At 43.5% G+C, this 131116-nt stretch overlaps 1 protein-coding gene across 2 annotated transcripts; it reads right to left on the bottom strand.

Moving 5' to 3' along the window:
• Positions 1 to 778: 778 nt before the first annotated feature.
• On the bottom strand, positions 779 to 88165 carry usp46 (ubiquitin specific peptidase 46). 2 transcript variants are annotated; one of them, XM_085969948.1, is made up of 9 exons: positions 87731 to 88165; positions 57057 to 57137; positions 53328 to 53541; positions 35937 to 36166; positions 33308 to 33384; positions 28523 to 28606; positions 27503 to 27700; positions 20577 to 20655; positions 779 to 15062 (listed from the first exon to the last, which is right to left on the bottom strand). In XM_085969948.1, the coding sequence occupies exons 1-9, from the start codon at positions 87764 to 87766 to the stop codon at positions 14961 to 14963; spliced, it is 1101 nt and encodes a 366-aa protein (XP_085826074.1). In that variant the 5' UTR covers positions 87767 to 88165; the 3' UTR covers positions 779 to 14960. The 2 variants fall into 2 exon arrangements, with proteins under 2 accessions (XP_085826074.1, XP_085826075.1); XM_085969949.1 differs by lacking the exon at positions 779 to 15062 and adding an exon at positions 15098 to 18975.
• Positions 88166 to 131116: the final 42951 nt, after the last annotated feature.

The following is a 131116-nucleotide window of genomic DNA, read 5'->3' on the forward strand; positions in this document are numbered from 1 at the left end:
ATAATCCCCGATAAGTGAATCTGCGTTGCACCTATCCACTGTTATTAATATGTGTCCTATAATGGGTGCCCAAAACCACACACACTACTTCAACTACAGCCTAAGGTCTTGCACAAGTTCAACAATACCTCCTTGCTTTAGTATTGAGTCTACATATAAAAATAAAGCCAAGGCTTGTTTGTCATTTTTGGCCCTATCTACTTGCACTGCCACCTTTAATGATCTGTATCTGTCCACCAAGGTCCTGCTGCTGCTCAACTCTATAAATACCATTTAATGTGTATTTTATTTCCCTATTCTTCCAAAATGTATTACTTCACATTTTCTGCATTGAACTACATCTGACATGTATTTGCCCATCCTGCTCACCCATCTATGTACTCCTGCAGTCTTTCACAATTTGCTATACCCCCATTCTTGTGTCATTAGCAAATTTCAATATCATTCTCAGTTCCCAAGTCCTGATCATTTATGTATATAGTAAATAAGAGACACCCAACTGTAGATTATTACTCAGCACTCTTTCTATGCCAAGAAACCTTTTACCCCTACACTTTGCTTTCTACTTTCTAATCATCTCTGGGTCAAAATGCTGGAACTCCCTATGTAACAGCACTGTGGGAGCACCTTCATCACATAGACTGCAAGGGTTCAAGATGGTGGCCCACCATCATCTTCAGGGCAGCTAGGGACAGCCAATAAATGCCAGCCTTGCTAGCGACACCCACATCCAGAGAATAAAATTAAAATATATAGCAAGTAACTTTACACAACTTACTGCCATTTGCTTAAAAGTTTAATTACAGTATTTGGTTGTAACATTTTATAGTGGGATCTAGAGCAAATAAATCACACTAGTTTCATGTTAGATTTTATTCAACAAAATACAGATTATAAACAAGTTATGTATGCATCCACTGTTACCATCCCCCATTTAATGAACACATTACATTTTAAATCAAAGTGCACTGTGGCTATACATACATAGGTACACTAATATTTAACAAATTATTTCCCCCCTAGTTCAGGTTTGCAAGCCAAATGTTGACCTCTTGCAAGTTTTACATGTAACCTGCTTTCCGTTGATACACTTTTATTCACTCATACATTTCAACGCTGATTAGACCAAATATAACTTGATGAAATAAAAAAAGGCAGACAAGGATTATGAGACATTATTCATTATTGTTGACCAGGATTACAATATTGTTGCTTTTATGTATATGTCTGAAGTTATCCTAAATGCATAATTTATCTGTTGGTACTATATTACACTTTGTCAAATTAACAGAATGTTTATTGAAGTATATATATATCATTAACGTTTCCAGAGTGATCCAAGAATAATATACTTAAGTATACCCACCAAAGTTCATCTGATATTTGAGCATGGTGTAATTTCACTAAAGCAGGTTACAATTAGATATCTTGCCTTGCACTGCTGTCATAAGCACTTAGGGCTATATGAAAAAAAAAATCATTTCCAGTACATATCCACTGAAGTCTAGTTTTGGCACCTTTTAAATCTCTAACTTGCAATTCATTTTTGCAGTAGCTAAAAGAATCTCAATAGATTGTGTGTGCATTTAAACCTCAATACTGAAAAGGCTTTGCATCTTTCACAACATACCCATTTTCATTTATGCCAGTTGCTGGTTTCTGTACATTCCTGCTGCTTCCAATACAAAAAATGTACAGAACCACACACTGAAACTACATTGCAAATTGGTTACTATTGAACAAAAATGTTCAAGGCAATATTTCATCTAGCCAAAAACAAATTCTGTGCTAATATCTTCAATTCAAAGGTTATGGCAATGTAGAAAAATGTATTAAATGACGCAGAGACAAATAGTACCGTGAAAATATTGAGTTTTGCAGCATTTATTTGCATCAAGGTGTGCAAACTAGGACATAAAAAGGTACCTAAAAATGTGCATTGAATGCCATACAGGGATGTGCTAATAAAAATCATAATGAATTAACCTCAGCTCATTTATGTTAAGATTTTTTAAGCTAATAGACATCATCATTGACCAGCCAATAAAAAATCAAATTTACATTTTGACATTTAGTTTGTTATTACAACAAATTCAGCAGTATCATAGACGGATTAAAATGTGTATATTGTAAGGTACCTCGCCAGTAAATGGCCAACTTGATGACAATCTATTTTTTTTTAAAGTCTGTGTCCTTCATCACTCAAAAGGAATACACAGTTTAAAAATTGCAATGTATGTTGACTGGAAGGCGATTATACAAGTCATGGCACCATATATAGAAACTAGATTATTGCTAGTAGTGGTGCAGATACAAAACATTGAAACAGTTACTGTATTGACAGCACTGTATTTGAACACTTTGTTCCCTAAGTGCGCCTTGCCTTGTTCCATTCATAAATTGCACTAGCCCATTTTTAATGACAACCGTTCTGACTAACATCATAATGCTCCAAATTTAACAGCGAAAAAGATACATTAAATAGCAAAACTGCCCACACTTTGAAAAGAAAAGGACCTCAAAAGAAAACATACATTGCTGAGACCAAACATCCGAATATAATAATGTTCTTAAACCCTAAATACCTCAAAGGTGAAATACTAGCAAGAGTTACAAGTAAGGAAGACACGAGGATGAATTAGTTCAACAACTTCCTTATTTCTCATAATTCAAAATAAACAATTTAATGGACAAAATTCCTTTTTACTAAAGGGAAGGCAGTGGATGTATAAACAGCTGAAAACCACACTGTCTACTGGTGCCCTTGTATCAGAAGGACTAATATACTTAGTTGAGCGCAAAGGTTTTGTGATTAATTACTAGATCTCACTGAATCAATCAGTAGCTGGAATGTTCAGTAAAACTTTTTTTTAAATTTTTTTTTATGATTTTGATTATAACTAAAATAAATTTAAAGATCAACACAAGTTTCCCCAAGGACAGGTAGGGCAGAAGGTGTAGGTACAAACTTCAGCCATATCAAAAATGCCTTCAAAGTAGTAGTCTATGCTTTTTGCCCCCTTCCCCGCCCATTTTTTTGGTAGATCTGTGGACAGGCTCACATTAGCTACATGTAAATGAGGGAAACATGGCCTCTGCTTCTTGATGTCACTGTGGGTGTTTGTGCTGTGCGCAGGGAACAGTAATATAGTACCACAAGATACCAATGTCAAAATTAACTAGTGCTCAGAGTCCACAGCATTCCCCCACATCCCTGCATGTAAAGTCACAAAGCACCAACAAGTTATAAAACAAAAGTTTCATAAAGGCAATTTATATGCTCCATAGGCCCAGTGGTCAGGAATAATTTGTAGATTCATCCAGGACTTCAGCAAACAACCTCTGCAAATCCTTCAACTTGTAATACAGAACCTTAGTTTTGAGTTACTTGAATTAGCTTCCTAGATTATTTTGCAGTGTAAAGACTACACAAACACACCAGAAACATTTTTAGACAGATGAAGTGAAGTGTCCTGTGATTATTTTGCGATTCATGACGAAATGCAATCACATTGATTGATACATTATTGCCATATGCTGCCAAAATTTGATCTATTTTCCTCCCACTCCATTGTTTATACACGTCACCTGACATTTTCAGCTGAACCTGAGCAAGACTTTTGGCAAGAGCCATCATCAATTTATAGTATTTATTTATTTTTTTAATGTAGAAAGTGCAAATGATTTGCTGGCAAGGAAATTCCTAACATGGTTTAGGATTCAGCATATCCTTAGTGCTCAGTGTACTTCGCCAGACAATAGCTAAATATTTATACAATGTTAGATTATCCACCACTGGTAAGGTCTTCCTCATTCTTTGAAGTTGGTCAATTCAATGAATACAGAGTTGTCCAATTGAGTAAAATACACCAACAGATACTCTTCCTTTACAAATTTTTGCACCATGTGTGGCCATCTTGCTTAGACATTTCTCCCCAACCCACTGCAAGGCCTCATCTTGAACCAACCTTTAATTCCAACTAGAGACAGCAACAAGAGATTGCGAACGATAACAATGTAAAGATGCACACAAAATCATCAGGGGAGCTTTGTATGTGGAGAAAGAACTACAAAAATGGTGGCCATATCTATAGTACATAACTTAATATTATTTCATCCTCCACGTAAAATGTTTACAGCAAACTGGGAGAAAAAAAACAGGAGGCATGAACTCAAGTGTAAATAACAGCTCAGTCACACTGGTGCACTTGTCAGGTTGAACTGTCTAATCAACACAATTAGTAAAAGCATGCAAGTTACTCCAATTGGCTGCCTTACAGTTAGTGTGAAGAGAAAAACCATCATAATTTAGCAAACAATGTGACAATTGCGCAAATAAAACAGGTTCAAATTTTCTGATATATCATTCCCTTGCTGGTGAAAAAACTATGTGGAGATACATTCTACAACCCAATTTGTTGATCTCCACTTTATCATGAGTCTGCCTCAAGTTTTGTTCCCATAGGAAACAATTGCTTGACTGACAAATGTCTATTCTTTTATTGATGTAAAATGTTATCACAATGTGCACATCAAAATGATAATGGTCCAGAAATTCGGGTCTCCACGGGTGAGTACGCACGGGGTACTCACCCGTAAGCCCAATGGAAGTGCCGGTTTCCTGCATGCACTGCGCATGCGTGGGAAACCGGCACTTCCGTTCCTCTGAACGAAGAGGTTCAGAGGTCGAACGTGTGCGTGTGGGAGGCTGCGTGTGCGCATCAAACTTCGTTTTTTTTTTTTTTTTTTTTTTTTTTAAATACAGGTTTTCCCGGGAGGGTAAGCCTGCAGAATTTAGAAATATAAAAAGCAGGCCACAAGGTAAGTGGTGAATTAATTAAAATTAAAACATTTTTCCCCACAGGTTTATTTTTAAATACTTTAAAGCAAGGTAAGTTTATTTTTAACCCCGTTAGAAAATAAAAAAATTTCAAAAATTTAAATTGTTTAAAGTAGTTATTTCATGTAATTTATAGTTTATTTTAAAAATGTGATTTAAAAAAAAAATTATTTGAAGATTTAGTGCTATTTTGGGGCCGTAGTATTTATAAGTCTTGACAGCACTTCCTGTCAGACTTATGAATGGAGCATTCCCTGCTCAGATTGGCTCCCCATGGCCCACATCAAACTAACTGCGCCCCTGGGATACGCAAGCACTGCGCTCCAGCAGGCCCAGGATCAGAATTCCACGGGGGCTCACAGCTCAACGGCCACCGCGCAATGTAAGTGCAGGTCGGGGGCTTGCACCCGCAGGAAGCCCCCGACCCGAATTTCTGGGCCAATTTCTTTCAATGGAAGGCATATGTTGTCACTGGTACAATTTCAGCAGTTATTTCCTGAAGTAAGTGAAACTTGCAAGAGACTAAATTTATGGGCCCTGAATTTCCATGAGAGTTCTCCTGATCTCCTGCTGCAAGCTTGGCGGAACCCCCATAGAAATGCCATCAATTGCTGAAAATGGCCATTTCTCCACGGCTTCCTCTGATCTTCTGAAGTTACAGCAGGAGATCAGAAGAACTCCACGGAAAGTCAAGGTCACAAAGTCATGACTGGCTTTTTTTGAATCTCAAGGTAAGGTAGATCACCCAAGACAAAGTGCACCAATAATGTGCTGAAGAATAGAGAAGGAAGCAGTCTTAAGAAATCTAAGAATACACATAACTGAAAAGGTTTACATAGATCAGATAAGCTTACTCAATACATAATTAAAATCAAAAGAACAGCATCAGCTGTTGGACAAATTATTTAAATTACTCAGTGACTTTTACCAATGTGACAATTATTCTGTGTTCAATAATGATTCCGATTAAAAAATACTTGAAAAATTCTTGCCTTTATATAGCACATCATGGAGGGCAGTAATTTACAGAAGCAAAATCAGCAGCTTTTCTGTACCTACAACATTCACAAATAGCAACAAGATGAAGGGACATTTCTTTTTGTGGTACTGGTTGAGAGGAAATATGTTGGTCACGATAGTGGGAGAACTCCCTGCTTTTCAAGTGCCATGGGATCATTACCTGAAAAAGCAGACGTGCTTGTGTCCTAAATCTCTGTCCTTTTGGATGAGATGTTAACAGTAACCACATCATTCTCAAGAGTTGGCAAGGCAGAGCCACTAAGTAGCAACTGACAGGATAACTGAAAAGTCACACCTCAAAGGGTTGTTATCGTGGTCTCAACACCTGCGAATAAACATTTTCCATTATGGGCTTTAAAATTGGCTTTGAGATAATGCAAAGGTCCCTGTCAGAGGAAAGCAAGCCCAGTTGGGATAGTTGCACCCTCAAATGTGGGCTCAGATAAACTATGTTGTATCTGGCCCTGCATCATAAACAGTGCATTCCATTTGTACAGAAACTGGAATGGTTAAATGATGCTCAGAGTAGGAAGGCCTGAGAACCAAGATTTTCTGAATTGGGGGGGGGGGGGGGGGGGGGTCGAGGGTGAGGAGGTGAAAAGATGCCAAGAATGCTGTGGTTCTTAACACTTCTAGATATAAAAAAAGGAAAGCAACTTACTGCACCAGACCAGCTGACCATTGAGAGGTGGTGCTCGACAGTTATGGCTTCTGCAACAGAATGCATAGGATTACATAGGATATAATGCATAGAAACAGGCCATTCGGCCCAACCAGTCCATGCCGGCATTTATGCTCCACTCGAGCCTCCTCCCGTCTTTCCTCATCTGTCAGCATAACCCTCTATTCCCTTCTCCCTCATCACACCAACGCTCTTCTCGATCTTCCTTGCAGCAATGCTCCATCTCACCCTCAGTAAGCTCCCTGCTGGAGTGCAGCTAATTTACAGAACAAATGGGAAACTGTTCAACCTCCATCGCCTCCAGTCCAGATCCAAGGTCGTCCCTTCCTCTGTCGTCGAATTACAGTATGCAGACGACGCTTGCGTCTGCGCACACTCGGAGGTCGAACTCCAAACCATCGTTAACACCTTCACCGAATCGTACGAGAGCCTTACACTAAACATCTGTAAGACAAAGGTCCTCTACCAACCTGCCCCCGCCACGCAGTATTGCCCCCTGATTATCAAAATCCATGACAAGGCCTTGGACAACATGGACCACTTTCCATACCTCGGGAGCCTACTGTCAACAAGGGCAGGCGTCGATGACGAAGTCCAATACCGCCTTCAGTGTGCCAGTGCAGCCTTCGGTCGCCTGAGGAAGAGAGTGTTTGAAGACCAGGACCTCAAACCCGGCATCAAGCTCATGCTCTACAGAGCAGTAGTAATACCCGCCCTCCTGTATGCCTCAGAGACATGGACCATGTACAGCAGGCACCTCAAAGCACTGGAGAGGTACCACCAACGCTGCCTCCGCAAGATCCTGCAAATCCATTGGCAGGATAGATGCACCAACGTCCGTGTTCTCGCTCAGGCCAACATCCCCAGCATCGAAGCTTTGACCACGTTCGCTCAGCTCCGATGGACGGGTCACATGGTCCGCATGCCCAATACGAGACTCCCAAAACAAGTGCTCTACTTGGAGCTCCGACAAGGCAAGAGAGCCCCAGGTGGGCAGAGGAAACACTTCAAGGACACCCTCAAAGCCTCCTTGAAAAAGTGCAACACCCCCACCGACACCTGGGAGTCCCTGGCCCAAGGCCGTACAGGGTGGAGGAGAAGTATCCGGGAAGGCGCCGAATAGCTCGAGTGTCTTCGCCGGGAGCAAGCGGAAGCCAAGCGCAAACAGCGGAAGGAGCGCACATCAACCCAAGCACCCCACCCACCCGCCCCTTCAACCACCGTCTGCCCCACCTGTGACAGAGACTGTAGGTCCCGCATTGGACTCATCAGTCACCCGAGAACTCATTTTTAATGTGGAAGCAAGTCATCTTCGGTTCCGAGGGACTGCCTAAGAAGAAGATATGCTTATCTAGTCTCCCCTTAAATGCTTCTATACTATTTGCCTCAACCACTCCCTGTGGTAGCGAGTTCCACATTCTCACCACTCTCTGGGTAAAGAAGTTTCTTCTGAATTCCCTATTTGATTTCTTGGTGACTGTCTTATATTGATGGCCTCTAGTTATGCTCTTCCCCACAAGTGGAAACACTAATTTCTACTCTATCAAAACCTTTCATAATTTTAAAGACCTCAATTGGGTCAGCCCTCAGCCTTCTTTTTTCAAGTGAAAAGAGACCTAGCCTGTTCATCCTTTCCTGTTAGGTATACCCTTGCATTTCAAAATATCATCCTTGTAAATCTTCTCTGCACCATCTCCAGTACCTCTACATCCTTTTTATAATATGGCGGCCAGAACTGTACACAGTACTCCAAGTGTCTAACCAAGGTTCGATACAAGTTTATCATATGCCAATAATCATTTCTTCTGATAGATTATATATAGAGATCAGTTTCTGGGTAATCCCACTTATTCAATATCCAGAACACCAGAGAGCTATAAAAATCAACAAAAGTATACAAATAAAGCAATGAGGTGGGAAAAAGAGAACATGAAAAAAAACTTGCATGGGATGTCAATGCCAACAGCAAAAGTTTTTATAAATATATTGAGAAAGTGAGTGGTAAAGGGAAATGCAAGCCCATTAAAAAAATAGATGCAGGCAAGACTATAATGGAGGCCAGGTTGCATAAACTTCTTTGTAATAATGGAAATGGCTAACTTATTAAAATTAGTACTTTGCATCTGTTTTCAGAGTGGAGGAAGAGGACAAAATACCAGCAATACAAGGGAACCTAAAAAGTCAAGGGGAGAAACTTAGTGGATTTAATTTAAGTTTTTTTTTTGATAAATGGACAAAATAATGGGACATAAGATAGACAAATCTCCATAACCTGATGGTTTCTACTCCAGCATATTAAAAAAAGTGAAGAAATTGCAGATGCATGTCATAATTTTCCAAAGCTCTCTAGGTTCAGAAATTGTGCCTTTGCATTGGAAAATTGAAAATGTCACTCAATTATTTATGAAAGGAGGGAGAGAGAAACCATGTAACTGCAGACCTGTAGGTTTAACATCCGCTGTGAGGAAGTTACAAAAATCGATCAGAGACACAGTGACAGGGTACAGTGTGGATTCACTAGCATTAAACCAGGACTTAAAGGGTTAAATTATGAGGCTAGGTTGCATAAACTTCTTTGTATTCCCTCAAATTTAGAAGGTTCAAGGGTTATCTAAAATCGAGGTTTTAAAACGATTAAGGGATTTGATTAGATAGACACAGATAAAACTATTTCTTCCAGTGGGGGAATCTAGAACAAGGGGGCAAAATCTTAAAATTAGAGCTAGGCCATTTAGAAGTGAAATCAGGAAGCACTTTTTCCCCACAAAGGGTGGTGGAAATCAGGAACTCTATTTTGTGCCCCCACCAAAAACAAGCGCCGATGGATGCTGGGTCAATTTAAATTTTCAAGACAGAGCAATAAGATTTTTGTTGGGCAAGGGTATCAAGGGAGATGGAGCAAAGATGGATAGAGTTGAGATGTTGATCAGCCATGATCGAACTGAATGGTGGAATAGGCTCAAGGGGTTGAACGGCCTACCATAGTTTCTATTCTTAAGAGCAGCATTGTTTCACAATGGAAAGTCAATTTGTATAGGCATCATTCTTGCACCGTGTTGAACAGAGATAATCTACAATTGTAATGACTAAGACCAGAGTGAGTGAGTGAGGTGAGTGAGTGAGGTGAAATAAGGCAGTACTTCTTACTGGTAGCAGATTCCTTGACATGGAGACTCAAGTAATTTCTGTGGTGCAGGAAGTTTTTAAGATCCAAGTGCAGCAACCACATCTATGTTTGTGTCTCTTCTCTTCTCCCTCCTCCTAAGCTCAGAAAAACATGCTCCTCAGACCTTCTCAAATCCTGGAAGCTCACAGCCACTAGGCAGCTCCCAAGAGACTTGTAAAAATAATTCTATCTTGAACATTTCCTTCAGAATGAAGGAGTTCACTATTCATCAATCCAGAGAGGATTGGAATCTTCTTAGAAGTAGAACTGGAGTTTCCTGGTCTGGAAATACACTTCTACTCAAAATTTCCTGGAATTAACAATGAGAATCCTAAAAAAAAGTGACTTCCTTGAATCTTTGGGAGCATGAAAAGGGAGGGGCATCTTTGAAGTGAAAAGCAGAGATATCGACAATCTCCATCACCCAACCATCTGATGAGCCAATGTTTGTCTGAGGACCACCACATGCAGTCTGATATTGGTTGGGTCTAATATTTAGTCTAAATATGGTAAGCCAAAGGGAAGTTAATGACAGCTGAATAGAGAGAGACTATTCTGAAGTTAGAGAGAATTTTGGTTTAACAGGTCCAAATGGGACCAAGACAAACTGATCTAAATTATGCCAGATTATCTTTGTCGAAGTCCAAATGGATGATGGGGAGGGACAGGTAAACTTAAAAATGTTCACTTTATTCATGGAGAATTTTGACTTTAGCAGAGACTCTATGACCTAGGCCCAGTTGTGAAGGTGTAGGAATTTCAATCAAAAGAAATCGTGACTAGGATACAGCGAGTATAAATACTCTTGTCATTTTGCTTCCTAAAGGTATCTCATCCGATCCACATCTAAAGATAAACTATGGATAAATCCCACCAGCTTTGGTTAATTCATACAGCAAACAGTCCAGGAGTCTTGACCAGTGTTAATAAGGAACTTGTAATATAGAAACATAGAAGATAGGAGCAGGAGTAGGCCATTCAATGAGATCATGGCTGATCATCCAAATTCAGTACCCTGTCCCTGCCTTCTCCCCATATCCCTTGATCCCTTTAGCCTTAAGAAATATATCCAACTCTTTCTTGAATATATTTAATGAATTGGCCTCCACTGCCTTCTGTGGTAGAGAATTCCACAGGTTCACCACTCTCTGGGTGAAGAAATTCCTCATTTCAGTCCTAAATGGCTTACCCCTTATCCTTAGACTATGACCCCTGGTTCTGGACTCCCCGGCCATCAGAAACATCCTTCCTGCATCTGGTCTGTCCAGGCCTGACAGAATTTTATAGGTTTCGGTGAGATCCCCTCTCAATCTTCTAAACTCCAGTGTGTGTAAGCCTAATCAACCCAATCTCTCCTCATACGTCATTCCTGCCATCCCAGGTATCAGCCTGGTGAATCTTCGCTGCACTCCCTCCATGGCAAGAACGTCCTTCCTCAGGTAAGGCGACCAAAACTGCACACAATGCTCAAGGTGTGGTCTCACCAAGGCCCTGTACAACTGTAGCAAATGTAAGAAGTCACACAACACCAGGTTATAGTCCAACAGCTTTATTTGAAATCACTTCACCTGACGAAGGAGCAGTGCTCCGAAAGCTTGGTGATGTCAAATAAAGCTGTTGGACTATAACCTGGTGTTGTGACTTCTTACATTTGTCCACCCCAGTCCAACTCCAGCATCTCCACACCACAACTGTAGCAAGGCATCCTTGTTCTTGTACTCGAACCCTCTTGCTACAAAGGCCAACATACCATTTGCCTTCTTAACCGTCTGCTGCACCTGCATGCTTACCTTCAGCGACTGGTGCACAAGAACACCCAGGTCTCTTTGCGCTTCCCCTTCTTCCAATCTATTGCCATTCAAATAATAATCTGCCTTCCTGTTTTCGCCACCAAAGTGGATAACCTCACATTTATCCACATTATAGTGCATTTGCCATGTTTCTGCCCAATCACCCAACCTGTCCAAATCGTACTGGAGTTTCACAACATCCTCCTCACAGCATACCCTCCGACCCAGCTTTGTGTCGTCTGCAAATTTGGAGATATTACATCCAATTCCCTCGTCCAGATCATTAATATATATTGTAATATATACTGATACCAGTGCTGGAACAGACATTGCCTTGGTAATTTGTAAAAATCCTGCAATGCATTCAGAAAACCTTTTTACAGCCAAGGGCACAGCTTCAAGAAATCCTTTAGGTAGGTTCTAAGGGCAACAATCTAGTTGATTACATCTCCCTATGTTTATAAGGCTTGCATTAGCAAGCTGATTTAGCGATTGCGGTCCCTCTGGATGGAGGATCAATAGAGGTCATTTTTATCTCCATGGATTTTTTTTCCCCAGCAAATTAAGATGGTCGAACAGACCTTATTGTTGAGATTGAAGCATGCTTTATAGAAATAGTGCAACACTGCTAGGCAATATAAGCAAATGCTATGGATGTTGGTCCTAAGTAAGAATCTAATAGATAAAACAGATCTTAAAAGTAGGAACTCACATGAATTGGAACCAAGGACAATTTGATCACAGAAAAATCTCAAGAGGCCGGCCCTCAGCCAATCGATAACAAAATTCACTGAAATCAAAATTTGCCAGAACTTCTGCAAAAGATAATGGCCCAGTAATTCGGGTCCCAACGCGTGAGTACGCACGGGGTACTCACGCGTGGACCCGATGGAAGTGCCAGTTTCTTGCATGCGCGGGAAAACGGCACTTCCGGTCCCCTGAAAGCAGGGGTTGAGGGGTGAAACGCGTGCGACGTATGAGGCAGCGTGTGCGCGTTGAACTTACTTTTTTTTTTAAAAACAGGTTTGCCCGTGCGTGAAGGCCTCCACTTTTTACACATTAAAAAAAGCAGACGCAAGGACTTCATTTTAACAGGTATGTGGTCAATTAATTAAAATTAGAACATTTTTCCCACAGGTTTATTATTTTTAAATACTTTACAGTAAGGTAAGTGTATTTTTAGCTCCGATTTTTTATAAAATTATTTTTTTCAAAAATTTAAATTATTGTTTAAAATGGTTATTTATAGTTGATTTAAATAGTGTGATTTTTTTTTTTTTTTTTAATTTATTTTAAGGTTATGTACTGTTTTGGGCGCCCGGAGTTTTCCAGTTCTTTCTGTCAAACTCATGAATGGACTTTTGCCTTCTCCGATTGGTTGCCCAGCGCTCACGTGATCCCAGCCGACGCATCGCACTAAGTACCGCTGGGTCACGCAAGCACAGCGCGCCGGGAGCTGGAACAGGCCACAGACAGGAAACCCACGCAGGCCCAGGCCTCAACTGTCGGCGCGCTATGCAAGTGTAGGTCGGGGGCTTGCACCCGTGGGAAGCCCCCAACACGAATTTCTGGGCCAATAACTGCACAATTTAAAATGTACAACCAAGGTGAATAAGCATAAAATGTTGTTTACGTGCACAGACTATACCAAGAGGCTGTACAGAGGTTAAGGAACATTGTCTCTAGGTGCTTTCCTTCTGTTGAACAGCACTTCACTTCTTTGTATGTAAAAGCTGAACCTGATTGAGTTTTTTTCCTCTCCACCAAGTTTCCTTGAATTTTGCTACTATAAAATGTTAAGTGTAAGCAAACACATTTATATCAACAACATAAGTAACCAATAACCAAGACGATTATTTTTTTTGGAGGGGGAGGAGACAGGAGGAAGATAACAGTTTTAAATTTAAGATTTCTTGTGAGCAGGACACAATATTTTTATAGCAGATCAATCTGATGTGGACTACGGATTACAGCCTTACTTTAGAAGCAAAGTAAATAAGAAAACAGTAAATATTTTGTAAAGGTTAAAAAAATCCAAAGTGAGAGGAGTCTCAAATTTGCAAATAGAAAGTGTTAATCAAGTTAGATTTTAAATTAAGAAGCCCTTTCATTTGATTAGCACAGTATAAACCAAATCCATCAATCTGATTTGAACCATAATTTAAATAGGAGAGATTAAGATATACTTTAAAATTGACCCAGTGTATCAAGCACCCATTAATGTTTTCAACTGAAAGTGTACAGAATTTGGCTTCAGTTTTGTGACTAAGCATTTTTGTCAAAAAAAATGTTCCCATTAAAGGTTATTTATGCCATCCAACATGTCTATTCACTTTGCCAAAGATAAGATACTGCAATTCCCGAACCTCTGGCTGTAATGCCATACTACAGTATTCCATCTAATACATTTATTGCATTCCCATAAATGATGTATGATATGATTAAAAAGAGACACTAGATAACATCCCAAAAAGCAATATAATACACTTGATTGTTAGCAACAATCAACATGGTCCTTCAGTACTATCCAGCTATAATGGGAAGCAATCTAAAGAACATAAGCCTAAACCATTAGGCTACAGTCAAATATGATACTGCACCATTTAAAAGTGACTGTTCATAAGGTTCAAATTTAGCTTGAAAATGATTTCATTGCACATCAGGATAAAATAGTAAGAGTCCACGATTTGTTCCCACTCTCGATCTTTCAGCTGACGGGACCTTATTACACATACAAAAGACAGAAAATATAACGATTTAGCTACTAAAATAACCTAAATAATCAAACTAATCAAGTTTCATTTTCTGTGACATACTCCCGCTATATACCAGTCTGCCATGAAAGGGCCTTTAACATGAAGTAAACAAATCACATTGTGAAGCAGTGTGCAACAATATTTGCAGCTACATTTTCAATGGGAGAAAAAAAATTAACCAACAGAATGCAATCAATTAATTCTAAAATCCAGTGAATTAGCAGTCATTTTAGATCAGGCAAACTTCCACTTCAACATGGTGTAGAGGCAATTTGTCTTCTCTCTTCCCCAACCTCCTTGAAAACCAAGGTCTAATATTAGTGAAATAAACAAGTATTTGGGTTCAGCAAAGGAAAATACACCTCTGAACAAAATCGGGAACACTACCATATCTATTGGTTTACTGTCATGTATTAGGAAAAGACTTATTCAGTCTTGCATGCGTACTTGCATTACTTTTGTTAGTATTTTGACTGGCTGTTCCCCTGCCAAAACTACTCCGACTTACAGAACTCTTTTTCATACGATCACACGTGTCAGTAGCCTACAAATGCCCGGAGTATGATCGTAAATCCTGTTCTGATGCCCTATAAAAAGGGCCCTGAAAGGACATTGCATGTCCTAATCATCGGTTGGCAATGGCCTGAGCTCTTTTGGACTAATTAACTATTCATCTACCTGATTATTCAGGCTAGTACTTTACAATTTACTCTCTTGATTGATAAAATAAAATATATCCAGACTCTGAGTTTTTTGAAATGTCTGAAGTCAGACCGTAGAATTCTTCAATAGCTTGAGCATCAATTTTCTGTAAAAGAAATAGAATCCTTTAGTAATTTTAGAATAATTATAAATATAACCAGATATAAATTCAAATTAGTAATACAATGCATTAACCGTGAGAATTTATGCAAGTGGACATTTACAGTTATTTCCTCCAAAACATCAGCATTGGTCAATCACTGCTTAAATAGCAGATCTCAGCCTCACATTACTTTGAAAATTTAGGTGAGTTTTGATCATGTCAGACAAATATTTTGCATGCCAACCAAATACCTAGCTGCACTCAGATTGAGCACCTGTAAATCTACAATTAGCTAAAACATAATTCATTATACCCTGGAGCTCGTTTCAAAACAGGTCAACTCTCCAAACTTGGCAGTGTCGATCCTACAACCATTTGATCTTCAGTCCAATTTCAGCATACAAAAATGTTCCCACAGTTCTCATGAAAACAGTCCTTCCACAATATATTCTCCACACTCTCCCATCCCTAGATCAGCTGCCCCTTATTGTTTGAAATCAATTTCCTACACATTCCCTGTTAAGGCTAGTAAAATTCAGTGAATGTGAGTGGGGGCTGCAGGGTCAATTACCTGTTCCACTGAATCTCACCCATTTCTGCCCACCGTCAAAAATTCTGATGGGAGGGGGTAGATGCTTGTTACCACCAGCTGCTTCCATCCTAATGTCATTGAAAGTGGCAGGACTGAGGATTGTGTCTCCTCCTGCCACTATCAGCTTTCCTGCAGCCAGGGGAATATACTCCTGCATGATGCAAATATGGAAGTCGGGACCAATGCCAGTTTATTAACGGCCAATTTCCATTAGTAAAGCAACTTAAGAAACTGCCAGCATATTTTCTTCTGCTTTAAATCTTCAGCTAAAATGGTCCACCTTCCTCACCTCCTGAAGGAACAGGAAGGTGCTGCTTTAATATTCAAGGCACCCCCTCCACCTCGATACAGGGCAGATGCCCATAAATTACATGGATGCCTGACCACTTTACGTAAATGACCCGATACCCAGGTTTTTGGGGCTGGATCAACATTAGGACAGATTAACAGTCAGAAGTCCCAACTCACTGCACTTCCAGCAGTAGAACAGGCTTATGGATATTAATTCAGAGTTTAAGAAACAAAATTGGGGAACTAGAGTAACTGATTAAAGTAGAAAATCATAACATTAAAGCATTAACTGCAGTTGGGGTCAGGATTAGCAATGGAATACGCCTGGATATAAAACCTTTAGGAGAGATAGGGAAAGAAAAAATGTGAGACGGTAGTGATATTAATTATAAACAATGCCGTAGCACTAGTGCATAAGTATTTAAGAGAGAAGTGATCCAAACAGAATCCCTTTGGAGTCAACTAAAGAGCAAGGGATCAGTCACGCTACTGGAATTATTATAGATTGCCAAATAGTGGAAATTAAATTAAGAATGAAATTTGTGGACAAACTAGAAGGGCATATATAAACAGCTGAGTTACAATTGTAGAAGATTTTAATTATCCAAAAATAGACAGATGGGGAAAATATTTGTGAAAAAAAAGGAGGGTTTTTTGAAATGTACAGTATTCAGGACCATCTTCTCATTCAATAACTTGCTATTCCAACAAGGAAAGTAGTACTACTTGACCAGGTTCTGGGCAATGAGCAGAACACATAAGCAACCTAAAAACAGGGAAACATTTGGGAAAAAGTAGCCACAAAATAATCAGGTTTAGTACAAGAACAGAAAAGGAAAAAAAAAAAGTTGATGTTACCAGGGATAAAGGGGTTACAGTTATAAACAGAGTTAAGGGGTTAGGGCTTTTTTCACTGCAGCAGAAAATGTTGAGGGCTAACCTAATAGAGACCAAGATATATAGTGACAGATTGTTTCCATTGGTCAAGATGGTAACGAAGAATAAATCACAAAAAGAACTGAAACGTTAGAAAAAAATTCTTGAGGGTGGTTAGAATGGGGAATTCTCTAAAAACGTTGTTGAAGCAACTTTCATCAATTCTTTCAAAAGGGTATGGGGACAGAGTAGGAGAGTGGATTAGACTAGATGGCGTGAAGGAAATACAGCACAGACTTGGACGAAATAGAATGTTGCAGCACAGAAACAGGCCAATGGTTCAATTCTAACCAAGTCTTTTCAACAGTAGATGTTATTCAATACAGCAACTCTCAAACTCCTCTGACTTCTACAAAGCAAGCAGCTTTTTTTCTGCCAATTTTCTGCAGTTCCATCCTCAAGATATTGATAACTTGCTGGGGTGCAGTTCCATGGCATCAGTCATTCACTGGGTACCTTGCCCAACTGTGTATTTTTTCATGTGCAAAACCAGAGAGTGATTTTGAGCAGGTTATTTGACCATGGGGGCAGGGGGTGGGAGCAACACAGTCAAGATCAAGTCGCTGCTCAACCAATGAAATTACCAACCAGGTCCTGTAGATTATGATTAAGGGTAGGAATCCTTATTAATTTCCAATTTATTTAGTGTTGGGCTTACCCAGGAATTTGTTCACAGAAGAGACAGTTGTTTATATTTGCATGAATTTATATTTCTGCCTATTTTCATTAAAAACAGTGAGCATCAAGCAAATGGTGATTATTTTTTTTTAATGGCACCAAGCTTTCCTCACTTAAGTGATGCAAGCTAAGACAACTCAGATACAACAGTCATCAAGAACAGATGGTTATGAACTGCAGTTTCTGCATGCCAAACAAGACAGTGGGTTCATCGTGAAAGTAGTCCACTAACCCTTTTATGCTGAAATAAGGCCTAGCAAACTAACAGTTTTCAAAGATTCACATGAACTTGTATGTTCAAATGCTTCATCAGTTTGCTCACGATCAGATTCAAATCTACAACTATGTAACAGAATGAAAGACAACTTTTGAAAGGTTGGTCATGCCCATATTTTCAAGATGCATCTTGGCGGAGGAGGGCAAGGTGGTGATTACTGCCTACCATAACTTTCAGAAAACATTTGCAAGGCCCCTTACAGAATAATATTTGACTGACATGAAAACTGAGGCTCAACTGAAGGAGGCAGTAAGTAGCAGAGCCATACAGACAACGTTAGTCCTACATTTCAACTCCAGTCCACAGAATTAGGTGATCTCAGCCATGTCCTCATGCAATATGCAACCACATGCACTCCCAACAGGGATCTCTGAATAATGATCAGGGGCCCTCAGAGTCCATTTGTACTAGAGTTAGGTGCACTACAAATGGCCCATCAGCGAGGGGCTCTGATCATTATTTAGAAGTGCATGTGGTTGCATATTGCACAAAGACAGGATCAGGTTTGGCTGTATGCCCCCTCTTTTTCCACTCTCTCTGCCCATGGTCAAATAGCCTACCCAGTGGATACTGAGACTTCACCAGCAAGGCTCATGTACGAATACTGGCAACTTAGGTGAGGTAGTGCAGGGAGCTGTGGAAATGTACTTCAGCAGGATATCAACGCCTTCAATGCAGGAGGGAAGGGGACAAGAGTGAGAGAGAAAGAGAAAAAAAAGCACAAAAAACACCAAAAAAAGTTGCATTTATATGGCACCTTTCATATCTTTAGGACGCCCCAAAGTGCTTCAAAACCAATGAATTTGTTTTAAAGTACAATTGTTGATGTTATGTAGGCAAATGTGGCAGCCAATTTGTGTACTGCAAAGTCCCACAAATGACCAGTTAATCTGTTTTGGTGACGTTGGTTGGGGGATAAATTTTGGCCAGAACGCCTGGAGAACACCCTGCTCTTCTTCAAATAGAGCCATGGGATCATTTACATCTCACCTGAGTGACGGCACCTCCGACAATGCAGCACTCCCTCAGTACTGCACTGAAGTGTCAGCCTAGATTATGTGCTGCAGTGGGTCCTGAATCCACAAGCTTCTGACTCAGGAGGTGAACGAGCTACCAGTGAGCCAAGCTGACACTTGAAAGCTCTAAAGAAGAAGATAGTTAATAGATGGGTAGCAGTGAATACCAAGAGTTCCCACTCCCCCAGGATTAGTCCTAGGTCCCATCATATTCAAATGAATAAATATTGGCTAAAGATATTGTAAATAGAATGTTGAAGTTTTTGGATATTAAATTAGGTGGAAAGCAAGATGTTCTGAGGAGACAGATACAATTGAGAGAAATTTGGACACTTAGCAACTGAGTAGAAAAATGAGAAATGAAATTTCAAAGCTATATACACAAAGGCAATTATTAAGTAGTTCAAGTCCAAGTACTACACCAGTTACTGAGCTCTACCTCTCCACCACCTCTCCCGACTGTGTATGTGTTGTCAAACTGCTTATCCGACATCCAGTCTTGGATGAGTATCAATTTCCTCCAGTTAAACATTAGGAAAACCAAAACCATCGTCTTTGGCCCAGTCACAAACTCTGTATTCTTGCCACCAATTCCACCCCTCTCCCCAGCCACTAACTTAGGTTGAACCTGACCGTTCAAAACCTTAGCGTCCTATTCGACCCCAAGATGAGTTTCCGACCCCATATCCTCTCCATCACAAAGATGTCTACTTCCAGCTGAAGCTTGTCTCAAGTCCGACTCATCCATCACTCCTATCCTTGCTGATCTACATGGGTTCCCAGTTCCTCAATGCTTCCCATTTAAAGTTCTCACTCTTGTGTTTAAATCCTTTCATGGCCTTGCTGTCCCCATCTCTAAACCCCTCCACCGCATCCCAATAACTCTTGTTTCCTCCAACTCTGGCCTCTTGTACATTCACCACAACCCTTTGCCTTACAATTGGCAGCCAAATCTTCTGCCATCTAGGCCCCATGCTCTGAAATTTCCTTCCGAAACCCCTCCACCCTTCTCTCCTCCTTTAAGACCCTCCTTAAAACTCACCTCTTGGACCAAATCTTTAGTGACCCACCTCCTAATATCTCCTTTCGTTCAGTGTACACGTCTCTGATTATGCATTTTGTGTAGCGCTTTGGGACATTTTTCTAAATTAAAAGCACTATATAAATGCAAGTTGTTCTTGTTACTATTGCTGTTGTAGCCCATTTGCACCGTCAATTAATTCAGTGTCCCCAGAAAGTCATCTGAATTTTGCAGAATCTATGGTTAACAAAAAGGCCAACAACTAATGTCTGCCATGAAAGAAAACAAAATAGCATGTATGTCAGCTCAGTCTTTTTTCCAATGAATCTTCTTGTAGTGATTTTGGGAGTGGCATTGGCACAGGACTGGGAGATGGTTGACTGTCCACCTGTGATTGCCTGGAGTCCTTGGGGTAAATTTTCCCCTGTACCGCCTGAATGTGGATTATTACCTGGGCAGAGTGCAGAGAGGAAAAATCGGGCGGGGAAATTGCTTGCTCTTAACAGAGCACCCATGACAGATTTTCTTACTTTTAATTTAAGAGGAAAAAATTCAGGCAGGATCCACTATGGGTGTGCAATCTCCCCACCCCCCACCTGATTTTCCATTCTGTGCACTGACCATGCGATAGAGGAAAATCTACCCCATTCCTGCCCCCTTAAACTTATGATTTTATTATAAAAGCATTAATATTGATAAGACTAACCTCAACAATATCATCATCAAACAAGAGCCAGAAGCCATGGCTTTTCACAATAGTTATGTAGTGTCCACGGTTAGGGCCACTGAAATGGGGAAAAATAAAATTAGAACATCATACAAGCATACCCAAACAAATATTAAGTATAATTAAGATAAAATAATTGTGCACAATTCATACAAATGCATTGTAACTGGCAATTGTTGCTTTATTATCTTAAAATCAACATGGAAAGACTGCTCAGTTACTCCGATTTGATGATGGAATTTCTCTGGTTCTAAAAGAATTTTGCTTAAAAGAGAGACTCGGTCAGGAAAAACTGGCTGAACTCACTTTTACGGGACCATAAAAGTTAGTGGACTGAGTCAGTGCCAATTTATACAAGAATGAACTCTCAGTGGACAACCAACATATCAATTTAACCTAATGCAGTGAGAGCCGCTTGGAAGTCAACAGAGATTCTTCTCTATTTTTCATAGTTCATCTCATTCGCTTCTTATCCTCATTTCTATTTTGTAATTTTTCAACAATTTTCCTTTCTCTCCATTTAATTTCCATCTATTTTCTAAATCTCTCATTTTAAATCCATGTTATTATTTTTATATTGGCTGTGCAAATCTTTTTCTGGCCTCCTTTAATCTCTAGTGCTTCAGTAGAGCAGGAAAAAAAATTAAGTAGTTTGCCAAGCAAATCCCCTCCTGCACGTATAGTTTACAGGAAATAGCCCTAATGGATGAAAGAACGCAAGATAATTTCATGTGAGTGGGATTCACTAGGAATGGGCAGGAAGGAAAAAGGCTCTGATCAATACTTAAATCCCAACAGGAACTGATAATAGACTAGCCCAGAAATCAAGTAAAAAAAATTAGAACCATGCCTTAGAATACTAGTCAGAATGGGCAGCAGGACAGATGGGGGATATATAGTACCTTTTCTTACTGAACAGCTGCCATGGCAAACTGTTGTAAGCATATGCTATCCCTATGGAGACACAACATGTGGAGTAGATGTGAGAATAGGCCTTTCATTACATTATACACCAACATAAACTCAATACACTGGAGGCACAATTAGCAAAATGAGCAGACGTGTGATTTCCCAGTTTCTACCAATAGAAGATAGTTAACCTTTTGAGGGCCTGGTATGGTTTTCAACTTTCTAACCATGATTTGAAAGCTAGTAATGCCGAAAATAAAATAAATGAGAAATCACAGATTAAATCAGAGCAAATAGAAAAACAGCCTCAAAATTCCTGCCAGAATCGCAGCAGAGTGGGACTTCCACTCGCTAGTCTGCTCTAGCGCTGACCCCATCCCAATTCTGGGACAGTGTCATTAGCATAAAAGGGGCAGTTGCACGTGCCATATACTGCACTCCCTGGGCGTCAGCCCCACAGAGGGCTTAGTGGGGAAAATGACAAGGAGGAGGAGGAGGAATTTCAGAGCAGCAGGTTGGTGCTGTGGGGGGGGGGGGGGGCGAGTTGGGGAGTAGTCTTTCCTCTCCCCCACCCCAAAGATAAGCAAATTGACATTTACCAGTTTCTGACCAGCACATGGATTGCTCTGCGATTAATCGCATTTCACAAACCAACAATATGGGCCTACTTATACCAGTATGTAATGCTGGCAAGGAAAATACACCTTCTGATGTGAGAAATGGAGACAGAACTGCTGGGATTTCTGGTGGGAGATGTTATCCAATTAATCCACCTCCTCTTATGACACACGGATAGGGAGATCCAATGCAGATTAAGTTATTTCTTGGCTGAACATTTTTATTCATAGAATCATACAGCACAGGCTGCCATTTGGCCCATCGTGCCTGTGCCCGCTCTTTGAAAGAGCTATCCAATTAGTCCCACTTCCCTGTTCTTTCCCCACAGCCCTGCAAAATATTCAGTTTCAAATATATATGCAATTGCCTTTTGAAAGATATTATTGAATCTGCTTCCACCACCCTTTAAGGGGAGTGCAATGCAGATCTGTGTAAACAAAATTCTCATCTCCCCTCTGGTTCTTTTGTCAATTACCTTAAATCTGTGTCCTCTGGTTACCAACCCTCCTGCCAGTGGAAACAGTTTCTTCCTATTTACTCTATCAAAACTATTCATGATTTTGAAAACCTCTATTAAATCTCCCCTTAACCTTCGCTGCTCTAAAGGGGGGGGGGGGGGGGCAAAGGTCCACCCCACTGGCTTACAACCAGCAGCACTGATTTTTTTCCGCCTTCTCTAGTTTTCTTTATTTTCTTACACTTTTGTTGGTATGAACTTCTTGTCTTTTCACCACCCACTATTTGCAAATTCTTTTGTCCTTTTTCATATCTCTGCATCATCAAACATGGCCACAGTAAATAATAATTCTAATAGGTCTAAGAGCGTTAAAAAAACAAGCCTGAAGGCTTTGGTGTCTTAATGCGAGGAGCATTTGTAACAAGGTGGATGAATTGGCTGCGCAAATAGAGGTAAAAGAATATGATTTGGTTGGGATTACGAAAACGTGGCTCAAGGATGGCCAAGACTGGGAACTCAACATCCAGGGGTATTCGATATTCAGGAAAGATAGGCAAAAAGGAAAGGGAGGTGGGGTAGCATTACTGGTTAAAGAAGGGATTAATACAATTGTAATGAAGGATATTAGCTCTGATGATGTGGAATCTGTATGGGTAGAATTGAGAAATACTAAGAGGAAAAAAACATTAGCAGGAGTGGTATATAGACCTCCAAACAATAATGCAGAGATTGGGGATGGCATTAAAAGGGAAATTAAAGAAGCGTGCAATAAGGGCACAGCAGTCATCATGGGTGACTTTAATCTACATATAGATTGGGCCAACCAAATTAGTAACAATACTGTGGAGGAGGAATTCCTGGAGTGTTTACGGGATGGTTTCCTGGACCAATATGTCGAGGAACCAACCAGAGATCAGGCCATCTTAGACTGGGTATTATGTAACGAGAAAGGATTAATTAGCAATCTTGTTGTACGAGGCCCCTTGGGTCGGAGCGATCATAATATGATCGAATTCTTCATTAAGATGGAGAATGAAGTAGTTGACTCAGAGACAAGGGTCCTCAATTTAAATAAAGGAAACTACGATGGTCTGAGGAGCAAGTTGGGTAGGATTGATTGGGGAATGTCACTCAAAGGGTTGACGGTGGATAGGCAATGGCAAACATTCAAAGACCGAATGGATGAGCTACAGAATTTGTTCAACCCAGTTTGGCATAAAAAAACGAAAAAGGTGACTCAACTGTGGCTAACAAGGGAAATTAGGGATAGCATAAGATCCAAGGAGAGGACATATAAATTGGCTCGAAAAAGCAATAATCTTGAGGATTGGGAGCAGTTTAGGAGTCAACAAAGGAGGACAAAGGGATTAATTAAGAAAAGGGAAAATAGAATATGAGAGTGAGCTATCAGGGAACATAAAAACTGACTGTAAAAGCTTTTATAGATATGTGAAGAGAAAAAGATTGGTGAAGTCAAGCGTAGGTCCCTTACAGTCAGAATCAGGGGAATTTATAATGGGAAACAAGGAAATAGCAGACCAACTAAATACATACTTTGGTTCTGTCTTCACAAAGGAGGACACAAATAACCTCCCAGAGATGCCGGGGAACATAGGGTCTGATGAAAGGGAGGAACTGAAAGAAATCAGTATTTGTAGGGAAATGGTGTTGAGAAAATTGATGGGACTGAAGGCCGATAAATCCCCAGGGCCTGATGGTCTACATCCCAGGGTACTTAAGGAGGTGGCCCTAGAGATAGTAGATGCATTGCCGGTCATCTTCCAGTACTCGATTGACTCTGGAACGGTACCCATGGATTGGAGGGTAGCTAATGTTACCCCACTATTCAAAAAAGGTGGTAGAGAAAAAGCGGGGAATTATAGCCTGACATCGGTAGTGGGGAAAATGCTAGAGTCTATTATAAAAGATGTAATAGCAGAGCACTTGGAAAGCAGTGACAGGATCGTACAAAGTCAACCTGGATTTACAAAAGGTAAATCATGCTTGACTAATCTACTGGAATTTTTTGAGGATGTAACTGGTAAAATAGATAAGGGAGAACCAGTGGATGTGGTGTATTTGGACTTTCAGAAGGCTTTCGATAAGGTCCCACATAAGAGATTAGCGTGTAAAATTAAGGCACATGGGATTGGGGGCAAGGTATTGACTTGGATAGAGAACTGGTTGGCGGACAGAAAGAATAGAGTTGTAATAAACAGGTCATTTTCCGAGTGGCAGGCAGTGACTAGTGGGGTACCGCAAGGATCGGTCCTAGGACCCCAGCTGTTCACAATATATATTAATGATGGACGAGGGAATTGGATGTAATATCTCCAAATTTGCAGACGACACAAAGTTGGGTGGGAGGGTAAGCTGTGAGGAGGATGTCGTGAAACTGCAGTACGATTTGGACAGGTTGGGTGACTGGGCAGAAACATGGCAAATGCACTATAATGTGGATAAATGTGAGGTTATCCACTTTGGTGGCAAAAACAGGAAGGCAGATTATTATTTGAATGGCAATAGATTGGGAGAAGGGGAAGTGCAAAGAGACCTGGGTGTTATTGTGCACCAGTCGCTGAAGGTAAGCATGCAGGTGCAGCAGGTGGTTAAGAAGGCAAATGGTATGTTGGCCTTCGTAGCAAGAGGGTTCGAGTACAGGAACAAGGATGTCTTGCTACAGTTGTACAGGGCCTTGGTGAGACCGCACCTTGAGTATTGTGTGCAGTTTTGGTCACCTTACCTGAGGAAGGACGTTCTTGCCATGGAGGGAGTGCAGCGAAGATTCACCAGGCTGATACCTGGGATGGCAGGAATGACGTACGAGGAGAGATTGTGTCGATTGGACTTATACTCACTGGAGTTTAGAAGATTGAGAGGGGATCTCATCGAAACCTATAAAATTGTGTCAGGTCTGGACAGACTAGATGCAGGAAGGATGTTTCTAATGGCGGGGGAGTCCAGAACCAGGGGTCATAGTCTAAGGATAAGGGGTAAGCCATTTAGGACTGAAATGAGGAGGAATTTCTTCACCCAGAGAGTGGTGAACCTGTGGAATTCTCTGCCACAGAGGGCGGTGGAGGCCAATTCATTAAATATATTCAAGAAAGAATTGGATATATTTCTTGAGGCAAAAGGGATCAAGAGATATAGGGAGAAGGCAGGGGCAGGGTACTGAACTTGGATGATCAGCCATGATCTCATTGAATGGCGGAGCAGGCTCAAAGGGCCGAATGGCCTACTCCTGCTCCTATCTTCTATGTTTCTATCTAACTGTACACAAGATGTTTGCAGTCATTAAACCCATTAATTCCCTCTCTGTAATTGATGTTATTTCCCAATTGTCAGTCTGATGAAGGGTACACACCCAAAATGTCATAACTTGTCTTTTCTCTTCAGAGATGCTGACTGACCAGTTGTGTATTTCCACCACTTGCAGGTTTCCCAGCATTTCCAGTTTTCCCTCTTCATTCTATGTTTTTGATTTTGACAAAAAGTGTTGCTGTTTGGTTTCAGAAAACTAAGGCCCTGATTATATTTACTCCTATTTTGCACTAGAGGGAATAGTGTGTGGGTGGGGGGAAGGAAATAGGCAAATATTGTGTTTTAAAAAAAAAAAATTTAAAATGGGACTTAAGTGTTCAGTCATTGAAATAGTCAAATCAGGATGATTGGCGCGATTGATCAAGTAAAATCATCCAGTTTTAAAAGCCCACTAGTTTTTTTCCCCCTTCTACTTATTGAACAGATTGCTTGGCATACTGTATAGCAAATGGAGTGTTTAGCATTTATTGCAAAAATAATAAATACTATCCAGTACTTTGGGTTTGTCACATATCTAATCAGAAAGTCTACATATTTCAAAGACTTTGTACAGGAGATTGGAGATACAAGGTTTAATTTCCTTTCTTCTGGAATATCTTCAAAAGGATTTGGAGGTATACCTTGGGCTGTCTTGCACCAAATCAGAAGTCATTCTGAAATCATCCTAGACAGGGAGATTCTGAGTAGTTCAGCAGCCAACTAACACGCAGGATTGGGTCAGGCCCTGTGCATTTGGTCCAGTTTACAGTGAGGGCTAGTTATTGAGAGAATAGTAAAGTCCATAATTACTGTAAATCCACTGTTTGTATTTAATATTGCCCATTTGCCAGCTTACTGATTAATAAATCTGTCTAGTAAGCCCAGGAATGGTGACAAAAATTCCCTGTTTGACCCAGAGCTTCTGACACTTACCTAAATATTGAGTAAGTAAAGGCACACTGGGAGGAATTTAAACATTTGGCAATAATGTAAAAAAGGGTGATAACAGATCAGCCACCTGCAATGGAAAGGAAGATCGGGCTGTGTAAATAATGGCACTGAGCACCCATTTTACACCATCAAATGTTAAAATTACCTCCATTGAGTCATATGGAGTAAGGGCACAGTTAAGTGAGTGGCCAGTGATGCTGAACTCAAGGAAATATCTAATTGTTACAAGCACATACATCCTCATGTATGGTTTCTCAAACAGAGTGGACATCATGAATATTTCATGCAAGTAATAACTACACTCTAAAATGCATGACAGTCATTTTATGGTAGAGTTTACTTTTTAGTTATTCACATAACCACAGTGGCAGACTTTAATCAGTTTAGCAAATTAGAAGCTTCACCCTTAGACCTGAAGAGTCGACTGACTGACTGCTTCTCTACAGATGCTGTCTGATCTATGTATTTGCAGCTTTTTCTGTTTTTGGATTTCCAGCATTAAATTCTGCAGTAAATTATTTATTCTTTTAAAGAAGTTTCACTCTGTTGTACTATTCCAAATACAGTTTCTCACTTATGAAACCCATTCTAAGTTACGATAATATAGTTAGGTTGCTATAATAACTGGTTCAGATGCAGTTAATGAAAAATCTTTCCTAAAACAAACCTGCCACAGTGAACAACAACAGCCACCAGATCATACATGCGGTCCAAATTAATAGCATCTCCTGATGTATTAAACAGCCTCAACTCCAGTGGAAACACCACTCGGTAAGAGAGTTTTGTGTATCGATGTAATTGTTCCATGTATTTGAATCTCTTCAAATGTAACGCAAGGATCATGGGTAGCTTCTTCACACACATTCTGTCAACCAAAGACAAAACCAGTATAGAAAGGTTTATATTAAAAAAAACACTGCTCGTCATCCAGTGGTCTTTCAAAACAAACCAACGTGACACTTTTAGGCACTAAATGAAACTATGAATAACTAATTTCACTATTGTCAAAAAAGTCCAGACATGGGGGATTAGTTGCAAAAGACAAAAAGCAAGAAACCTTCATGCATGAAGAAATGTTGGCTCCAGTTCCAGTGGATGATCAGTGGAGCCTCTGCATTAATTGGCACCCTAGCCAAATACATTTTGCAGAGTAATACAGCAGGTAACAGGAAAAATTTCACCTGGAAGAGTGACATGTGTGAACTGGTAAATCACACAAACTAATGCCATGGATCATGGAATACAGTAACTGCTGAATGCTTAATGATGAAGAGTCATTTGAAAGTATTGTCCACATAACAGTGACTGTACTTCAAAGTAATTAATTGTATACGACACGCTTTGGGCATGTGAGGTTGTGATAACACTATAAATGCAGGTATTCTTTCTTTCTATTCATATGGTTATGGATTACTGACAAACAAAATAGTCATTTGATTCCCACCTCCCTTATAAGCTTAATATAGCTATGTTTTCAATTGTTTTAATCAATACCTAGCCTTGGTTATGCACTGCATAGCATTTTAATTTGCTATTTGGCAGTTTTGTCTTCTAAAAGATGTTCTTTAAAAAAAAAATCACCCACAGAACAAAAAGATATTCAAATTAGTGAAAGGAATTTATAATCTCTTATGAAATTTGTAGATACAATGATGAATTACTGGTTGTACACCTGTTATATGCTCACCTTTTCTGGGCTTCCTGTTTACTGCAACATGTTTCACAATAATACTTGTGTTCACTGCACAGTGTTTCTGTATTGCTGAAATCTCTGCAAATTAAAGTTGCAAAAATTACAGTGCACAAATATTTGTAAAACACTGAAAAAATCATGATAGTTTTACATGGCTTTTTAAAAAAAAACTGTACAGGTAGATTCAAGCAACAGATTAATGGCAATTCAATCACTTGAAAAAGACATCGGGATTTGAAACAGAAGTTCAGTAAACAGTAAAAGAAAGTAGGACAGCGTGGTAAAGTTCACCGCTGTAGCAATGTGCGGTATTAAGATGCTGGTTACAGGATTCACACTCGTGATCCCAAACACTGGCAAGTTCCTGACCTTAGACACAAATCTAATGGGGGTGGAGTAAAGACACCAACTGGAAGTCAAGCATTTCTCCATGGGGATGGGGAGTGGAAAGGACAGAAGAAAAAACATATTTTTCCACTCGGCAATTAGATCCCAGCCTGATTCCACCTTCCCTAAATGTACTTTTCAACAGGAGGAGTTAGGGGAGGGACAGGAAAAGGGAGAAACAGCAGGATTCTTGTCTGATTCCACCTCCTCCAGGGATGTTGAACACAAACATAGAACCTTTGCACCTCTGCTCTGGCTGTGATCAGTTAAGTCAGACAGAACCCTAGGATCTTCCTGGATGGTATGGCTCAGCGTCATGCCTGGCATTATTATTTTTCTAATGATCTTGGTCATTGTTGGGATCCTCTGGAGAAATCAGTGAACACCAATTTAAGAAAGCTGCTTGCAGAGTAGACACACTAGAACAATGTCAGGCAGCGGAGAGGGGGGTGAAACTGACAGATCAGAGGGCTGTCCTGTACAACAAGATAGGAATCCCATTTTTTTGGTGAGGCAGGGGAGGTATGTAGCTATACTCATATTGTGGTCACTTTAAACTGGTCACTGCATGCCAAGAGCAGCCCGTCTAGATGGAACATACATTATCTGGACCAGGACTCCCACCATCAGTGACTCATATCTATGGAAATTGTGTAACTTTTCAGTTTGTTTTCTTCTATGATGTCTAATTACATTTGAGGGTATATGCAGGACTGCAGCCAGCTATGTAGAATGGAAGTTCTCATCCTATTGTTCAACAAGCAAGAAAAGATTTATAGCCTACCCAGGTAATCAAAACAAAAGCAAAATACTATGGATGCTGGAAATCTGAAATAAAATCAAAGTCCTGGAAACACTCAGCAGGTTTAATTTAAGTCTTTAATACTCCATCCCACTCCTACCTCTCTCTCCTTGACCTCCGACACTTACAATTAAACTCAACGTAAACTTGCGGAACAGCACCTCATCTTTCGATAATGTATTTTAAAGCCTTCTGGCCTCTGAGTTCAGCAAACTTTGGATCATAACCACTGCTCCCATTTTCTCAGACAGCAGGTGCTGGTAATGGTTCTGCTGTAACTATTTACAGCTCCTCTGGACCCATCTTTTGTTTCTGTACTTGTCCAATTATCATCCCTTATCGCCTTGCACCATCATCCCATTTGTCATTTCATCGCTCCTGCCCTCCACGCCGCCACAGACCTTTCCCTTTGTTCTTTCCTCCCCCACCCCTTTCACCCTGGCTCTGCACTGTTAAATCTCGAACATCTTCCAGTTCTGATGAAAGGTCATCGACTTGAAACGTTAACTGTTTCTCTCTCCACAGATGTGGCCTGACCTGCTGAGTGTTTCCAGTAATTTCTGTTTTTATTCCAGGTAATCAAACTATCAATAGGGATCTTACGAAGAGGTGACCTCCCCATATTTATAGCCTATTTAATTTGTTATTATACCAGATCTTTAAAGAGCCTGTAGCTGTAATATCTTGTTTACCAGGCTCACAGCTCTACTTAATACAGGAGGAGGGGGGGGGGGGGGCGGGGGGGTGTTACCCAGGTACCTTAAATTCATTTTGATTAATAATTTTTCAGCTGGAAGCTGCTTGAAAGTGTGCAGAAGTATGGCATTCTTTCCCTAGTTCACCAGTCTACTTCTCATTGTATCACTATACAGGCAGAGGCCAAAAGACACAAAAGCATTCCATCAGAACTTAAGCTGCAAAAGTTATTGCTGAGAACCACTAAAGTTTCAAGGTATTTGTTGTTTGGAATGTTAAGTGAAGTTTTGTAAATTAGCCAACCTGCTCCTTCCTTTATTGCTCATTACGTTACTCAAAAAACTCGTTTCAGTGTCCAGCCTGAAATATATGGTTTGTCAGAGTGCCAATTGTCCATCAGTTAGAAACATAGAAGATAGGAGCAGGAGTAGGCCATTCGGCCCCTCGAGCCCGCTCCGCCATTTAATGAGATCATGGCTGATCATCCAAATTCAGTACCCTGTCCCTGCTTTCTCCCTATATCCCTTTAGCCTCAAGAAATATATCCAACTCCTTCTTGAATATATTTAATGAATTGGCCTCAACTGCCTTGTGTGGCAGAGAATTCCACAGGTTCACCACTCTCTGGGTGATGAAATTCCACCTCATCTCAGTCCTAAATGGCTTACCCCTTATCCTTAGATTGTGACCCCTGGTTCTGGACTCCCCGGCCATCGGGAACATCCTTCCTGCATCTAGTCTGTCCAGTCCTGTTAGAATTTTATAAGTTTCAATGAGATCCCCTCTCATTCTTCTAAACTCTAGCGAATATAAGCCTAATCGACCCAATCTCTCCTCATACGTCATTCCTGCCATCCCAGGTATCAGTCTGGTGAATCTTCACTGCACTCTCTCCATGGCAAGAACATCCTTCCTCAGATAAGGCGACCAAAACTGCACACAATACTCAAGGTGTGGTCTCACCAAGGCCCTGTAAAACTGCAGCAAGACATCCTTGCTCCTGTACTCGAATCCTCTCGCTATGAAGGCCAACATACCATTTGCCTTCTTAATTGCCTGCTGCACCTGCATGCTTACCTTCAGCGACTGGTGAACAAGGACACCCAGGTCTCATTGCACTTCCCCTTTTCCCAATCTATTGCCGTTCAGATAATAATCTGTCTTCCTGTTTTTGCCACCGAAGTGGATAACCTCGCATTTATCCACATTATACTGCATTTGCCATGCATCTGCCCAATTACCCAAATCATACTGGAGTTTTTCTGCATCCTCCTCACAGCACACACGCCCACCCAGCTTTAGGTCGTCTGCAAACTTGGAGTTATTACATCTAGTTCCCTCGTCTAGATCATTTATATATATATATTGTGAATAGCTGGGGTCCTAGCACCAATCACTGCGGTACCCCACTAGTCACTGCCTGCCACTTGGAAAAAGACCCGTTTATTCCAACTCTTTGCTTCCTGTCTGCCAACCAGTTCTCTATCCAAGACAGTACCTTACCCCCAATCCCGTGTGCTTTAACTCTGCACGCTAATCTCTTATGCGGGACCTTATCGAAAGCCTTCTGAAAGTCCAAATACACCACATCCACTGGTTCTCCCTTATCTATTCTACCAGTTACATCCTCATAAAATTCCAGTAGATTAGTCAAGCATGATTGACCTTTTGTTGACTTTGTCCGATCCTGTCACTGTTTTCCAAGTGCTCTGCTATTACATCTTTTATAATGGACTCTAGCATTTTCCCCACTACCGATGTCAGGCTTACCGGTCTATAATTCCCCGTTTTCTCTCTACCACCCTTTTTAAATAGTGGGGTTACATTACCTATCCTCCAATCCATGGGAACTGTTCCAGAGTCTATAAAGTTTTGGAAGATGACCAGCAATGCATCTACTATTTCTAGGGCCACTTCCTTAAGTACCCTAGGATGGAGATGATCAGGCCCTGGGGATTCAATCCCATCAATTTCCCTAACACCATTTCCCTACAAATACTGATTTCATAAAATTCCTCCCTCTCATTAGACCCGATGTTCCCAGACATCTCTGGGAGGTTATTTGTGTCCTCCTTTGTGAAGACAGAGCCAAAGTATGAATTTAATTGGTCAGCCATTTCTCTGTTCCCCATTATAAATTCCCCCGATTCTGACTGCAAGGGACCTATGCTTGACTTCACCAATCTTTTTCTCTTCACATATCTATAGAAGCTTTTACAGTCAGTTTTTAATGTTTCCTGCAAGCTTACTCTCAATCTATTTTCCCCCTCTTAATTAATCCCTTTGTCCTCCTTTGCTGAATCCTAAACTGCTACCAATCCGCAGGTTTGCTGCTTTTTCTGGCCAAATTATATGTCCTCTCCTTGCATCTTATGCTATCCCTAATTTCCCTTGTTAGCCACGGTTGGGTCACCTTTTTTGTTTTATTTTTATGCCAAACAGGGATGAACAAAGTTGTAGAGATCAGGAGCATACAGCAAGATCCAATGCCAGTGGATACTTTAGCAGTAGAAAGGTTTTATTGTTTGCCCTGAGGCCGACTATCCCAACTTGCTTCGACATAAGGTCATATTTTAGTTCATGGGAAGGGAGGGCTTGCCTCTGGAAGCAGACTTTTCTATTAGGCACAAGGAAAATATCCAGAACGAGTCCGAATCAGAACAGGGACATCCCCTTCAGAATGTCCACTCTGCAGAATAGGGAATTCAGGTTTCCCGTTTGTTTTTCCAAGCTTCTACCAAGTAATACTTTGAAAAGCTGAAGAGGAAAGGAGAGAAATGTCCCTTTAAAAAAAATACTTGCCACTGTAGGCCTCGATTCGAGTCAAAATTATTGCTTTAAAAAGACAGCTTTATGTATACAATTTTCCAGATATTGATCTGATCACCACTTACCTGAGGCAATGTGTAATTGATGTGTTCTGTTCTACATCAACTGAAAGATCCAGAAAATCTTCATCTTTGCTGCTAACCTGTAGAATACCCATTATGGAGTAAAATTAAGTCAAAATATACTTCGACAGAAAGGTTAAGAAAGCGTATGGGATACTTGGCTTTGTAAATAGGGGCATTGAAAACAAAAACAAGAAAGTCATGATAAACCTTTACAAATCATTAGTGAGACCACACCTGGAGTATTGTGTAAAATTCTGGGCACCATACTTTAGGAAGGATGTCAAGGTCCAGAAGAGAGTAGGAGGTGGTTTACCAGAATGAGGGAATTCAGTTATGTGGGGAGAAAGGAGAAGCTGGGATTGTTCTCCTTAGAGTAGGGAAGATTAAGGGGAGACCTAATCGAGGTATTCAAAATTCAGAGACTCATCAGTCACCTGGGAACTCATTTTTAGTGTGAATGCAAGTCATCCTCAGTTCCGAGGGACTGCTCAAGATGATGATTCAAAATTATGCAGAATTTTGATAGTTTCTCCCTACTTGCTCTATTTCCTCTGGCAAGTGGGATGGTAACCAGGGGTCATAGATTTAAAATAATTGGCAAAAGAATTAGAGGAGAAATAAGGAGAAATTTTTTCCAGAGGGTTGTTAAGATCTGGAACGCACTACCTGAAAGGGTGGTGGAATCAGATTCCATAGGAACTTGCAAAAGGCAATTGGACATGAACTTGAAGAGGACTAATTTGCAGGGTTATGGGGAAAAGGCTGGGACGTGTGACTAAATTGGACAGCTCTTTTAAAGAGTCGGCACAAGCACAACAGGCCGAATGGCCTCCTTCGGTACTGTAAGATTCTATAATCAGAGATAGGAGCAGGAGTTGGTCATACAGTCCCTCGAGCGTGCTCCGCCATTCAATAAGATCATGGATGACCTACCTCAACTTCCACCATATCCACGATTCCCTTAGTGGCCAAAAATCTATCGATCTCAGTCTTGAATATACTCAACGACTGAGCATCCACAGCCCCCTGGGGTAGAGAATTCCAAAGATTCACAGCACTCTAGTGAAGAAATTTCTCCTCCCCTCAGTCCTAAATGGCTGACCGCTTATCCTGGGACTATGACCCCCTAGTTCTAGACTCTTTAGCCAGGGGAAGCAGCCTTTCAGCATCTACCCTGTCAAGCCCGCTTAAGAATTTTATACATTTCAATGAGATCACCTCTCATCCTTCTAAACTCCAAAGAGTACAGGCCCAATCTACTCAATCTCTCCTCATTGGACAACCCCCTCATCCCAGGAATCAATCTGGTAAACCTTTGCTGCACTGCCGCCAAGACAAGTATATTCTTCCTTAGGTAAGGAGACCAAAGCTGTACACAGTATGACACTGTAGATCCAATTACAGGTCATTTGAATATTTGTGTATTCATTTTAGTATTCAACATTGAAGCTTGAAGTCCATCACTCCACCAAGTATCTACAATAGCAAACTTAAAAAAAAAAAATCAATGCACATCTAAAAATGTAAAAAACTTGGCTGATGCGCTATGGCAGGATACAACATTCTGTACCTTGGGCAGATTATCAAGGCAAGCTTTGCACTTAAAAGTATCAACATTTAGTGCTGACATTTTCTACAATTTGATTGAAAGAAAACAAAGTCCAGGCCAAAAACACAAAATGGATGAAGAAGAGATAAAGGGCAGATAATTGTCACAAAACTTTCATGGAAAGATTAAATCATATTCAATCTTAAATTTTCAATGAATGTACAGAAAACAAGCCTGCAGAACATTTGTGCCGACTTCCTTTATTGATAAAATTATCTTCTATCTTTATTCTGATACAAGGAACGTCCGTGGCCTCATAAGGAAGAAGTGAGGATAAAAGGCATAAATATTGCACCTCATCACATCTCTGCAATGTCCCAAAACACTTTATTTCACATGAAGTGCTATGAATGCAACATTCGCCTACATATGACTGCAATCATTTTGTGCACAGCAAAGTCCCACAGCAGCAATGTAATAAATGACCAGTTAATCGGTATTAGTTGGTACTGGTATTTAAAGGAAAAAACATTGGCCAGGGCACTGAGAGAACTCCCAGTTTTTCCTTGATTAATGTTAAGGGATCTTCAACATCCACCTGAACCTCAGTTTAACATTTTAGCCAAAGGACAGCTCCTCTGACAGCCCAACACTCTCTTAGCTCTGGAGTGGGGTTTGAACAATTCAGGAAAAAGTTAAAATTTATATTCTTTAAATAAATTCCCCTTAATTCTTTAAGCCAAAATAAAAATTGTATTATGTGATAAAATATTACAATTCAGCTACAATCAGAGTTACTCTTGTGCTTTAGAAATGCTGAGAAATTTCTGTTGAATTCATAATCTTAATTGTCTGGGAAAAATATCAGACTTGATCTTAACCAAGAGGCTGGAAACTAGTATCGGGGTAGATACAGAGCAGAGGAGACACAGACAGACACGCACACACAGGTAGAGCAAAGAAAGACTCTCTCCTCAGTCCCTCATCCACAGCTGGGAATGAAGCAGTGTTGAGAAGCAGAAAACATCGACAAAATGATCAAAAAGAAAATAGGTAAATTTTCTTAAAACCTTTGCTTACCGTTTCACAGTTGAGACATCTTGTCTCATTAGTGAGTGTTCCTTGAAAGATCTCATGCACCCAGGTGGGTTCAGGCTTGTTGATCTCTTCTATTTCATTCGCATTTCCATTCTTCAATTTCCCATTCTGTTTCTCTTGCTTCTTCTCTTCCTGCAAGATGTCAGCGATGGTGTTCAGCAGGTAGTTCAAAAACTCATGTGCATCTTGTTGCATGTAGTTATCAAACAAGTCTACAGTTAAAAAGAAAAATAATTTAACTGGGTCAAGTTTGACCAACTTCTAATGGGATTATAGTTTACAGAGCAAGCAAAGGTGGCCTTAGAACAGGAAGGTACTGATCACATGACCTGCCTTCCCCACACCATACAAAAGCATCTGGCTTCAGCTAATGATTGCTCAATACTAGCAGTGGGGCAGGGGAAGAAGGTAGAGAGATTTTCTTTGCGTCTTACTTGTAGCAAAATCATAAACGTATTTATAAATAACGATTTTGCTATAAGTAGTGAACAAAGAGAATCTTCCCCCAACAAGTATGTTTTTGTTACGTTCTACTTGTTTATCAAACAATGGTTCAACTATTTTATAATGGAATAAGGAATAAAGCCGATTTAAATAAAGCAGTGAGCTTTGAGGTTTAGCTCTATGGCCTAGAAATTCAGTATAGCCACGTTTGGGGCGCTACAGCCGGGCGGCTGCTAAAGTTTGCGCCCGGCGCAACTTAGCGCCACCTTCGCCGATATTCAGTGGCATCGCCCCAAGAGGTTGCTGCTGCGCTAAAACAGGCGATGCACGACTATCATTAGGCGCTAAGCCGGCGGCCCGGGGCGATACCCCCGAGGGCGGGCGCAGCGCAGGTGCGGCGAGTTGCTGATTGAAGGCAGACACTCTGGCGCCGGTGAGCTCTTAAAGGGGGAGGGTGGATTTGTTTGGCTGCCACGCCCTGCACACTGCAGCCCTGACCACTGCTGCTTGATCTGTACAACGCCCAGGACAATGGAGAAGGCCAGGGAGAGAGCGCAGCGCTTCAGCGAGGGTGACCGGAGGGTGCTGGTTGGCGCAGTGGAGCGCAGGCACCATGTTCTGTTCCCTGAAGGTGGCAGGAGGCTGCTGCCCAGCACCTATCGGAAAGCCTGGAGGAAGGTGTCAAACAGGGTGACCTCCAACAGCGTGGTTGCCAGGACTCCTGTACAATGCCGAAAAAAGTTCAACGACCTCACTCGGGTTGTCAGGGTGAGTACCCTTTCCAGTGTCCTCCTCATCCCTGCATGTGCACCTCAGTTTATGGGCAAAGGGACCTGAAAGCCCTAATGCCCAGCCATCATCCAGCAGCTATGGGACTGTCATGAAAATCACTTGCACATTCAGGACTTTACACACTGTCAGGGCTAGTCCACCATGGGAGGCAGTGCAGACAAGATCAGGGCTTCACACTGTACTTAGAGGCCGTCCTTTCTCTTGCAGGGCAAGGTGGCGCACAACCGAAGGCAGCAGCGTGAGACCGGGGGAGGCCATCCTGACTTCAAACAGCTCTCCGACCTGGAGCAGCGTGTGGAGCGCATTATGTCAGGCCGGCTGATTGGCCCCATCGCCAGTGGAGATGCCGACCCTGTTGTGGGCCCCAATGGTAAGGGCATCACCTTTTTGACCTCTCTTTCCACTTGCGCCTCAGAACAGCATCCTTTGCCACTGTCGGACCAATGCAGTGCATAGCAGCACTCATGCCTCCCTCGCTGCCGCCCTGTCCTCACTCTAAAGCAACTCTTGTGCCTCCCTGCTTTCAGATGCTGAATCGCCAGGTGGAGGCGGCGGGCCCTCAAGCTGGCACTGTGAGTGAATCGGAGGGCGAGGAGGAGGAAGAGGAAGCCGGACCATCAGTGCCACCCTCAGCTGAGGCAGCCCATGGCGATGATGGGGACACGTCTTCCCTGGAGGGGAGCAGGGGGGAAGGGTCGGAGGAGAGTGAAGCTCCGGGGCACAGCGGGCTGCAGCAACGCGGGAGGGGTGGGGAAGCTCAGCGGCCTTCTCCCCAGAGGGTGAGTGCGGCCTCGAGTCCTGCTACGGTGAGCGCAGAGGAGGTGCGGCTCCTAGCGGAAATGGCCGCCCAGGCTGAGCGCAGGCACACTGAGCTCATGGCTGCAGTGGCAAGGATGCCTGACTCCATAGTGTCACTGTCAAGGAGTGTGCAGGAATTCGGGGCAGCACAGGCCAGGAGTCTGCAACAATTCAGTGCAGCACAGGCCAGGAGTCTGCAACAATTCAGTGCAGCACAGGCCAGGAGTCTGCAACAATTCAGTGCAGCACAGGCCAGGAGTCTGCAGGACTTCGCGGCAGCACAGGCGGCTTCTAGCCAAGTGCTCAGTCGTGCCGTGCATTCACTGGCTGGTGTCATGCGGACACAGACCAGGGCCACACGGGCACTAACTGCTGCCACCCTCGCTGGATCGGCCAGGCATCGCCAGGGCACTCGCCGCGCCGCAGCAGCCCAGCAGTCTGTGCTTCAGCAGATTGCTGCGCATGCTGCAGTGCTGGCCTGTGCGAGTGCCAATGTATCAGGCGACCAGGGAGTACCTGTGATCTGTCAGGTTGGCAGCATTCCTGCAGCCGAAACTGTCACTCCTCCATTGCAGCTGCCACCAGCCGCTGGACAGACTGCTGCCGCCCAAGCAGAGTTGGAGCAGTCAGCAGCCGGCCCCTCCAGGCCCAGAGCTGGTCCAGGCCGACCCCCCCCCCCCCAGGGCATCTGCCGTCTCGCCATCTGACCCTCAGCAGCCTTCCCCCAGCCTTGCTGCAGCCACTGGGGTCCCATTTGAGGAGGAGCTGCAGGGCAGGCAGGGGCCAGTCACGGATGCGAAACGCATCACCCTCGCGGGGGGAAAAAGTAGAAGGTGTGGCCAAATGTTTTGTTTCACTTGTAAAGGCCAATACTGGTGTCTTTGTTTTACTTGTAAAGGCCGAGACTGGTCTATATGTTTTTTTGGAAAGGCCAAGACTGGTCTATTTGTTTTTTTGGAAAGGCCGAGACTGGTCCATTTGTTTTTTTTTTGGGGGGGGGGGGGGGGGGGGGGCTTCTCTCCTTTAGTTTGTTATGTGGGAAGGGCAGAGAGGTATCAAAGTAATACATTTTCTGAAATCGCACTGTCCATGCTTTCTTTTGGAAGTCCTGGTTGCCCTGCTCGGCTGAGGGCTTGTGGAGCGGCGACATTCATCTTGTGCCATTGGCACAAGCCATTCCCTGAGAGGGGGCCTAGAACCGACGTGCAATAAGCTGCCGACGGGCGGCCCTTGCACTTTCTGCCTCCCTCCTGTGCTGGTCCTCCTCCTCCTCCGGTGGTCCTCCAATGTCTGGTGGCAGTGGCTGAGTCCTGCGGATAGCCAGGTGGTGCAGCATGCAGCACACGACAACGAAATGGGAGACTCGCTCAGGCGAGTACTTTAGGGCTCCTCCGGAACGATCCAGACAGCGGAACCGTTGCTTCAGGACGCCGATTGTTTGCTCAATGATGTTCCTGGTTGCTTGATGGCTGTCATTGTATCCCTCTTCAGCAGGGGTGCAGGGCGCACGGAGCGGGGTCATCAGCCAGGTGCACAAAGGATAGCCTTTGTCCCAGAGAAGCCATCCTCGTGGGTGAGGCTGGGCCTGGAACATGTCTGCCACAGAGGTCTGGCGCAGGATGAAGGCATCGTGGCTGCTGCCTGGAAAGCGGGCATTGACAGCTAGGATGAGCTGCCTGTGGTCACACACCAACTGCACGTTGAGCGAATGGTAGCCCTTCCGGTTGCGGTAATCCTCGGCATTCTCTAGAGGTGCCCGCAAAGCCACATGCGTGCAGTCAATGGCGCCCTGCACCATGGGGAAGCCCGCGAATGCTGCAAAGCCCATTGCACGCTGTTGCTGCTTGTCAACGGTCATGGAGAAGGAGATGAACCGACGTCTCCTGAAAAGGGCATTGGTCACCTGGCGGATGCAGCAATGTACTGCAAACTGGGAGATGTTGGAAATGTCCCCAGTAGCGGATTGGAAGGAGCCGGTGGCATAGAAGTTGAGACACCGTCACCTTCACTGCCACCGACAGACGTCCTGCTCCTCAGCTGTGGCTGCAGATCTCCGTGAAGCAGGTGGCAGATCTCAGTGACCACCACCCTTCTGAATTGCAGCCTCCAAACACACTGCTCGTCAGACATGTTCAGATATGAGAACTGCTGGCGGTATACCCTGGGTGGGTAAGGCCTCCTTTGCCGACGCCTGTTGCCCCTTCTCCGTCTGGCCATGACTGGCACTCTCACAGCGTCTCTGAGCCCTTTGAATGCAATGGAGAAGCCCAACGTTTCCACCCATTGCAGCCCCCATTATATGTTTCCAATCAATGCTATGGCTCTGAAGTTAAAGACAAGTGCAAAGCTGTGGCCTGAAGCCACAAGTACCTGTGCGAGTGTTGAGCCAAACCAGAAAGCTCTCTACCTTTGTCTCTCTCCAAAGATCCGTCTCTCACAAAGAAGGAGTGGTGCAAAATGGCTGTCATTTCTACTGCAGGAGGAGTGCCCTTTAATTAGCGCCCCCCGCGCCCCGCAGCGACTGGGAACCGTTCCCCTCTACCAGTCGCTAGGGGCGCCAGGCGCACAATAGGCCGGCGCCACTGAATTTCCGGTTTGGGGTGCACAAAGGGCGTTGCACCATGAAATGACGTCAGGATCTGCGCGCGCAGCTGAGCGCGCGCAAAGGCTTGGCGCCGCCGCTAAATCTTAACTGAAGTTGGCGAGAGGCGCAGATCGCGCTGCGCCCGGGCGCTAGCCGCTTAGCACCCCACATCTCCTCCTCCTAAGGCGCTAGCGGCTGGCGCAAACAACTGAATTTCTAGGCCTATGTCTTCTATTACAGCATTAAACTTGGTGGGTCAGTTGTTACAGCGATTAAGAAACTAATCTGTATATTTGTCACCATGAGGTCCCAATACGTTAGCGTCAGTCTTTTGCAAATTAATAAATCTTTCCTGCATGGTTAAAGTTTTTATTTAACTTAACTATAAATAAATTTAGATAAATATTCAGAATAATGATTAACTAATACAAAATTTTGTTTAAGAAAAGTGGGCAGCGAAACTAACAAAAGGGAAAATCTGAAAAAGTGACATCATAGAGAAGGGCTGAGTCCGAGTAAATCTGGTGAGTAAACAGTAATAATTTGGTTTTTTTTAAGCAAACGCTGTCTACCAGATTTTAATTAAATAATTAAATAAAAACTCGCCGGGAGCAGCAGAGACAGAGCAGTGGAATCAAAAAAAAAAATCAAGGAGTGATGTCACAGGACAGCAGATTGGTTGGTGAGTGTTACAGCTTTTATAGCTCTCCAAGTTAGGGTAGTGGGTTAAATTAAGAGCTGGGAGAATAATAACTGCTATTAGTTAATCTAATTTTTAAGTTATAATTTAGTAAACTAATTAAAACTAAAAATAATCATTTGAATAAAAACTTTTGATTAAATAAATAAAATAATGTTACATCGAGATGGCAGGGGAGGTGGTGTGTCGTAACTGCAGCATGTGGGAGTTTGTGGAGAGCATTGCGATCCCGAGCAACCACATCTGCGGTAAGTGTCTGCAACTCGAGGAACTTCGGCTCAGAGATGTTGAGCTGGAGTCTGAGCTGCAGACACTGCAATGCATCATGGACACTTTGTTCCAGGAGGCAGTCACACCTCTTAGTTTAAGTAGTTCTTTACAGTTAGTCAATGGTCAGGGACAGGAGGATGTGACTGCGGGTCAGGATGTAGTGATGGAGGAGCCCCAATAGGTACGAGGTACTTGCTACTTGTATGGATGAGAACAAGGATTGCAGGGAGGATGGGCAAACTGACCACGGCACTGGAATGTAGTAGTGGTAGGAGACAGTATAGTCAGGGGGATTGTTAGATTAACCAATTTGTTGATATTAGCTTATCTCTAGCCTTTCAAATAATCAGGATCGACAGCAAACCAATATGGTGGGAATATTATGTTTAATCAGAGTTTAAGACGGAATCCAGGAGGGGTCTTCACAATCATTATTGTTTATACATTTTGAAGGCCTACCCATCAGAATTTCTCTTAACTCCCTTGTCCCTATCCTCCCTAGTTTGGAGTCAGACATGCCATTCTCGGCCATCAGATCTTCGTAACTGCTTGTTATCAGTTATTTATGTTCAAACTTTTCATGCAACAATTGTACCATGGAATGAATCATTAAATTCTCAAAGATATCTTCTATTCTATGTTGTTATACTTATTAATTTACGCATTTTAAACAGCTTTGTTAAACAAAGTCAAAATCCTAACTTAGTATTATAATATGGTTATTAACAATAAAGGAAGAAACATGGGCGTTGGGCTCGGTTGGCCAAATCAAAGATACAGTCAACAGCCTTTTTAGCACACAAACAGCAGACAGCTAGTCTGGAAACATGGTCACTGCCACGGTGCAGAATGTTATAACATCTGCAGGGAGCCAAAACATAAGCAAATTCTAAGCATCTATCCAGTTATTCCCATACTAGTCTGAAGAGACTTTTTGTCTCAAGTTCTAATACAATCATCCAAGCACAGTATTATTCACATAACCCCATATATTTTGGATACCCTAATTTCGAACAGGATAGATACTATTCTCTGCAGCCATGACCGGGAGTCCCGAAGGCTGTGTTGCTTGCGAGGGTTAAAGACATCTCCTTGTGGCTGGAGAAGAACTTGGGAGTGGGAGGATCCAGTGGTCGTGGTCCATGTAGGAACCAACGACATAGGTAGAACTAAGAATGAGGTTCTGCTGCGGGAGATTGAGGAGCTAGGGTCTAAATTAATAAGCAGAACCTAAAAGGTAATAATCTCTGGTTTACTGCCGGAGTCATGCACAAATTGGCATAGGGACAAGCAGATCAAATGCGTGGCTCAGTGGTGTGGGAGGAAGGGGTTTCGATTCACGGGCACTGGCAGAAGTACTGGAGAAAGAGGGAGCTGTTCCGTTGGAACGGTCTCCACTTAAATCAGTGTCCTGGCGAATCGAATAACTAGGGCTGTAGATAGGGCTTTAAAAAGGAGGCGGCAGGTGAGGGGAAATTTAGTAATCTAAAGATAAAGTCAAGGCAATAGAGCAGTGTAGTGAATTGGGTAAAGATAAGCAGTGTGTAAAAGGAAGGGACAGAGAGTTTAATGGTAATAGTGCATCAGCAAATCAGGTGAAAGCAGGGAATAATGGTAAAAAGTTAAAACTAAAGGCTCTTTACCTGAATGCACAAAGCATTCATAACAAGATAGATGAATTAGTGGCAGCAATAGAGATAAATGGGTTTGATCCAATAGCCATTATATAGACATGGTTGCAAGGTGACCAAGGTTGAGAACTAAATATTCCAGGGTACTTGACATTTTGAAAAGACAGGCAGACTGGAAAAGGAGGGGGGTAGCCCTGACAATAAAGGATGACATAAGGATAGTAGTGAGAAAGGATCTCTACTCGGATTATCAGGAAGTAGAATCAGTATCGGTGGAGTGAAGAAACAACAAGGGGCAGAAAACAATGGTGGGAGTAGTTTATAGGCCCCCCAACAGTAGATATACCATTGGACAGAGTATTAATCAAGAAATAATAGGAGCTTGTAACAAATGTAATGCAATAATCGTGGGGGACTTGAATCTTCATATAGACTGGGCAAATCAAATTGGCAAGGGTAGTCTGGAGGACAAGTTTATGGCATGCATTCAAGACAGTTTCCTAGAACAATGCGTCATGGAACCAACCAGGGAACAGGCTATTTTAGATCTTGTATTATGTAATGAAACAGGGTTAATTAGCAATCTCATAGTAAAGAATCCTCTGGAGAAGAGTGATCATAATATGAAGAATTTCACATTGAGCTTGAAAGTGACATTCTTAAGCCCGAAACTAGAGTCTTAAGCTTAAATAAACCCAATTACATATGTACGAGGGGCGGGTTGATTAAGGTATATTGGGAAATTAGATTAAAAGGTATGACGGGAGATAGGCAGTGGCAAACATTTAAAGAAATATTCCAAGATTCTCAATGAATATACATTCCATTGAGAAATAAAAATTCCAAGGGAAAAGTGATCCATGGCTAACTAAAGAAGTTAGATTTAAAGAGGCTTATAATGTTGCGAAGAATAGTACTGTAGTAAGCCTGAGGATTGGGAGAGCTTTAGAAACCAGCAAAGGATGACCATTTGATGAAAACGGCAAAAATAGAATGAGAGTAAATTGCAAGAAATATAAAAACAGATTGTAAGAGCTTCTACAAGTATGTAAAAAGGAAGAGAGAAGCAAAAGTAAGCGTTGGTCCCTTAGCAGCTAAGACAGGAGAAATTATATTAGGGAAACAAGGAAATGACAAAGGCTTTAAACAAATGGAAATTGAGAGTCAGAGCCACTGCTATTTTCTCCTTTGCCTCTCAACAGCCTGGAATACATTTCATCCGGGACTGACGATTTATCTACTTTCATTTTCTATCTGTTTTCACAGAAGATGACACAAAAAGCATACCAAAAATAGTGGGGAACTAAGGGGCTAATGAGAATGAGGAACTTAAAGTAATTAATATCAGTAGAGTAAAAGTGTTTGAGAAACTAATGGGACTAAAAGCCGACAAATCCCCTAGACCTGATGGCCTACATCCTAGGGTTCTAAAAGAGGTGGCTGCAGAGATAGTGGATGTATTGGTTGTGATCTTCCAAAATTCCCTAGATTCTGGAAAGGTCCCAGTGGATTGGAAGGTCGCAAATGTAACACCGCTATTCAAGAAAGGAGGGAGAGAGAAAACAGGGAACTAAAGAGCAGTTAGCTTGACCATCACTCATCAGGAAAATGCTGGAATCCATTATTAAGGAAGTAGTATCAGGGCACTTAGAAAATCATAATATGGTTAGGCAGAGTCAATATGGTTTTATGAAAGGGAAATAGTGTTTTACAAATTTATTAGAGTTTTTTGAGGATGTAACTAGCAGGGAAGATAAAGGAGAACCAGTGGATGTAGTATATTTGGATTTCCAAAAGGCATTCGATGAGGTACCATATAAAAGTTTGTTATTCAAGATAAGGGCTCATGGTGTTGGGGGTAATGTATAGCATTGATGGAGGATTGGTTAATGGACAGAAAACAGTAGAAATAAATGGGTCATTTTCAGGTTGGCAGGCTGTAACTAGTGGGGTGCCGCAAGGATCAGTGCTTGGGCCTCAGCTATTTCCAATCTATATTAATGAATTAGATGAAGGGACCCAGTGTAATGCATCCAAGTTTGCTGATGATACAAAGCTAGGTGGGAAAGTAAGCTGTGAGGAGGATACAAAGAGCCTGCAAAGGGATATAGACAGGTTAAATGAGTGGGCAAGAAGGTGGCAGATGGAGTATATGTGGGAAAATGTGAGGTTATTCACTTTGGTAGGAAGAATAAGAAAAACAGAATATTTTTTAAAGGGTGAATTCCAGAGGCAAGGTGAGAGAGACTGCCCTTGACATCAAGGCAGCATTTGACCGAGCGTGGTATGAAGGAACCCTAGTTAAATTGAAGTCAATGGGAATAAGGGGGGAAAACTCCACTGGCTGGAGTCATACCTAGCACAAAGGAAGATGGTTGTGGTTGTTGGAGGTCAATCATCTCGGCCCCAGGACATCGCTGCAGGAGTTCCTCAGGGCAGTGTCCTCAGCCCAACCATCTTCAGCTGCTTCATCAATGACCTTCCCTCCATCATAAGTTCAGAAGTGGGGATATTCGCTGATGGTTGCACAGTGTTCAGCTCCATTCGCAATTCCTCAGATAATGCAGTCTATGCCCGCATGCAGCAAGACTGGTCGACAATCAGGCTTCAGCTGATAAGTAATATCCACGCTACACAAGTGCCAGGCAATGACTATCTCCAACAAGACTAACCACCGTCCCTTGATATTCAACTGCATTACCATCGCCAAACCCCCCACTATCAACATCCTGGGGAGTCACCACTGACCAGAAACTTAACTGAACCAGAAACATAACTGGACCAGCCACATAAATACTGTGACGACAAGAGCAGGTCAGATGCTAACTATTCTGCAGTGAGTGTCTCATCTCCCAACTCCCCAAAACCTTTCCACCATCGACAAGGCACAAATCAGGAGTATGATGGAATACTCTCCACTTGCCTGGATGAGTGCAGCTCCAACGACACTCAAGAAGCTCCACACCATCCAGGACAAAGCAGCCTGCTTGATTGGCACCCCATCCACCACCTTAAATACTCACTCCCTGCACCACCAGCATACCGTGGCTGCAGTGTGTACCATCTACAAGATGCACTGCAGCAACTTGCCAAAGCTTCTTTGGCAGCACCTCCCAAACCCACAACCTCTAGCACCTAGAAGGATAAGGGCAGCAGGCGCATAGGAACACCATCACCTGCAATTTCCCCTCCAAGTCACATACCGTCCGGACTTGGAAATATATCGCCGCTGGGTGAAAATACTGGAACTCCCTCCCTAACAGCACTGTGGGAGTACCTTCACCACACGGACTGCAGCAGCTCAAGGCAGCAGCTCACCACCACCTTCTCAAGGGCAATTAGGGATGGGCAATAAATGCTGGCTTAGCCAGCAACACCCACATCCCAGGAACAAATAAAAAGGGTTGGCCTATGAGGAGAGATTGAGTCTATACTCTCTGGAATTTAGAAGAATGAGAGGTGATCTCACTGAAACATACAAGATTCTGAGGGGGACTGACTGGATAGATGCTGAGAGATTGTTTACCCTGGGTAGGGAGTCTAGTACTAGGGGGCATAGTCTCAGGAGAAGGGATCAGCCTTTTAAGATGGAGATGAGGAGGAATTTCTTCACTCAGGGGGCTGTGAATCTTTGGAATTCTCTACCCCAAAGGGCTGTGGATGCTGAGTCATTGAGTATATTCAGGGCTGAGATAAATATATTTTTGGACTCTAGGGATATGGGGATCGGGCAGGAAAGTGTTGAGGTCAAAGATCAGCCACGATCTTATTGAATGGCGGAGCAGGCTCGAGGGGCCGTATGTTCTTCTGTTTTGACTTTCTTTAACAGCCACTGCCACCAGCAGTGCGGAGTTTATTTCTGTCCTATTTTCATATTGTTTACGTTTTTCTTTAAATTGGATTGCCGAATGACATCTGGGGCATTTGTTGAGGAGGCAGCAACGGGAGCGGCGGACCTGCGAGGGAGCAGCGGTTGTGGGTGAAAATAAAGGTCGGTGATTTTCAGACCTAGTTGAGCAGCGGCAGCCCTGCGAGGGAGCAGCGGCTGTGGGTAAAAATGAAGGTCGGTGATTTACAGGCCCAGTTGAGCAGCGGCAGAATTCGAGTGATGTCACAGTACAGAAAGTGACGCCAGCGCAGGGGAAGCAGCTGATTGGGTGAGTACGGCTGGCCAGGTGAGTATTTATACTACTCTATAGTTTGACAATTAAGGTTTATAGTTTGACAATTAAGGTTAATAGTTTATAAGGTTTAAAAGGTCTTAATTTTGTGGTTTATACTTGCGAAGGTCTCTTGTGTAGCGGGGAGTGCTAGGAAACAAGGGCCCTTGAGTATATCATTTAATTGTAGTGTAATTAGTGGTATTGATTTGATTTAATTTAATTTGAATTAATTAAAGGATAAGACATGCCAACACAGCTCGGCCCCGTAGCATGCTCCTCCTGCACTATGTGGGAAATCAGGGACACTTCCTGTGTCCCTGACGACCATGTGTGCGGGAAATGATTCCAGCTGCAGCTACTGGCAGACCGCATTGCGACGCTGGAGCTGCGAATGGATACATGCTGGAGCATTCGCGATGCTGAGGACGTCGTGCATATCACGTTTAATCAGTTGGTCACACCGCAGGTAAAAACTGCACAGGCAGGAAGGGAATGGGTGACCGCCAGGCAGAGTAGTCGGCGCAGGCAGGTAGTGCAGGGGTCCGCTGTGGCCATCCCCCTCTCAAACAGATATACCGCTTTGGATATGGTTGAGGGAGATGGCAGCAGCAGCCAACTTCCTGGCACCATGGGTGGTTCTGCTGCACAGGACGGGAGGAAAAAGAGTGGGAGAGCTATAGTAATAGGGGTTTCAGCCGCAAACGAGATTCCAGGATGGTATGTTGCCTCCCTGCTGCAAGGGTCAAGGCTGTCTCGGAGCGGCTGCAGAGCATTCTGGAGGGGGGAGGGTGAACAGCCAGTTGTCGTGGTGCATATAGGTACCAACGATATAGGTAAAAAGCAGGATGAAGTCCTAAAAGCGGAATAAAGGGAGTTAGGAGGCAAATTAAAAAATAGGACCTCAAAAAGGTAGTAATCTCAGGATTGCTACCAGTGCCACGTGCTAGTCAGAGTAGAAATAGAAGGATATTTCAGATGAATACTTGGCTAGAGGAATGGTGCAAGGGGGAGGGATTCAAAATCCTGGGACATTGGAATCGGTTCTGGGGGAGGTGGGACCAGTACAAACTGGACAGTTTGCACTTGGGCAGGACCGGGACCGATGTCCTTGGGGGAAGTGTTTGCTAGTGCTGTTGGGGAGGGTTTAAACTAAAATGGCAGGGGGTTGGGAACCTGTGCAGGGAGACAGAGGAAAGGAAAACAAGGATAGAAGCAAAAGACAGGAAGGAGAAAAGCAAAAATGGCAGTCAGAGAAATCAAGGGTTTAAATCAAACATGGCCACAGTAAATAATAATTCTAAAAGGTCTAAGAGTGCTAAAAAAAAGGCTGTGTGTCTTATTGCAAGGAGCATTCGTAATAAGGTGGATGAATTAGCTGCACTAATAGATGTAAACGGATATATGATTGGGATTACGGAAACATGACGCCAGGGTGACCAAGGCTGGGAACTCAACATCCAGGGGTATTCAGTATTCAGGAAAGACAGGCAAAAAGGAAAAAGGAGGTGGGGTAGCATTGCTGGTTAAGAGGAGATTAACACAATAGTAAGGAAGGATATTAGCGCTGATGATGCGGAATCTGTATGGGTAGAGCTTAGAAATACCAAGGGGCAGAAAACGTTAGTGGGAGTTGTATACAGACCCCCAAACAGTAATGCGGAGGTTGGGGATGGCACTAAACGGGAAATTAGAGAGACGCGTGCAATAAGGGCACAGCAGTTATAATGGGTGACTTTAATATATTGGGCTAACCAAATTAGTAACAATACTGTGGAGGAGGAATTCCTGGAGTGTATACGGGATGGTTTCCTGGACCAATATGTCGAGGAACCAACTAGAGATCAGGCCATCTTAGACTGGGTATGATGTAATGAGAAAGGATTAATTAGCAATCTTGTTGTGCAAGGCCCCTTGGGGCGGAGTGATCATATGATAGAATTCTTCATTAAGATGGAGAGTGAAGTCTTTGACTCAGAGACTAGTGTCCTGAATTTAAATAAAGGAAACTACGATGGTATGAGGCGCGAGTTGGGTAGGATGGATTGGGGAATGTCACTGAAAGGGTTGACGGTGGATAGGCAATGACAAACATTCAAAGACCACATGGATGAACTACAGAATTTGTTCATCCCCGTTTGGCATAAAAATAAAACAAAAAAGGTGACTCAACCGTGGCCAACAAGGGAAATTAGGGATAGCATAAGATCCAAGGAGAGCACATATAAATTGGACAGAAAAAGCAGCAAACCTGAGGATTAGGAGCAGTTTAGGATTCAGTAAAGGAGGACAAAGGGATTAATTAAGAGGGGAAAAATAAAGTATGAGAGTAGGCTTGCAGGGAACATAAAAACTGACTGTAAAAGCTTCTATAGATTTGTGAAGAGAAAAAGATTGGTGAAGTCAAGCATAAGTCCCTTGCAGTCAGAATCAGGGGAATTTATAATGGGGAACAAAGAAATGGCAGACCAATACATACTTTGGTTCTGTCTTCACAAAGGAGGACACAAATAACCTCCCAAGAGATGTCAGGGAACATAGGGTCTAATGAGAGGGAGGAACTGAATGAAATCAGTATTTGTAGGGAAATGGTGTTAGGGAAATTGACGGGGTTGAAGGCCGATAAATCCCCAGGGCCTGATAATCTACATCCAAGGGTACTTAAGGAAGTGGCCCTAGAAATAGTAGATGCAATGCTGGTCATCTTCCAAAATTCTATAGACTCTGGAACAGTTCCCATGGATTGGAGGGTAGCTAATGTTACCCCACTATTCAAAAAAAGGTGGTAGAGAGAAAACAGGGAATTATAGACCGGTAAGCCTGACATCGGTAGTGGGGAAAATGCTCAAGTCAATTATAAAAGATGTAATAGCAGAGCACTTGGAACAGTGACAGGATCGGACAAAGTCAACATGGATTTACAAAAGGTAAATCGTGCTCGACTAATCTGGAATTTTTTGAGAATGTAACTGGTAGAATAGATAAAGGAAAACCAGTGGATGTGGTGTATTTGGACTTTCAGAAGGCTTTCGATAAGGTCCCGCATAAGAGATTAGCATGTAAAGTTAAAGCACAAGGGATGGGGGTCAAGGTACTGACTTGGATAGATAACTGGTTGGCAGACAGGAAGCAAAGAGTGGGAATAAACGGGTCTTTTTCCAAGTGGCAGGCAGTGACTAGTGGGGTATCGCAGGGATCGGTCCGAGGACCCCAGCTATTATTAATGATCTAGACGAGGGAACTAGATATACTATCTCCAAGTTTGCAGACGACAAACTTGGAGTGGGCGTGTGTGCTGTGAGGAAGATGCAGAGAAACTCCAGTATGATTTGGACAGGTTGGTGATTGGGCAGATGCAGTATAATGTGGATAAATGCGAGGTTATCCACTTCGGTGGCAAAAACAGGAAGGCAGATTATCTGAACGGCAATAGATTGGGAGAAGGGGAAGTGCAATGAGACCTGGGTGTCCTTGTGCACCAGTCGCTGAAGGTAAGCATGCAGATGCAGCAGGCAGTTAAGAAGGCAAATTGTATGTTGGCCTTCGTAGCGAGAGGGTTTGAGTACATGAACAAGGATGTCTTGCTGCAGTTGTACAGGGCCTTGGTGAGACCACAGCTCGAGTATTGTGTGCAGTTTTGGTCACCTTATCTGAGGAAGGATGTTCTTGCCATGGAGGGAGTGCAGCGAAGATTCACCAGACTGATACCTGGGATGGCAGGAATGACATACGAGGAGAGATTAGGTCGATTGGGCTTATACTCGCTGGTGTTTAGAAGAATGAGAGGGGATCTCATTGAAACTTGTAAAATTCTGACAGGACTAGACAGACTAGATGCAGGAAGGATGTTCCCGATGGCGGGGGAGTCCAGAACCAGGGGTCATAGTGTAAAGATAAGGGGTAAGCCATTTAGGACAGAGATGAGGAGGAATTTCTTCACCGAGAGAGTGGTGAAACTGTGGAATTCTCTACCACAGAAGGCAGTTGAGGACAATTCATTAAATATATTCAAGAAAAGGAGTTAGATATATTTCTTAAGGCTAAAGGGATCAAGGTATATGGGGAGAATGCAGCTACAGGGTACTGAGTTTGGATGATCAGCCGTGATCTCATTGAATGGCAGAGCACGCTCGAGGGGCCGAATGGCCTACTCCTGCTCCTATCGTCTATGTTTCTAGGAGTTACTGAGCTGGCAATGTGTGGGGCTGCTAATACAGTTAAGGTTAAGGCTCTCTGGATCAAATTATTATTTTTCAGCTTTTCCATGCTGAACTCACTAACACCTTTCAGGAGATCATCACCATTCACAGTCAAGAACAAAATTATATAAAAAAATGTTAATGGAGTTTTCCTGTTTGACGGGGGGGAAAACACTCACTGCCCAGTGTATACGTGGAGTCATAAAGATCATAAAGTCCAGTGCTCAATCCCTGGTCTGCAGCGAATTAGCTAATCTCAGCCTAGAGTAGGTTGAGGCAGTAATTGCCAGTGTTATATTTGTCCTACTTCTTGTGGATAGAGCATACCGGGCCAATGTTTCACATTGTCGAGTAGATGCCAGTGTAGATGATGTACTGGAACAACTTAGCTAGGGGAATGGCTAGCTCTGGAACTCAGTACTACAGCCGGGATGTTGGTGGGGCCCATAGCCTTTGCTGTGCCCAATGCACTGAGCAGTTTCTTGATGTCATGTGGAGTGAATCGAATTGCCTGAAGATTGGCATCCGTGATGGTGGGGACCTCAGGAGGAGGACGAGATGATCATCCACTCAGCACTTCTGGCTGAAGATGCACATGCTTCACCCTATTTGCACTTAAGTGCTCGCCTCTGCCATCATTGAGGATGGGGATATTCTTGGAACCGTCTCCTCCCATTAGTTGCGTAATTGTCCACCACCATTCACAACTGGACGTGGCGGGATCGCAGAGCTCTGACCTGATCTGATTGCGGGTTCACTTAGCTCTGTCTATAGCATGCAGATTTGAATGCTTATAGTGCTGTGTTACAGCTTCACCAGGTTGGCACCTCTGAAAAAGAGAGCTAATGTTCCTATGGAGGATAGTTCAGCCACTACAGAGAATGCACTGATTATAGAACCTAAAGAACAGAGATCAATGTTTAGTCCAGGGAGCAGCTTGCTACAGGAGGAGTGTCACTGCCCACCTTCTGCCATCATGAAAGACATGTTGAAGGTGCAGGACAAAAAAGCAAAGACAAACCGTCAACCAGACTATGACAAACTTGGAGTAAGTGTGGTTGCATCATCTTCTTATAATATTGGCCTTCTGATTCATAGAAGAGCTCATGAGAGAAGACAAACTACCATAATACTCTGGCTATGACCTGATCAAGCTGTCATTTATCCAACAAACAACTGAGGTATCTGCCTGAAATATTAGAGGGTGCAGAGAAAAACACATTTATGCCAGATGAAAGCATCTTCCACAAGATCACATGCCAAGATCCCACCTACATTAATCATCTTTTGGGATTTTGTGTGACAATTGCTACATGCAGCTATGATTATTCATGTTTTTGTTGCCTCTAGTTTAAAAAAAATCTGACAACCCAATGCAGGAGAGTTACTTTATACAATGCAGCAAAGTCATAAAACGAGTGACTATCAAAAACAAAATCTGACTTCTTCTAGAATTTTCCTCCATTACCTGATTTATATCAACAATAGGATATGTAACAGTATGCTTTGACATGAAGAGTGAAGATGATGTAATCTAAATAGCTATAAAATTGTATAATATATTCCGGTTGATATGCAACATCTTCTTGCCCAATACCAAAACAGCCGTTATATAAATGACAGCTGGGGAAAAAATTGCCTTAAAATAGGCTAAGACTGCAATTATACCTGGGGTATGACACACACAATGTGGGTCTAAAAACTGATTAATGGATTGATTTGGGCAAGTAATAACTAAAATTTGTAGTAATTAAACAAACATTCAGCACGCGTATAATCTCGTTGCAATACTCACCATTCTCTTTGCGTAACCTGGAAATGAATTTCTTGGGAGGAATCACTCCGACCTTTTTCTTCTGGGTGGCAATGCTATGGAAGAGGTCAGCTAGACAAGTCAGCAGGTTTTCCTTCTTCTTCTGTTGTGCCTTGTATGCAAGCACATTCTCTCGAAATGGTCGGCAGAAGTACAGAGCTTGCAGCACAGAGTTACAATAGCAGGTGTTCCCAAACTACCACAGTAAAAGACACGTGGCATTTAGATCATACATTAATACCATTCCAAACCAACAATATTCCTTAATTTAAAAGATATTTATATTTCAGTCAACCGCAAGTTGGGAATATTTGCTTAAAAAGGTGATAGTCTCACAAATTTTCATCAAATCACAAGTATATTTCATAGCATACTATAGGTAAAACTTTAATTAATAATATGCATTGCTTTGAAGTCACAGTTGACTGAAATTATATGGTACAAAACTAGTTATGCTTGAAATCAAGATTTAAAAAAAAATTTTTTTTTTTTAAAGACCAAAAGTAACCAGTTCCATACACCATCAGCCATTTTAATATCACTTAATCTAGAGAACGTGACATACAAATAATAAGATCTTGTGATCAAATTATCACATCTACAAAAGAATCACAATTTGTTTCCTGGGCAACATTTTATGCTTAAACTAACAAATCTATAGGAGCAAAATGGCAAAATACTGTGGATGCTAGAAATCTGAAAATAAACAGAAAATGCTGGAAATACTCAGTAGGCCAGGCAGCATCTGTGGAGAGAGAAACAGAGTTAACGTCTCAGGTCGATGACCCTTCGTCAGAACTGGAAAAGGTTAGAGATATAAAATTTTTAAAGCAAGTAGAGGGGCTGGGAAAGGGGGGGGGGGGGGGGGGGGAGAGGGGAAGAATGAACAAAAAAGGGAAAGGTCTGCAATAGGATGGAAGGCAGGAGAAATTAAATGACAAAAGGGATGATCGTGCAAATGGGACAATAAAAGAAACAAAAGTTGGGTCTTGAGGAGCTGAAGATGACAAAAACAGAATAATTACCAGCTGTCTGAAAAAATGGGAGCAGTGGTTAAGATCTGAAATTGCTGGACTCAATGTGGAGTCCGGCAGGCTGTAAACTGCCTAATTAAAAGAGCTGCTGTTCCTCCAGCTTCTGTTGAGCTTCATTAGAACAGTGTAGGAGGCCGAGGACAGAGAGGGAGTGGGGCAGTGAATTAAAGTGACAGGCGACCAGAAGCTCGGGGTCATGCGTGCGGACTTAACGGAGGTGTTCGATAAAGTGATTGCCCAATCTGCATTTGGTCTCCCCAATGTAGAGACCACTGCGTTAGGAGCAGCGAATACAGTATACCAAATTTAAAGAAGTATAAGTAAATCACTGTTTCACCTGGAAGGAGTGTTTGGGGCCCTGGACGGTGGGATGGGTGGAGGCAAAAAAGGCACCTTCCTATGCAAGTGCAGGGGATGCAACACTCGCTCCAGGTGAAACAGCGATTTACTTGTACTTCTTTCAAGTTAGTATAATGTATTCGCTGCTCACGATGCGGTCCTCTACATTGGGGAGACCAAATGTAGATTGGGTGACCGCTTTGCTGATCACCTCCGTTCAGTCCGCACGCATGACCCCGAGCTTCCAGTCGCTTGTCATTTTAATTCTCCACCCCACCCCACCCCTACTCTGACCTCGGCCTCCTACACTGTTCTAATGAAGCGCGAGAAGTTCGAGGCATAGCACCTCAACTTTCAGTTAGGTACTTTACAGACTTCCAAACTCATCGAGTCCAGCAATTTCAGATCATAACCACTGCACCCATTTTTCCCCAGACAGCAGTTGCTGCTAATGATTCTGCTTTTATCAGCTTCAGCTCCTCCAGACCAGTCTTTTGTTTTTGTTTTTTTTATTGCCCCATTACCATCCCCTTTTGCCTTGCACCCTATCCCTTTTGTCATTTAATCTCTCCTGCCTCCCACCCTATCACAGACCTTCCCTTTTGTTCTTTCCTCCCCTTCACCCTTTCCCTGCCTCTGTACTTGCTTAAAGCCCGTTACATCTCTAACTTTTTCCAGTTGTGACGAAATGTCATCGACCTGAAACGTTAACTTTGTTTCTTTCTCCACAGATGCTGCCTGACCTGCTGAGTAGTTCCAGCATTTTCTGTTTTAATCTGCAGGAGTAGATGGAAAGTGGTCTGGTACTTGTAAGGCTTCATTCAGCCAAGAGCTGAATCTGGAATCAACTATATTACATGGCTCTATTGCACCAGAATAGCTATCATGCTACTACAATACATGGGCTCATGCATGCTAAATAGCCACTGGTTACATGCTTGTATTTTATAGGATTTTTAACAGTAAGGAGTAGAGTTTCCTCTAGTAATATTGGCGCAATGCGGGAAAAATTGGCCTAACCAGCTCAAAAGATTGAAGAATTTTAAACGCAATTGAGTTACACCCAAAACCACTTACCGCGATCTTTTACACTGGTTTAAGATTCAATTCCTCCTTAATCAAGCCCTGACAACATACTGGCCACGCCCCCAGGTCAAATTGCAAGATTCCACCAATTGCGCTGGTTCGGAAGGCTCTTCAAATTATGTTCATTTTCTTAGCCGCGCAGGCATGTTTTTTTTTTTTTAATTTCCTATCAAAAGATATTTAATTTACTGAGAAACTGACTAGCGTACACCAATGAAACTATTAAATGGTTCAGTATGGTTTTTTTTTTAAAGTCATTTCAGTGATTTTAAAAATCGGGTTCTCAGGTGGAGGACTGAACCCACTTATTAAAAATGCTGACTTTTGGTGATAAACCCATTTTCAGCTGGATTAATAAAACTGCACCAGGTTACCACTCAAATACGCCAAGGAATACTTTTTAATGGAAAGAAAAAAGGATAATGTTCTATTATGCTGTCCAATTGCACTGGTACATTGAAGATTTATACATTTGATTATGCAAATTATTTTTATTGGAAACTTGCACTGTAACCTAATTTCAAGCGCATTTTGGGCAAAATTTCCCGATTGTACCCAAAGCAGAAACTCTACTCCTAAATTTTTTTCAGATTTCTGAAGAGAAAAAAAAGCTTTATTCACATTGCCAACCATAGAATTACGTAGAAATTGCAACCGAAAACAGGCCATGCGGGGCAACCAGTATGTGTTGTTATTCCTCCACATGAGCAATGTTCATAATTCCATATACTTGCCCTGTTCCCACAACCCTTTATTCCCTTTTCTTTCAACAACTATCTAATCTATTCTTAAAAGTTGACATGGTCGCTCCTTCGATCATTAATTCTGCATTCCACAGGCTCACAACTCTAAAAAGGTTTCTCCTGCTCTCGGTCCTAAATCTCTTACATTTCATCTTGGATCTGTTTCCTTGTTCTAGACGCCTCAATCACTGGAAACAGTCCGTTTCTATCTATCCTGTTCCTTCATAAATTTTAAATACCTCTATTAAATCACACCATAATCCCCAGTCTTCAAATGAAAATAACCCCAATTTTTCCAAGTTCACCAATATTGAATCTCTCCTCCGGGAAGGACAGAACAAAGAACATTTTGTACTGTGCCACATGTCCCCGTGCACTCCAAAAATCATGATAAACACGAACAAAGAGACATACAGCCAAGATTGTTAGATCTTAAAAAACTACTTATTTTTAAATTCAACCTAAAAACAACTTTGTATTAGTTTCTTCAGAAAGTGGAATAAACTTACATTGACCAAACCAAAGTAGTGTTCATTGATTGGGAACTGCTCTGGACCGATGTCTTTCTCCAGAGCAGAGGCATTGGTGCCCTGCAACAAAAGCACAAGTGTTGGTGAGAATACAGCAAGCTAGATGTTGATTTTACAACAATCTGCTGCAAGACTTCAAAACCAATTATCAGCAGAAATTCACAATATTTGAAAAAAAATTAATGCAGATATTTTCCTGATCTTGCATAAAATTTCATTAGCAGTGATTTGTGAAATGTGAATACAAGAAGGACCATGCCATTTGATATTACATTTGTATTCGCAAACAGACAGACTCCATTTGAAAAGAACTGATTAAATAATGTACCGATTCAGATATGTGGCAGTGTAACAACAACCTGCATTTATATAGTGCCGGCAACGTAATAGATCATCCAAGATGTTCACAGACCGAAGCAGGAGAGGAAGGTGAATGAAAGATTTTGATAGGATTTTTGGAGTGTGATGAGAATCAAGAGGACGAGGAGAAAAGACTTACATTTATAGAGCGCCTTTCACAACCACCGGATGTCTCAAAGCACTTTACAGCCAATGAAGTACTTTTGTAGTGTCGTCACTGTTGTAATGTGAGAAACGTAGCAGCCAATTTGCGCACAGCAAGCTCCCACAAACAGCAATGTGATAATGACCAGATAATCTGTTTTAGTGATGTTGATTGAGGGATAAATATTGGTCAGGACACCGGGGATAACTCCCCTGCTCTTCTTCGAAATAGTGCCATGGGATCTTTTACGTCCACTTGAGAGCAGACAGGACCTCGGTTTAACATCTCATCCGAAAGACGGCACCTCCAACAGTGCAGTATTCCCTCAGCACTGCACTGGAGTGTCAGCCTACATTTATGTGCTCAAGTCCCTGGAGTGGGACTTGAACCCACAACCTTCTCTGTCTCTTAGGGAGTTCCAGTGTGCAGATCGATGGCTTAAGGTTCAGCCATCGATAGTAGAGCAGAGGGAAGAAACACATAACAGACCAGATTTGGAAGAGCAGAGGTGTAGGCAGAGATGCAAGGCTGGAGGAGGTTGCAGTGGTAGAATGGGAGAAGCTGTGGAGGCATTTAAACACAAGAATGCCAATTTTGAAATTGGTGCACAGAGGAACAGGGAATCAATGGAGGTCAGTAACGATCAGTGATAGGCTAGTGGGTTAGAAGGTGAGGGTGGAGTTCTCAATAAGTTGGAGTTTATAGAAGATGGCGTGCTCAGGAGACCAGCGAGAATACTGGAAAGGTCGAGCCTAGAAGTAAAGGCGTCGATGAAGATTTCAGCAGCAGTATGGCTGAGGCAGGACAGAAGGGGGCAATGTTTTAGAGGTGAAAGTGAGCAGCCTTAGTCATGGACATGTGTGCATTTTGGAGCCTTCGCTCAGTGTCGAGCAGGACATAGAGGCTGCATACAGTCAATAGCATCAATGGGCACCTGGGAAGCAGGTCACAATCAATAGTTAAGGCAGGGAATTTCTGGCTGGGACCGTATAGATAGTTTCAATTCGCTCATTTTCCAACTGCTAGAAATTCTGGCTCCACATGATGTACGGCATAGAAACAGGCCATTCAGCCCAACCAGTCCATGCTGGTGTTTATGCCCACTCAAGCCTCCTCCCGTCTTTCCTCATCTAAATCTATCAACATAACTCTTTATTCCCTTCTCCCTCATATGTTTGTCCAGCCTCCCCTTAAATGCATCTACACTATTGGCTTCAACCACTCCCTGTGGTAGCGAGTTCCACATTCTCACCACTCTTTGGGTAAAGAAGTTTCTTCTGAATTCCCTATTAGATTTCTTGGTGACTATCTTGTATTGATGGCCTCTAGCTATGCTACTCCCCACAAGTGGAAACATTCTCTCTGTATCCTCTCTATCAAAACAGTGCATAATTTTATAGACCTCTACTAATTCACCCCTCAGCCTTCTTTTTTCAAAAGAGAAAAGAGACCCAGCCTGTTCATCCTCTCCAGAGATGTGTACCCTCACATTTCTGGTATCATCCTTGCAAATCTTCTCTCCAGTGTCTCTATATCCTTTTTATAATATGGCGGTCAGAACTGCATGTAGTACTCCAAGTGTGGTCTAACCAAGGTTCAATGCAGGTTTAGCATAACCTCCCTACTTTTCAATTCTATCCCTCTGGAAATAAACCCTAGTGCTTGGTTTGCATTTTTAATGACCTTGCTAACCTGTGGCGCAACTTTTAGTGATTTGTGTATTTGTACTGAGATCCCTTTGTTCCTCTACCCCACCTAGACTCGCACCCGCCAAGTGATGTGACCTCCCTATTCTTCCTACTAAACCGTAATACCTCACATTTATCTGTGTTGAACTTCATTTGCCAATTATTTGTCCATTCTGCAAGTTTATTAATGTCCTCCTGTAGTTTGTTGCAGTCCTCCTCAGTATTGACCATCCCCCCAATTTGGTATCATCTGCAAATTTAGAAATTGTGTTTTTGATTCCAAAGTCTAAATCGTTAATGTAAATTGTGAACAGCACTGGTCCCAGCACTGATCCTTGTGGAACACCACTACCCACCTTCTGCCACTGTGAATAGCTACCCTTTACTCCCACTCTGCTTTCTGTCCTGAAGCCAGCCAGCAATCCATTCTGCTACTTGTCCCCTGACTCCGCATTCTCTGACCTTGTTCATCAGTCTATTATGGGGCACCTTATCAAAGGCCTTTTGAAAATCCAGATAAATTACATCTACTGCATTACCATTGTCTACTCTCTCTGTTACCTCTTCAAAAAATTCAGTAAGGTTGGTCAAGCAAGACTTCCCCTTTTGAAATCCATGTTGACTATTCATTATACTTTTGGTTTCTAGATGTTCTTCTATTCTCTCCTTTAGTAGGGATTCCATTATTTTTGCTACTACTGATGTCCAGGGAATTATAAACCAGTCCGCTTAACATGTTCTAACCCCCTTCTTAAATATATGATGTTAAAGAAAGAAAGAACTTGCATTAATATAGCGCCTTTCGCAACCTCAGGACGTCCCAGTGCTTTACAGCTAATGAAGTACTTTTGAAGTGTCACTTTTATAATGTAAGAAAGCCAGCAGCCACGTTACACACAGCAGGGTCCAACAAACAGCAATGAGATAATGGCCAGATCATCTGTTTTAGTGATGTTGGTGGAGAAATAAATATTGGTCAAGGCACTGGGAAGAACTTCCCTGTTCTTCTTCAAATAGTTTCATGGGATCTTTTATGTCCATCTGAGAAGCCAGACGGGGCCTCAGTTTAACGTCTCATCAAAAGATGGCACCTCTGACAGTGCAGCACTCCCTCAGTACGGCACTGGAGTGTCAGCCTAGATTTTGTGCTCAAATCTCTGGAGTGGGACTTGAACCCATAACCTTCTAACTAGAGGCATTGTGCTACCACTGAGTCACAACTGACACAGCTGTTGGATAAACAGAGAGACAGTCATGGAATAAAAAGTGAAGCTGAGCATCATCAGCATACATATGATTGGTGACCTCCTGCTTAAGTATAATGTTGCCGAGGAGGAAAATATAGACGAGGAGATCAAGGATAAAACTGATGCAATAGCTTTCTGAAACCTGGCTAGATAATAGCGATAAATCAGAAATGAGGCTGAACGGTTACACAGGATTCTGAAAAAGAGGTTGGATCACAAAGTAGGGCATGCAGCTTTATTTGTAAAAAAATATATATAAATACAATAAAGAGGATAATGATCAGCAAGAGGGAGTTGAATTAATTGGGTGCAGCCAAGCATGGGTTGACTCAAGGTTCATACTTGGCATATGTTATGAGCATCCAAGGCAACAAATAGCACAAGATAGGGAACTTTGCAAACAAATTAGATGAGAAGAAGAGTGTAATGCTGTCATCACAGAGGGTTTCAACTATCTGTGCATTAAGTGATACAGCCAAGTGGAGAGCGATGCAAAACTGAATTAGTTGTCAGTGTTTTTGATGTTTTCTTATTCAACATCGGAGAGTGTACTGGAGAGGACACCTTATTTGCACTGTTCTCTCTAAGGTGCGCGCCTGCGCACACATTCCAAAGCTCACGCACACTTCAAATTAAATGCTGCAGAGAGAACTGGACAGTAGCTGGGCCGGGGGGGGGGGGGGGGGAGCCCAATACACAATGGCTCCGGGAATCCAGACTGACTTGTTTGCGAATCTTGTGACCTCAGAGCCAATCGCAATTGCAGCTCTTGGTGTGTGTTCGATGGTTGATGGGTTGCTGTGTAATGCCGGGAAGGGTTTGGTTTTCTCCCTTGAACTTTGACCAGTCAGCGGGACAGCAGGAGAATCCCCCGCGCTCCGATTCTTCGCCTTTCAGCCTTCAGCGCCAGCTCGCGGGATACCTGGGTCACGCAGGCACAGTATCCAGGTGGGCCACGCTTTCGTCAGCTCCGTGCTGGGGATTTGTTGGTGGCCAGGAAGATCGAAGATCGAGAGTGCGCGAGAGGGAATTGGAGGGACAGAGGGAGGCGAGGTTCGAGACGCATGTAGCTCGTTCCCAGGGACTGAGCGGCAGCCACACTTTGGAACAACACAAATGGAGGCGCAGCACATGTAAATGGCCGCTGGCGAAACAAAAATGAGAATTTTTTTTTTTTTTTTTTTTTTTTTTTTTTAAATTCAGAAAATGGTTTAAAGCCAGAAAAAATTACGGGAAAGCGATGTTGAATGTCCTGCAGCAAGTTCCAGTTAAATTTTGCCAGGTGTTGTCCCCTTTTTGAAAGAGTTTATCAGGTTTATTTAAATCATGTTATGGGAGAGGGGAAAAAATTTGTGCCCCTGCTTGTACCTCAGAGTCTGTGAGAGACGGAGGGAACTGCAGCAGAAAAGGAGGAAACAACTTTTCCAAAACTGATCCCAACCTATCGCCAAGGCTGAGGATAGATAACCTCACCGGCTTCTTAGGAAGTTTAACCACTTTATTCACTTTCTTAATTGAGCTCCTTTTGGAATTAGAGTTCATTTTATTATTTTTTTGTGTATGTTTAACAACAGCGTTGAAGAGGGAAAGAGAAACTTGGTGCAACTTCTGTCAAAGCTGCAACGAGACTTGAAAGAATTTAAACAGTTTTAATGAACTAATCACAAAAAATGTGTTAAAAACACTTTTTTCCCCCCTAAGTTTTGAATATGATTTTGGAAGAAACAAACAAAAATCAATTTTCTCCTCATCTAAACAAGTTTCAACCAGGTCTTGAAGTCCAAATGCTTTAAAAGAGGTTCTGAAATACTTAAAACATTTTAAAATTGAAATTTCTCAACATTTGATTTTGAATGATCAACTGAAATGAATGGCTTTACACAAACATGCAACCATGCTGTTGAGGAGGGGGGCAGGCAGGGAGGACTTGTAGAAGTTAAATATTACTTTTTTTTTTAATATTAAGACGTTTAGGAAGAAAACCAAGAAAGGGGAAAATCAAGCCATTTTATTTTGTCTGTCGTTCTATAGTCCTAACAAGCCTCAGGAATAATGTAAATGTAGATTTCCTCTTAAACGTTTAGTGGAATGTTAATAGAAACACGAGTTACGTAATGATGTATAAAAATTGCAGGAAGCTACTTTAGAAGAAACTACTATTTATCGGGAAAGACACAGAAAATACTTTGATTAAACTGATAATGTACAATTTTGATTTGGTATAAATGTTTGAAATAGGAGATTAAAAATTGATAGCACAATTAAGTTTGTTTGCCACTATTTAATTGTGAAGTACCTAAAATAATTCAACACTGTGATAAGAGCAAGGATTAATATTGTGGAGAATGTTTGAGAGAAAAACATTAGATGTGAAATTCGTAAATTAACATCTTTACATCAACATATCAGTAAACATTTCCAAGTCAGTCTGATTGGTTCTCCTGTCCAGGAAGAAAGGTGAATGTTTATTTCTGTTAAAACATAGCTTTTCCTGCTTTTTGTTTTTAATTTGGTGATGCAAATTGTGTATGTGTTTTTCTGCACTTGTGAATAAGTGCTGCATTTCTGACATGTTACATGGTGGGTGTACTGGTTCATAAAGACAACATTTATTAATGAAAGTGATTGAAGTTGGAAATACGGATACCAGTTTTTGTTCAATTCTTTTTAATACTGTGAACTAAAGAACTACAGCACTTTATATTTGTTGGTTGTCTGGTTGCATTTTGATTAATATTCTAATCACTTATGTGGACGCACAGCACGTCGGCGCCATAGGAAAGCCGCTGCTCCTGCTGCTTGTGCAGCTATTGCTATAGTGACATGAGGGATGGGCTAATACGTTGAAAACTTTAAAATTAATACAAATTGCACGAATAGATATGCCTTTTTCAGCTCACTTGGGCTTTTGTATTGTTTGTAGATGCATAACCGTGTAACTGAGTGCTGTTTCTGAAGTGTTAATGCATTATTATGCAGTTCTTTTATATTGCAGTCATTTCTGACAAGTAATTTATTAAAGAGTTTGTACATGATGAACTAAAAGCTTTTCATTAATTCTATCGTAAACAAACTTGCAGAATGGGCATATAAATGACAAATTAATTTCAATATAGCCAAGTGTGAGGTGGTGCATTTTGATAGGAAGAATAAGGAGGTGACCTCCTTTAAAATAAGAGTCTAAATGGGCTAGAGGTGCAAAGGGATCTAGGGGTATAGATTCACAGATTATTAAATGTAGCAACGCAGGTTAAAAAAGCCATCAAAGTGCAAATAAAGCACTGGGGCTCATTTCTAGAGGAATAGAATTCAAAAGCAGAGAAGTTAGGTTAAACCTGTACAGAACCTTGTCTGATTGTCTCAAATCTTGAGACAGTGGGGTGGCAATATGGCATTACTGTATTATATGCTTTTAAGTGGTTGCTGTCATTGTAAAAGTAGTTGTTGTTGTTTTAAAATTTGCTCACAGACAAAAAGGTCACGCTCAAAGGAGTTTGTGGCCTGCTCAGTCCAAAAAAGATTAGAGGGAACATTGCTTTAGTACTTAATAGTGATCCAAGGGTAAGATTTGAGGAGGTACCTTGACGTATACTATTGGGTAAGAATAATTGTGATACAACAGAACACTGATTATTTTTAATATTGGATTACAGTTATATAGGGGGGGGTGTTGGTAGTTAGTTGTGATTAAGTGGGTCCATGGGCTACCACAGTCACTTGGAGCCTGCTTGACTGCCTTCAAGAGTCAGAGAGGAATTTCCCAATGTTTTCCAGAATTATCTACAAGTTTTTGCCTCGCAGAAGATAGCATGGTTAGGAATGTGTTTACGATGTATGAAGTTGTACCGTTGATTGGATGTGATGGGCTTGATGTACATCATGTTCTTTTCTCTTTGTTTTGGGATGTTCATATATTGAACCTTGGGCTACACCAGAGATGACCATATGGGCACAAGAGGAGACCCATTTTAGGAGATGTACTGGCTACATTGGAATGAGTATGACTGGAACAGGGGGATGCAGTTTTGGGCCAGAGGAAAGTATGATATGGTTGAAGGTGTTGAGGGGCCAAAATATATCCTTATTTTTGATTCTTGAGATCCTCCATGAAGTGTGCAAAATCCAAAGATCGGAAAGCCAGAGGTGGGGAACGAAGGGGTTGGAGTGGGACCTGTATTCAAATTCAGTCCAAACTGATGACATGAAAATCTCCTCTTTATGCCTGCTTTAAAAGTCCTATGTAAAATAAGTTTGGGCAGGCTCAATCAAATTCCTCATGGGCATAAAGCAACCGCACAAACTGCTCCTAACTGGCAACAACAGACCAATGATCGTTGGTGTGGAATCAGGGAAAAAAATGCAGCAAAGGGTGCTCGAGGTTGGTGCAATGCAGATGGAGTTTTACCCTGTGTCTAGAGCTAAACCGGACCTGGGAGTGCTTGTTGCCAACAAATGGGTGCCGGAAATAGAAAGTATTCCATTCTGCATTATTAAACATCCTTCACTGTGAAGTGGGGGGGGGGGGGGGGGGGGAAACTGGAGGCAAGCCTGAAATCAACCTCTTCTGCTCCTGCCATCATCTAATTATGCAAGGAAAAACATATTTAAAAAAACACACTCACAGGCTATCAAGATGTCAAACAGAGCCAAAATACAGGACAGTTTCATTCAACTCGGACTCAATAATGCATATACTTAATCTAGATTAAGTCACTAACTCATGGGGTTTGTCCGAGGGGCACTTACACAATGATGAATAAACCGGATCACTGGAGACTATACAATCATAGAATCACAGAGCAAGATCAAAACAATGGGCTCTCATTATTTTGGCATTCTCTATGTAAAAATTATTACATTTCTTAAGAGTTAGCAAACCTTGATTAGTTTGTGCAGCCACAACCCCATATTCCACTGCCCATTTTGAATCCTTGATGTCACAAGATCAACCCAGTATCACTAGTTTGACTATCTTCAACCTGAAATTTGAGAACACCTTTCCACTGGAAACCTGTTCAACAAAGCATAAAGTCTCCAGAGATTATTTTGGTACTAAAGAATCTTCCCCTTTCCCCTCCCCCACCTCCATTCAGTGACATATCTTAATCAGGTCGAGTGCGAGGCAGCTGCAAGCTGAGTCACTCCTTTTGCCTGAGAATGAAATGGAGAATTGCATCCTCAAAGGGCTTTCTCCACTGCTTTACTACAGGAATCTCTAATTCTTCACCCATTCAACTCGTACCTCTCAAAACTAAGACTAGCTAGCTACACACGAGCATGTTTTGAGTAAGATTTCATATCTCACTGAAGGTTTTTACATACAGTCTGCACAAGTCATAGCAGAATTGGTACCAACTGGTCCTGCACCTGCACCACAACGTCATGAAGAATCATTCTACTGTTGGGACTGCCAGAAAAAAAATTCTGGTGCCATTAGCATGCTCTTGATTTTGGGGTGTAATCTTATAATTTTGTACAGTTACCTAATCAAATGTCTTTCTTAATGTCAGAAGCAGTTAATACTTTCTTCATCTCTGTAAAACATAACTGGCACAGATCGTTTCTGAAAACATTCTACACAGCCTCAGTGCAAGCAATCTTTTGTAATTGATACTAGGTCTGCTTCCATCCCAATAGTTTACTCATTCCATCATTGCAGTAATGAGTCATTTATAACTGCACAAATTTAAAAAAAAAAAAGATTTCAACTGTCCTACAGTGAACTGAATTCAAACAAAAATTCTGAAAAATTAACAATGTACTTTAATGAATCATGCAGATCCCTCACATACCATTCTCTTACTTTACAGACTTGTGCCCACTAATAAAATGCAAATGTAACTTTGTGCAGTAAAGTACAATATTAACTTCAAGTGCAATGGAAATTACTTGTATTTTAATGACCTAAATGGGATCTACATTACTACATTTTTGAGAAAAAGATACACTTAAGTGTACAATTTCAACTCCCTTTAGCTTCACTTCAAAATAAACTCTGTAATAAAGTCTGTAAAGTAAAAGGGCACAAAGAACATACTGGGAATTGTGGGGGACCAAAGGGTCCAATGAGAGTGAGGAAATTAAAGTAATTAATATTAGTAAAGAAAAAGTACTGGAAAAATTAATGGGACTAAAAGCTGACAAATCCCCGACCCGATGGCCTACATTCTAGGGTTCTAAAAGAGGTGGCAGCAGAGATAGTGGATGTATTGGTTTTGATCTTCCAGAATTCTCTAGATTCTGGAAATGGTCCCTGTGGATTGGAAGGTAGCAAATGTAACCCCGCTGTTCAAGAAGAATGGAGAGAGAAAACAGGGAACTATAGGCCAGTTAGCCTGACATCAGTAGTAGGGAAACTGCTAGAATCTATTGAAAGACATGGTAACAGGGCACTTGGAAAATCACAGTATGATTAGGCAGTCACACCACGGTTTTATGAAAAGGAAATCACGTTTGACAAATCTAGTTTTTTGAGGGTGTATCTAACAGGGTGGATAAGAGAAAACCAGTGGATGTAGTATATTTCGATTTTCAAAAGGCATTCAATAAGGTGCCACACAAGAGGTTGTTACACAAGATTAGGGCTCATGGGATTGGGGGGGTAACATATTAGCATGGATTGAGGATTGGTTAACTAACAGAAAACAGAGAATAGGGATAAACCAGCCATTTTCAGGTTGGCAGGGTGTAACTAGTGGAAAGCTACAAGGATCAGTACTTGGGCCTCAGCTAGTCACAATCTATATCAATGACTTAGATGAGGGGACCAAGTGTAACATAGCCAAGTTTGGTTATGATACAAACCTAGGTCAGAAAGTAAGCTTTGAGGAGGACACAAAGACAACAAAGGGATATAGACAGGTTAAGTGATTGGGCAAGAAGGTGGCAGATGGAGTATAATGTGGAGAAGTTTGAAATTATCCACTTTGGCAGGAAGAATGGAAAAGCAGAATATATTTTAGAAGGTGAGAAACTAGTAAATGTTGGTATGCAGAGCAAATTGGGTGTCCCTGTACATGAATCACAGAAAGTTAACATGCAGGTAACAGCAAGCAATTAGGCAGGCAAATGGTATGTTACCCTTTATTGCAATGGGGTTGGAGTAAGGAAACCTTGCTGCAATTATATAGGGCTTTGGCAAGACCTCACCTGGAGTACTGTGCACAGTTTTGTTCTCCTTACCCAAGGAAAAATATACTTGCCTTAGAGGGGGTACAACAAAGGTTCACTGGATTGATTCCTGGGATGAGGGCTGTCCTGCGAGGAGAGATCGAGTAGAATGGGCCTATACTCTCTGGAGTTTAGAAAAATGAAAGGGGATCTCATTGAAACGTATAAAATTCTTAGAGGGCTTGACAGGGTAGATGCTGAGAGACCGTATCCTCTGGCTGGAGAATCAAGAACTAGGGGTCATAGTCTCAGGATAAAGGGTTGGCTATTTAGGACTGAGATGAAGAGAAAATTCTTCACTCGGAGGGTTGTGAACTTTAATTCTCTACCCCAGAGGGCTGTGGATGCTCAGTCATCGAGTATATTCAAGAAAAAAAAGTGATAGATTTTTGGGGACTCAAAGGAATCAAGGTATATGGGGATCGGGTGGGATGTGAAGTTAATGTAGAAGATCAGCCATGATCTTATTGAATGGCGGAGCAAGCTCAATGGGCCGTAAGGCCTACTCCTGCTCCTAGTTCTTACGATATGTTCTTAGGTTAAACTCGTGCACCGATATTTTGGTATGAACATTTTGCGACTTGGTGTTTCTACCATTTGGAAATTTAATTTGTAGTCGGACCACTGCGAAGAACTTAAAATGTATGAAAATATTACCTCTGCTGATGTTCAGCAAGAGTACTTCATAGAATTTATTAGTTACTAGTTGATTCCTGTGGCATTGGTGATGGACAAAATAAAATAGTTTAAAGTAGAAAATGAGAAAAAGAAAACACTTCACCAATGAGGAAGAAAACTAACAGATAAAATCAACAGTCACAAGGTACACAACAGACTGGACACACCGGATAGACAAATTTTATAAGTAATGTAGCAAAATCATACTCTTCTCATCAGAAAGACTAATCAGGGTGCCAAAATCGAATGATTAGTTCATGTATTATTCTGGAATAGCTTGCAAAGTACAAGCCACTAAACTTGACTATTAAACGAGAATTTTGTTTTTTGTTATGAGTGACTACCATCGTATTACTGATCTCTAGTGATAAAGGGCAGACATAATACTTCAAGGCTCCTAAATCTGCAACAATTTACTTATTATTCATGAGAATAAGATGCAGACAGACAACCGTGACGAACACAAACATTTGTAATAAACACTTGTGCACGCTAGTCGCAAACTTCTTTGTAAAATATTTACTTAGTCTAAAAACAAGAATCATCAGGAATGATACCAAAGAATTATTTACTGAAGCACTGAGCTCTACAGAAAAGGCTTGCATTTCATCTCCAAGTGTATTTTCAACAATAAACAGGCCTACTGATGGCAGGACAGAATGTCCTTTGGATTCATTTGCACACAGCCAAGTTGAAATCCAAGCAGATTATGGCTCAAGGAACAGACTCCCTTATGCATGTATGATTTTGCAGAAAAATAAGTTAAGCTTATCCAGCAAAAGTCTTATTTCGATATTGATGGGAGATAATGAAGGATTATGCAAGAGTTTTATTTGTGCTGTGTGCTGTAAACCTTTTAAGCTACCACGTTTAAAAATATATATATATTTTGCTGAAGTAGTAAACTTAGTGGAAATATTTTCTGTAAGTGTTCTTAGTGGATGCCACGAAGCGGGAAAACCAACAAAACTGGCAGAAAATCCTGGTCTACATCAATAAAAAAAAAAATCACAAAACTTAACCTTAAACACTGCAAGATTTGTATACATTCACAATAAGGAAGTATTAGCCAGAACTTCTTTGGTGCTCATTTTCATTTGACCCCCATCCCCACTTTCTCTCTTGCTCTCATGAATATGCCAACTCTTCCATGAAAATGGTTCCCTGAATATCAGCAGCTATTGACCATTATTGGTGTGTGAGCCGAGACAGCTCCCATCAGGCTATTCAACTACAGAGGGCATCAAGTCAAGTACAATCCTGCCCTCACTCTACATTCACCTTTCTCCAAGGATCACTGGATAGTCATCAGGAGTAGCAACCTTGGCCATTTTCCATTCTCCAGCCCAGGGCACTGAAACAAACCGTAGCACCCCAGCTGCTGCTCCCACTGAGATTAGCGCACTCAACACAGCACATCTTAGGAATCAAACTAGGCGCATTCTGGTCTGTCTAGTTCATTACTATCTGAAGCCATTTCCTTAGTACTTGAACCAGCAATTAGCTCATTCAAAGCTGGAAATGGATGCTGATAAGCTTAACTTATTTGTACAATGTTTCTCTATCCACTACTTTAATCATTTTTTTTTTAAAGTTAATATCATACAAGTGAACTATAAGCATTTGTATGCTAGCATTATCACCGCCAATAGTAATTTCTACCCTCTGGTTTCAGTAGCTATGGATTCAAAAGGGCTGAATTCTTTTTGAATCTCTATTTTATATATTTTTTTTTATTTTTTTTAAATACACTCTTTTGGGAATCTTTGGGAATCTTTAAGAGCTGGAAATTGGTATAATGTATTTTCTGGTTGCCAACTTTTCCATAAATTCTATTGTGGACAGGCTCATTAAGTTCCATGTGGAAATTAAGGTTTGCATCTGAAAATAACGCACATTAGCTGCTGAGATGTCCAACGTCACCACAATGTGAGGGTGTGCTATTCTACTGTACAGCTTCACTCTTCACAATTAATAAAATGGGCCAGAATTTACTGTCAAAATAACAGTAAGGCTAATGGCACTCGCTATTATTTATAAGTGAATAGTACAGCAACTTCAGGAGAGGAGCACACGTGCAGTTAAAAGTGAATATCCAAAAGTTGCTGTCCAAGTTGCGCTGCTCCAACATTAGCTCCGCGATAATCACATTTCACTCACCTTTCGCATGCACTGAAGGTCATGAAGTTGCTGTAGTTTGCATTGATACGAACTAACCCCGCAGATATTTAGGGCTAGTAATTAGTAGCGCAACATTTGTTAATTATTGCCAATCAACCTTTCCGGCACTGGAAATTAACCATTAAAGTTTGCAGTCTCATTCTTTCAAATGTAACATTTTAAATTTTTAAATTTACTTTTCCTTTGTCCCTTTGCCCTCTCTATTTCTCTTTCTGTACCTGATTTGACATTGAATTCACTCCCACCCCACCCCTTCTCAGTCCTTTCGCTGTTTATTTCTCAATCCTTCAATCTGATTGGTTAAGGAGATACACTGGCGGTTTCCCGGTTCACTCAGGACCCAGTTGTCCTGTTCCCCTCGATGCGCCGTTATCAGCTCGCACTTCCAGCAACTTCATGGAGGGGGGGAAAATTGAGCTGAAGAGTGCAGGGGTAAGTCTAACAGCAAGCGCCTTTACATGCCCTGCTTCAGCAAAATCTGGCCCATTAAATTGCTCCAGTGATGACTGATCTGAAAGTCTTTTATTGCTAACCAAGAAAGCACAAACATTAAAACTTATTTGTAAGCTAGTCAGATTATACCTCCATCAATATTTCTAAATAAAGGCATTTCAATTCAAACAAATATACTAAAAACAATTCACTGCATTTCCAAAACTTATCTGAACACTGACCAATGATACAGCACCGGAAGTACCAATCCTATCTGTCTGTCTCTGCTTGAAGTTGCCCTCCTATCAGTTTATTATATAGTTAACCACACTGGTGGAGAATGCTGTGGCCCAGATTGTCCCACACTTCCTATTACAGGGGGGACATTTTAGAGCAGCCTGCAAAAGGGAAAAAGACTACAGTAATGTGGTTTGGCTCACCCTGCTTCACTCTCACCTCCTGACTGCGGATGTGGAGAAGACCGTGGCCCAGTTCGCCGTAGAGAGGGGCCTGCAAAGGGAGAAAAATGAGAATCTCAATTCTCTTCCCCCTCCCTCTCCCATAACAAAAAATATATAACATATAAAAACACAGCTGCATATAGATAAAAAGGTACTGAGGTAGTTTGTGTTGACACTTGATTCACTGCAATGTTTACTCTCCATTTACTCAGAATTTTCCACGACCTTCGCGATAAGGTTACCATGTTAATCCAATTGCAGTGTGACACAGACATTAAAAGCATTCGATGATAAATGTTGTAGAACAAAAGTCACTCATTTCAAATTTTTACAAAAGATAAAAAAGGAAAACCATGAATGCTGGAAATCTCAAAACAGTAAATGTTGCAAGTGCACAGCAGTTCCATCAGCATCTGAAAAAGACAGACTAACATCTCAAATGTGACTTTACAGTCAGTCAGTGTTCTGATAAAGGTCCTACCCGAAACATTAAGCTATCTTTCTCTTTCCAATGCTGACTGGTCTTCTGAAAATTTCCAGAATTTATTATTTTTAATTTTAAAATGGAATCATGGAACTTTACAGTTAATTGTACATGAATCAGCTCTCAAAGAGCTATTCTGCTGGGCCCATTCCCCTGTCCTTTCCACACACTCTTAAATTCCTATTTTTCAAATATTTATCCACTTCCCATTTAAAAACTATTACGGATTCTGCATCTACAACTTTTGATGATAAAGGCACTCATTTCTTAACAACCTTCAGCATTAAAATAAATTCTACCTTCTCCCTTCGTTCTTTTGATGATCTTAAATTAGAAATGTTCTCCCCTACTTAATCAAATCCCCTTAATTTTGAACAGCTCAATCAAATCTCCTCTTAACTATCTCTGTTCTAGTGGAAAAAAAGTGTTTACTTTGCAAGTAAATCCTCACATCCCTGGCATCATCCTAGTAAATCGGATAGCGAAATACTGCGGATGCTGGAAATCCGAAACAACAACAGAAAATACTGGAAAAACTCAGCAGGCCAGGCAACATCCTTGGAGAGAGAAATAGAGTCAACGTTTCAGGTCGAAACCCTTCTATCAGAACCTCTCCATCTTGAAAACCCCTAGTAGGTCACCTCTTAACCTTCTCTGTCCAAGGAAAACAGTACTAACTTTTCTAACCTCTCCTCATAACTGAAGTCCCTCATCCCTGGGAACATCCTGGTAATACTGGTATGATTGCCAATATTTGGTGCACTATTGGGCAGCCAAGAGAACGAGTATGCAAAAGGGATACAAATATTCTGAGAGAGCTTTGTGACTTTATTCAAATTGATCAGAATCTGATCAGCAGGGCGGTAGGTTATAGCGGTTCAGCACAATGACTTGCATTTTTTTTTTTTTTGAAAGTAATTTGGAGTTGATGGTTGATCAAAATTTTAAAAGCCAAAATATGACTAATTATTCTAATTCTAAATGCTGCTTAAACAATGTATGCACATTTCTCCCTTCGCTGTCTCCTCTGAATAATTTCTGTCAGGAAGACAAGTTTTAAATGGTTGCATTGTTCAACCCATGAGAACATCTAACAGGAGCGGTTTTCAGACTAAAAATGCCCCATAGTAAAATTACAAAAAGACAAATTGTTTGATTATTCCACTTAAAACAGCACTGTATTCTTTTACACATGTATTGAGAACAAGCAAAATAACTGGAAAGCTTCACCCCCAAAAATACTTTTTTTTTGGTCAGAAAAAAAATCCTGACTGCTATTTAGATTTTTGTTAATTTAAATAGCTCAAAAAATTGGTTTAAATTTTTTTTTATTTTTTATTTTTTAAATAAACATTTTGTACAGCAGACTAACATAACCATCTTTGGAGCTGTACAAATTGAGAGAGGAATGTACATTGTTTTACTACTTCAACGTGTATTCAGTACTCATATGCATTAGAGAAAAAGTGGAGGTGGGATATGAAAATACTCAGTTGTGGATTCTGTGCATGTGAACAAGTCTTATCAACGGAACTGAAGCAACAAGTTGAAAAAAAATTGCCCTCCGATATAGCAGATTGTGATTCTATCTGCTCCCTCGAGTGGCTCACTTTGGGATAATGTTCCATAATTGCAGTCAATCTTACAGCCAGTCTTCCTGTGACACACTTGAGTGACCAGTATTCACAAGCTGTTCAATCGTGGATGGCATCACAAGTGAGCCCAATCCATCCCTATCAACCACGTCATACAAACTTGGAAGATCTCAGGTTTGATCCTTGGTCTGTATGGAGCCACCCATCTTCCACCCTCCATAAACTTGAGCTCATCCAAAACTCTGCTGCCCGTATCCTAACTCGCACCAAGTCCCGCTCACCCATCGCCCGAGCTCGCTGATCTATATTCGGGTCAGTGACTCAATTTTAAAATTGTCATCCTCCTGTTCAACTTCCTCCATGGCCTCTCCCCTCCCTATCTCCTACAACCCTCCAAGAACTTTGCATTCCTCCAACTCTGGCTTCTTGTCCATCCCCTAATCCTGGCCATGGCACATCCTTCAGCTCTACCAACATTTTTACCAATTTTATCCTTCCCCTGGAAATGAAATAATTTAAAACTATGATGCACATCAAATCTGAATTATTCCTGTGGAGCTGGTTAGCTGCACGAACAGCTAACCAGCTCCATTCAATCCTCCCACATAGGTTTGATTGCTGAGTGCAGATTACATGCAGGATCAATCACACCTGCTGTGTATGTAAACCTCCTCCAAGTTTTATTTTAAATTACCAGCTCTCCAAAAATAGTTTTTTTTTCCCCTAGCACACATTTAATTTACAAAGTACTCCTGACAACAAGGATACAAGTTCTGAGGTCATGCAGTTATAAATAGAACAAATGGAAATAAATAAAACAGCACCATTATTTTTTAAATTGTAACTCATTTATAACATGACAAAACTTCATGCATTAGTTTAGATATTTAATGTTGCATTGATGCGCTGAATTATGTACATGAATGATAATTTTTATTACAAGGAAAAATACAATTTTGAAGTTTATATTATAAACAGCCCCTGCTTTAAAAATACATTTATTGTTTATATTCTGTTAAACATTTTTTTTCTGTTCCCTCTACAGGGTCCTTGTATAACTAACTCTAACCAGAGAGTTAGAACTCTAACCAATCTATTCTCAGGTCCCAACCAGTGTCACTGTGTGACCAGATACTGGACCAGCCAGTCAGATTTTCCCTCCTTAGAATTGGATTATATACACATCAGGACTCCACTGAAACTCAAACATATTGATCCACTACACTGCAATCACCCCTTGAATTTTATAAAATTATCAATTAATTGTTCACTGAATAAATTTATTATTTATTGCTTTCAAGGCCCTCTATTTTTTCTTCCAGTTCCCCGACCCACAGGCTATGTATGACCGGACATTGACAGGGAAAGGCGGGGGGGGGGGGGGGGGGGGGAGGAAGATAGGGCAGACGACTTGTTTGCAGGCCAGAGTCAACATTTTTGTAAGGCAGCCATAACTGGCCCTCCTTCCAAACCATGGAAATTCTGGGTCTCCACTCAACACCGTCCCATAGCAACACAGCCAAGATCAGTGGTACGGTGAAAATCAAACCTTCAGCTCACTACTCCACTGCACTGTACATTCGTGCAGCAAAATAAAGTGCCACACAAATTGAATATAAAGATTCCTAACAAATCCAAGGCACTGCATTTTCTGGTATAAAACTGAAACCAAGCTTTGTATAGATTTAAGAAAATTTTTGTTATTAAGCATGCACTTTCCTTCTTCCCCATTCCCCACAACTTTTTTTTGTGTTTGCCAACAACTATCTTCTCTACATCCAAATTTCTCGCTCACAGTTCTTGCTATGGGAGGAAATTCATGATATACAAGCTTCACTCTTGCGGATTTATGTCAGCTGAACTATGAATGGACTGCGGCCTTGTAAAACATTTCTGAGCATCAATTTTACATACACACAAAAATTAACATTGAACTGTGTCTTTATTAATTTTGGTAAATTAGTCTCCAGAAATTAAAAAATAAACAAATCAACTTTGTTCCAATTTTAAATCTGTCCCAGTCTCAATTAAACGAAAGACGAGCGTTTCCACTTGAAGGCCGGGGGGGGGGGGGGGGGGGGGGGGGGGCGGCGTGTGGAGAGAGACCAAAACTAGAAACCACAAATATAAAATAGTCACGAATAAATCCAATAGGGAATTCAGGAAAACTTCTTTACACAAAGGAGTGGTAAGAATGTGGAACCTGCTACCACAAGGAGTAGTTGTGGTCAGTAACATAGATGCATTTAAGGGGAAGCTAGATAAGCACATGAGGGAGAAAGGAATAGAAGGATACGTTGATAGGGCGAGATGAATTAGGGTGGAAGGAGGCTCGTGAGGAGCATGAACACCGATAGACCAGTTGGACCAATGGCCTGTTGCTGTGCTGTCATTTCTGCATAATTATTTTGAACTTTATTTACACAATCAAAAAAGCTGAAGTACAAATGCAATGGTATCATATGCTTGAAGTTTTACTCCAGCTGTTTTTCTCTGGTTCAGCATCTCTAAAAATGCCAATAGACAAGGTGTCAGTGCTTACAGGCCAAAGTGCATTGTTACCTGCCCCATATCGAGATAAACTATAGCCAGCCTGGGGCAGAACAAAAAGCCTTCATTACTGTACTTTTCTTACTGGTTAGGTTTATTGCCCTTACATGATCTTCCTCTACTTCAGAAGCAAGCAAAATAAACACGTCATTTAAAAGGTGGTGTTGGTTATTAACTACCAAACAGTAAATGGATAAGTGAACAGTAATATTAACTCACTGTAGATTCAGTTTATTGGTTCAACTATGCCTCCTCGGAAGGTAAAAAATATATATATAGTCGCAGGCGCTACACTAAACTTTAATGTGAACAGAATCTGGCGCAATGCTTCTGAATATTAACTTCATGTGAGGATGCACTGCTGACCTTCCATAGGCTCTCTCTAGCCTATTTCTCTATCTATCTGTTAGTGTCTGTCTGATGGCTTCAGGCAGAGTGTCTGTCTGATGGCTTCAGGCAGACTAATCAATTAAAAACACAGACAGGCCAAAATATACTTTCAAAATTTGACTGAGACAAAGGATATTTTAATAGAGCTGCCAAATATATTCAAACAAAATCCACAGGATGCTTGTATTTGAACTGAATGGCTTGGCTTCTCCTGTAAATAACTTTCACAGATTGGGGAGGGTTTAAAATAGCTTGGCAGGGGGATGGGCACCAACGTATAGGAGTAGAAAAGAGGAATAAGGTGCATAAAAGAGTGAGTGCGTTGGATAGTACTAGAGAAGAAAGTAGTACTGGAGGCAGAAGTAGTACCATATTAGATAGGAGCAGACGAAGAATAAAATCAAAAATGGGTTTAGGATGTATGTACGTAAACACACAAAGTGTGGTGAATAAGGTTGGTGAGCTGCAAGCACAATTAACAATGTGGCAATATGATGCGGCAATAACGGAAATGTGGCTTAAAAACGGTGAGGACTGGGCACTTAATATTCAAGGGTACAAGGCGTTCAGAAAAGATAGGGAAGGAAAAAAAGGGAGGTGGGGTGGCAGTGCTGATTAAGGAAGACATTGTAATGTTGGAAAGGGAGGATGTTCTTGAGGGGACAAAGACAGAATCCATTTGGTTAGAGTTGAGGAGCAAAAAGGGTATGATCACACCATTGCAGGTATTCTATAGGCCTCCAATTAGTGAGAGGGAGGTAGAGAAGCAAATCTGCGGGGAAATCGCAGAGATATGCAAGAGCTATCGAGTGCGGATATTGAGGGACTTTAATTACCCAAATATCGATTGGGATAATGCTAGGGTAAATGGAGGGGGAGGAATTTCTGAAATGTGTTCAGGAGAATTTCCTTGACAATATGTTCTGGGCCCAACTAGGAAGGAGGCATTGCTGGATCTGCTGCTGGGGAATGAGGTGGGCCAGGTCGACCAAGTGTCTGTGGGAGAACACTTGGGTACGAATGATCATCGTATCATAAAATTTAGATTAGCAATGGAGAGGAGCAAGGAACTATCTAGAGTGGAACTTCTAAACTGGAATAGGGCTAACTTCAATGGGATGCAAAAGCATCTAGCCAGGGTAAAATGGAACCAAAGACTGACAGGAAAAACTGTAACGGAACAATGGATGATCTTTAAGGAGATGTCCCAAGTACAGGCTAGGTACATTCCAACAAGAGGGAAGGGTAAGGGAACCAAAACAAGGGCTCCTTGGATAATGAGGGAGATAGAGAAGATGATGAAACAAAAAAAGTGTATGATGCATGTCAGGTGAATTCTTCAAGGGAGAACCTGACCAAATACAATAAGTTGAGAGGGGAAGTGAAGATGAAAATAAGATTGGCAAAGAGAGAATATGAGAGTAGCATGGCGGTTAACATAAAAGGGAACCCAAAAATCTTCTACCAGCATGGAAACAGTAAGCGGGTAGTAAGAGGCGGGGTGAGGCCTATTAGAGACAAAGAAGGTGATATATGCTTACAGGCGCAGGGCAAGGCTGGAATACTCAATGAGTACTTTGTATCGGTGTTTACTAAGGAGGTGGATGCTGACAAAATATTGGTAGAAGCAATGGAAGGGGTGCCCGAGGATTGGAAAGTGGCAAATGTGACACCAATGTTCAAGAAAGGGTGTAAGGATACTCATAACTACAGGCCGGTCAGTTTAACAAGATCAATGGTGGGTAAAGTTTTAGAAACAATAAATCAACGATGGGTGCTTGGAGAGGTTTAAGCTAATTAAGGAGAGCCAACACAGATTTGTAAAAGACAGATCATGTTTGACCAATCTGATTGAATTTTTTGATGAAGTAACAGAGAGGATTGATGAAGGGAATGCAATGGATGTTGTCTACATGGATTTTCGGAAGGCGTTTGACAAAGTATCACATAACTGAGGCTCATGGAATAGGTGGGTCAGAGGCAGCTTGGATAAGGAATTGGCTTAAGGACAGAAAACAGCGAGTTGTGGTAAATGGCTGTTTTTCCAGACTGGAGGATGGTAGACAGTGGTGTTCCCAAAGTGTCAGTGCTGGGGCCACTGCTTTTTATGTATATATAAATAAATGACCTGGTTATTGGAATACACAGTAGAATTTCTAAATTTGCTGATGACACCAAACTTGGAGGTGGCAAACAGTGAGGATGATACCAATCGACTGCAACAGGACATAGAAAGGCTAGCAGAATGGGCAGACGAGTGGCAGTGGAATTTAATACAGAGAAGTGTGAGGTGATACATTTTGGCAGCAGGAACAGGCAATATACACTTAATGGCACAGTTTTAAAGAGTGTGCAGGGACAGAGGGACCTGGGAGTTAATGTGCATAGGTCCATGAAGGTGGCAGGACATACTGAGAGAGTGGTTAACAAAGCATATGGGATCTTGGGCTTCATAAATAGAGGTATTTTGAGTACAAAAGTAGAGAAGTTATGCTGAACCTTTATAAAGCTCTGGTTCGGCCACAACTGGAGTATTGCGTCCAGTTCTGGTCACCACACCTTAGGAAGGATGTGAAGGCCCTTGAGAGGGTGCAAAGGAGATTTACCAGAATGGTTCCAAGGATGGGGGATCTTAGCTACAAGGACAGGTTGGAGAAGCTGGATTTGTTTTCATTAGAGCAAAGGAGGTTTAGGGGTGATTTGATAGAGGTGTACAAGATTATGACGGGTTTGAATAGGCTAGACAGGGAAAAGCTGTTCCCACCAGTTGATGGTACAAGGACTAGGGGACACAGATTTAAAGTTTTGGGCAAGAGATACGGGGGGGGGGGTGGATGTGAGGGGAAACTTTTTTACGCAGTGAGTGGTGAGGACCTGGAATTCGCTGCCGATGGAAGTGGTGGAAGCGGAGACACTCAATGTTTTCAAGGGGAGACTGGATAGGCACTTGAGGGAAATAAATGTGCAGGGCTACGGGAATAGAGCGGGCGAATGGGACTGACTGGATTGCTCTACAGAGAGCCAGCACGGACTCGATGGGCTGAATGGCCTCCTTCTGTGCCATATGACTATGACACAATTCTTCTAGAGTTACTACTCATCAAAATTGACTGGGACCATTTTGAGAGTGAACCTGATTTTTAACCCAATAACTCAACCTGTGACAGAAAGAAAGAAGCCAATTGCAGCATGCAGAAGACAAAATGTTTAACTTTTGCCACAGGACTACTTCAAAACGCAACACATCTCTTGATAATTTTGACTCCAATGGACAAAACACTTCTTTTATCGCAGTAGATATATATACACAGTAATAGCAGAAAGGTACAACTTGAACAAGTATGGACTCATTCAGTGCTCCACCAACATACTACTGCAAGATTAAATACATTTTAAACCAAGAAAGGATGGTATTTTAATGTTCCTAAATTGTGCGTGTGTTTCAGTAAGACCACAGTAATACAATCCTCCCGCAATAGTGCAGCTGCTTAAGCCAACACCTAGCTGAGCCATACAGACCAGGAAGGTCCCAGGTTCAATCTCGATTTGTGTTGACTTAGCTGATCTCAGCCAGGGGAAAAGGGGCACTACAATTGACCTTGGAACCCCTGGGGGTGAGTGGAAGGTAACAGAATACAAACACTCAGATCAGTCTTTACACCCACACACCAAGAACAACCATTTGAAAAGGGTACCGGAAAGTGCCTAAGACTTGAGGAACTGTATCCTACCAAAACATCAAAAAAGCTTTCAGGGGTGCAGGGAAAATATATCGGCAGAGATGGATGGGGGCAAAAAGTACCACAGTAATTTTAAAAATTGCTGCGCTGATTTAGCTGAATAGGATTAAAATGCAACTTTAAAATATTTCAGTTGTTAAAAAGAGCAAAATCTGGATCGCAACATTAGTCAGGGGACTGAACAGTAGTTGGATACTGATTAGGTGACTCAAAAATCAAAGCCATATTAAAAAGTCTAACAGATACCCACAAGTAGATGTCAAAATCTTAGTGCATTCCAATATGCCTTGTGCAAGCTTGGAGAATTATTTGGGATTGGAGAGACAAACTATTTATTTTGCAACCATCCACAATTGAAATACAATTCCACGTTTTGGAGTTGATTCCATTACTTCACAACAATTTTTTTTAATTCGTTCATGGGATGTGGGCGTCGCTGGCAAGGCCAGCATTTATTGCCCATCCCTAGTTGCCCTTGAGAAGGTGGTGGCGAGCCGCCTTCTTGAACCGCTGCAGTCCGTGTGGTGAAGGTAATCCCAACAGTGCTGTTAGGGAGGGAGTTCCAGGATTTTGACCCAGTGACAATGAGGGATCGGCAATTTACTTCCAAGTCATACACCATCCTGACTTGGAAGGGAACTTGGAACTGGTGGTGTTCCCTTGTCCTTCTAGGTGGTAGAGGTTGCAGGTTTGGGAGGTACTGCCAAAGAAGCCTTGGCAAGTTGCTGTAGTGCATCTTGTAGATGGTACACACTGCAGCAACAGTGCGCCGGTGGTGGAGGGAGTAAATGTTTAAAGGTGGTGGATGGGGTGCCAATCAAGCGGGCTGCTTTGTCCTGGATGGTGTCGAGCTTCTTGAGTGTTGTTGGAGCTGCACTCATCCAGGCAAGTGGAGAGTATTCCATCACACTCCTGACTTGCGTCTTGTAGATGGTGGAAAGGCTTTGGGGAGTCAGGAGGTGAGAGACATTTGCTGCAGAATACCTAGCCTCTGACCTGCTCTTGTTGCCACAGTATTTGTGTGGCTGGTCCAGTTAAGTCTCTGGTCAATGGTGACCCCCAGGATATTGATGGTGGGGGATTCGGCGATGGTTATGCCGTTGAATGTCAAGGGGCAGTGGTTAGACGCTCGCTTGTTGGAGATAGTCATTGCCTGGCACTTGTGTGGTGCGAATGTTACCTGCCATTTATCAGCCCAAGCCTGAACGTCGCCCAGGTCTTGCTGCATGCAGGCATGGACTACTTCATTATCTGAGGAGTTGCGAGTGGCACTGAACACTGTGCAGTCATCAGCGAACATCCCCACTTCTGACCTTATGTTGGCAGGAAGGTCACTGATGAAGCAGCTGAACCCAAGTCACTGCCCAAAGGAACTCCTGCAGCAATGTCCTGGGGCTGTGATGATTGACACACACCCCCCCCCCCCCAATTCCCATTGACTTCAGTTTTCCTAGGGCTCCTTGATGCCACACTCGGTCACATGCTGCCTGGAGGTCAAGGGCAGTTACTCTCACCTCACCTCTGGAATTTAGCTCTGTTGTCCATGTTTGGGGCAAAGGCTGTAATGAGGTCTGGAGCCAAGTGGTCCTGGCTGAACCTAAACTGGGCATCAGTGAGCAGGTTATTGGTGAGTAAGTACGGCTTGATAACACTGTCGACGACACCTTCCATCACTTTGCTGATGATTGAAAGTAGACTGATGTGGCGGTAATTGGCCGGATTGGATTTGTCCTGCTTTTTGTGGACAGGACATACCTGGGCAATTTTCCACATTGTTGGATAGATGCCAGTGCTATAGCTGTACTGGAACAGCTTGGCTAGAGGCGTGGCTAGTTCTGGAGCACAAGTCTTCAGCACAACAGCCGGGATGTTGTCGGGGCCCACAGCCTTTGCTGTATCCAGTGCACTCAGCTGTTTCTTGAGATCACGTGGAGTGAATTGAATTGGCTGAAGACTGGCTTCTGTGGTGGTGGGCACCTCAAGGGGAGGCCGATATAGATCATCCACTCGGCACTTCTGGCTGAGGATGGTTGCAAACGCTTCAGCTTTGTCTTTTGCACTCACGTGCTGGGCTCCACCATCACTGAGGATGGGGATATTCATGGAGCCTCCTCCTCCCGTTAGTTGTTTAATGGTCCACCACCATTCACGACTGGATGTGGCAGGACTGCAGAGCTTTGATCTGATCTGTTGATTGTGGGATCGCTTAACTCTGTCTATAGCATGCTGCTTCTGCTTTTTAGCATGCATGTAGTCCTGTGCTGCAGCTTCCCCAGTTGGACACTGCATTTTTAGGTACGCCTAGTGCTACTCCTGGCATGCTCTTCTACACTCCTTATTGAACCAGGGTTGGTCCCCTGGCTTGATGGTAATGGTAGAGTGAGGGATATGCCAGGCCATGAGGTTACAGATTGTGGTGGAATACAATTCTGCCACTGCTGATGGCCCACAGCGCCTCATGGATGGCCAGTTTTGAGCTACTAGATCTGTTCTGAATCTATCCCATTTAGCACGGTGGAGGGTGCCCTCAGTGTGAAGACGGGACTTCGTCTCCACAATGACTGCGTGGTGGTTACTACTACCAATGCTGACATGGACAGATGCATCTGCGACAGGTAGATTGGCGAGGACGAGGTCAGGTAGGTTTTCCCCTTGTGTTGATTCTCTCACCACCTGTCGCAGGCCCAGACTGGCAGCTATGTCCTTCAGGACTCAGCCAGCTCGGTTACAATTATAGAAATAACTCCAGAGATAATTTACCCAAATCAGCAAGTGTTATGCAGTGCAGTGCTAAGTTCACATGTACACATGGTGTGGTGTCCCAGTATCCTCCCTTTTGAGGAAAAATAAACCCTCTCCCTTACATAAAAAACAACACACACACCACACACACACACACTGATTATTGCCACCCAAGTCAATGTGTGCATACAGCTAGGGTAAAAATGCAAGAATTAAACCTGCTTTGGAAGAGAATTAAATTCGATAGGGACTGAGGAAGGACTATGAATGAAGACAGTGAAACTTTTCCCACCCCAAAATAGAACTAAACTTTGATACCAACAGCAACTAAAAAGAGGTGACAGCAGAGAATCAGGCCATTCAGAACAACTGGTCTCTGCCAGAGTTTATGCTCCACAAGAGCCCATCTCACCCTGCTTCATCTAACTCCATCAGCATAACCTTCTATTCCTTTCTCCCGGATGTACATAATCCCTCTCCACAGACAACTGATAGTATTTAATCTTCACATTTATCAATCCGTTGCATTTATATAAACCAAGTGATCCTGCAAAATACTCTTCCATTGGGCTAGTATATTTTACTCCTATAACCTTGTAAAAAGTAAATGAGAAAAATGTTGCCCTGGCCGAATTATAATATCTTGTATCAATAAATCCAGTGTAGTCAATAGCAAGCAATTAATCCTTTGGCGAACAGGCAAATTTTCTGTTCCAGTAATGCACAATTGTAGTCCTCAAATGATAAAAAAAGAACATCGATGTGTTGCAAAAAAGACAAGATTTTTTTTGTAAATACCAAAAAAGACGAAGCTCAATTTTTTTTTTATAAAATAAAAAACAATTAATTCTCAATTACAATTTTAATTTTAATACAGCACTTGGGCTCTATTTTTTTGCTGTGATGTTCAAAATTAGTCAAACCCTTTTGTAACTAGTATTGGAGAGAGTTCAAACATTTTGTAATCCCAATCCTACAAAGCAGGTACTGTAAAAAGGAACAATAACTAAATGAAATGGAGACGCTCAGTCTTCTGATGGAATAACTGGGAAGTGCTGCCAGAATTTAACAAAAAAGAAAAACACTCAGCTACCTTTCTCCTTTATAATTTTCAACTGAAATGACTAAGTGAAGTGCACCTTACTGTTCTGGGTGGAGTAAAGCCACATATTTACCTCAAATTCAGTATTTAAACCTCTTTTGTGGGTGATCTTTGCCAGTTTTGTGGCTCTATTGTGACTCGTTCAAAGGCCTGCATTCACAAACTGTAGTAATTGTGCATACAGTAAGGGTCTGCTTTGTGCAAGCTCTCTGGAAAACCCCGACAGACTGGTCCCAGCAATTAAGAGCCATGCGATGCCAGTTTATAAGGCATTCTAGTTTCAATTCTCACGATTATAAATCAGAACAGGAATCTTGACCAATAAAATTACACGGGTTACAAATTGTGGAGATCTGCAAGCATATCAAAACAGAAAGCAGCCTCCATAACAGTAACTGTCAGGCGACACATTTCACAAGGCAGGGTAACACCATCAATGAGATAGAAGGGGAAAATGAAGAAGATTTTTGATCCGCAAGTTTGAAGGGTAGAGAGAAAAAAGATTTTGAACTTGAAGAAATTTCAATAATTTTTATCTATGGTTAAAGGCCATTTTCTTGTGCTTGCAAGCAAAAGATTCAACTCAATAGGGAAGTAATTTTCTCCAAAGTTATATGGTTTTTAAGATTTGTATTATAGATCTAAAAGCCTATTCATTAACTTATTGCTTACCATCTTGGATCAGCAAACTGAACAAGTCTGGTCAAAAATGTTTTGCTCACTAAAGAAATAAAGCTAAGCAGCTCCATAGAATTGTAAATAAAGCTCAGAGTTCCTTAGCTGACAGCCACAACCCATTTCAAGTGTGCATTTTCATATTGTTAGACACCTTTTAACTATATTTTTCATTGAAGTTTGTAATGTGGCAGTCACCGCAGCTATTTCGTATTTATAGGCCCAAATTATCAAAAAGGTCCAAAAGGCAAAGGTGGCACATTTAATGTAACTGTAAATGTTGTTATTGCATTGAGACACTGAGGGCCACATGAAATTAGTGGCCCCGAGTCTCACTATGCAATAACGACATTTATAGTACCAACTAAAATACAGGACTTTAAATAAGTAACTGTCAACGCAGCGAAACCAAATTCAAAAAGGTTACTTTTCCCACCTTTAACAATCATAAAATATATTGGGTGCACCAATACTTCAACTTTCAGTACTTTTACTGAGATGTTGATAATAAATGCATGTTCTTGCTCTTGACCTGATGTACTGTTCATAACAGTAACTTCTCTCTCTTATAATCCTAGGCCAATAATTTACAACATTCCTCCACACTTGCCCATTCTATGCCCAAATGATCATTTGTCTGGAGCCCTAGATATCCACAGTAACAAATAATCCTAGATCTCATGTGAATTATAGCTTTGCTTATGTCAACACAAGTGTGTCACAAAATAATAAAACAAATCAAACAGCCATTTTCAACAAAGCACAGAAATCTATTGTACAAATTGATCAAATAAAACTAGGAAATTCAAGATAATTACACATACATCACATAGGGCTCATATATCACTAACGTCCTTTGGGCTTCCTCTTAGCTTATGATACCTAAACCCCTTACTTCTTAGTTGTAGTTATCTTTTACTATACAACTGTGCAATAGATGCTTATGGGTTACACATGAGGAAGGCCATTCAGCCCATCTAAATTAATCCAGCCAAAAAGATCACAAATCTCCACATTGCAACAGCCCATTGTTTCTTAAATAATTCCAGGGGTTTGCCTCCATTACTCTATTTAGAAGCCCATTCGGAATGTTGTTCACTCTTGTGAACAATTTCCTGATATCAATCCTAAATTTACTTTTTACTAGTTTGAACCTTGGTTGTACAGTACCAGATAGTTACAGATCAATCTTACAGCCTACAACCAAACAGTAGCCAAGCTTGTGACCTCAAACTTACCATCCACATATTAAGAATAAACTTTTATACCAGCCGTAGAGCCTAGTAAAGAATGTAGTTGTTTTGAGCGTTTATGCTGACGGGTATTAAGGAATTTTAACATTCAGAAATATAAACATTCCGCTAGATGCCAATTGAAAATAAATATAAATTGCACTTCTATTAAATAAACAATTAAAGCTTTAGCTCACTGTTTCTTCATTGTGTGATAGATGATATCTCATTTTTCTTTGCATAGACACAAGAATGTCCCAAAAATTTCTACCAATGAAGTTTGTTTTTCTCAAAATGTCAGCCCTCAAGTTTACCACTAAACCCCAGGTCCACCTGCTTACAAAAACCTACACACATCACTGCTGGCAAAAAAGGTCTGAATCCTGCTGAAAACACAGTACTCCATCATTTTTTTCCCCCAATCACAAGATGCAAACTAAAAACACAGAAGGGAAAAATACCAGTATTATCCATTTTCAAGATATTGATAAATGTTTTGAAGCAGGGATCAATATCTGAAACATCGTTTGTGTACATATAGTACTGCTCTCTGTCCCCCATTCCTGCTAAAGAACCAGAAATCAAGCACAAAAAACAGAGGTCAGCACTGCAAGTACACAACCAAAGCATTGTCGATTTCATTCTATGCTGTAAACTCCAATATCTAAATAAATAATGTAGTTGAGATCCTAACAAGCCCCCAGAGATTTCTTTAGTTTGTCCTAATAAGGGAGAAAACATGAATTGTCCTACACTGTTGATGTAAAATAAAGGGGTCTCATCCTCCCCATTCACAAGATAACAGATGAGAAAGGCCATTCCTCCCATCTGCCTATTCTAAATTGGGTCACTAGAATGGCATTGGGCACAAGCCCAATGACAAAATAAATAAAAGCGCCTTTGCCCCACCCAAGAGGGGACACTATTAATACAAGACAAACTGCCCACTCAAAACTAATAATGCATGCAAACTTATTTTCAATCCATCCTTCTAGAAAGGTCTTAAAGATCCCCATTGCAGCATCCAATTGTTTCTTAAATTGATTCCTGGGTTTTTTCCTCCAAAACTCTTACTGAAAGCCTACTCCAGTTGTAGTATCCAGGGATGGCTCAACCTGTGCCCTGCAAGGTTCCTTTAAAATCCATTCAATAATTGTTTTCCTTAAATCAGAATACGATAAACGTTTTAATACAATCTGCTTCAAGGGTCACAAACTACTTTTGTACAGTTGTTTCTATACTACGATACACCTGTATGGTTGCTTAAGTGACCAACATTTCTTCATGCAAGTGCTCTGTATTTGCGATTTACACAAAATAACGGGTAAATAATGTCATGCAACACATTTCCAAAAGTTAATTTTTCAAACACAATACACCCATTACGCTTATGCTGCAACTCCATAGTTTCAAAGCAGTGCATGCTTTCTGTGTATATAAAGATATAATTTCTACTTGTGGAAGTGCGTTAAGAGAAGTTTCATTTTGATTCATCTGCAATTTGACTATTCTAGTTCATGTATATATTATGTCCATATACATCGAGATAACATACATGTAGCACCGAATTTGAACTATTCATGCAGATGTCAATTTTTTTTCATTTGCAAAATGAATACACATTGGTACATAACTTTAAACGCTGGTACAGTTAAATCGGATTTCTAAATCCGAATTCTGCCTGGATTAGATGGGCAATTGTCTGCACTGTAAATCAAACTCCAAATGTATGCGTGCATCCAGTTCACGGACCCTGAAAATGTCCACGGCCGTCTACTCACCATATTACAAATTGAAGCGATGTTTCTGACAGTCATTAGTTTGCAGCCTGTGGTTCCTCCGCCATCTTTATAAAAAAATATTATAAACCCAGGGGAAAAAAGGGAGGGAGGGAGGTGGAAAGGATGTTTTGCCGGGAGTCGGCGGTGAAAACTGAGCCGGCCCGGGGCATCTGCGAGCCGGCAAGACTAAGGTAAACAAAGCGCTGGAGCCGCGTTGCACCCTCCCTCGCTCAAGTGGCTGTCCAGGCCCATGAACTGCCCAATCCAACCCACCACTCCTCTCACACTGAAAATATTAGCAATTTATTGCCATGCAGTAACTACCCCAGTTGGCTTGCTATGCTATCCGCTTTAAATGCATAATGGCGATTCCCTATAGAAACAGCAAGCTGAAAGTCAAACCAACAGCTGCTGCCCCCGCTCCCGGATCGCTCGTGACAGCGAAACAGGAGGAAGCGGTGTTTGATTGACACCAGGACGACCCAATCAGAAAAGGGAGAAAGCTGCCAATCACGGTAAAGCCGGAGACGCTTGGCCAATCAGTGTGCGCGGGACTTTTCGCCTGAGTTCGTCATGTTGTTCTTGGACTCAGTCATTAACAGTTTGGTTGGAAAGGGGAATATTTGTAAATCTCAAGGTCAGCTCAGCAAATTGCTAAATATGTACATCCGCATTTTAATGAGAGAATTTGCGCTATTTTAATTAACTATACTATAAACTTGCTTTTAATGGGTGACTTTTAATATGTAAATAATTACAGGTTATGCAGTACCGAAAATAATTTTTATTGAAGGTTTTGGTTCAAACTAATGAAACTACAATTATGATTGATCTTAGAAGCTACGCTATGTAATTTAAAACAATGCTGTACTATCAATCCCCTGCCCTGAATTATTTCTAACGTCTTGAGTTAAGTCTACTAAGCAATTTATTCTATTAAATATAAAACTGAACAATTTATTGGAAATCCACTGCTGGAAAAAATTAATACTGCAGTACATATTATGCAAAGGCTGATTGGAAAACAATGATGCTATGACCTATTCTCTTCACCCCCTCCCCCCATTCCCAAGAAAAATTAGTTCTTCACCCCACTCCCAATCACTATCCAGTAATTCCTATCTGAAAGTTCATGTGTGCATGAGGGATCAGATCAAGCACAGCTGTGACAACATAGTGAATATCCTCAATGATTACTTTCTCTAAATATTCAACTAGACAAGGGATATGCAACATGCTCTCCATAATCGGTGATGACCCACATGGAACTAACATTCCTACATAAATAGGAGACAGGCTAATGGGTTCAAAACAAATGTTTCTAAGGATGGATGATATTTATCCTGAGGTACAAAGAAGGACCAGGAATGAGATTCGTGAGATGCTGACAGCCATTCTGAGGGAGTCGAACACTGGGGATGTACTGATAGTTTGGAAACAAGCTAACGTGGCGCCCAATCACAAAAAAATTGGGGGGGGGAGACTGTAAGGGGGGTGGCGTGTGCGCCCAGTCAGCTTCGCCTCTGACTGTCCTTTGAGCGGTTCGAATCGCTCCCACACCCCTGGGTTCTAGACACCGGACTTAGGTACAGGCGGCGATACAGAAAATCGAGTAGACAAGTGGTTTGGTGTAAGGAAACCAAAATTTTATTAAAAACAGAATAAAACAATCTTATGAAAATTACTGGTATGAAAATACAGGCATAAACAATTACACTTATATGGGAATGGGGAACACACGACACATCAAAGGAAAACAACTACATTAACAATCCCCTTGTCCTTATCCCACCCCCTATACCTAACTAGATTAAGCTATGAGAGGCCAGGAATTCATGCTCACCAATCTAAAACCTGTTGCTTAAACGGTTGTGAGTTTGGGGTCTGTTCTTGCTGTTTTTTGGGGTATCCCGTCGCCACGTGGTCTCAGGACGCAGCGCTGAAGTTGTTGATGCGAAGCACCCTTTTCCTCAGCTACCATCATCGTCTCGTCGTGATGGGTTCTTCTCCCTCAGGCGGTCGTCGGCGGTAATGTTACGGTTGAGGGTCATAGAAACATAGAAGATAGGAGCAGGAGTAGGCCATTCGGCCCTTCGAGCCTGCTCCGCCATTCAATGTGATCATGGCTGATCATCCAAATTTAGTACCCTGTTCCTGCCTTTTCCCCATATTCCTTGATCCCTTTAGCCTCAAGAAATATATCCAACTCTTTCTTGAATATATTTAATGAATTGGCCTCCACTGCCTTCTGTGGTAGAGAATTCCACAGGTTCACCACTCTCTGGGTGAAGAAATTCCTCCTCATTTCAGTCCTAAATGGCTTACCCCTTATCCTTAGATTATGACCCCTGGTTCTGGACTCCCTGGCCATCAGAAACATCCTTCCTGCATCTAGTCTGTCCAGACCTGACAGAATTTTATAGGTTTCGATGAGATCCCCTCTCAATCTTCTAAATTCCAGTGAGTATAAGTCGATTGGTGATTTTTATCGTCTGAATGATTTCGCTACCCAAGCTTCGAACGCCAGTTTATTCGTAATTGGGGTTACACTGTACGTTAATCTTATTCACCAAACACCAGCTTATAACTGGGCGTTGGTCCCCAACTGTGTCTTTCCGCTGCCCCTCTCTGCCTTTACCGGTTTACCTTCTTCTTCGTCTTGTCTCGTCTCGTCTGCCCGTTTGTGGCCTGTGTGTCCTGTGTGGTTTTGAACTCGGGTCTCGTTCTCCTCCCGCGTTTGGTCCCGGTGTAATGGGCGTCCTTGGTTGTTGAGCGGCATGGGTAGCGAGAAGAGAGCCCGTCACGAGGCCAGGGCACGAGTACGAGAGGCAGTAGGCCAAAAGCCAAACGATGAGAGGCCAGAGCAAGAGTCAAGAGAGCGATTGCTACTGATGGGCTGACAATTATACCCGTTCTTCAACTCCTTATCTGCGCGCCAAATCAGGTCATGTAGTGTATGTGCCTTTAAGAGCCCCATGTGTACTGTAATGCCGGTGATGGCCACTCGGGCTATATAAGCCTGTATATTGTGTTGTATCCATTAGTTCCCCTCCAGACTTTGTTTAGTAAACACCTATCAAACCAACTCCTGTCTTCAGTGTCTCTATCAACACACAGACACAACAGTGGCGACGAAGTGGAAACGGACTTACCTGCAATTCGGCAGCACCTCAGGAACATTGATTCCTCTGGCGTCCAGAAGAATCAAGAAAGTGAAAGAAGCTGTGGTTTCACCAGCTGGCCAAGCTGGTGGCAGGTACTGCGCTAATCCTTCCTGGGCGTCAGGCTGGGGCTCCAGCGGCTGGCTCTACAGCTGGGCCAAGCAGCAAAAGTGGAGGCAAGCAGTAACAGACGGGGAGGGAGCACTCGGGAGATGGCCGGCGCTGCAAGCAGGTCGGCGTTCAGACCTAGAGAGAAAAAGTCCGGCGGGAACGACTCTCCAACTGTAAGTAAATAAATAAATAAATAAATAAAAAACGGAAATCGCGGGAAACAGCGTTGTCATCGGCAGCAGTGGCGGGAAAGCACGGGAAGCGCCATATCTTTTCTGCAGAAAAGAAAGAAAAGCGCGGGAAGCGCCATATCTTTTCTAAGATGCCTAAGTCTGGCAATATTCATTCTTTTGATAACGAGATAGAGGATTGGACCACATATGTGGAAAGAGTGGAGGTGTATTCACTGCAAATGGAATAGAAGAGGAAAAAAAGCTTCAGTACTGCTAAATCTAATGGGCGCAAAGACATACGGGCTGTTACGAAATTTAATCACTCCAGCCAAACCAAAGGACGAGAATTTTAAAGAAATTGTTGATACCCTACAGGAGCACTTAAACCCAACACCGCTGCTGATAGCGGAACGATTCAAATTCTTCAAGAGAAATCAACACAAGAATGAAAGTAACGCTGATTACCTCACCGAATTAAGGAAGCTATCAAAACACTGCCAATTCGGGGCAGGACTAGCAGATTATCTTCAAGACAAATTCGTCTGCGGTCTCTTAAGTGAAGGAACACAGAAAAGGTTGCTTTCTGAAAAGGATTTAACACTGGACAAGGCTTTCAGTATGGCTGTATCATACGAAGCAGCCGCAAGAGGAGCTGCAGAGATACAACAAAAGACACAGGACTTCGGCACCCATGAAATGACACAGGGTTTCGAGAGATGTTATCGCTGCGGCAGATCCACCCATGACCAGAGGGACTGCTGGTTCAAGGACAAAGCATGCAGGCAATGCGGAAAGATTGGACACATTGCACGGGTATGCCGATCTGGACAAAATAAATCCACAGACAGGAAAAAAAAAATCAATAAAGAAAAGTACAGAAAGGTACAAATGATGACGGACAGTAGCTCCGAAGACCAGAAGAGCGATAGCGACTCCGAAAACAAGAGACTAAGCTGTCTCAAATTACATAATGTACTTGCCAAAGATGATTACCAAACCATTTGGGTTACCCTCACGATAGCAGGGTCCCCAGTTAAAATGGAGCTAGATACAGGATCAGCTCTGACTGTCATAAATCGACGGGATTACGAGCGGCTATTTCCGCATATACCTTTAAAAGACACATCCATTATCTTGAAAACATATACGGGGCAGAAAGTATACCCCAAAGGAAAAATAAGGGTGCCTGTTGTATACAACAGCAAGGAAATACAAAAGTTGTATTTATACATTCTACAAGATGGTGGCCCACCGCTGTTGGGACGTGAATGGATCAGGAAAATACGTTTAGACTGGCACTCCATTCAGGCACTGACGGTGACCAGTAAGAAAAAAAACGATGATGACGTCATACCTGAACGATTAAAAGACATCTTGGCCAACGCCAAAGAAGTGTTTCAAGAGAAACTAGGAACCTTGAAAGGCATCACCGCCTCAATAAAAGTGGAAGATGCAGCAATTCCCAAGTTTTTTAAGGCAAGACCGGTGCCATACACAATTCGTCCAGCAGTCGAGGCAGAGCTGGAGAATTTGGAAAAGGCAGGCGTATTATCCAAAATAGATTGGAGCGAGTGGGCAACACCCATCGTTCCAGTCATGAAGAAAGCGTTGAATAATGATAAATCTGAAGAACAGAGAAAAATTCGCATCTGTGGAGACTTCAAGGTGACGGTAAACCCGGTCCTTCACACAGTACAGTATCCTGGGAAAAATATATTTTCGCCTCACTATCCGGAGGGAAACGTTTCACCAAAATTGACTTGGCACAGGCATATCTATAGATGGAGGTTGAAGAGGCCTCTAAAAAATATCTCACGATAAAGACATACAAAGGTCTGTACCAGTACAATCGACTGGTTTTCGGAGTAGCATCCGCTCCAGCTATCTGGCAAAGAGCTATGGAGCAAGTCCTCCAAGGGATTCCGGGGACTCAATGCTACCTAGACGACATCCTTGTAACAGGAGAAAACGACAACGAGCACCTTGCCAATTTGGAGCAGGTGCTCACTAGGCTGAGAGAATGGGGCCTACGAGCAAATCGCCCCAAATGCGAATTTTTCCAAAATCAAATATATTGTGGCCACATAATTAATAAGGAAGGGTTGCATAAGTCACCTGAAAAAATTGAAGCGGTCATAAAAGCCCCAGCACCTGAAAATGTTTCACAATTAAGGTCGTTCCTGGGATTAATAAATTACTATCATAAATTTTTATCAAACTTATCAACTCTTCTACACCCTCTTAATGAACTGCTACAAACAGGAGTAATTTGGAAATGGAGCGAAGACTGTAAACATGCCTTCCATAAATGCAAAAACTTAATCACGTCCAAAGAAGTTTTGGCTCATTACAACCCATCACTGCCAATCAGACTAGCGTGCGATGCATCCCCTTACGGCATAGGAGCAGTATTATCGCATAAATTCCCTGATGGCTCGGAACGGCCGATAGCTTTTGCGTCATGCTCATTGAACTCAGCTGAGCGTAACTATGCCCAAATCGACAGGGAAGCACTCAGCCTGGTATGGGGAGTGAAGAAATTCAACCATTACCTACACAGACAAAATTTTACCTTGTTGACTGACCATCAACCCCTCATCTCCATATTCAACCCTAAAAAGGGTGTTCCCATTATGACAGCGCAAAGGCTACAGAGGTGGTCCCTTTTTCTAGGGGCACACCAATACAACATAGAATACAAAGGATCAAAACAGCATGGGAATGCTGACGGTTTATCGCACCTACCGTTGCCAACGGTAGAAGAGGCACCTACAGTAGACCCAGTGGAGATGTTCCACTCAACCATAGTGGAATGTCTACCAGTAACAAATTCTGCCATTGAAAAGGAAACGAGAAATGACCCGACTCTCTCACGAGTCTACGACTTAACGGTGAAGGGATGGCCAGCACATGGCGAACCACTGTTGCCAGCATTCTCGCAAAGAAGAGAACAGCTGTCAGTATGCCGAGGAACCTTGATGTGTGGATCCAGAGTGGTGATTCCACCCAAACTCCAGGATAAAGTGCTAAAGGAGCTTCACGAGGGGCATCTGGGTGGAGTGAAAATGAAGAACCTAGCCAGAGCGTTTGTATGGTGGCCAGGTATCAATGGAGACATAGAAGAAATGACCAAGAGCTGCCTAGGATGCCAGAAGGTCCAAAACGCTCCACCCCAAGCCCCTCTACATCCATGGGAGTGGCCCTCATCTCCCTAGCAAAGGGTACACATCGACTTTGCTGGTCCATTTATGGACTCAATGTTCTTAATCGCGGTTGATGCACACTCCAAGTGGCCGGAGGTAATAAAGATGTCCTCCACCACCACGGAAAAAACCATCACAGTATTAAGGACCATATTTGCCAGGAATGGGCTGCCAGAACAGATCTGTTCTGATAATGGACCGCAATTTGTGTCCGAAGAATTCAGGAAGTTCTTAAAAAACAATGGGGTTAAGCACTACACATCCACCCCATACCATCCCGCCACCAATGGATTGGCTGAAAGGTTTGTCCAGACCTTCAAGAAGGCCATAAAGGCCATGGGTAATGAAGACATAAAACTTCAGCACAAGGTGGATAACTTCTTGTTCGCATACAGGAATGCAACACATATGGTTACAAACCAAACTCCCGCCATGATGTTCTTCAATAGAAGCCTAAGATGCCGGCTGGATTTGATCAAGCCCAACATCAGAAGGGACGTGGAGAACCGGCAATTTCAAGGCATGAATGAAAGGCCAACTAGAACCTTCCAGATAGGTCAACAAGTTTTGGCCCGGGACTACCGTACCGAGAAATGGCAGCCTGGAACTATCTGCACACGACTAGGACCGCTGATGTATACCGTGGACATCGGAGAAAGCATAATAAGATGCCATGCTGACCAAATCATAGAGTCATCTGAAAAGGGACAACCTACACCACAACTCTATACGCCTAACGATGAAATAGAGATACCCATATCTACCTCCGATCCGGTGATACTGGAACCCGATGAACCCGACACTGGCATTCAAGCCGAATCAGCTACAAGAACCTTGCCAAAAGAACCTACTACACCACCAGAAACTACTACACCACCGAGGCATTATCCGGACCGAGTCAGGAAGCCTCCAGAGAGACTGACTTATAATTAATTAACTGCAGCAATGTGTATATTATTTTCTTATAACATGTAATTAATAATTACTTAAAATATTATGTACTGGTTAGCTAAAAGGGGAGGAATTGTAGCGTATGTGCCTTTAAGAGCCCCATGTGTACTGTAATGCCGGTAATGGCCACTCGGGCTATATAAGCCTGTATATTGTGTTGTATCCGTTAGTTCCCCTCCAGACTTTGTTTAGTAAACACCTATGAAACCAACTCCTGTCTTCGGTGTCTCTATCAACACACAGACACGACAGGTCAGTCCATTGTTTAACTTTTGGCGGGCTTGTTTAAAATGATTACAACCATTTACTTTAACGACTATTGGAGTGGTTGTCTCCGGGTCTAATGGCCCCGATGTCCTGGTTGTTTGTCATGTCCCCATCCTGACTTGATGGCTACTGTGAGCTGTTACCGATTAAATATGCAGAAACCTAATGGCCTCGATTTTAGGCCCATTCTAGCTTGATTTGTTACAAGTCGAATGAATGCGTATTCTGTGTTTACTTTGTCTGGCTAGCTCCAGAGAGTCCTTTTCACAGATTCCTGCATTTTAAGTTTCGTCTCCGGGCCTGCCTGCCTGCAGAGCCCTGCTTTAAAAAATCCTGTCGGTTTTGGTCACGAGGTTACAGAAGCCATTTTGGGTACCCTGTTTTTAATAACTTGTCCAAACAGGGTCCCCTGATCCATAATTTGGGGAGTGCGGGAATTTTGAGAACCCTGCACTTACAGAGACTTGGGCAAACACAGAACCATCAGTCTCACATTCAATGGGCAAGATAATTGAATTGATTATCTGAGGATTACCTGTATATGTTAATAATCTAGTAAATACCAGCCAACATAGAGTCAGAAGGTGAGACCTCCCTGCCTAACCTTTGATATTTTTGAAGAGGTGATGTCTACGTGGATTGTGAAAAGCCCTACAATGGGGTGTACAAAAGGCATTTGACACAATTTGATAAGAAAAACTGCTACATAAGCTTTACGCAATCATATTCAGGTAAAGCTTGGGAATGGATAAGAAATTCAGGCAAGCTGCATAATAGGAAGCAGCACATACCTGTTAACAGTGATATTGGAGTAGAGGAGACCACTGTATGTCCCAGGATTGGTGTAGGGAAAGTTAAAGTTTCTAATTTACACTCATGGCTTGCATCCAAAAGCACAATACACACTGGGTAAGAGGGGGCAAATCTGAAGAGGCAGCCAGGGATGCTCAAAATGATTATACAAGTGGGTGGATAGATGAAATTTAACATAGGTAACTATAAAGTTTTAACAATAAAAAGAAAAAGTGGACAACATGCATTTTCCATGAATAATGTTGAAATAGATGAAGGTGAAGTTGAAAGAGCAGTAGAGGTAACCTGCCCAATCACTGTGAAGCAACAATCTATGAAGCAAACAAAATATTGAACTATATAATCAAATCAATAACAGTAAAAGTCAGAGAAAGTGATGTACAATTTCCAACACCTTTCTGAGGGGTATAGTAGCCTTGTGGTTATAGCACTGCACTTGCAATCCAGAGGTTGTGATTTCAAGTCCAATGATGGTAAGTTGAGATATTGAATTCAGTAAATCTGGTAATTTGTGAATTGGCATCAGAGGAAAATAGCAATGAAAACTGATTCATTAATGCCTTCTAGGAAAGAGTACCTGCCATACATTTAAAACTGGTGAACATTTAAAGAGATATTTCATAATTTTCAATGAATATATATTCTTCGCTGATAAATAAAAACCCCATGAGAAAAGTGATCCATCCGTGGCTAACTAAAGAGGTTAAGGATAGTACTAGATTCAAAGAAGAGGCTTATATTGTTGCCAAGAAGAGTAGTAAGCCTGAGGATTGGGAGAGTTTTAGAAACCAGCAAAGGATGACCAAAAAATTGATGAAAGGGGCGAAAATAGAAAGAGTAAATTGCAAGAAATATAAAAACAGATTGTAAGAGCGTCTAAGTATGTAAAAAGGAAGAGAGTAGCGACAGTAAACGTGGCTGAGACAGGAGAAATTATAATGGGGAATAAGGAAATGGCAGAGGCATTAAACAAATATTTTGAATCTGTCTTCACAGTAGAAGACACAAAAAAAACAGAAATAGTGGGGAGCCAAGCATCTAATGAGAATGAGGAACTTAAAGTCATTAATATTAGTAAAGAAAAAGTACTGGAGAAATTAATGGGACTAAAAACCAACAAATCCCCAGGACTTGATGGCCTACATCCTAGGGTTCTAAAAGAGGTGGCTGCAGAGATAGTGGATGCATTGGCTTTGATCTTCCAGAATTCCCTAGATTCTAGAACAGTCCCCATGGATTGGAAGGTAGCAAATGTAATATGGCTATTCAAGAAAGGATGGAGAGAGAAACCAGGTAACTACAGGCCAGTTAGCCTGACATCAGTCATTGGGAATGTGCTGGAATCCAATATTAAGGAAGTGGTAACAAGGCACTTAGAAAATCATAATATGATTAGGCAGAGTTAACATGGGTTTATGAAAGTGAAATTGTGTTTGACAAATCTATTTAGAGTTTATTAAATATGTAACTAGCAGGGTAGATAAAGGGGAACCAATGGATGTAGTATATTTGGATTTTCAAAAGGCATTTGATAAGGTGCCACACGAAAGGGTGTTGCACAAGATAAGGGCTCATGGGGTTGGGGTAATATATTAGCATGGATAGAGGATTGGTTAATGGACAGAAAACAGAGAGTAGGAATAAACAAGTCATATTCAGGTTGGCAGGCTGTTACAAGTGGGGTGCCGCAAGGATCAGTGCTGGGGCCTCAGCTATTTACAATCTATATTAATGACTTAGATGAAGGGACCTGATGATACAAACCTAGGTCGGAAAGAAAGCTGTGAGGGGACACAAAGAGTCTGCAAAGGGAAATAGACAGGTTACATGAGTGGGCAAGAAGGTGGCAGATGGAGTATAATGTGGGGAAATGTGAGAAAAACAGAATATTTTTAAACGCTGAGAAACTATTAAATATTGGTGTTGAGAGATTTAGGTCTCCTTGTACATGAAACACAGAGTTAACATGCAGGTGCAGCAAGCAATTAGGAAGGCAAATGGTATGTTGGCCTTTATTGCAAGGGGTAAGTATAAGAGTAAGGAAGTCTTGCTGCAATTGTACAGGATTTGGTGAGCCCACATCTGAAGTACTGTGTACAGTTTTGGTCTCCATGCCTAAGGAAGGATACATGTGCCTTAGAGGGAGTGCAACAAAGGCTTACTAGATTGATTCCTGGGATGAGGGTTGTCCTATGAGGAGAATGGGCGTGTACTCTCTGGAGTTTAGAAGAATGAAAGGTGATAATTGAAGCATACAAGATTCTGAAGGGGATTGACAGGGTAGATGCTGAGAGGCTGTTTCCCCTGTCTGGAGAGTCTAGAACTAGGGGGCATAGTCTCAAGATAAGGGGTCGGCCATTTAGGGCTGAGATGAGGAGAAATTTCTTCACTCAGAGGGTTGTGAATCTTTGGAATTCTCTGTCCCACAGGGCTGTGGATGCCCAGTCATTGAGTATATTCAAGGCCGAGAGCGATAGATTTTTGGACTCTAAGGGAATCAAGGGATATGGGGAAAGTGGAAGTTGAAGAACAGCCATGATCTTATTGAATGGCAGAGCAGGCTCGAGGGGCGATATGGCCTACTCCTGCTCCTATTTCTTATGTTTGTATGTTCTTATGTACAGGGAGATGTCTTAGTGCACTTGACAGACAGTAGACTGTGAAAGGTCACCATGCAAGAAGAAGAAAAGAAAAGGGGTTTGGGACATAAGAACGGTCAAAGGGAAAGGTCTTTAGCAGGCTTTTGAAAACAAGGAGAATAGTGACAAGGTGAAGATGTTGAGAGAGGAAGTTTAGAGGGCAAGGTGATCAGGAGTGGGGGCGGATGTGGTGGTGGGTGGGGCAAAGGGGTATACACAGAAGTCCAGACTCAAAAGAGTGGAGGATGCTAGCTGCGTTATAGCATTGTTGGAGATTGCAGAGGTAGGGAGGAGTGATGGAATGGAGGGATTTATAAATAAGGATGATGATTTTGAAATCTTTGCTGGGTGTTGAGGAGTGAGTATAAGCCCATTCTACACAACCTCTCAACAAAGCACAGCCCTCTCATCCCAGGAATCAATCTAGTGAACCTTTGTTGCACCGCCTCCAAGGCAAGTATATCCTTCCTTAGATAAGGAGACCAAAATTGTGCACAGTACTCCAGGTGTGGTCTCACCAAGGCCCTGTATAATTGTAGCAAGACTTCCGTACTCTTATACTCCAACCCCCTTGCAATAAAGGCCAACATGCCATAGAAACATGGAAGATAGCAGCAGGAGTAGGCCATTCGGCCCCTCGAGCCTGCTCCACCATTCAATGCGATCATGGCTGATCATCCAAATTCAGTACCCTGTCCCTGCTTTCTCCCCATATCCCTTGATCCCTTTAGCATCAAGAAATATATCCAACTCCTTCTCGAATATATTTAATGAATTGGCCTCAACTGCCTTCTGTGGTAGAAAATTCCACAGGTTCACCACTCTCTGGGTGAAGAAATTCCTCCTCATCTCTGTCCTAAATGGCTTACCCCTTATCCTTAGACTGTGACCCCTGGTTCTGGACACCCCGACTATTGGGAACATCCTTCCTGCATCTAGTCTGTCTAGTCCTGTTAGAATTTTATAAGTTTCAATCAGATCCCCTCTCATTCTTCTAAACTCCAGCGAGTACAAGCCCAGTTGACCCAATCTCTCCTCATACATCATTCCTGCCATCCCAGGTATCAGCTTGGTGAATCTTCACTGCACTCCTTCCATGGCAAGAACATCCTTCCTCAGATAAGGTGACCAAAACTGCACACAATACTCAAGATGTGGTCTCACCAAGGCTCTGTACAACTGCAGCAAGACATCCTTGTTCCTGTACTCAAACCCTCTCGCTACGAAGGCCAACATACCATTTGCCTTCTTAACCGCCTGCTGCACCTGCATGCTTACCTTCAGCGACTGGTGCACAAGGACACCCAGGTCTCGTTGCACTTCCCCTTCTCCCAATCTATTGCCATTCAGATAATAATCTGCCTTCCTGTTTTTGCCACCAAAGTGGATAACCTCACATTTATCCACATTATACTTCACCTGCCATGCATCTGCCCAATCACCCAACCTGTCCAAATCATACTGGAGTTTCTCGGCATCCTCCTCACAGCACACACGCCCACCCAGCTTTGTGTCGTCTGCAAACTTGGAGATATTACATCTAGTTCCTTCATCCAGATCATTAATATATATTGTGAATAGCTGGGGTCCATGGACCGATCTCTGCGGTACCCCACTAGTCATTGCCTGCCACTCGTAAAAAGAGCCGTTTATTCCAACTCTTTGCTTTCTGTCTGCCAACCAGTTCTCTATCCAAGTCAATACCTTGCCCCCAATCCCATGTGCCTTAATTTTGCAAGCTAATCTCTTATGCGGGACCTTATCGAAAGCCTTCTGAAAGTCCAAATACATCACATCCACTGGTTCTCCCTTATCTATTTTACCAGTTACATCCTCAAAAAATTCCAGTAGATTAGTCAAGCACGACTTACCTTTTGTAAATCCATGTTGACTTTGTCCGATTCGGTCACTGTTTTCCAAGTACTCTGTTATTACATCTTTTATAATGGACTCTAGCATTTTCCCCACTACCGATGTCAGGCTTACCGGTCTGTAATTCCCTGTTTTCTCTCTACCACCTTTTTTGAACAGTGGGGTGACATTAGCTACCCGCCAATCCATGGATACAGTTCTAGAGTCTATCGAATTTTGGAAGATGACCAGCAATGCATCTACTATTTCTAGGGCCACTTCCTTAAGTACCCTAAGATGTAGATTATCAGGCCCTGGGGATTTATCGGCCTTCAATCCCGTCAATTTCTGTAACACCATTTCCCTACAAATACTGATTTCTATCAGTTCCTCCCTTTCATTAGACCCTATGTTCCCCGACATCTCTGGGAGGTTATTTGTGTCCTCCTTTGTGAAGACAGAACCAAAGTATGCATTTAATTGGTCTGCCATTTCTTTGTTCCCCATTATAAATTCCCCTGATTCTGACTGCAAGGGACCTACACTTGACTTCACCAATCTTTTTCTCTTCACATATCTATAAAAGCTTTTACAGTCAGTTTTTATGTTCCCTGAAAGCTTACTCTCATATTCTATTTTCCCCTTCTTAATTAATCCCTTTGTCCTCTTTTGTTGAATTCTAAACTGCTCCCAATCCTCAGGTTTACTGCTTTTTCTGGCCAATTTATATGTCCTCTCCTTGGATCTTATGCTATCCCTAATTTCCCTTGTTAGCCACGGTTGAGTCACCTTTTTTGTTTTATTTTTATGCCAAACTGGGATGAACAAATTCTGTAGTTCAACCATGCGATCTTTGAATGTTTGCCATTGCCTATCCACCGTCAACCCTTTGAGTGGCATTCCCCAATCAATCCTACCCAACTCGCGCCTCATACCATCGTAGTTTCCTTTATTTAAATTCAGGACCCTAGTCTCTGAGTCAACTACTTCACTCTCCATCTTAATGAAGAATTCTATCATATTATGATCGCTCCGACCCAAGGGGCATCGCACAACAAGATTGCTAATTAATCCTTTCTCATTACATAATACCCAGTCTAAGATGGCCTGATCTCTAGTTGGTTCCTCGACATATTGGTCCAGGAAACCATCCCGTATACACTCCAGGATTTCCTCCTCCACAGTATTGTTACTAATTTGGTTAGCCCAATCTATATGTTGATTAAAGTCACCCATGATAACTGCTGTGCCCTTATTGCACACTTCTCTAATTTCCCTTTTAATGCCATCCCCGACCTCTGCATTACTGTTTGGAGGTCTATATACCACTCCCACTAATGTTTTCTGCTCCTTGGTATTTCTCAGTTCTACCCATACAGATTCCACATCATCAGAGCTAATATCCTTCCTTACAATTGTGTTAATCCCCTCTTTAACCAGCAATGCTACCCCACCTCCTTTTCCTTTTTGCCTATCTTTCCTGAATATTTAATACCCCTGGATGTTGAGTTCCCAGCCTTGGCCACCCTGGAGCCATGTTTCCGTAATCCCAATCATATCATATTCGTTTACCTCTATTTGCGCAGCTAATTCATCCACCTTATTCCGAATGCTCCTCGCATTAAGACACAAAGCCTTCAGGCTTGTTTTTTTAACGCTCTTAGATCTTTTAGAATTATTATTTGCTGTGGCCATGTTTGATTTAAACCCTTGATTTCTCTGTCTGCCGCTTTTGTTTTTCTCCTTCCTGTCTTTTGCTTTTATCCTTGTTTCCCTTTCCTCTGTCTCCCCGCTCAGGTTCCCAACCCCCTGCCATTTTAGTTTAAACCATCCCCCAGAGTACTAGCAAACACTCCCCCTAGGACATCGGTCCCGGCCCTGCCCAGGTGCAAACCGCCCGTTTTGTACTGCTCCCACCTCCCCCAGAACCGGTTCCAATGTCCCAGGAATTTGATTCCCTCCCCCTTGCACCATTCCTCTAGCCACGTATTCATCTGAAATATCCTTCTATTTCTGCTCTGACTAGCACGTGGCACTGGTAGCAATCCTGAGATTGCTACCTTTTGAGGTCCTATTTTTTAGTTTACCTCCTAACTCCCTGTATTCAACTTTTAGGACCTCATCCCGGTTTTTACCTATATCGTTGGTACCTATATGCACCACGACAACTGGCTGTTCACCCTCCCCTTTGTGGTAAACCACTTTTATCGTTCACTATCGTTACACTATGTTTTCCACTGTTATATCGTTACACTATGGTTATCACTTTTACACCGTTGTATCACTACATGAGGTCGCCTCTTGTCACGCTGTTATACCTGGGCTGACCACTGCTGACTCCGCCCATGGCTCCACCTACCTGCCCAGGTATAAAGGTGGTCGACTGGCTGGTATTCCTCCTTGTTGGATCCGATCACCCACGAGGGTGGGGTCTGTTATTTAGCCAATAAAAACCTATAGTTACTTTCTTAACTCGTCGCTTTTCATTGGATGAATTGATAGGTATATCAATTTTATTGGCTAAATTCTAAAATGTCTACCGAACCGTCAGACCAGTCAGACGCCCAGCTACAACAGCCACAGCAGCCGGCCTGGCTGCGAGCCCTCCGACCACCGTACCTGGATCTAAACCCACAGGCAGCAAACTCAGCCCTCGACTTCAAACACTGGCTGAGCTGCTTCGAATCCTACCTGGAAGAATCCGGCGTACCTCAGAGATCCAAACTAAGAGTTCTGACCGCCCAAGCGAGCCCTAAAGTATTCGCACTCATCCAGGACATTACTACATACGACGCCGCCATCAACCTGCTGAAACAGCAGTACCGGAGCCCGGTAAATTCCATGTATGCCAGACATCTCCTAAGATCCCGCCCGCAACAGCCAGGAGAGTCTGCAGATGAATTTTTACGGGCACTACAAACACTCGGCAGGGACTGTGACTTTAAAGCCGTAACGGCTGCAGAAAATACCGAAGATAATATCCGCGATTCCTTCGTGAAAGGCCTGCGGTCTGACTACTCACGGCAAAGACTGCTTGAATCTAAGGACCTCGACCTGAACACAGCTGCAGCCCTCGCTCGCTCCCTGGAAGTGGCCCATCGGGACCTCGAGGCATATTCAAGGTACTGTACTGCGCGACCCTGGGACTCGGGCCTGACCCCGGCCGCAATACCCCTCGCAACGCCGCCCCTGGGACCTACCTCAGCGTCGGCGTCCCGGACCCGATCGGGACCGCCACCCCCGGTACCGGCCGCGACATCGGAGCCCCGCGATCGGGCCGCCGGCTGCTTCTTCTGTGGCCAGGCGAAACACCCGAGGTCGCGCTGCCCGGCAAGAAACGCGACTTGTTCCAGCTGCCAGAAGAAAGGCCACTTCGCTAAGGCCTGCAGAGGGAGAGCCACAGACCCTAGCAGTGCCTCATGCGAGTTGTGGGGGCGGCCATCTTTAATCAAGGCGGCCACAGATGCCAGCATCCCCTCGTGTGAATCGTGGGGGTGGCCATCTTTGATCAAGGCCACCGACACCAGCAGTGCCTCATGTGAGTTGTGGGGGCAGCCATCTTCTCCTCCATTTTATCCAACCTCGTGGGCGCCGCCATTTTGCCCACCACACTCGACCGCCACCTCGCCTCCAGACCCGACCACCGCCTTGCCCGCAGACTACAGCAGCTCGCTCAGCCATACACTAGCCTCCGTCACACTGGACCAAGCTCGCCCGCATCACCTGTCCAAGTCCATGATGGACATCGGAGTAAACGGCCACGCCACGACCTGCCTGTTCGACAGCGGAAGCACGGAGAGTTTCATCCACCCAGACACGGTGAGCCACTACTCCCTCACTGTCCGGCCAACGCGCAACCGGATCTCGATGGCATCGAGGTCCCATTCTACAGACATCAGCGGCTACTGTGTTGTGACCCTGTCGATTAGGGGCACGGAGTATAAAAATTTTAAACTCCTCGTCCTGCCCCAGCTCTGCGCTGCCGTCCTACTAGGGCTGGACTTCCAATCCCACCTTCAAAGTGTCACTTTGGCATACGGTGGACCCCTCCCCCCACTCACAGTCGACAACCAGCAGCTTTTAAACCGCCCACCGCGTAACACCTGCGGCCTTTCCACCCTCAAGGTCCCGCCCCCTTCCCTGTTCGCTAACCTCACCCCCGACTGTAAACCCGTCGCTACCAAGAGCAGGCGGTACAGCGCCGGGGACAGAGCTTTCATTAGCTCTGAGGTACAGCGTCTCCTGAAGGAGGGCATCATTGAGGGGAGCACCAGCCCCTGGCGTGCCCAGGTCGTAGTCGTTAAGACCGGCAATAAAAACCGCCTGGTCATCGACTACAGCCAAACCATAAACCGGTACACCCAGCTGGACGCATACCCCCTTCCCCGCATATCTGATATGGTCAATCAGATTGCACATTACCGAGTATTCTCTACCATCGACCTTAAGTCGGCCTACCACCAACTCCCTATCCGCCCCGAGGACCGCCAGTATACCGCCTTCGAGGCGAATGGCCGCCTCTACCACTTCCTTAGGGTTCCCTTCGGCGTCACCAACGGGGTTTCGGTCTTCCAAAGGGAGATGGACCGGATTGTTGACCAGAACGGGCTGCACGCCACGTTCCCCTATCTAGATAACGTCACCATCTGCGGCCGCGACCGGCAGGACCATGATGTTAATCTGGAAAGATTCCTCCATACGGCCCAACGGCTGAACCTCACCTACAATAAGGAGAAATGCGTGTTTAACACCTTGCCATCCTCGGCTGCGTAGTAGAGAACGGAGTCATCGGCCCCGATCCCGAAAGAATGCGCCCCCTCATGGAGTTACCCCTCCCCCACTGTCCAAAGGCGCTGAAGAGAACCCTGGGGCTCTTCGCCTACTATGCCCAATGGGTGCCCAATTACGCGGACAAAGCCAGACCCCTCATGAAGTCCACCTCCTTCCCCCTTACGGCGGAAGCGTGCGCAGCCTTCTCCCTCATTAAGGGAGACATTGCTAAGGCCACAATGCACGCGGTGGATGAGTCCATCCCGTTCCAAGTGGAGAGCGATGCATCCGACTTCGCCCTAGCTGCAACCCTTAACCAGGAGGGGAGACCGGTGGCCTTCTTCTCAAGGACCCTCCAGGGCCCTGAGATCCGACACTCTTCGGTCGAGAAGGAGGCCCAGGCGATTGTGGAGGCTGTACGACGCTGGAGGCACTACCTGGCAGGCAAACGATTTACCCTCTTCACCGACCAGCGTTCGGTCGCTTTTATGTTTAATAACAAGCTGAGGGGCAAAATCAAGGACGACAAGATCTTGAGGTGGAGAATCGAGCTCTCCACCTATGATTATGATATCTTGTACCGGCCTGGTAAACTGAATAAACCCCCAGATGCCCTATCACGAAGTACATGCGCCAACGCGCAAATTGATAGACTGCAGACCCTCCACAACGACCTCTGCCACCCCGGGGTCACCAGACTTTACCACTTCATTAAGGCCCACAACCTGCCATACTCCATCGAGGAGGTCAGGACCATGACCAGGAACTGCCAAACCTGTGCCGAATGCAAACCACATTTCTTTAGGCCGGACAGAGCAAGCCTGATCAAGGCCACCCGCCTCTTCGAGCGCTTGAGCATCGATTTTAAGGGGCCCCTCCCGTCCTCTGACCGTAATGTGTACTTCCTCAACATTATTGATGAGTACTCCCGTTTCCCCTTTGCCTTCCCCTGCCCAGACATGACCAGTACCACGGTCATCAAATGCCTGAACGACCTCTTCACCTTGTTCGGGTTCCCAAACTATATACATAGCGACCGGGGCTCCTCCTTCATGAGCGAGGAACTTCGCCAGTTCCTACTAGCGAGAGGTATTGCTGCAAGCAGGACCACCAGCTACAACCCCCGAGGGAATGGCCAGGTGGAAAGAGAGAACGCGACTGTATGAAAGGCCGTCCTCTTAGCCTTAAAGTCTAAGGGCCTCCCAACCTCTCGCTGGCAGGAAGTCCTCCCGGCAGCGCTGCACTCCATCCGGTCACTGCTTTGCACTGCCATTAACGCCACCCCCCATGAACGAATGTTTGTTTTCCCCAGGAAGTCGACTACGGGAACCACGCTACCAACCTGGCTGACCTCTCCGGGGCCCGTCTTGCTGCGAAAGCACGTGAGGGCCCATAAAACGGACCCCCTGGTCGAGAGGGTGGACCTCCTGCACGCCAACCCCCAGTACGCCTATGTGGCGTACCCAGACGGGCGGGAGGACACAGTCTCTTTACGAGACCTCGCACCCTCGGGCATTCCTGAGACACCACCGCTACCCCCCCCCCACCACCCCCCCTAATCCAGCCCAGGTAGACGGCATGCCGGAACCCCACAAGCCTTCGCCGACCACGCAGACACCAGCAACAACATCGAATACTGCAACACCGCCGCCGCTGCTGCGACGATTGGAAAGGCTTACGAGGCCTCCGGACAGACTGACATACCCGAACTGGTAATACACTTCACCCCGCCGGACTCAAATCTAAACAAGGGGTGAATGTGGTAAACCACTTTTATCGTTCACTATCGTTACACTATGTTTTCCACTGTTATATCGTTACACTATGGTTATCACTGTTACACCGTTGTATCACTACATGAGGTCGCCTCTTGTCACGCTGTTATACCTGGGCTGACCACTGCTGACTCCGCCCATGGCTCCACCTACCTGCCCAGGTATAAAGGTGGTCGACTGGCTGGTATTCCTCCTTGTTGGATCCGATCACCCACGAGGGTGGGCTCTGTTATTTAGCCAATAAAAACCTATAGTTACTTTCTTAACTCGTCGCTTTTCATTGGATGAATTGATAGGTATATCACCCTTCCAAAATGTTCTGCAGCCGCTCTGAGACATCCTTGACCCTTGCACCAGGGAGGCAACACACCATCCTGGAGTCTCGTTTGCAGCCGCAGAAATGCCTATCTACTCCCCTTACAATAGAATTCCCTATCACTATAGCTCTCGCACTCTTTTTCCTCCCGTCCTGTGCAGCAGAACCACCCCTGGTGCCAGGAAGTTGACTACTGCTGCCTTCCCCTGGTAAGCCATCCCCCCCATCAGTATCCAAAGTGGTATATCTGTTTGAGAGGGGGATGTCCACAGGGGACGCCTGCACTACCTGCCTGCGCCTACTACTCTGCCTGTTGGTCACCCTTTCCCTTTCTGCCTGTGCAACCTTTGCCTGCGGTGTGACCAACTGCTTAAACGTGATATCCACGACGTCCTCAGCATCGCGAATGGTCCAGTATGTATCCAATCGCAGCTCCAGCGCCGCAATGCGGTCTGCCAGTAGCTGCAACTGGATACACTTCCTGCACACATGGTTGTCAGGGACACAGGAAGTGTCCCTGAGTTCCCACATAACGCAGGAGGAGCATACCATGGGGCCGGGCTCTCCTGTCATGACTTACCCTTTAATTAATTCAAAATAAATTAAATCAAATCAATCCTACCGATTACACTACAGTTAAATGATATATTTAAGGGCCCTGGTTTACAAACAGTCCCTGCTACACCACAGAGAGCTTAGAAACTATAAATCACAGCGTTAAAGTTAAAAAAGAGAGAAATACTCACCAACCAATCACTTACCGGCTTTCAGGTGATGTCACACTTCGATTACTTTTTACTTCTCTCCCTCCCTCTGAGCTCAGAGATTGGAGATTGGTAAGCCTACCTGAGCCTCGCCGCCTCTTTTAAACCTCGCCGCCTGGTTCCTTGCAGGTCCGGCGCCGCCGCTCTGAGGCCTACCTGAGCCTCACCGCCTCTTTTAAACCTCGCCGCCTGGTTCCTTGCAGGTCTGCCGCCATTTGCCTTCCTTATTGCTTGCTGTACCTGCATGCTAGCTTTCTGTGTTTCTTGCACGAGGACACCCAAATCTCTCTGAACACCAACATTTGAAAGTTTCTCACCATTTAAAAAATATTCTGTTTTTCTATTCTTCCTACCAAAGTGAATAACCTCACATTTCCCTACATTATACTCCATCTGCCTCCTTCCTGCCCACTCACTTAGTCTATCTATATCCCTTCGCAGACTCTTTGTCTTCTCACAGCTTACTGTCCCACATAGCTTTGTATCATCAGCAAACTTGGATACATTACACTCAGTCCCTTCATCTAGGTCATTAATATAGATTGTAAATAGCTGAGGCCCCAACACTGATCCTTGCGGCACCCCACTAGTTACAGCCTGCCAACCTGAAAAAGATCCTTTTATTCCTACTCTCTGTTTTCTGTCCATTAACCAATCCTCTAATCATGCTACTATATTACCCCCAACCCCATGAGCCCTAATCTTGTGTAATAACCTTTTATGTGGCACCTTATTGAATGCCTTTTGGAAATCCAAATATACTACATCCACTGGTTCCCCTTTATCTACCCTGCTAGTTACATCCTCAAAAAACGCTAATAACTAGCAGAGTAGATAAAGGAGATCAGGTGGATGTAGTAGATAAGGAACATTACAGAAATGTAACTTGTGTACAAAAGAATACATTAATAAATTTGCAGAATGGTCTTGTAAATGCCAAATGAATTTTAATATTGTTAAGTGTGAGGTGGTGCATTCTGGTAGGAGGAATAAGGAGGCCACATATTCGTTGGAAAATAAGAGTCTAAATGGAGTAGACGAGCAAAGGGATATAGCCATACACATTCACAAATCATTAAAAGTAGCAACACAAGTTAACAAGGCCATAGGAAATGCAAACAAAGCACTGGAGTTTACTTCTAGAGGAATAGAATTGAAAAGCAGAAAAGTTATGTTAAACTTGTTGTGGTAAACCACTGTTGTTGTTGTTGTTGTTGTTACACACTGTTGTACCTATGCATGCCTCAACATGTCTCGGCTGGCTCCACCCACAGGCCCAGGTATAAAGGTGATTGACCTGCAGCCCCCTGCCTTCTTGGAACCCAGTCAACCACAAGAGGCATGCTCTGTTCTTTGCTAATAAAAGCCTTTAGTTACTCTCCTAACTCTCCGTCTTTTATGAGTAATTGATAGCGCATCAATTTTATTAGCAAAAACAAAATGTCGACAAACGCTGAACAGCAGGCTGCTGCACCAAACGCTGAACAGCAGGCTGCTGCACCAAACGCTGAGCAGCAGGAGCTGCTGCGAGCCCTCAGACCAACATGCCTGGACCTAGACCCCCAAGAAGCGGGTTCGGCTACCAAATTCGCGCATTGGCTGCGTTGCTTCGAGGCCTACCTGCAAGCCTCAACTGTGACCCTGGACGAAAACAAGTTGGAAATCCTGGCCTCAAAGGTGAGCCACCAAGTTTATACAATAATCCAGGATGCGACGACCTACGCGGCGGCTATCGGTCTGCTAAAAGGGCAATACGCACGCCCGGTAAATACGGTCTATGCCCGGCACCTCTTAAGATCCCGCAGACAGCAGCCCGGGGAATCGGTGGAGGCCTTCCTACGGGCACTACGGATACTCGGCCGAGACTGCGATTGCAAAGAAATATCAGCCGCAGCACACACGGAGGGACTGATCCGAGATGCTTTCGTTGCGGGTCTAAGGTCCGACTACTCCCAGCAGAGACTGTTGGAAAAGGGAGAAATGGACCTGAGAAAGGCAGTGTCCCTCGCGCTCTCGCTCGACGCGGCCCACAGGAATATGGACGCCTTCTCCCCTAACCGCTCCGCAACGTGGACGCCACAACCTTGGGTCATGGGACCGCCACCTTCAACTGCTGCTGCGATGTCCAAGGCACAGAAATGTTATTTTTGTGGCCAGGCAAAACACCCCAGAGCACGCTGCCCGGCGAGAAACACTACCTGCTCCGGCTGCGGGAAGAAAGGACACTATGTCAGCGCCTGCAAAGGTAAAACCGCTAACACCAGCAGCGCCGCGTGCGAACCGTGGGGGCAGCCATCTTGTCTGCCATCTTGGGCTCCCCCAGCCGCGTGGGGATCGGGACCATGGGCGCCGCCATTTTGTCTGCCATCTCGGACGTCTCCAACTTCAACCACGGGGGACCCGGACTCAACCACCGCCTCATCTGACGACCACATCGACTCACTCGACCGTACGCTGGCCTCCGTGATGCTGGACCAATCTCTCCCTCATCAACTGTCCAGGTCCATGATGGACATTACGGTAAACGGCCGCGCCACTACCTGCCTTTTTGACAGCGGGAGCACGGAAAGCTTTATCCACCCCGACACGGTGCGCGGTTACTCTCTCCCGGTCCTGCCGACGCGACATCGGATCTCTTTGGCTTCCAAAGCACAGTCAGCGGACGTCGGTGGCTACTGTGTAGTGACCCTTTCAGTAAGGGACACAGAATACAAAAATTTTAAACTCCTGGTCCTGCCCCATCTTTGCGCTGCCATTCTACTGGGGTTGGATTTTCAGTGCCACCTTAAGAGTGTCACATTAGCATACGACGGACCCCTCCCCCCACTCACAGTCTGCAGCCAGCAGCTTTTAAATCGCCCGCCGCGCACCATTTGCAGCCTCTCCACCCTTAAAGTCCCCCCCCGCTCCTTGTTCGCTAACCTCACCCGCGACTGTAAGCCCATCGCTACCAAAAGCAGGCGTTACAGTGCCGGGGATAGGAGCTTCATTAAATCCGAGGTAGCAAGACTCCTGAAGGGATTATTGAAAGTAGCACCAGCCCATGGCGAGCACAAGTGGTGGTAGTGAAGACTGGCAAAAAACAGCGCCTAGTTATTGACTACAGCCAGACGATCAATCGCTACACCCAGCTAGATGCATACCCACTCCCCCGCATATCTGACATGGTCAATCAGATAGCACAATACCGGGTGTTCTCGACGATTGATCTGAAGTCGGCATACCACCAGCTCCCCATCAGGGCTGAGGACCGCCAGTACACAGCTTTTGAAGCTGACGGTCGTCTCTACCACTTCCTCAGAGTTCCCTTCGGCGTCACCAACGGGGTTTCAGTCTTCCAATGGGAGATGGACCGGATGGTCGACCAGAACGCGCTCCAGGCCACTTTCCCCTATCTAGACAACGTCACCATCTGCGGCCGCGACCAGTAGGACCATGATGTTAATCTAGAGAAATTCCTTCGTACGGCCCAGCGGCTGAACCTAACATACAACAAGGACAAATGTATGTTTCGCACCAAGCGCCTTGCCATTCTTGGCTGTGTAGTGGAGAACGGAGTCATCGGCCCCGACCCCGACAGGATGTGCCCCCTTATGGAGCTCCCCCTCCCCCACTGCCAAAAAGCACTGAAGAGATGCCTAGGGTTTTTCTCGTACTATGCTCAGTGGGTGCCCAACTATGCGGACAAAGCCAGACCCCTCGTCAAGTCCACCTCCTTCCCCCTGACAGCAGAGGCCTGTGCAGCCTTCACTCTCATAAAAGGAGATATTGCGAAGGCCACAATGCACGCAGTGGATGAGTCCATCCCTTTCCAAGTGGAGAGCGACGCATCCAACTTTGCCCTAGCTGCAACCCTTAACCAGGCAGGGAGACCCGTGGCCTTTTTCTCAAGGACCCTCCAGGGCCCCGAGATTCGACACTCCTCTGTCGAAAAGGAGGCCCAGGCCATTGTGGAAGCTGTGCGACATTGGAGGCATTACCTGGCCGGAAAACGATTTACCCTGCTCACTGACCAGCGTTCAGTAGCTTTTATGTTTAATAATAAGCAGAGGGGCAAAATCAAGAACGACAAGATCTTGAGGTGGAGAATCGAACTCTCCACCTACAATTACGATATCTTGTACCGGCCCGGGAAACTCAATGAGCCCCCAGATGCCCTATCACGTGGTACATGCGCCAACGCGCAGGTCGATAGACTGAAGACCCTCCACAATGACCTCTGCCACCCGGGGGTCACCAGGTTTTTTCACTTCATCAAATCCCGTAACCTGCCCTACTCCATCGAGGAGGTCAGGACCATGACCAGGAACTGCCAAATCTGTGCCGAGTGCAAACCGCATTTTTATAGGCCAGACAGAGCAAGCCTGATCAAAGCCACGCACCCCTTTGAACGGCTGAGCGTCGATTTTAAAGGGCCCCTCCCCTCCTCCGACCGCAATGTGTACTTCCTCAACATAATTGATGAGTACTCCCATTTCCCGTTTGCCATCCCTTGCTCAGACATGACCAGTACCACGGTCATTAAATGTCTGAATGACCTCTTTGCCTTGTTCGGTTTCCCTAGCTATATTCATAGCGACAGGGGCTCATCCTTTATGAGCGACGAACTCCGGCAGTACCTGCTCTCGAGAGGTACCGCTACAAGCAGGACCACCAGCTACAACCCCCGGGGGAATGGCCAGGTGGAAAGGGAGAATGCGACGGTCTGGAAGGCAGTCCTTTTAAACTTGAAATCTAAGGGCCTTCCGACCTCTCGCTGGCAGGAAGTCCTCCCTGCGGCGCTCCATTCCATTCAGTCACTGCTCTGTACAGCCACCAATGCTACCCCTCACGAGAGAATGTTCTCCTTCCCCAGGAAGTCCACATCGGGGATCTCGTTACCGACATGGCTGACTTCTCCAGGACCCGTCCTACTGCGGAAGCACGTGAGGTTCCATAAGACGGACCCCCTGGTCGAGAGGGTGAACCTCCTCCATGCCAACCCTCAGTATGCTTACGTGGTGTACCCGGACGGGCGGGAGGACACAGTCTCCATACAAGGCCTCGCACCTTCGGGTGCTCCCGAAACACCCCCCTCGCCACCCACCACTAGCCACGCCTACCCCCAGTACGCTTACGTAGCGTACCCGGACGGGCGGGAGGACACAGCCCCCACACGAGATCTCGCACCTTTGGGTGCCCCTGAAACACTACCATTGCCATCCACCACTACCCACAACCCAACCCCGCTAGACGGCATGCCGCAGCCCCAGGACCCGTCATTGACCACCCAACCACTCAATGAGACGCCAGACTCAACGTTGGATGCTACACCATCACCGCCGCCACCACGACGATCAGGACGGCATACAAGGCCACCTGATAGACTTACTTACACGAACCTTTAGTACACTTCACCCCGCCGGACTCAATTTTAAACAAGGGGTGAATGTGGTAAACCACTGTTGTTGTTGTTGTTGTTGTTGTTGTTACACACTGTTGTACCTATGCATGCCTCAACATGTCTCGGCTGGCTCCACCCACAGGCCCAGGTATAAAGGTGATTGACCTGCAGCCCCCTGCCTTCTTGGAACCCAGTCAACCACGAGAGGCATGCTCTGTTCTTTGCTAATAAAAGCCTTTAGTTACTCTCCTAACTCTCCGTCTTTTATGAGTAATTGATAGCGCATCACTTGTATAGAACCACGGTTAGACCACACTTAGGTGTACAGTTCTGGTCACCATATTACAAAAAGGCACTGGAGAAGGTGCAAAAAAGATTTACAATGATGATACCAGAACTGAGAGGTTATAACTATCGGGAAAGACTGAATAGGCTGGGGCTCTTTTCTCTAGAAAAGAGAAGGCTGAGGGTTGACCTAATAGGGGTCTTTAAAATTATGAAGGGGTTTGATAGGGCAGATTTAGAGAAGATGTTTCCACTTGTGGGGGAGTAGGGGCCATAAATTTAAGATAGTCACTAATAAATCCAATAATGAATTCAGGAGAAACTTCTTTACCCAGAGAGTGGTTAGAATGTGAAACTTGCTACCACATGGAGTAGTTAAGGCGAATAGTATAAATGCCTTTAAGGGGAAGCTAGATAAGTACATGAGGGAGAAAGAAATAGAAAGATATGTTGATAGGGTGAGATGAAGTAGGGTGCTAGGAGCCTTGTGTGGAACATAAACACCAGCACAGACCAGTTGGGCCAAATGGCCTGTTTCTGTGCTGTAAATTCTGTATATTCTATGTAGTTGAGAGTACACAAGAGGATGCATTTACTGTAATAGTTCACCTACTCACCCTCCTTGCCCTAGAAGTGGGGATGGGGGCTAGAAAGAGGAATAATTTCTTTTCTCATAGCAATTAGTAATCCTTCTCTGCAGCATTTTGGGGCTGATTTCCTCCCAGACATTGCTCCTCATTGGTCAGGAAGAGTTGCTATTCTACAAGAATGTAGCAAAATATCAGTAAAGCTAGGAAATGTGCTGCAATACATACAGGGCTGGGATATACTTGTATCCTACTGTAGAAACAACTCTGTCTCACTTAGAATAGTTACATTATCACTGTCTGATTCTCAGTAAATACAGAACGGGCTTACATTGTAATACGTGGATTAATGATCCTTTACAAATCAACCACGGAGAAATTCAGCCATTCAACAGTAAGGTCTAAATTTTGGATGGGTTTTTTGTTTTTTTAAAGAATAACGCATAATAGTTGACTTAAATATGTTGCCGCACACAGCAAAACAACTATTATTCTATTTATAAGTAAGTCACACAAATGATGGTGGTACTTTATTACAATATACTGTTCTATTTCAAATCATGGCTCCTCAAGAATGCTGCAGGCATAAGAAAGGTTTCTCTTGTGAAAGAGTACTGATAAAGAACTGTCATGAGTGTGACAGCCTATTTTTACTTTACACTGCAGAAACTTAAAGTGGTGTGATCCTGCCTTTTAGAATCAAAACATCCCATTAGATAGCTAAATATCTGGTTCTGGCTAATTGATTTGATATGGAATTCTAAACTCTCCAATCAGTGACCATGTTTCACATACATTGGTGTTCGGTTGACTTGCTACAGGACATACCAGGGCAAATTATAGATCACCATGTCATGGTTCATAATATGAACTATTAAATGATAACTCATTTAATTAAATTAGTAAATTACCATTTAAAATTTCACTGCAATAAATTGTCCTGTTAGTAGGTAGTTAAATTATCAGCAATCCTCACAGAATAAAATCTAATAACTTGTATTTCAATTGACCGTTAACTCAAATAGACAAGCTACAGAAGACAAACAATCACCTTTATCACAGTTACTGAGGCTCTTGTGATTATTAAATTAGGTTAGAGTAACAAAATAATGAGTTATTTGAAGAGGACTGACTGGTCATTTGATTTCTACAACTCCAGCATCAATTTGATGGAATAAATAAGGAGAAACTGTTTCCAGTGGCAGAAGGGTCGGTAACCAGAGGACACAGATTTAAGGTGATTGGCAAAAGAACCAGAGGCAACATGAGGAAACATTTTTTTACACAGTGAGTTGTTCTGATCTGAAATGCACTGCCTGAAAGGGTCATGAAAGCAGATTCAATAGTAATATTCAAATACTTGAAGGGAAAAACATTTCAGGGCTATGGGGAAAGAGCAGGGGAGTAGGATTAATTGGATAGCTCTACCAAATCACCGGCACAGGCACGATGGGCCGAATGGCTTCCTTCTGTGCTGTATCATTCTATGATTCTAGTGCAGTATGTCTCCTTGTGAATTTGCTCTGCACCTCTCTTTCCTGCTTTAAGACGCTCCTAAAAACCTACTTTGTTGGCCAAGCTTTTGGTCACTGGTCCTAATATCTCCTTCTCTGGCTTGGTGTCAATTTTTGTCTGATTACGTTCCTGTGAAGCACCTTGGGACATTTTACTATATTAAAGGTGTATATAGATGCAAGTTGTTGTTGCTGGGGTTGTTGTTGTTATGGTCTGCCTGACAATGGCTTTAGATGGAGTCTAACACACAATTTTCAATACAAACAAACTTCATGATTGATTCAGTTTATCTTTGACTAACAATTCTCTTTTGAATTTGAGATTCACTGAAACTATCTCTCTTAAAAGAGAAATGAAGCAAGGTTGTCCACTGTCATTCATCCTATTCAGTGTCTTCATCAATGATGTGTTGGATGGCATTATGAGTGAAAGACTTGGCGGCCGCAATCTTACCTGATGAGGCGCGTTGGGAGCAGGACTGCTGTTTTCCGGGTTCTAGTCCTGCCCCCAGCGGCGTCTGACGAACAGACGCTATTTTCCCTTGATTGGCCTTGTTAAGCCTGCCCTGCAGGCTTGCCGGCCAATTAAGGGAAAGCCGATGTCAGATGACGTCAGTGCATGACGCTTCATCTGACGGTTTTCTTAAAGGGACAGGCCCCATAATTATTTGACAGATGAATTGTCAATGTTTGACAGCATTGAGGTGCTATCAAACACTGACAATCACTGTCCAAAGGTGAGCCCTTTCACCCAGGCTCACCAATGACTCTCTCCTTAGGAGAAAACAGATGGCAGCTGCATGTGAGATTGCAGAAGCCATCTGTCAATTCTCCCGATCAGATGAGGCTTCACAGAAATATCAAATCTTGTCACCTGCAGATACATATAAACAGAATAAAAATATTTCTCACTACATTCTCTCACCTGTCATACTTACCTGTGCACCATTGCACCCATCACACTACCTCTGCAGTTGTCATTTGCACACTTACACTGCAGCAGACCCACAGCTCGCCTCACTGACCCTGGCAGGGTTTCCCGCCGTCGGGAAGCCCACATCAGCAGGCGGAAAATGGTGACAAGCCTCTTAACTGCCTGTTAATTGGCTCTAATCCACTTCCCGCCACTAGGAGATGGGTCCCTGTGCGAGTCAGGGACCCGCCTCCCGGGAAGATGGTTTGGAGGCGGGTTGGGACCTGCTCCTAATTTTTCCCATTTTCCCAGCAGTCCCACCTCCAAACCCACCTCCTCAGGGCTGGTAAAATCCAGCCCGACAGAGTGTCTGTTCTAGACATTTCTGAAAGTATAATGGCATTCCTTTTCATAGATGATATTGTGTTGTTGATGGACTCGCATGGGGATGTAGTGCATTCTATCCACCATCTTCAATAACGGGATAATCTGTGGGGTGTGATGGTGGCTGACTCCAAGTACAGTTTTTTGGCTTTGCACAGCCGAAAAGGTGATTTCAAAGGTATCTATTCCATTTGTTGATTCATATTCAAGGTGTACAAGATTATGATGGGTTTGGATAGGCGAGACGGGGAAAGGCTGTTCCCACTAGTTGATGGTACAAGGACTAGGAGACACAGATTTAAGGTTTTGGGCAAGAGATACAGGGGGGATGTGAGGAAAAACCTTTTTACGCAGCGAGTGGTGAGGACCTGGAATTTGCTGCCGACGGAAGTAGTGGAAGCGGAGACACTCAATATTTTCAAGGGGAGACTGGATAGGCCCTTGAGGGAAATAAACTTGCAGGGCTACAGGATAGAGCGGGGGAATTGGACTGACTCGATTGCGCTACAAAGAGCCGGCACGGACTCGATGGGCCAAATGGCCTCCTTCTGTGTCGTTATGACTCTATGGGCTAAAAATTGAGTAGCGGCCCAATTGAGGCGCTAACTTCGCTGGGGCGCTAAAAGTAGCACCCCAGAAAAATTAGCGCCCCCGCGCCGGAAATTGAGTGGTTGCACCCCAAGAGGGAAGCGGGGCACTATTGGAAGCGCCCCGCCTCCCTCTTGGGGCACTGCGAGTGAATACGTGCCACAGCGCCACACGCTGCGGCACGTCACGCCGCGGTATTGCAGGCCTTCCTCCCCTTATTAAAGGGGAGGGGCCTTGTGCAGCACGACCTGGGGCCCAGCTGGGCCCCCGGGGAGCGGGAGTGCAGGCAAAAGAGCCCGGCACCCAAGAGAAGTGCCGGGCTCTTGGAGCACAGCCGGCACTCCGCGGGGGGGGTTCAGGAGGCCGGGGACGAGAGCGCAGGCAGGTGCTGGCAGGCGGCCAGCAACAAAAATGGCCGCCCCGCACCTCGCCTTTAAATTGTGCCTCCCTGGCCGCAGGTACGCCCCCCTGACCCTGTCTGACATAGCATCCGGCGGTAAATCGGGATGCTACCGAAGATTGTAGCCGGGGCGTGAGTGGGGCGCTGCGCACACCAATGACGTCATCGCCAGCGGCGCAGCGCCACAGCGCTGCAGGGCACTACCGGTTAGCGCCACCACTAACCTCCCAATGGATTTTGCGGGAGGCGTGAGCAGTGCCGCGCCCGGGCGCTAGTTGGTTTGTGCCCCACTTAGCGCCCTCTTAAGGCGCTAACGGGTGGCGCTACCAACTGAATTTTTCCCCCAATGACTCTATATCAGTACCTGGGGTACTGGTGGGTGCCAACTTCAACCTGGTCACAGTCTTATCGGATTGTGCTAAGAAAGGCGCTTTGCATATTCACACCGTTCTTCAACAGCAGCAAAGTCCCAATGCATGTTAAGCTTGTGCTATACAAATCTTGTGTCGAAATAGGTTTCCTTCATGGTTCAGAAGTAGGCATGCAAGACGACAATTTCCTCTAGCCCATGGACAAGATCCAGATCCAAGCTGTGAGGTGAATTTATGGCAAAAAGGGGAAGTGTTGACAGAGAGGGATCTAACCTAAAGCACCTGATATCTGACCAGGTAGGTCCACAATATTCTAGGGCACTGTTGATGACTGACTAGCCAGCATGGGTCACTAATGGACCTGAGGAGTAGATCACAGAATCACAGAAACCCCACAGTGCAGATAGAGGCCATTTCGGCCCATCGAGCCTGCACCGACACATATCCCACCCGATCCCCGTAACCCCTACACCAACACATATCCCACCCTATCCCCGTAACCCCACGTATTTAATCCCCCTAACACTAAGGGTCAATTTTATCATAGCCAATCAACCTAACCCGCACATCTTTGGACTGTGGGAGGAAACCGGAGCACCCGGAGGAAACCCACGCAAACACGGGGAGAATGTGCAAACTCCACACAGACAGTCGCCCGAGGCCGGATTTGAACCCGGGCCCCTGGCGCTGTGAGGCAACAGTGCTAACCACTATGCCACCGTGCTGCCCTTTTTTAACGAGATCATGGCTGATCATCCAAACCCTAGCACCCGGTCCTTACACCGACAGCCATCCCACCCAAGCCCTATCCCTGTAACCCCACATATTTAATCCCCCCTAACACTAAGGGCCAATTTTTATCATGGCCAATCAACCTAACCCGCACATCTTTGGATCTGTCACTGAAGCCTGGGATTCTTCCCAATCGACTCCAGATGGCCCTGAAAGCAAAGCCCTAACATTTAGACAAGCAGTAGGAAATTCACAAGTGCTCTGTACTGGTAAGCTGCATGATTTGAACTGGTTGAACTCCAGCAATAACTCTGAACACATTTGAGGGTCTCTAAACATTGGCTCTGCTAACTTGTGGCTAAGCTCTTTGGACCTAGGTAAGTGGAGAGAGTATGCACTCCATATTGGGTAAAATTCTACATGAGTATTTTTCTCATTAGCTTGGCTTAGAGACTCTTAAATATAGTGGTAGATTTTAGTATGTGTCAGATGACCAGCTGGCAAATATAAAACATTTTACCTGTTCTATGATGACAAAAATATGCTTTATAACTGTTCATTAGGGGATAATTGCCTGGAATTTAAATTTAATTTTAAAAATTCTAACATTTCAAATGTTTACAGTAAGTTTACAGAGACAAAAATGGAGCAGTGGCCTGTACAATGTACCATGTAAGCAGTTAGCATACAACTGACCTGTATGCTCCTCTGCCATTTTATTCTTGTACTTTAACAGTTGGTACAAGTCTGGTACCAGTTTGCCTCTCCATCACCCTCCCCGAACAGTCGTGTACTCCTACTTTATTTGATCTGCAGTTTCCTGTCTTTTGGATTTTGTGTTCTGGTACATCCAACCAAAATCATTAATAGATATTGAAAAGAAAATGCATCTCTGAATACTCTGCTGTCAATTATCTGGAACCAAGATTGATGGTACATGGTAGTTTCATTAAGTTTAAAGCAGGCGGTGATTTGAGATAAGGTAATGTAATTTAATATTGTTCTATTACAACTTTATACACTGCACAATATACCACACTGTTATTTCGTTATATGTATTTTTATATCTTTACACTATAATTTTGGTAATTTCTGACTGAAATGAAACACTTTCACAAGGCATGTTAACATTTTATTTTATTGCCAGTTTACTTTCAGAAGACAATAGATCACAGTGCGCAATATCAAAGGGCAAAAGGATGAAGGACTGTGACTGTCTAATATCATTATTGGACTTACTTTCTGCAATAAATATATTAAGAAGCATATCAGGTTTTGAATAGGTCAGATCTGATTAATCTGTGAGCAATTGCTTAGTTTTCAAATTGTTCAGCTAAGGTTTGAATTGGAGATGGATGTAGATTGTAAATCAAATGCCAATTTTATACAACATTCATAAGCTAGACTTAAAATATGCAGAGGTATTGGTAGAAAATTAAAGCATCTAACTTACAAAAGTGATGTATTGCCAAAAGCAAATAGATATCATCAAAATATGATGATTTTCACTATTTAGCATGAAATGAAAAACATTCTACCTTGATGTCCCAAATTGCTGACACTTGCCTATACAACCAAAAGATAACATGCAGTGAATGATGATTGAAGCCTTTCAGAAAATCATGCCAGCACTTACCAGCACCTCGTTATGAACTTATCTTGAATTCAATCGTATGCTTTCTGAAAATGCCAGCACTGTACAGAACACAATACAGTGTGATGAAAACATTCATTCATACATTGTGTAGAAACTGATTATCTGTAAAGGTCAAAAACCATGAAATAGATTTCATACAGATTTGTATATGCCCCTATTTTTCTGTGTGCATGCTTTTCAGCTTCATTTAAAGAAAAAATGTATAGGTGCAAGGCCAGTTTATGGATGAGACCAACATTATTTTCTGAAATTAAACAAGCTTTAGAAGTATCAAACAGAAATTAACTAAAATTATCTCTAAAGACTTTTCAGGTAGATGTAAATATCAAACAAGATGACTGTAAGCAGTACTATACAGACATGAGCACGTAGAAAGCTCATAGTTATGTCCACCTCCCCACCGCTTTATTTTATCAATTTAAAATAACATTCTTTCTTCAATTTCTGTCATTTGAGGAAAGTTCTTAAATGTTATTATATCGCAAGATAGACATGAATGAGGAAACCCATTTGAGTCATCTTAACTCATCCATCAAGGAATATCCTACATAGCTCCCCACCCCCACCATCACCATCCCAGCATCTAAATCATTCTTAAATAATGCAAGGGTTTTGACTCCATTATCCTACCTGGAAGTCTATTCCACATATTGATCACTCTTTGTGAGAAGAACAGCCTAACATCAGCCTTAAAATTTCCTGCCATCAGTTTGAACCTGTGGCCCCTTGAACTGTAACAACAACAACTTGCATAGTGTCAGCTGTGGCTCAGTGGGTAGCACTCTTGCCTCTGAGTCATGAAGGTTTGTGGGTTCAAAGTCCCACCCAGTGACTTGAGCACAAAAATCTAGGCTGACACTCCAGTGCACTGCTGAGGGAGTGCTGCACAGTCAGAGGTGCTGTCTTTCGGATGAGTCATTAAACTGAGGCCCTGTCTGCTCTCTCAGGTAGATGTAAAAGATCCCATGTCATTATTTCGAAGAAGAGCAGGTTGTTATCCCCTGTGTCCTGGCCAATATTTATCCCTCAATCAACATAACAAAAACAGATTATCTGGTCATTATCACATTGCTGTTTGTGGGAGCTTGCTGTGTGCAAATTTGCTGCTGCATTTCCTACATTACAACAGTGACTACACTCCAAATAGTACTTCATTAGCTATAAAGCGCTTTGAGATGTCTGGTGGTCGTGAAAGGTGCTATATAAGTGCAAGTCTTTTTTTCTTTTATTTCTATAGCACTCAACACATATAGGAGGATGTCTCAAGCCACTTGATGTTAGGAGGATAAAATAGTGGTCACCAACAAGGAAGAGAAAAACGAAGAGGGTCAGAGAACACACAAAGGCACAGTTGAAAGGAAGGATTTTGACAAGGTTTTTTTTAAAATGGGTATTAGGCAACAATGTGGAGGGAACTAGGCTTATGAACCGTCCTGTATTGTCTTGGAGTCTTCAGGAATTAAAGATTAATTTCCTGAAGCAGCCCAAGAGATAAGTCATAGGGCATTCTCAAAATGAATATTGAATGGCTCAGACACTCCCCTCAATTGTAATCAGTCTCGGCTGCTTGCCTGCTATGGACCTCAGCTGCTCCCCCACACCATATCAGCATCAGTTACTCACTCACGTTATGCTCTGCTGCTATTGGCTTCAGCTGCTCGCTCATTGCCTCCACCGCTCCCCCTCCCCAACCACCTGCCAACCAGTCATCTATACTGTTCTCTTACTTACTCATCCACTGGGTTGTTTGCACTCTACACCAACAGATAACATACCTGTGTGCTTCCCCTGATTTGACCATTTATTCCAGCCTGGAAGTCTCCACCTCCAACTGAAGGACATTTTGTCCCCTTCCTCCCCCCACCCCCCCCGCTCCGCCACCTCCTGCTGGGGATGAAGGATATTCCAAGCCTGATCCACCCATTACTGCCAAAGGAGATTTCATCCCTCTGCCAAAAGCCTATATGTGGTTGGCAGCCCCCTCACCAAAGGACTTTTCACAGCAGGCCCCTCCCTTCCCAACTTGTGAAGGAGACTTTGGGCCCATGTGCCACATGGCACACATTATTTGTTCCTTTTGTAAAAGAAATAATAATTCATTATATGGATTCCTTTCAGTTTTTACTTTTATACTGATCTTCTTTCAGCTTGAAAAGCAACATTAAATGTTGGATTCAAGTTCATCAACGGCTCTATGGCCTCTGGTGATAAGGAGTGAATGGAAGTTATTCACTCGGGAAGGACCTTAATGAGAAATGTTTCACAAGATGCTCCGTGGTTTGGATAGCCTATCCACAGTCTCACATCGAGCTATCCTTCATCTTCCATTTAGGGAACGGTAGCGTAGTGGTAATGTCACTGGGCTAATAATCCAGAGGCACTGGGGAATTTAAATTCAGTTAATTAAATAAATCTGGAATAAAAAGCTAGTATCAGTAATGGTAACCATGAAACTATTGGATTGTCATAAAAACCCATCTGGTTTACTAATGTCCTTTAGGGAAGGAAATCTGCCGTCCTGACCTGGTCTGGCCTATATGTGACTCCAGACCCACAGCAATGTGGTTGACTCTTAACTGCCCTCTGAAATGGCCTAGCAAGCCATACCAAGTTGTAATAAACTGCTACGAAACACAATAATAAGAATGAAACTGGATGGACCACCCGGCATTGACCTCAGCACCGGCTACGGACACGGCAACGGCACACCCAGCCCAGTCGACTCTGCAAAGTCCTCCTCACCAACATCTGGGGACTTGTGCCAAAATTGGAAGAGCTGTCCCACAGACTAGTCAAGCCACAGCCTGACATAGTCAGACTCACAGAATCATACCTTTCAGCCAGTGTCCCAAACTCCTCCATCACCATCCCTAGGTATGTCCTGTCCCACCGGCAGGACAGACCCACCAGGGGTGGTGGCACAGTGGTATACAGTCAGGAAGGAGTGGCCCTGGGAGTCCTCAACATTGATTCTGGACCCCATGAAGTCTCATGGCTTCAGGTCAAGTATGGGCAAGGAAACCTCCTGCTGATTACCACCAACCGCCCTCCCTTAGCTGATGAATCAGTACTCCTCCATGTTGAACGCCACTTGGAAAAAGCACTGAGATTAGCAAGGGCACAGAATGGGTGGGGGACTTCAATGTCCATCACTAAGAGTGGCTCAGTAGCACCACTACTGACCGAGCTGACTGAGTCCTAAAGGACATAACTGCCAGTCTGGGCCAGCGAGAGGTGGTGAGAGAACCAACACAAGGGAAAAACCTACTTGACCTCGTCCTCACCAATCTACCTGTCGCAGATGCATCTGTCCATGACAGTATTGGTAGCAGTGACCACCGCACATTCATTGTGGAGACGAAGTCCCGTCTTCACACTGAGGACACCCTCCATCGTGTTGTGTGGCACTACCACCGTGCTAAATGGGATAGATTCAGAACAGATCTAGCAGCTCAAGCTCAAAACTGGGCATCCATGAGGTGCTGTGGGCCATCAGCAGCGCAGAATTGTATTCCACCACAATCTGTAACATCATGGCCCGGCATATCCCTCACTCTACCATTACCATCAAGGCAGGGGACCAACCCTGGTTCAATAAGGAGTGTAGAAGAGCATGCAAGGAGCAGCACCAGACGTACCTAAAAATGCGGTGCCAACCTGGGGAAGCTGCAACACAGGACTACATGCATGCTAAAAAGCAGAAGCAGCATGCTATAGACAGAGCTAAGCGATCCCAAAATCAACAGATCAGATCAAAGCTCTGCAGTCCTGCCACATCCAGTCGTGAATGGTGGTGGACCATTAAACAACTAATGGGAGGAGGAGGCTCCATGAATATCCCCATCCTCAATGATAGTGGAGCTCAGCACGTGAGTGCAAAAGACAAGGCTGAAGCATTTGCAACCATCTTCAGCCAGAAGTGCCGAGTGGATGATCCATATCGGCCTACTCCTGAGGTCCCCACCATCACAGAAGCCAGTCTTCAGCCATTTCGATTCACTCCACGTGATATCAAGAAACGGCTGAGCGCACTGGATACAGCGAAGGCTATGGGCCCTGACAACATCCCGGCTATCATGCTGAAGAGTTGTGCTCCAGAACTAGCCGCACCTCTAGCCAAGCTATTCCAGTGCAGCTACAACACTGGCATCTATCCGACAATGTGGAAAACTGCCCAGGTATGTCCTGTCCACAAAAAGCAGGACAAATCCAATCTGGCCAATTACCGTCCCATCAGTCTACTCTCAATCATCAGCAAAGTGATGGAAGGTGTCATCGACAGTGCTATCAAGCGCCACTTACTCACCAATAACCTGTTTACTGATGCCCAGTTTGGGTTCCGCCAAGACCACTCGGCTCCCGACCTCATTACAGCCTTGGTCCAAACATGGACAAAGGAGCTAAATTCCAGAGGTGAGGTGAGAGTGACTGCCCTTGACATCAAGGCAGCATTTGACTGAGTGTGGCATCAAGGAGCCCGAGAAAACTGAAGTCAATGGGAATCGGGGGGAAAATGCTCCACTGGCTGGAGTCATACCTAGCACAAAGGAAGATGGTTGTGGTAGTTGGAGGTCTATCATCACAGCCCCAGGACATTGCTGCAGGAGTTCCTCAGGGCAGTGTCCTAGGCCCAACTATCTTCAGCTGCTTCATCAATGACCTTCCCTCCAACACAAGGTCAGAAATGGGGATGTTCGCTGATGACTGCAGTGTTCAGTGCCATTCACAAATCCTCAGATAATGAAGCAGTCCATGCCTGCATGCAACAAGACCTGGACGACATTCAGGCTTGGGCTGATAAATGGCAGGTAATATTCACACCAGAGATGTGCCAGGCAATGACTATCTCCAACAAGCGAGACTCTAACCACCGCCCCTTGACATTCAACGGCATTACCATCGCCAAATCCCCCAAGATCAACATCCTGGGGGTCACCATTGACCAGAAACTTAACTGGAACAGCCACATAAATACTGTGGCAACAAGAGCAGGTCAGATGCTAGGTATTCTGCGGCGAGTGTCTCACCTCCTGACTCCCCAAAGCCTTTCCACCATCTACAAGGCACAAGTCAGGAGAGTGATGGAATACTCTCCACTTGCCTGGATGAGTGCAGCTCCAACAACACTCAAGAAGCTCGACACCATCCAGCACAAAGCAACCCACTTGATTGGCACCCCATCCACCACCTTAAATACATTAAATACATATTTTGGTTCTGTCTTCACAAAGGAGGACACAAATAACCTCCCAGAGATGTTGGGGAACACAGGGACTAATGAGAGGAAGAAACTGAAAGAAATCAGTATTTGTAGGGAAATGGTGTTGGGGAAGTTGACGGGATTGAAGGCCGATAAATCCCCAGGGCCTGATAATCTACATCCTAGGGTACTTAAGGAAGTGGCCCTGGAGATAGTAGATGCATTGCTGGTCATCTTCCAGAACTCGATAGACTCTGGAACAGTACCCATGGATTGGAGGGTAGCTAATGTTACCCCACTATTCAAAAAAGGTGGTAGAGAAAAAGCGGGGAATTATAGCCTGACATTGGTAGTGGGGAAAATGCTAGAGTCTATTATAAAAGATGTAATAGCAGAGCACTTGGAAAGCAGTGACAGGATCGTACAAAGTCAACCTGGATTTACAAAAGGTAAATCATGCTTGACTAATCTACTGGAATTTTTTGAGGATGTAACTGGTAAAATAGATAAGGGAGAACCAATGGATGTGAACTTTCAGAAGGCTTTCGATAAGGTCCCGCATAAGAGATTAGCTTGCAAAATTAAGGCACATGGGATTGGGGGCAAGGTATTGACTTGGATAGAGAACTGATTGGCAGATAGAAAGCAAAGAGTTGGAATAAACGGGTCGTTTTCCGAGTGGCAGGCAGTGACTCATGGGGTACCGCAAGTATCGGTCCTAGGACCCCAGCTGTTCACAATATATATTAATGATCTGGCCGAGGGAATTGGATGTAGTATCTCCAAATTTGCAGACGACACAAAGCTGGGTGGGAGGCTATGCTGTGAGGAGGATGTCGTGAAACTCCAGTACGATTTGGACAGGTTGGGTGATTGGGCAGAAACATGGCAAATGCACTATAATGTGGATAAATGTGAGGTTATCCACTTTGGTGGCAAAAACAGGAAGGCAGATTATTATTTGAATGGCAATAGATTGGGAGAAGGGGAAGTGCAAAGAGACCTGGGTGTTCTTGTGCACCAGTCGCTGAAGGTAAGCATGCAGGTGCAGCAGGTGGTTAAGAAGGCAAATGGTATGTTTGTCTTCGTAGCAAGAGGGTTCGAGTACAGGAACAAGGATGTCTTGCTGCAGTTGTACAGGGCCTTGGTGAGACCGCACCTTGAGTATTGTGTGCAGTTTTGGTCACCTTATCTGAAGAAGGATGTTCTTGCCATGGAAGGAGTGCAGCGAAGATTCACCAGACTGATACCTGGGATGGCAGGAATGACGTATGAGGAGAGATTGTGTCGATTGGGCTTGTACTCACTGGAGTTTCGAAGATTGAGAGGGGATCTCATCGAAACCTATAAAATTCTGTCAGGCCTGGACAGACTAGATGCAGGAAGGATGTTCCCGATGGCCGGGGAGTCCAGAACTAGGGGTCATAGTCTAAGGATAAGGGGTAAGCCATTTAGGACTGAGATGAGGAGTAATTTCTTCACCCAGAGAGTGGTGAACCTGTGGAATTCTCTGCCACAGAGGGCAGTGGAGGCCAGTTCATTAAATATATTCAAGAAAGAGCTGGATATATTTCTTAAGGCTAAAGGGATCAAGGGATATGGGGAGAAGGCAGGGACAGGGTACTGAATTTGGATGATCAGCCATGATCTCATTGAATGGCGGAGCAGGCTCGAGGGGCCGAATGGACTACTCCTGCTCCTATCTTCTATGTTTCTATGTTAAACATTCACTCCCTCCACCACCGGCGTACCGTGGCTGCAGTGTGTACCATCTACAAGATGCACTGCAGCAACTCACCAAGGCTTCTTCAGCAGCACCTCCCAAACCCGTGCCCTCTTCCACCTAGAACGACAAGGGTAGCAGGCGCATGGGAACACCACCAGCTCCAAGTTCCCCTCCAAGTCACACACTATCCTGACTTAGAAGTATATCGCTGATCCTTCATCGTCGCAAAGTCAAAATCCTGGAACTCCCTACCTAACAGCACTGTGGGAGTACCTTCACCACACAGACTGCAGCAGTTCAAGAAGACGGCTCACCACCATCTTCTCAAGGGCAATTAGGGATGGGCAATAAATGCTGGCCTTGCATCCCATAAACAAATTTTTAAAAAAGGTAGCAGGTGGTTGCAATGCCCATATGAAGTTCTGATGCAGTTCACAGTGACCCATATTTTACGTGGCATGGTGAAACCGGGAGGTTGATCCGCAGGGTCAATGATCAGGTCCTGATTCTTCACCCACTGGTTTCCCACATCCTCCACCACTTCTCTTTAAGTGAGAGTTCCGAGGTTTGGAGAGTATCAGCCGCTAACCTGAGTGGGTTCCTGGACTTAAGGTGACATCTTGGGAGCTTCTGGAGATCGGCATTAATAGACAGATCCGAGTTTGCTGGCGCCCGGTGTATTCTCTGATTATTGCTACTTCTCTTCTGAGAGATGGTGACAAGATTTGTGTGAGGACAGGGAGTCAGTGTTGGTTTAAGCAATCCTGTGATGATTCTCAAGACGACATTCAGTTGCACATCAACAAGATTTGTTTGTGCAGTTCCTGCCCAGGCTGAACTGCAATATTCAGACACTGAGAAAACAAGGGCAATGGTGGCTGTCTGCAGGGTGTGAGCATCTGCTCCACAGCTGGTTACAGATAATTTGTGGATTAAATTGATCCTAGTCTTTATCTTGGCTGCAGTTTTTGTCAGATGTTGACAGTATGTCAGACTACAATCCAGAACCACACCAAGGTAATTTGAAAAGTCCTCATGCCTGAAGGGAACACTCAGGCACTTCTATGGTGGTTTCTCAAATGAATTGCAGAAACAAGCATTTTCTGAAGATATAGATGAAATCACCATAATGTATAATAGTCCTCAAGTATTTTCAAGTCTTCTGCATTCCACTTGGGTAAGAGTTTTCGCTTGAATGGCTATTGCAAGATCATCTGCATAGGTCCTTGAATAGGTCAACAGCATATCACTGATGTAAATATTAAAAAGTGATTCTGCCAAGACTGAGCCTTGCGGGAGCCTGTTATTCAGTCGTTGAGGTCTGCTAATCTGCTCCATGAGATGTACACAGAACGTGCACTTGGTAAGCCTGGCTGTTATGTAGGATTCGCAAAATTGAACTATAAGGGTCTATTGGCAGAAAAGGCCTTAATTTTAAAGACTGTTTTTAAAAGAAGCCCAGAAAAAGGGGCACACAAAATGGCCGCCAGACCCCGTGACCAGCTTTTTGGGACATTTTAAAATGGTTCCTGCAGTCCACAGACAGCTTTTGTGGATTCAGCCCACAGTAAGTTCTGGAATGCAATTTCGGAGAATGCGAAACCAGACAGAACCCCATACATATGGATTGGATGCAGATCCAATCAGATCGGCCTGTAGATAAAGGCCATCAAAACGTTTACCCAGGCAAAGGGAAACAGCTTCAAATTCAAAGGGGGACATCAAGACCCATTAAAGACAATACAAGGTCATTCCAGACCAGAGATGGCAGTTACCGGCCATCCCGAAAGTACTTTAAACACAATGGCCTAGAAATTCAGTTGGGCGCGCCAGCCGTTAGCGCCTTAGGAGGAGTAGATCTCGAGCGCTAGGCGCTTAGCTGCCGGGCGCAGCGCGATCTGCGCCTCGCCCCAACTTCAGTACACATTTAGCGCCGGCGCAAAGTCTTAGCGTGCACCCTGCTGCGCGCGCAGATCATGACGTCATTTCGTCGTGCAACGCCCTTTGTGCGCCCCGAACCGGAACTTCACTCGCGCCGGGCCATTGTGCGCCGGGCGGCCCTAACGACTGTGAAGTGGAACGGTACACAGCCGAGGCGGGCCGCGGGGAGCGCTAATTAAAGGGCACTTACCCTGCACTATAAAGGCCAGCCATTTTGCAGCATTCACTCTTGTGCAACGGTTTTTTGGAGAGAGACCAAGGAGGAGAGCTTACTGGTTTGGACCAACACTAGGACAGGTATTTTTGGCTCAGGCCAGAGCTTAGCAATTATCTTTGCCTTCATTGAGAGCTCAGTGTTTGCCAGCATATAATGGGGGCTGCATTGGGTGCCAACGCTGACTTTCAGCCTTATGCCAGAAGGGCTTACAGACGCCGTGAGAGAGTGGCAGCCCTGGCTAGACACAGAGGGGGCAACAGGCGTCGCCAACTGAGGCCTTACCCACCCAGGGTATACCGCCAGCAGTCCTCCTATCTGACCATGTCTGCCGCGATGTGTGTTAGGAGGCTGCGATTCAGAAGGGAGGTGGTTGCAGACATCTGCCAGCTGCTTCACAGAGATCTGCAGCCACAGCTGATGCGCAGGATGTCTCTGTCGGTGGCAGTGAAGGTGACGGTGGCTCTCAACTTCTATGCCACCGGCTCCTTCCAATCCGCTGCTGGGGACATCGCTAACATCTCCCAGTTCGCCGTGCATTGCTGCATCCGCCAGGTGACCGAAGCCCTTTTCAGAAGGAGACATCAATTCATCTCCTTCCCCATGACCCTGGACAAGCAGCAGCAGCGTGCAGTGGGATTTGCAAGAATAGCGGGCTTCCCCATGGTGCAGGGCGCCATTGACTGCACGCATGTGG

Source organism: Somniosus microcephalus, chromosome 2, assembly GCF_052327205.1.
Source record: "Somniosus microcephalus isolate GS21.2 chromosome 2, FLI_Smic_1.0, whole genome shotgun sequence".
Lineage (NCBI taxonomy): Eukaryota > Metazoa > Chordata > Chondrichthyes > Squaliformes > Somniosidae > Somniosus > Somniosus microcephalus.

Coding starts and splice junctions, on each gene's coding strand:
- usp46 (XM_085969948.1), bottom strand. CDS start 87,766: ATGACTGTCAGAAACATCGCTTCAATTTGTAATATG. Junction 53,542..57,056: donor ACTACTTTGGTTTGGTCAAT/GTAAGTTTATTC, acceptor TTACTGTGGTAG/TTTGGGAACACCTGCTATTG. Junction 33,385..35,936: donor GATGTCTCAACTGTGAAACG/GTAAGCAAAGGT, acceptor GGTATTCTACAG/GTTAGCAGCAAAGATGAAGA.